Source organism: Ranitomeya imitator, chromosome 1 (assembly GCF_032444005.1).
Source record: "Ranitomeya imitator isolate aRanImi1 chromosome 1, aRanImi1.pri, whole genome shotgun sequence".
In the NCBI taxonomy this organism is placed as follows: Eukaryota; Metazoa; Chordata; class Amphibia; order Anura; family Dendrobatidae; genus Ranitomeya; species Ranitomeya imitator.
Window position 1 is genome coordinate 894955650 of NC_091282.1, and position 144179 is coordinate 895099828.

Here is a 144179-nt window from a genome sequence, read left to right on the forward strand (position 1 = left end):
CTGCATTAGGCCTACAAGTTGGGTCTGGGTTGTAGAGACGGTGTCTGCCGCTCCTAGGTGTTCTCCAGGTTGCCTCTCCCTAGCTTCTATCTTGAAGCTCTCGTTAAGTAGTTGTTGAAACAACACTGCATTAGGCCTACAAGTTGGGTCTGGGTTGTAGAGACGGTGTCTGCCGCTCCAAGATGTTCTCCAGGTTGCCTCTCCCTAGCTTCTATCTTGAAGCTCTCGTTAAGTAGTTGTTGAAACAACACTGCATTAGGCCTACAAGTTGGGTCTGGATTCTACAAACGGTGTCTTCCGCTCCAAGGTGTTCTCCAGGTTGCCTTTCCCTAGCTTCTATTTTCAGGCTCTCGTTAAATTGTTTTTAATATAACACTGCATTTGGCCTACTTGTTTTGTTGGCCCTACTAACGGTGTCTGCCGCTCCTTGATGTTCTCCTACACTGAACAAACCAGTGCCGCCTGTTTAATTCTGTTACCAATTTTGAACTGCATTTAGCCTACTTACTGATTTGGGCCTACTCACTGTGTCAGCCTCTCATTACAGTTGTACTCCACTGAACAAAGCAATGCCCCCTGGTTAGTCCGGTTACCAATTTTGAACTGCATTTAGCTCACTTTATTCTTTGGGCCTATATCTGTGTTTCCTCCTCATCCTGCCCATTGCCCAGCCAGTGATAGATGAGTCTGCTGGTACATTGACCCATAACGCAACATTCCCCGTGCACGCTACACAGCAAGATTGTGACCCTGCTGAAAGTCAGGTTCCCCTTCCCGCATACCATACCACCTTACACAGGGACAAAGAGGAAGGTGCAGATGAAAGTGCAGGTTCCTTCATCAGGTGGGGGGGGGAACTCGATGGCATCGTCACTGGCACAGGGCCCCTCATAGTACGCAAAAGTGTCGCTGCCGGTGGGAGGCGCCCCCGCCGTGCAAACACACCGCCGTACTTTGAGGGGCCCTGTGCCAGTGCCAATGCCAACGAGTGGGCCCCCCCTGCTTGCTCAGGATCACAGCACTTGCAAAGTTGAAATACTTACCTCTCCCTGCTCCACTGCCGTGACGTGGTCCAGATTTCCTGGGCCCACTAAATACTTGAACCAGCCCTACCCCCCACAACTTTAGCCAAATGACCCCCGATTTCCAATGCCTTACTATTATTATAAGGTAAATTAAGATTGACAAGCTTCAGTAACAAGAATGGATGTTTTTGCCATTAAAATGGGCACTGTACATGTTTTCCTGGCCTCCACTCACTGCCGACTATGCTTCCCCATTGACTTGCATTGGGTTTCGTGTTTCGGTGGATCCCCGACTTTTCGCGATAATCGGCCGATTTCACTCGACTCGACTTTTGAGATAGTCGGGTTTCGCGAAACCCGACTCGACCCTAAAAAACTAAAAGTCGCTCAATCCTAGTTATTATTATTATTTATTATTATTTGTCATTCTTTTATGCTCAGATTCTACTGTATCCAAATTCAGGCAACACAAAATTTGGGCCAGATACCACAAAAAAGTGTAATCGATTTCTATTTATTAATTTTTTAACCATTTATATAGCGCCAATAATTCCATATTGCTTTTCAGACATTAGTGGCACTGTCCCATTGAGACTCACAATCTAGATTTCCCATCAGTAAGTCTTTGGAGTGTGAGAAGAAAAATGAGTACTGGGAGGAAACCCTCGCAAAAAGGGGAGAACATACAAACTCTTTGCATATGCTGTCCTTGGTGGGGTTGGAACCCACGACTCCAGCTATGCAAGGCTGCTAACGTTTTTGCGTTGACGACTCAAAGTTCCCGGGGTTCCTTACAGTCAGTTGGTGGTTGGAGAATTGTGACGTGGGGGAAAACAAGGGTAATTGGGGTGCCATCTCGGAGGACTGTACTGTGTGTGATGGTAAGGTGGAGGAAGAGGAGCAGGAGGAGCAGAGGCCACTTTATGCAGCGCTTGCCATCTACTGGAGTACATGTTCTTTCTGGCCCTCATCTACAAAGCATACCGCTGTGCAGCTGCCAAAGAAAGGGAGTGGAGTAGCCCGTCCAGTAACAGAAGTTGTAAAAATGCTGCGCAAATGCTCACTGCAGCAAAACAAACCGACTTCTCATCTCTCATGTCATTCCTGTCTCACAGCTATTCTAAACAGCTATTCAGTACTCTAAAATTCTCTCCTAGGTCAACCAGCTCCCCCTCCCTCTCCTCTGATTTCAGTCTGGAGACTTTGCCTCACCATCTGTGACCTTGACACTATATAGTCCCACCTCATTGCACACCTTATCAGAGTCTTCTTCCCAAGCCAAGCCCACCTCTTCAACCACCCTCACTGTCAAAAAAGTTTTTTCTAATATCAATCTGTATCTTCTCCCTTACAGTTTAATTCCATTGCTTCTCATGTTTCCATGTGCAAATGAGAATAAAAATGATCCCTCTACACTGTGACATCACTTCAGATATTTGTAGCCAACTATTAAGTCTTCTCTTGGCTTTCTTTATGCAAGCTAATCATTCCCAGATCCTTTAACCATTCCTCATAGGACATACTGTGGGTACAGAAAGTATTTATACCCCTTTAAATTTTTCAGTCTTTGTTTCATTGCAGCCATTTTGTAAATTGAAAAAAGTTCATTTTTTATCTCATTAATGTACACTCAGCACCCCATCTTGACTGAAAAAAAAACAGAAATGTTATTTTTGCAAATTTATTAAAAAAGAAAACCTGAAATATCACATGGTCATAAGTATTCAGACCCTTTGCTCAGTATTGAGTTGAAGCAGCCTTTTGAGCTAGTACAGCCAGGAGTCTTATTGGGAATGATGCAACAATGATGAATGATGCAACAAGTTTTTCACACCTGAATTTGGGGATCCTCTGCCATTCTTTCTTGCAGATGCTCTCCAGTTCTGTCAGGTTAGATGGTGAGCGTTAGTGGACAACCATTTTCAGGTCTCTCCAGAGATCCTCAATTGGGTTAAGGTCAGGACTCTGGCTGGGCCAGTCAAGAATGGTCGCAGAGTTGTTCTGAAGCCACCCCTTTTGTTATTTTAGCTGTGTGCTTAGGGTCATTGTCTTGCTGGAAGGTGAACTTAGAGCAAAGTCTGAGGTCCAGAGCACTCTGGAAGAGGTATTCATCCAGGATATCTTTGTACTTGGCCGCATTCATGTTTCCTTCATTGACAACCAGTCGCCCTGTCCCTGCAGCTGAAAAGCACCCCATAGCATGATACTGCCACCACCACCATGTTTCACTGTTGCGATTGTATTGGGAAGAGGATGAGCAGTGCCTGGTTTTCTCCACACATACTGCTTAGAATTATCACCAAAAAAGTCTATTTTTGTCTCATCAGACCATCTAATTTCTCATAGTCTGGTAGTCCTTCATGTGTTTTTTAGCAAACTCTATGCTGGCTTTAATATGTCTTGCACTGAGGAGAGGCTTCCGTTGGGCCACTCTGCCATAAAGGCCCGACTGGTGGAGGGCTGCAGTGATAGTTGACTTTGTGGAACTTTCTCCCATCTCCCTATTGCATCTCTCGAGCTCAGTCACAGTGATCGTGGGGTTCTTCTTTACCTCTCTCACCAAGGCTCTTCTGCCATGATTGCTCCGTTTGGCTGGACAACCAGGTCTAGAAAGACTTCTGGTGGTCCCAAACTTTTCCATTTAAGGATTATGGAGGCCACTGTGCTCTTAGGAACCTTGAGTACTGCAGAAATTGACCAAATCTGTGCCTTGCCACAATTGTCACTTAGCTCCTTGGCCAGTTCCATTGACTTCTTGATTCTCATTTAGTCTGACTTGCACTGTGCAATAGGGGTGGAGCCGCATATTCATCACTGTAATCAGCGACCCCACGTGACCGCTTATACAGGAGAAGGAGTGGCGAGGACAGGATGCTGGGAGGGAGCCGGGTGAGTATTTTATTAACAGCGGGGGGGCGCACAGGGGGTGGGGACAGGGATCTTTATTTTAAACACGAAAAAAAAAAAAAAAAAAGGATTTTTCATATCTTCTAGCCAGCGAACGCTGCTGGAGAGAAGATATGAATGGCGGCTTCAGCACCAGATGCAGGGGACAGCACTTATCTCTAGCGCTGTCTCCTGCACGCTCCGTGTGGTACCCAGTCGGCACACGGGTGGCACACGGATGGCCTACGTGAGCTCACGGACACGGATAACTCTGGTACCGATTTTTCCGGTACCGGAATTATCTGGATGTGTGGGACAGGCCTTAGATCAACTATTCCTGTACAATTCACCTCCCCCAGGTGTTACATTTATAATTATGTAGTTTTTCATGAACTCATGTGAACTTTTTTTACTCAGAATAGTCACTATTTATTCAGACATAAAAATCTTTTTCCACTAAATGATTTGATCAAATTGCCTTATTTAAAAAAAAAAAAATGGTTTTATGGGTTCACATACAGTTAAGGAAATAATTATTTGATCCCTTCCTGATTTTGTAAGTTTGCCCACTCACAAAAACATGAAAGTCTATAATTTTAAGGGTAGGTTAATTTTAACATTGAGGGATAGAGTATCAAAAATAAAATCCAGAAAAATCACATTGTATAAATTATATAAATTTATTTGCATTTTGCAGTGAGAAATAAGTATTTGATTCCCTACCAACCATTAAGAGTTCTGGCTCCTATGGACCAGTTAGACGCTCCTGATCAATGCGTTACCTGCATTAAAGACAGCTGTCGTACATAGTCACCTTTATAAAAGACTCCTGTCCACTGACCCAATTAATCAGCCAGACTCTAACCTCTACAACGTGGGCAAGACCAAAGATTTATAAGAATGTAAGGGACAAGATCATAGATCTGCACGAAGCTGGAATGGGCTACAAAACCATAAGTAAGGCGCTGGGTGAGAAGGAGACAACTGTTGGTGCAATAGTAAGAAAATAAAAGAAATACATAACAACTGTCAATCAACATCGATCTGGGGCACCATGCAAAATCTCGCCTCGTGGGGTATCTTTGATCATGAGAAAGGTGAGAGATCAGCCTAAAACTACACATCCATTTCATCCATTATAAGTTCATGCTAAAGACATACAATTCTGCCCTTCACCTCTCCAAACAAACCTACTTCAACACCCTCATCACCTCCCTGTCCAATAACCCTAAACGTCTCTTTGACACGTTCCAGTCCCTACTCAACCCAAGAGAGCAGGCCCCAACCATGGATCTCCGTGCTGACGATCTGGCCAATTACTTCAAAGAAAAAATTGACCACATTCGATAGGAAATCATCTCCCAATCTCTTCATACCATGCACTGTCCTCCCTCCCCCACTGCATCTAGTTCACTATCTAACTTTGAAGCAGTTACAGAAGAAGAAGTAAGCAGGCTCCTTGCATCTTCTTGCTCGACCACTTGCAACAGTGACCCCATTCCGTCACATCTCCTCCAGTCCCTTTCCCCGGCTGTCACCTCTCACCTAACAAAAATATTCAACCTTTCCCTCACTTCCGGTATTGTTCCCTCCTCATTTAAGCATGCCATCATACATCCATTACTTAAAAAACCATCCCTCGATCAAAACTGTGCCGCTAATTATAGACCTGTCTCTAATCTTCCCTTCATCTCTAAACTCCTCGAACGCCTGGTCCACTCCCGTCTTGCCCGCTATCTCTCAGATAACTCTCTTCTCGACCCTCTTCAATCTGGCTTCCGCTCTTTACACTCTACTGAAACTGCCCTCACTAAAGTCTCTAATGACCTACTAACAGCTAAATCTAATGGTCACTACTCCATGCTAATTCTCTTGGATCTCTCTGCAGCATTCGATACTGTGGATCATCAGCTCCTCCTCACTATGCTCCGCTCCATCGGCCTCAAGGACACCGTTCTCTCCTGGTTCTCCTCCTATCTCTCTGACCGCTCCTTCACTGTATGTTTTGCTGGTTCCTCCTCCTCTCACCTTCCCCTTACTGTTGGAGTTCCTCAAGGATCAGTCCTAGGCCCCCTCCTCTTTTCTTTGTATACTGCCCCTATTGGACAAACAATCAGTAGATTTGGGTTCCAGTACCATCTCTATGCTGACGACACCCAATTATACACCTCTTCTCCTGTTGTCACGCCGACCTTTTTAGAAAACACCAGTGATTGTCTTACCGCTGTCTCTAACATCATGTCCTCCCTCTATTTGAAACTGAACCTGTCAAAAACTGAACTCCTCATGTTCTCTCCCTCTACTAACCTACCTTTGCCTGACATTGCCATCTCCGTGTGCGGTTCCACCATTACTCCAAAGCAACATGCCCGCTGCCTTGGGGTCATCCTTGATTCTGACCTTTCATTCACCCCCCACATCCGATCACTGGCTCGCTCTTCTTACCTGCATCTCAAAAACATTTCTAGAATTCGCCCTTTTCTTACTTTCGGCTCTGCAAAAACTCTTACTGTTTCACTTATTCATTCTCGTCTGGACTGTTCTAACTCTCTACTAATCGGCCTCCCTCTTACCAAACTTTCCCCGCTCCAATCTGTCCTGAATGCTGCTGCCAGGATCATATTCCTCACCAACCGTTACACCGATGCCTCTACCTTGTGCCAGTCATTACACTGGCTACCCATCCACTCCAGAATCCAGTACAAAACTACTACCCTCATCCACAAAGCACTCCATGGCTCAGGACCACCCTACATCTCCTCTCTGGTCTCAGTCTACCACCCTACCCGTGCCCTCCGCTCCGCTAATGACCTCAGGTTAGCATCCTCATTAATCAGAACCTCCCACTCCCGTCTCCAAGACTTTACACATGCTGCGCCGATTCTTTGGAATGCACTACCTAGGTTAATACGATTAATCCCCAATCCCCACAGTTTTAAGCGTACCCTAAAAACTCATTTGTTCAGACTGGCTTACCGCCTCAATGCATTAACCTAACGATCCCTGTGTGGCCTATTTAAAAAAAAAAAAAAACAATCAGGTTCCTCGCATCATGTTCTCATTCACTTTATGCAGTTAATAGCCCTCTGTGTCTGTACTGCTACATACTTAGGCAGTTAACTGGTTCATGCAGCTTTACATGAACACCCGAGCCTTACACTATGGCTGGTCCGAATAACTAAAACAATTGTTACCATCCTCCTCTCGTGTCTCCCCTTTTCCTCATAGTTTGTAAGCTTGCGAGCAGGGCCCTCATTCCTCTTGGTATCTATTTTGAACTGTGATTTCTGTTATGCTGTAATGTCTATTGTCTGTACAAGTCCCCTCTATAATTTGTAAAGCGCTGCGGAATATGTTGGCGCTATATAAATAAAAATTATTATTATTATTACAGGGGAACTTTTTAATGATCTCAAGGCAGCTGGGTCCACAGTCACCAAGAAAACCATTGGTAACAGATTACGCTGTAAAGGTTTAAAATCTAGCAGTGCTCGCAAGGTCCCCCTGCTCAAGAAGGCACATGTGCTGGCCCATCTGATGTTTGCAATGAACACCTGGATGATTCTGAGAGTGATTGAGAGAATGTGCTGTGGTCAGAAAAGACAAAAATTTAGCTCTTTGACATTAACTCAACTCGCTGTGTTTGGAGAAAATAAATGTTGCCTATGACGCAAAGAACACCGTCCCCACTGTCAAGCATGGAGGTGGGAACATTATTTTTTGGGGGTGTTTCTCTGCTAAGGGCACAGGACTACTTTACCACATCAATGGGAGAATGGATGGAGTCATGTACCACAAAATCCTGAATGACAACCTCCTTCCCTCCGCCAGGACATTAAAAATGGGCCGTCATCTTGTCCCGCAAAAAACGAACCACGATACAACGTTCAACGAAAAAATAAAAAAGTTATAGACATCAGAATAAAGCGATGCAAAAATAATTATTTTACATATAAAATAGTTTTTATCATATAAAAGCGCCAAAACATAAAAAAAAAATCATGTAAATGAGGTATCACTGTAATCATACTGACCCAAAGAATAAAACTGCTTTATCAATTTTACCAAATGTGGAACGGTATAAGCGCAGCCCCAAAAGAAATTCATGGATAGCTAGTTTTTGTTCATTCTACCTCACAAAAATCGGAATAAAAACGATCAAAAAATGTCACATGCCCGAAAATGGTACCAATAAAAACGTCAACTCGTTCCACAAAAAAGAAGACCTCACATGACTCTGTGAACCAAAATATGGAAAAATTATAGCTCTCAAAATGTGGAGACGCAAAAACTATTGTTTGCAATAAAAAGCATCTTTTAGTGTGTGACGGCTGCCAATCATAAAAATCCACCAAAAAAATGCTATAAAAGTAAATCAAACCCCCCTTCATCACCCCCTTAGTGAGGGAAAAATAATAAAATTTTAAAAAAAATGTATTTATTGCCATTTTCCCATTAGGGTTAGGGTTGGGGCTAAAGTTAGGGTTAGGGTTGGGGCTAAAGTTAGGGTTGGGGCTAAAGTTAGGGTTTGGATTACATTTACGGTTGGGATTAGGGTTGGGATTAGGGTTAGGGGTGTGGTTAGGGTTATGGTTGGGATTAGGGTTAGGGGTGTGTTTGGGTTAGGGTTTCAGTTAGAATTGGGGGGTTTCCACTGTTTAGGCACATCAGGGGCTCTCCAAACGCAACACGGTGTTCGATCTCAATTCCAGCCAATTCTGCGTTGAAAAAGTAAAACAGCGCTCCTTTCCTTCCGAGCTCTCCTGTGCGCCCAAACAGGGGTTTACCCCAACATATGGGGTATCAGCGTACTCAGCACAAAATGGACAACAACTATTGGGATCCAATTTCCCCTGTTAACCTTGGGAGAATACAAAACTGGAGGCTAAAAAATAATTTTTGTGGAAAAAAGATTTTTTTATTTCACGGCTCTGTTATAAACTGTAGTGAAACACTTAGGGGTTCAAAGTTCTCACAATACATCTATATAAGTTCCTTGGGGGGTCTAGTTTCCAATATGGGGTCACTTGTGGGGGGTTTCTACTGTTTAGGTACATCAGGGGCTCTGTAAATGCAACGTGATGCCTGCAGACCAATCCATCTAAGTCTGCATTCCAAATGGCGCACCTTCCCTTCTGAGCTCTGCCATGCACCCAAACAGTGATTCCCCCCACATATGGGGTATCAACATACTCAGGACAAATTTGACAATAACTTTTGGGGTCCAATTTCTCCTGTTACCCTCGGGAAAATACAAAACTGGGGGCTAAAAAATAATTTTTGTGGAAAAATAAAATAATTTTTATTTTCATGGCTCTGCGTTATAAACTGTAGTGAAACACTTGGAAGTTCAAAATTTTCACAACACATCTAGATAAGTTCCTTAGGGGGTCTTCTTTCCAAAATGGTGTCACTTGTGGGGGGTTTCAATGTTTAGGCACATCAGGGGCTCTCCAAATGCAACATGGCGTCCCATCTCAATTCCAGTCAATTTTGCATTGAAAAGTCAAATGGCGCTCCTTCCCTTCCGAGGTCTGCCATGCGCCCAAACAGTGGTTTACCCCCACATGTAGGGTATCAGCGTACTCAGGACAAATTGGACAACAACTTTTGCAGTCAAATTTCTCCTGTAACCCTTGGTAAAATAAAACAAATTGGAGCTGAATTAAATTTGTTGTGAAAAAAAGTGAAATGTTCATTTTTTTTTTAAACATTCCAAAAATTCCTGTGAAACACCTGATGGGTTAATAAACATCTTCAATGTGGTTTTGAGTACCTTGATATGCAGTTTTTAGAATGTGTCACACTTGGGTATTTTCTATCATATAGACCCCTCAAAGTGACTTCAAATGTGATATGGTCCCTAAAAATAATAGTGTTGTAAAAATGAGAAATTGCTGGTCAACTTTTAACCCTTATAACTCCCTAAACAAAAAAACATTGGGTTCCAAAATTGTGCTGATGCAAAGTAGACATGTGGGAAATGTTACTTATTAAGTATTTTGTGTGATTTAAGGGCATAAAAATTCGAAGTTGGAAAATTGCGAAATTTTCAAAATTTTCACCAAATTTCCATTTTTTTCACAAGTAAACACAGGTAATATCAAAGAAATTTTACCACTATCATGAAGTACAATATGCCATGAGAAAACATTGTCAGAATCATCAGGATCCATTGAAGCGTTACAGAGTTATAACCTCATAAAGGGACAGTGGTCAGAATTGTAAAAATTGGCCCGATCATTAACCCCTTTACCCCTAAGGGTGGTTTGCACGTTAATGACCGGGCCAATTTTTACCATTCTGACCACTGTCACTGTATGAGGTTATAACTCTGGAACACTTCAACGGATCCCAGTGATTCTGACACTGTTTTCTCGTGACATATTGTACTTCATGATAGTTGTAAAAATTCTTTGATAGTACCTGCGTTTATTTGTGAAAAAAACGGAAATTTGGCGAAAATTATGAAAATTTCGCAATTTTCCAAATTTGAATTTTTATGCAATTAAATCTCAGAGATATGTCACACAAAATACTTAATAAGTAACATTTCCCACATGTCTACTTTACATCAGCACAATTTTGGAATCAAAATTTTTTTTTGTTAGGGAGTTATAAGGGTTAAAAGTTGACCAGCAATTTCTCATTTTTACAACACCATTTTTTTTTAGGGACCACATCTCATTTGAAGTCATTTTGAGGGGTCTATATGATAGAAAATACCCAAGTGTGACACCATTCTAAAAACTGCACCCCTCATGGTGCTCAAAACCATATTCAAGAAGTTTATTAACCCTTCTGGTGCTTCACAGGAATTTTTGGAATGTTTAAATAAAAATGAACATTTAACTTTTTTTCACAAAAAATTTACTTCAGCTCCAATTTGTTTTATTTTACCAAGGGTAACAGGTACTCAATTTGTCCTGAGTACACCGATACCTCATATGTGGGGGTAAACCACTGTTTGGGCGCATGACAGAGCTCGGAAGGGAGGGAGCGCGGATTGACTTTTCAATGCAAAATTGACTGGAATCGAGATGGGACACCATGTTGCGTTTGGAGAGCCCCTGAGGTGCCTAAACATTGAAACCCCCCACAAGTGACACCATTTTGGAAAGTAGACCCCCTAAGGAACTTATCTAGAGGTGTGGTGAGCACTTTGACCCACCAAGTGCTTCACAGAAGTTTATAATGCAGAACCGTAAAAATAAAAAAACATATTTTTTCACAAAAATTATTTTTCGCCCCCAATGTTTTATTTTCCCAAGGGTAAGAGAAGAAATTGGACCCAAAAAGTTGTTGTACAATTTGTCCTAAGTACGCTGATACCCCATATGTGGGGGTAAACCACTGTTTGGGCGCATGGGAGAGCCCGGAAGGGAAGGAGCGCCGTTTGACTTTTCAATGCAAAATTGACAGGAATTGAGATGGGACGCCATGTTGCGTTTGGAGAGCCACTGATGTGCCTAAACATTGAAACCCCCCACAAGTGACACCATTTTGGAAAGTAGACCCCCTAAGGAACTTATCTAGATGTGGGGTGAGCGCTTTGACCCACCAAGGGCTTCACAGAAGTTTATAATGCAAAGCCGTAAAAATAAAACAAACATTTTTTCCCACAAAAATTATTTTTTAGCCCCCAGTTTTGTATTTTCCCAAGGGTAACAGGAGAAATTCGACCCCAAAAGTTGTTGTCCAATTTGTTCTGAGTACGCTGATACCCCATATGTGGGGGAGAACCACTGTTTGGGCGCATGGGAGGGCTCAGAAGGGAAGGAGTGCCATTTGGAATGCAGACTTAGATGGAATAGTCTGCAGGCATCACATTGCGTTTGCAGAGCCCCTAATGTACCTAAACAGTAGAAACCCCCACAAATGACCCCATATTGTAAACATTGGAAACTAGACCCCCAAGGGAACTCATCTAGATGTTTTGTGAGAACTTTGAACCCCCAAGTGTTTCACTACAGTTTATAACGCAGAGCCGTGAAAATAAAAAATCTTTTTTTTTTCCCACAAAAATTATTTTTTAGCCCCCAGTTTTGTATTTTCCCAAGGGTAACAGGAGAAATTGGACCCCAAAAGTTGTTGTCCTATTTGTCCTGAGTACGCTGATACCCCATCTGCTGGGGTAAACCCCTGTTTGTACACACGGGAGAGCTCGGAAAGGAGCACTGTTTTACTTTTTCAACGCAGAATTGGCTGGAATTGAGATCGGACGCCATGTCGTGTTTGGAGAGCCCCTGATGTGCCTAAACAGTGGAAACCCCCCAATTATAACTGAAACCCTAATCCAAACACACCCTTAACCCTAATTCCAATGGTAACCCTAACCACACCTCTAACCCTGACACACCCCTAACCCTAATCCCAACCCTATTCCCAACTGTAAAATGTAATCTAAACCCAAACCCTAACTTTAGCCCTAACCCTAAACCTAGCCCTAACTCTAACCCTAGCCCTAACCCTGTTGTGAATTCAGCTTTTGGGCTCCCTCCGGTGGTTGTAGAGGGTAATGCAGTTGTGCCTGGACTGCAGGATTGGACAGGTGTATCTACTAATTGCAAAACTGACTGGGGTATATAGCTTTGCAGGACTATTTAGTCCCTGGCAGTTGTCCATTGTTTTTGGAGGATTCCCATCCCTTCTGGTCTCTCCTGTTCGCTGTGCTTTTCTTCAAAGATAAGTCCTGGCTTTGTTTTTGCTGTCCACCTGCTGTGGACCTTATAGTTCTGTGAATTTCCATGTTTTGTCTTGTCCAGCTTTGTCTGTGAAGTATTTTTTGCAGCCTTGCTGTGTCTCTGGAGATGCAGATATACCCTCCATGTCTTTAGTCAAATGTGGTGTTTTGTATTTTCTGTGGTGGATATTTTCTAGTGTTTTAATACTGACCGCATAGTACTCTGTTCTATTCTTTCTATTTAGCTAGAATGGCCTCCTATGCTAAATCCTGATTTCATGTCTGCGTGTGTTTTTTTCCTCTCCTCTCACAGTCAATATTTGTGGGGGCTGTCTGTCCTTTGGGGATTTTCTCTGAGGCAAGATAGGTTTCCTGTTTCTGTCTTTAGGGGTAGTTAGTTTCTTAGGCTGTGTTGAGGGGTCTAGGGTGTGTTAGGTACCCCCCACGGCTACTTCTAGTTGCGCTGCTAGGTTCAGGGTTTGCGGTCAGTACAGGTGCCAGCTTCTCCAGAGTACGTCTCATGCTCCTCCAAGGCCACCAGATCATAACATAACCCTAACCCTAATGGGAAAATGGAAATAAATACATTTTTTTAAATTTTTTAATTTTTCCCTAATGAAGGGGGTGATGAAGGGGGGATTGATTTACTTTTATAGTGAGTTTTTTAGCAGATTTTTATGATTAGCAGCCATCACACACTGAAAAATATTTTTTGCGTTACCACATTTTGAGAGCTATAATTTTTCCATATTTTGGTCCACAGAGTCATGTGAGGTCTTGTTTTTTGCGGGACGAGTTGACGTTTTTATTGGTAACATTTTCGGCACGTGACATTTTTTGATCGCTTTTTATTCCGCTTTTTGTGAGGAAGAATGACCAAAAACCAGCTATTCATGAATTTCTTTTGGGGGAGGCGTTTATACCGTTCCGCATTTGGTAAAATTGATAAAGCAGTTTTATTCTTCGGGTCAGTACGATTACAGCGACACCTTATTTATATCTTTTTTTATGTTTTGGCGCTTTTGTACGATAAAAACTATTTTACAGAAAAAATAATTATTTTTGCATCGCTTTATTCTCAGGACTATAACTTTTTATTTTTTTGCTGATGATGCTGTATGGCAGCTCGTTTTTTGCGGGACAAGATGACGTTTTCAGCGGTACCATGTTTATTTATATCTGTCTTTTTGATCGCGTGTTATTCCACTTTTTGTTCGGCGGTATGATAAAAAAAGCGTTGTTTTTTGCCTCGTTTTTTTTTTTTTTTTCTTACGGTGTTTACTGAAGGGGTTAACTAGTGGGCCAGTTTTATAGGTTGGGTCGTTACGGACGCGGCGATACTAAATATGTGTACTTTTATGGTTTTGTTTTTTTTCATTATTTAGGAATATTTTTTTTTATTTTTTTTTTTACACATTTGGAACATTTTTTTTTTACTTTTTTACTTTGTCACAGGGGGGGACATCACAGATCGGTGATCTGACAGTTTGCACAGCACCATGTCAGATCACCGATCTGTCTCAGAGCACTGCAGGCTTCACAGTGCCTGCTCTGAGCAGGCTCTGTGAAGCCACCTCCCTCCCTGCAGGACCCGGATGCCGCGGCCATATTGGATCCGGGCCTGGAGCAGGGAGGGAGGTACGGAGACCCTCGCAGCAACGCGATCACATCTCGTTGCTGCGGGGGGCTCAGGGAAGCCCGCAGGGAGCCCCCTCCCTGCGCGATGCTTCCCTGTACCGCCGGCACATCGCGATCATCTTTGATCGCGGTGTGCCGGGGGTTAATGTGCCGGGTGCGGTCTGTGACCGCTCCTGGCACATAGTGCCGGATGTCAGCTGCGATATGCAGCTGACACCCGGCCCCCATGAGCGCTGCCGATCGCATATGACGTACTATCCCATCGGTGGTCATAGGGGCCCACCCCACCTCGACGGGATAGTACGTCTAATGTCAGAAAGGGGTTAACGTGCAAACCACCCTTGGGGGTAAAGGGGTTAAGGTCATGGAGTGGCCTAGCCAGGCTCCAGACCTTAATCCCATAGAAAACCTATGGAGGGATTTGAAGCACCGATTTGCCAAGCGACAGCCTCAAAATATTAATGATTTATAGATGATCTGCAAAATTCCTCCTGGCATGTGCGCAAATCTCATCATCTACTACAAAAAACGTCTGACTGCTGTGCTTGCCAACAAGGGTTTTGCCACCAAGTATTAAGTTTTGTTTGCCAGAGGGATGAAATACTTATTTCTCACTGCAAAATGCAAATACATTTATATAATTTATACAATGTGATTTTTTGGATTTTATTTTTGATATTCTATCTCTCAATGTTAAAATTAACCTACCCTTAAAATTATAGACTGTTCATGTCTTGGTCAGTGGGCAAACTTACAAAATCATCAAGGTATCAAATACTTATTTCCTTCACTGTATGTCTTGCATTGGTGACTTATGTTCATGCTTCTGTGATGAAAGCAAAGCTGAACTTTGGAATCCTGAAAAAAGCAGCAAAACCTGTTTTTGTAAGCAGCTTCTTTACTGCCAAAAGTGCAGATGTTGCCTCCAAAAAAGCAACATATGAACATAGCCTAAACATGTTTAACCAGAATCCTGAATATAGTGTAAAAGATAATAAAAACTAAACACTTTCAGAAGTATAAAGTTTAATAGCACTGTTCACCATTACAAACTTTTGTAACAAACATATGTGCCATTTATATCATTAGAACTTTGCAGTTCTATTTTTAACTATTTTCACTAAGCACTTGTGCACACGTTGCAGATTTGGTGCGTTTTTGCCATACAGATTTGCTATTGCATAAACTGAAGCAATCTTGATGCCGGCAAAATGAATGAGAAACCTTTAGTGTCATGCACACATTGCATATTTGTGACTTTTGATGCAGAAAATAGTATGCAGCATTTCAATTCTCTGTGCGTTTTTCACCATTGACTTCACTGAAATTAATCAAAAAGTTGCGTTTTTCCTGCAAAGAGATGCAGAAATGGTGCATAAATTTCTTCATCCACTTACTCAACGTGTGCACATAGCCTTAACATGCAAAAGTATATTTCATTCAGTATGCTACATAAAAAGGTCATTCAAAATACCGTATATACTCGAGTATAAGCCGAGATTTTCAGCCCAAATTTTTGGGCTGAAAGTGCCCCTCTCGGCTTATACTCAAGTCAAGGTGGGTGGCAGGGTCGGCGGGTGAGGGGGTGAGGGCGCTGAGTAGTGTTGAGCGATACCGTCCGATACTTGAAAGTATCGGTATCGGATAGTATCGGCCGATACCCGAAAAATATCGGATATCGCCGATACCGATATCCGATACCAATACAAGTCAATGGGACATCAAGTATCGGACGGTATTCTCATGGTTCCCAGGGTCTGAAGGAGAGGAAACTCTCCTTCAGGCCCTGGGATCCATAGGGATGTGTAAAATAAAGAATTAAAATAAAAAATATTGATATATTTACCTCTCCGGCGGCCCCTGAACTCAGCGCGGGTAACCGGCAGGCTTCGTTGTTCAAAATCAGCGCTTTTAGGACCTGAGAATCACGTCCCGGCTTCTGATTGGTCGCGGGCCGCCCATGTGACCGCCACGCGACCAATCACAAGCCGCGACGTCACTGCAAGCTATTAACGCGCTCATTTTTAAAAATGAGCGCGTTAATGACTTTCAAAGACGTAGTGGCTTGTGATTGGTCGCGGCCACGCGACCAATCACAAGCCGCGACGTCACCGCAAGCTATTAACGCGCTCATTTTTAAAAATGAGCGCGTTAATGACTTTCAAAGACGTAGCGGCTTGTGATTGGTCGCGTGGCGGTCACATGGGCGGCCCGCGACCAATCAGAAGCCGGGACGTGATTCTCAGGTCCTAAAAGCGCTGATTTTGAACAACGAAGCCTGCCGGTTACCCGCGCTGAGTCCAGGGGCCGCCGGAGAGGTAAATATATCAATATTTTTTATTTTCATTCTTTATTTTACACATCTCTATGTATCCGATACCGATACCCGATACCACAAAAGTATCGGATCTCGGTATCGGAATTCCGATACCGCAAGTATCGGCCGATACCCGATACTTGCGGTATCGGAATGCTCAACACTAGCGCTGAGGCATACTTACCTGCTTCCAGCGATCCTGGCACTCCCCCTGCCGTCCCAATGTCTTCGGGTGCTGCAGTTCTTCCCCTCTTCAGCGGTCACGTGGGACCGCTCATTAGAGAAATGACTATGCGGCTCCACCTCCCATAGGGGCGGAGCGGCCTATTCATTTCTCTAATCAGCGGTAACGGTGACCGCTGATAGAGGAAGAAGCTGCGGCACCGAAGACCAGCTGTCCGGGGGAAGGAGCCGGACGCCGGGAGCAGGTAAGTATGTAATATTCACCTGTCCCCGTTCCAGCCGCCGGGCGCCGCTCCATCTTCCCGGCGTCTCTGCACTCTGACTGTTCAGGTCAGAGGGCGCGATGACGCATATAGTCTGCGCGCCGCCCTCTGCCTGAACAGTCAAAGCGGAGAGACGCTGGGACCGGACGCTGGGAGCTGCAAGCAAGAGAGGTGAGTATGTGTTGGTTTTTTTTTTATTGCAGCAGCAGCAGCAATGGCAGAGCTTTCAATGGAGCATCTATGGGGAGATATGAACGGTGCAGAGCATATATGGGGCACAGCTATGGAGCAATAATGAACGGTGCAGAGCACTATATGGCACAGCTATGGGGCAATAATGAACGGTGCAGAGCACTATATGGCACAGCTATGGGGCAAGAATGAACGTGCAGAGCACTATATGGCACAGCTATGGGGCAATAATGAACGGTGCAGAGCACTATATGGCACAGCTATGGGGCAATAATGAACGGTGCAGAGCACTATATGGCAGCTATGGGGAGATATGAACGGTGCAGAGCACTATATGGCAGCTATGGGGAGATATGAACGGTGCAGAGCACTATATGGCAGCTATGGGGAGATATGAACGGTGCAGAGCACTATATGGCACAGCTATTGGGAAATATGAACGGTGCAGAGCACTATATGGCACAGCTATGGGGAAATATGAACGGTGCAGAGCACTATGTGGCAGAGCTATGGGGAAATATGAACGGTGCAGAGCACTATATGGCACAGCTGTGGGGAAATATGAACGGTGCAGAGCACTATATGGCACAGCTATGGGGAAATATGAACGGTGCAGAGCACTATATGGTACAGCTATGGGGAAATATGAACGGCGCAGAGCACTATATGGCACAGCTATGGGGAAATATGAACGGTGCAGAGCACTATATGGGGCACAGCTATGGGGAAATATGAACGGTGCAGAGCACTATATGGCACAGCTATGGGGCAATAATGAACGGTGCAGAGCACTATATGGCACAGCTATGGGGAAATAATGAACGGTGCAGAGCACTATATGGCACAGCTATGGGGAAATAATGATCTATTTTTATTTTTGAAATTCACCGGTAAATGCTGCATTTCCACCCTAGGCTTATACTCGAGTCAATAAGTTTTCCCAGTTTTTTTTGGCAAAATTAGGGGGGTCGGCTTATAGTCGAGTATATACGGTAGATGCATCATTTTTCAAGTTTGCATCAGAGCGATCAAAAATGTCCACACAATTTGATTACGTTCACTACAACTTTGAAACTCATCAGGTATAATAAATTGCACACATTTGTAGACAATTTTGAAAATAGATTGCAGGGCAAAAAAATACATCAATAATTTGGTCACACACCACATATTCCACTTTTTTGGGGGGAGGGCAATTTGTTCTGCAGTGCGCAAAAATATCAGACACAGGCCCTGATGAAGATACAGAACTATTCCTGCTAAGTAAAGATTGCCATATCCCCTTTGTTGTATAAGATAGAGATATATCACACTCCTCAACATTGAAAATGAAACACTAAGAAGGAAAAGTTGTGGAATATTAAATTTATTCGGTATCTAGTATCAGTGCTATGTAGAGAAATATGCTCACTCACACACCTTGGAATGTTATCAATGTGGTTAGTAATCATTGTCTGAGGAATGTTCTGATATACTGCAAATGGGCAAACAAATCATCAAGATCCTCTGCTGGCATCTCCCTTTGCAATTGCCGATCAATGATGTCTCAGATGTGATCAATAGGAGACAAATCCAGAGACTATGCATCCATGATAGCACATTTTGACCACACAGGCTGCGCACAGTAGCATGAACAAGATGTGGCCTGGTGTTGTTGTGTTGAAAAACAGCTTGTGTGACACTTTAAAGAAATGGCTATATCACTGGTGTGAGGCAGTGACTCGTGTCACAGGTAGGGGTCGCTGTGTGTTCTTCCCAGGTTATGCATGGAGAAAGATGAAGTCCATAGGTGTTCATGGCTGTCACAGATTTCCAGTACGGGTAATACATGTGGCTGAAAGCCACAGGTTTGTTTGTTAAAAACCCTGCAGTAAGGGGTATGGGTGTGTCAGGTGCAACACCGGTGTCAGTCTGGTGTGTGCTGTTGTGCAGAGCAGAGGCCTGCAGAGCGCTGGCTGTGTGTGTGAAGCAGCACAGGCCAGCGGAGCCAACAGCTATGGCAACTGAATAGCCTGACACCCGCAGCGTACACAGCGATGCAAGTCGTCCATGATAACTGGTCTCAGATGTGGACAGTCCTGTGTCCAGATGTGCTGGAAGTGGATGTCCTGTGCCCGAAAGAGTCGGATGTGGACAGTCCTGTGCCCAAAAGGGGATTGGCATGTGGATTGATTGCAAACAGGTGGATATGGTGCCCAGCTGCTATCTGGAAGATATCCTGGGCTGTTTACGGCTGTGTGAGTAAAGAATCTGTGATACAGTGGTGCAGGACACCCATGGGAACTAGTCAGAGGAGGACTGGCGTGTGTAGTGTCTGCATCATGTGAAGCTTTTTTTTGAGACTGTAATATAGTGTGCGGTCGCCCCACGGATACTGGACATGGAGAGGTCTGGTGTGTTTAGGGACTGCAATCTAAAAGCCATATGATGTATAGTGCTATGAAACGGGCACTGAGACTAGATGCAACTGTGTGTATTCAACTTTGATGACGTGTACTATAAAATGCTATGTACCTTTATGTGTGAAGTAACACATTAAAGAGACTTTTGTGTTTGAACTTTGTTTGTCACTGCCTCTTCACTGCGTACGGTGCTACTGCAGCATTACATAGGTAACCCAACCAAATCAATGTAATATCGAGCTGTAAATGTTCCTGGAATAAAGACTAGAAGGGTCCGGCTACAGTACTGAAAAGACCACAGATACATTTTGTGAAAGAGGCTTTTCAGGACATAACAATTGATGACTTATCCAAATGATAGGTCATTAATATGAGATGGGTGTGAGTCGCACATCCAGGGCCCCCACCTATAAGCCAAAATCTGCTTCGACAGCAGCTGAGTACTGTAGCTTTTCTCCCTTTGACATCAATAGGAGTTAAACAGCAGTATTTGGCAGCAGTCACTAAAAGTGGGGCCCGTACTGCAAGCCACAGGCTGTAGAGGGGAGGGCCTCATGACCAAGATGTATGCCAGGCCCTAATAGGGGTTAAGCAGAAGTAAACAAAAATGGAGTTTTTGGGGGGAGGGTTAGAATCTAAAATGGTGGAATAAGGGAAGGTAGGAGGGGTTTTGGTTCAAAGTATGGTGGGAGGTAGTAAAAGGGGGTATGAATGGGGCCATTTGATTGGTTAAGGGGACCAGGTATATAAGGGGGGATTGGAAGGGGCAGGGACAGTCTGTTAGTACATTTGAGTCCCATCCGCCCTAGGAAGCAATAGGAGGTAGTTATGGATTTATTTAAAAGGTGACTTATGAGGTCTGGGGGGGTTGCTCGGTTGATTGTATATCATGGCAGTTGGGGTGGGAACAGATCTGTGGAGAGCAAGGTGATGGTAGCAGAGGGGGGGAGTAGGGGGCCCGTTTGGTGGGGCTGTTACCTAGCCCTCTCCTCTTTTGCTTCATTTGGTGGTCAGAGTGTAATTTAAATAAAAGGGGTCCCTACTGGGCTGAGGTCTCAGCGGGACAATTTAATTGGTGGCACCATTCAGTAGGGTCCTTGAACTGGTGTGGTGCGGTTGAGGGCATAAGCAGGAGGGGTCCTTGAACCAATGTGGTGCGGTAGAGGGCCTAATGTGCAGCTGATGGCGAAACAAAGCTGGTGCAAGGCTTCCATAGACTCCATTCCTTATTTGTCAATGTTATATTGATATGTTCATTTTTTTTGTAATGTAAATGTTAATAAACAGGGCTGCTGTGGCCTATTTATCCAAAAGATTCGGAATGTGTCTGTGGTTATTGTAGGTGTAGGGGTTACATAAGATGGTTGTTGCAAGGGGGGCTGAGTCAAACATTCCTAGGTCATGTAAGGAGCTGCTATTTTCAGCCGCATGCATTGAAATGTTAGTCCGCTGCTGGAATTTTCAGCTGACTGTATATGTGAAGTGTATAAAAGAAGTAAAAATGCCAACCTGATGAATGCTAGAAAAGAACTGATGCAAACTCTATAACTGCCACCCCCCCTAACTATCTTGTGTTATTTAGGATAGTGATGCTTTAATGTGTGTTAGAGGGGCCTAGGAGCCACCAACTCTGCACCTCCTGGAGCTATGCAGGGGGGATAAAGGCGAGATTAAAAGTCAATGGCAAAGTCTCTATTACAGTAAGTGTATTAATACAGATTACACATTGCTTTTCAGAAACAAATATAATGTTGATGTTCAATTTCAATTCTAGCAGCAAAAAGGTTTACCTGAGGAAAAAAAGCAATTTATTAATCAGATAGATTAATTCTTCATAAAGAAACTAGTTATCTTCTTCATACGGCAAGTCACAGGCAAGCACTGGCCATAGCACTTTTTACAACAAAAAATCCAAAACTCAAAGAAGGTAGAATAAGAGGAGAGCCCGGATCCAACTGCTTCCCATTCAGATCCGGCAATGTTTTTTCATCCACCATCTTTAAAACTTGACCATTCAGCAAGACTGTTCTAGATGGAGGAGAAACAATAGCTTCATTAACTCCAATTAAAAACGTATCAATTCAAGATAGGTAGAATTATCCTATATTATTTACATAATCAAAGAGGTTTTTAAGGCTTAAATTATTGATATCCTTTCGGGTAGGTAATCATCAGATCGGTGGAATTCCGACACCCAAACCGATCAGCAATTTTCACCTTTGTTAGCAGAAGGATGTAAAATGTTAACAAAGGCAGCCAAGCACAGCTCCGTTCTCTGTGCAGTTGCCAATACAGTTCCCAAGAAGAGCAACTACATGGTGAATGGAGCGGTTCCAGTTCGACTATTCACCATTTACATCCTGCTGCTGCCAAAAGTTGAAAATAGCCCATCGCTGGGGAAACTGATATGCAGTACTGGTATGCACTGACTTTCCCCAGCTCTCCCTGGCTCCTGAATGTCTCTGTATATTGCATTGATTTGCTATGCTTGCCCTGGCATCTGAGTGTCTTGGTGCAGTACATATACCGTATATACTCGAGTATAAGCCGACCCGAGTATAAGCCGACCCCCCCAATTTTGCCACAAAAAACTGGGATAACTTAATGACTCGAGTATAAGCCTAGGGTGGGAAATGCAGCAGCTACCGCTAAATGTCAAAAGTAAAAATAGATACCAATAAAAGTAAAATTAATTGAGACATCAGTAGGTTAAGTGTTTTTGAATATCCATATTGAATCAGGAGCCCCATATAATGCTCCATAAAGTTCATTATGGCCCCATAAGATGCTCCATATTAAAATATTCCCCATATAATCCTGCATAAAGGTTAATAATGGCCCTATAAGATGCTCCATAGACATATTTGCCCAATATAATGCTGCGCAAATGCTGATTATGGCCCCATAAGATGCTCCATAAAGATATTTGCCCCATATAATGCTGCACAAACATTGATTATGGCCCCATACAGACACTTGCCCCATATAGTGCTGCACAAACGTTATGGCCCCATATAGTGCTGCACAAACATTATGGCTCCATATAATGCTGCACAAACGTTATGGCCCCATATAGTGCTGCACAAATGTTATGGCCCCTTATAGTGCTGCACAAACATTATGGCCCCATATAATGCTGCACAAACATTATGGCCCCATATAATGCTGCACAAACGTTATGACCCCATATAGCGCTGCACAAACGTTATGGCCCCTTATAGTGCTGCACAAACTTTATGGCCCCTTATAGTGCTGCACAAACATTATGGCCCCATATAGTGCTGCACAAACATTATGGCCCCATATAATGCTGCACAAACGTTATGGCCCCATGTAGTGCTGCAAAAACGTTATGGCCCCATGTAGTGCTGCACAAACGTTATGGCCCCTTATAGTGCTGCACAAACATTATGGCCCTATATACTGCTGCACAAACGTTATGGCTCCTTATAGTGCTGCACAAATGTTATGGCCCCATATAGTGCTGCACAAATGTTATGGCCCCATATAGTTCTGCAGAAACGTTATGGCCCCTTATAGTGCTGCACAAACGCTATGGCCCCATAGATGCTCCATACAGACACTTGCCCCAGTTGCTGTGATAAAAAAAAAAAAATCACATACTCACCTCTCCGTCGCTCAGGCCCCCGCTGCTTTCAATATTCACGTGCTGATCGTTCCGGCGCCGCTCCATCTTCAGCACTGGCGTTCAGGCTGAGGGCGTGCACTAACCACGTCACCGCGCCCTCTGACCTGAGCGCCACTGCTGAAGATGGAGCGGCACCGGAACGAGGAGCAGGTGAGTATCGCGCAGCGCTCCCCCTCCCCGTTATACTTACCTGCTCCTGGCGCTGTGCAGTCCCTGCTTCCCGGCGCCGCAGCTTCTTACTGTAGTGAGCTGTCATCGTTACCGCTCATTACAGTAATGACTATGTGGCTCCACCTCTACGGGAGGTGGAGCCACATATTCATTACTGTAATGAGCGGTACCATATGACCGCTCAGTACAGGAGGAAGCTGCCGGCGCCGGGAAGCAGGGACTGCACAGCGCCAGGAGCAGGTGAGTATTATTAGACAGCCCCCGCTCCCCCTCACCTGCCGACGCCTGGGTATGACTCGAGTATAAGCCGAGAGGGGGACTTTCAGCCCCCAAAAAGGGTGCTAAAAATCTCGGCTTATAGTCGAGTATATACGGTAATCCTTTTTTAGTATGCTTTCTTGTTTCCATGACCTGTTTCATGTCTCTCATTATGTTATTCTGGCATCTCTTTGAGTGGTCACTTCAACCTCTCCCTCTCTTTATGACCTCTGCTTAACTCTCTACATCTGGTCTCCCATACCCAGCCACCTACTCATTCACACCTGATTGCCGTTAACTGGGGATATATTCACATCCAGGCGTCTGCCCCAGACGCAGTCTGCTGCATTCATCTTTTAACTTCCATATTTTAAATTACATCTTTTTAATTATGTTGAATTAGACTGAATTAGACTGGAATTGACTGGAAGATAACAGAATACCAAACCACTACAATGTTTCTGTATCTTTTCTCTTTTACTCCCATACTACTTTCCTTCTTACAATCTCCTGCAATCCCTCCACCAAGTAAAGAACTAGTCATTTCTCCCTCAATACTCTCCAGTCATCTCACCTTCACCTCAGAACTGTTCCTCCACTTAAGGCTGCATCAAGTCCTATCCTGCTCCCACCTTCTAACGCTCTGTCTGCTACTCTTCATCTCTGATGAGGTATCCCCCAATATTAGCCCTTCTCAACACATCCCCACACTCATTTCTAACCCCTTGCCACAATCCTCTGCATGTTTTCCCAACTGTGACAACCTCATACCCATTCATCCAGCCCCCACTCCCCCGATCCCCTTACCTGGAGCACTATTGAACGCACACTCCATCTGCAACAAACTACCATTTATCCATGACCTCTTCATCACCAACAAACTCTCCTTCCTCGGCATCACTGAAACCTGGCTCACCCCCTCTGACTCGGCCTCTCCAGCTGCACTTTCCTTTGTTGGATTCCACCTCTCTCACACCCCTCGCTCCACCAACAAACGTGGTGGAGGGGTTGGCTTGCTCCTGTCCGACACCTGCTCCTTCACTCCAATCCCGCTACCACCCTCCACTACTCTTCCCTCGTTTGAGGTGCACTCCATCTGCATCTATTCCCCCTCCAACCTCCAGCTGGCTGTCATCTACCGCCCCCCAGAACTAGCCATCTCCACCTTTCTCGACCACTTCACCACCTGGCTACTTCATTTCCTCTCTGTTGATATCCCCACTATCATAATGGGTGATTTCAATATCCCCATTGACACTTCCACCTCAGCTGCCTCTAAACTTTTATCACTGACTTCCTCCTTTGGCCTCACTCAATGGTCCTCTGAGGCCACTCACAAAGATGACCACACGCTGGACCTCATCTTCACTCGCCTCTGCTCCCCTACTAAGCTCATTAACACACCCCTCCCCCTGTCTAACCACAACCTACTGACATTCTCTTCCCTCTCCTCTCCTAGTGTGCAACCCCCATTCCACAATCTCACTCCCCCTCCCAGAAATCTCATACATCTCAACTTACAATCACTCTCCTAGTCCCTTCTCCCTCTTACAGACATAGCCTCCCTTCATGACACAGATGCTGCTGCCACTTTTTATAACACCACAATAACAGCAACACTCAATTTGGCCGCTCATGCATTGCAAAACTCGTACACTGAACAGGCAGCCCTGGCTAACCAGCCTAACCAAAGAACTGAGACGGGCTTCCAGGATCGCTGAGCGGAGATGGAAGTGATCCCACTCTGCCGACCACTTCACTGCATGCAAGCAGTCCCTCGCCAGCTTCAAGTCCACGCTCACTGCCGCAAAACAAACTTACTTCTCATCTATCATATCCTCCCTGTCTCACAACCCTAAACAGCTTTTCAACACTTTCAATTCTCTACTCCGTCCCCCTGCACCCCCTCCCTCCCCTCTCAGTTCTGCTGAAGACTTTGCCTCTTTCTTTAAACATTAGATCGATACGATCAGAGAAAGCTTTGGCCCAAAGCACCCACTGCCCTCTTAGCTGCTCAACCCTGCTCCTCCAAAACCAGCTTCTCCACCATGACAGAAGATCAGCTCTCCAGCCTCCTGTCAAGATCACACCTCACCACCTGCACGCTCGACCCGCTCCCATCCCACCTCATCCCTAACCCTAACCTCATCCCACGGTCTTCATCCCAACCGTAACACACCTCTTCAACCTCTCACTCACAACTTGTGTCTTCCCCTCATCCTTCAAGCATGCCAAGATCACACCCATCCTCAAAAAGCCCTCCCTCGACCCATCATCTGTGTCTAGCTATCGCCCGATATCTCTTCTTCCTTATGCCTCCAAATTACTGGAGCAACATGTCCATCTTGAACTGTCCTCTCACCTCTCCTCCTGCTCCCTCTTTGACCAGTTACAATCTGTCTTCTGACCCCATCACTCAACTGAAACTGCCCTAACTAAAGTCACCAATGACCTAACTACCAGGAGCAAGCGACACTACTCTGTCCTCCTTCTCCTGGACCTGTCTTCTGCCTTCGACACTGTGGACCACTCCCTTCTGCTACAGAACCTCTCATCTCTTGGCATCACAGACTTGGCCCTATCCTGGATCTCGTCATATCTGACAGACCGAATCTTCAGTGTCTTCCTCCCCCACACCACCTCCTCACTTTGCCCCTTGCCAGTCAATGTTCCTCAAGGCTCTGTTCCATCCTACACTCTGCTGCCCGATTAATCTACCTGTCTCCCTGCTATTCCCAGCCTCTCCCCTATGCCAAGACCTTCACTGGCTTCCTATCACCTAGAGACTCCAGTTCAAAACCCTCACAATGACATACAAAGCCATCCACAACCTATCTCCTCCTTACATCTGTGATATGGTCTCCCGGTACCTACCTACACGCAACCTCCGATCCTCTCAAGACCTCCTTCTCTACTCCCCTCTCATCTCTCCTTCCCACAACCACATCCAAGACCTCCCGTGCTTCCCCCATATTCTGGAACTCTCTACCCCAACACATCAGACTCTCTCCTACCATAGAAACCTTCAAAGAGAACCTGAAGATTCACCTCTTCTGACAAGCCTACAGCCTGCAGTGATCCTCAACCTACTGACCCACCACACAACCAGCTCTACGCTCTGCTAGTGTATCCTCACCCATCCTCTGCAGACTGAGCCCTCGCGGGCAGGGTCCTCCCTCCTTATGTACCTGTGTGCCTTGTTTTTTGCTCATGTTTAATGTATTTGTCTATATTTGCCCCGTATTCATGTGTAAAGCGCCATGGAATAAATGGCGCTATAAAATGTATAATAATAATAAGGATAACTACTGATATGACATTAACTACATATTCTAATGATAGGCCATCAATATTGTAAGAAAAACAGAAACATCAGTTCACCAGGTAGTAGAATATCTCAAAGTAACATAGTAACATAGTAACATAGGTAGTAAGGCCAAAAAAAGACATTTGTCCATCCAGTTCAGCCTATATTCCATCATAATAAATCCCCAGATCTACGTCCTTCTACAGAACCTAATTGTATGATACAATATTGTTCTGCTCCAGGAAGACATCCAGGCCTCTCTTGAACCCCTCGACTGAGTTCGCCATCACCACCTCCTCAGGCAAGCAATTCCAGATTCTCACTGCCCTAACAGTAAAGTATCCTCTTCTATGTTGGTGGAAAAACCTTCTCTCCTCCAGATGCAAAGAATGCCCCCTTGTGCCCGTCACCTTCCTTGGTATAAACAGATCCTCAGCGAGATATTTGTATTGTCCCCTTATATACTTATACATGGTTATTAGATCGCCCCTCAGTCGTCTTTTTTCTAGACTAAATAATCCTAATTTCGCTAATCTATCTGGGTATTGTAGTTCTCCCATCCCCTTTATTAATTTTGTTGCACTCCTTTGTACTCTCTCTAGTTCCATTATATCCTTCCTGAGCACCGGTGCCCAAAACTGGACACAGTACTCCATGTGCGGTCTAACTAGGGATTTGTACAGAGGCAGTATAATGCTCTCATCATGTGTATCCAGACCTCTTTTAATGCACCCCATGATCCTGTTTGCCTTGGCAGCTGCTGCCTGGCACTGGCTGCTCCAGGTAAGTTTATCATTAACTAGGATCCCCAAGTCCTTCTCCCTGTCAGATTTACCCAGTGGTTTCCCGTTCAGTGTGTAATGGTGATATTGATTCCTTCTTCCCATGTGTATAACCTTACATTTATCATTGTTAAACCTCATCTGCCACCTTTCAGCCCAAGTTTCCAACTTATCCAGATCCATCTGTAGCAGAATACTATCTTCTCTTGTATTAACTGCTTTACATAGTTTTGTATCATCTGCTAATATCGATATTTTACTGTGTAAACCTTCTACCAGATCATTAATGAATATGTTGAAGAGAACAGGTCCCAATACTGACCCCTGCGGTACCCCACTGGTCACAGAGACCCAGTTAGAGACTATACCATTTATAACCACCCTCTGCTTTCTATCACTAAGCCAGTTACTAACCCATTTACACACATTTTCCCCCAGACCAAGCATTCTCATTTTGTGTACCAACCTCTTGTGCGGCACGGTATCAAACGCTTTGGAAAAATCGAGATATACCACGTCCAATGACTCACCGTGGTCCAGCCTATAGCTTACCTCTTCATAAAAACTGATTAGATTGGTTTGACAGGAGCGATTTCTCATAAACCCATGCTGATATGGAGTTAAACAGTTATTCTCATTGAGATAATCCAGAATAACATCCCTCAGAAACCCTTCAAATATTTTACCAACAATAGAGGTTAGACTTACTGGCCTATAATTTCCAGGTTCACTTTTAGAGCCCTTTTTGAATATTGGCACCACATTTGCTATGCGCCAATCCTGCGGAACAGACCATGTCGCTATAGAGTCCCTAAAAATAAGAAATAATGGTTTATCTATTACATTACTTAGTTCTCTTAGTACTCGTGGGTGTATGCCATCCGGACCCGGAGATTTATCTATTTTAATCTTATTTAGCCGGTTTCGCACCTCTTCTTGGGTTAGATTGGTGACCCTTAATATAGGGTTTTCATTGTTTCTTGGGATTTCACCTAGCATTTCATTTTCCACTGTGAATACCGTGGAGTAGAAGGTGTTTAATATGTTAGCCTTTTCCTTGTCATCTACAACCATTCTTTCCTCACTATTTTTTAAGGGGCCTACATTTTCAGTTTTTATTCTTTTACTATTGATATAGTTGAAGAACAGTTTGGGATTAGTTTTACTCTCCTTAGCAATGTGCTTCTCTGTTTCCTTTTTGGCAGCTTTAATTAGTTTTTTAGATAAAGTATTTTTCTCCCTATAGTTTTTTAGAGCTTCAATGGTGCCATCCTGCTTTAGTAGTGCAAATGCTTTCTTTTTACTGTTAATTGCCTGTCTTACTTCTTTGTTTAGCCACATTGGGTTTTTCCTATTTCTAGTCCTTTTATTCCCACAAGGTATAAACCGCTTACACTGCCTATTTAGGATGTTCTTAAACATTTCCCATTTATTATCTGTATTCTTATTTCTGAGGATATTGTCCCAGTCTACCAGATCAAGGGCATCTCTAAGCTGGTCAAACTTTGCCTTCCTAAAGTTCAGTGTAAAGTAGAGTGCCGTGCACGGCAGCCTTTGGTCAGTTCCTGAGTGTATGAAGCATGAGAAAGGAAAACAAAAAGCCAGCAACAGCAAAAGTATGTAAATTAAAATATCACATTTATTATAGCACATAAAAATCCTAAGAGCTGGCAATCTCTTAGCCTTGACCAAGACTAAGACAGACATCTTGAAACGCGTAGACCAAGTGCCTGTTGTGATAGGCAATTCAGTATCACAATGGACATAGCGGTCAGAGCACATACAGTGATCTGACAATAACCCAAAATAATAGAACGAGCTCTGAGACGTGGGAACTCTGCAGACCGCAATCCCTAATCCTCTCCAAACAACTCTAGAGGCAGCCGTGGATTGCGCTTAACTCTGCCTATGCAACTCGGCACAGCCTGAGAAACTAACTAGCCTGAAGATAGAAAATAAGCCTACCTTGCCTCAGAGAAATACCCCAAAGGAAAAGGCAGCCCCCCACATATAATGACTGTGAGTTAAGATGAAAAGACAAACGTAGGGATGAAATAGATTCAGCAAAGTGAGGCCCGACTTTCTTAACAGAGCGAGGATAGGAAAGATAACTTTGCGGTCTACACAAAACCCTAAAGAAAACCACGCAAAGGGGGCAAAAAGACCCTCCGTACCGAACTAACGGCACGGAGGTACACCCTTTGCGTCCCAGAGCTTCCAGCAAAACAATTAGACAAGCTGGACAGAAAAAATAGCAAAGAAGAACTTAGCTATGCAGAGCAGCAAGCCACAGGAATGATCCAGGGAAAAACAAGTCCAACACTGGAACATTGACAGGAAGCATGGATCAAAGCATTAGGTGGAGTTAAGTAGAGAAGCACCTAACGACCTCACCAGATCACCTGAGGGAGGAAACTCAGAAGCAGCAGCACCACTTTCCTCCACAAACGGAAGCTCCCAGAGAGAATCAGCCGAAGTACCACTTGTGACCACAGGAGGGAGCTCTGCCACAGAATTCACAACAGTGCCTCATCTTTTATATGTATTTTTAATCTCTCCTTTGGACTTTTATGTACTTAATAAATGTGATGTTTTAATTTACATATTTTGCGGTTGCTGGCATTTTTCTCCTTTATCATGCATCAAAATTGTAAGCCTGGCCAACGCCAATAAAAAAAAATTACAGACTGACACCACCACATGATTTGTTTCATTAATAGTTTCCCAAGTTGAGATGGATTTCTCAGCTGATACTTTCATAGATTGTATTCATGTGTACAGAGACTGTTGGACAAGTGGGCCCACAGCTGCTAGAATAAAAAATATTAGCACCATCTACTGATTATTAGATTGAATTAAGAAAAATGTGTTCTGAGCAATTCTTTTCTGGGTATTACACACTAGTAAGTACTTGGTAGGCTGCATTAAGCAACAACAGTTTTCCTTTTGGACAAAAGTTACCTTTTTATATTTAGGAGCATATTACACTGTAAATGTTACCCTTAAGAAAAAATGTGAAATAACATTATATAGTTGTTGAAAGTGGAAGGATGGTAAAAAGTGAATATCATTTAGATTTTTATATATTACACATACGTGTCTTAGATAAGATGTCACTGCAGTGGAACTTACGTAGAAAGGAGTCCTTTTTCTCCAGGTAAAAGGAGATATTCATCCACAATCTTTCCAGACAAGAAACTTGGCAAATGCATTTCCTTGGTATGGTTGTTCAAGTTCATGGCAAACAGTGTGACATCTCCCACTTTGTATTTAGGGCTAAGAGTGAGATCACAGGATAAAAGTAGCTTGAATTGCATTACAACAATCAATATAAGTACACTTGTACAAAAAGTGGAATTGAACTTTCCTTCACCGGAGGAAAAAGGTATACCGTAATTTAATGTCTGCATACTGTATCAAAACATCTTGGCCAAGGCAAAAGGGATTGTTAAGCACCCTCTGGAAACTAGAACCTAGGTAAAATGCTCTGGATGCCAACACATTGGTACATCACTGCATTTACATTAATTAACCCCTTCAAGACCCAGCCTATTTTGACCTTAAAGACCTTGCCGTTTTTTGCAATTCTGACCAGTGTCCCTTTATGAGGTAATAACTCAGGAACGCTTCAACGGATCCTAGCGGTTCTGAGATTGTTTTTTCGTGACATATTGGGCTTCATGTTAGTGGTAAATTTAGGTCAATAAATTCTGCATTTATTTGTGATAAACACGGAAATTTGGCGAAAATTTTGAAAATTTCGCAATTTTCACATTTTGAATTTTTATTCTGTTAAACCAGAGAGATATGTGACACAAAATAGTTAATAAATAACATTTCCCACATGTTTACTTTACATCAGCACAATTTTGGAAACAAAATTTTTTTTTGTTAGGAAGTTATAAGGGTTAAAATTTGACCAGCGATTTGTCATTTTTACAACGAAATTTACAAAACCATTTTTTTTAGGGACCACCTCACATTTGAAGTCAGTTTGAGGGGTCTATATGGCTGAAAATACCCAAAAGTGACACCATTCTAAAAACTGCACCCCTCAAGGTACTCAAAACCACATTCAAGAAGTTTATTAACCCTTCAGGTGCTTCACAGCAGCAGAAGCAACATGGAAGGAAAAAATGAACATTTAACTTTTTAGTCACAAAAATTATCTTTTAGCAACAATTTTTTTATTTTCCCAATGGTAAAAGGAGAAACTGAACCACGAAAGTTGTTGTCCAATTTGTCCTGAGTACGCTGATACCTCATATGTGGGGGTAAACCACTGTTTGGGCGCACGGCAGGGAAGGAGCGCCATTTGACTTTTTGAATCAAAAATTGGCTCCACTCTTTAGCGGACACCATGTCACGTTTGGAGAGCCCCCGTGTGCCTAAAAATTGGAGCTCCCCCACAAGTGACCCCATTTTGGAAACTAGACGCCCCAAGGAACTTATCTAGATGCATAGTGAGCACTTTGAACCCCCAGGTGCTTCACAAATTGATCCGTAAAAATGAAAAAGTACTTTTTTTTCACAAAAAAATTCTTTTAGCCTCAATTTTTTCATTTTCACATGGGCAACAGGATAAAATGGATCCTAAAATGTGTTGGGCAATTTCTCCTGAGTACACCAATACCTCACATGTGGGGGTAAACCACTGTTTGGGCACATGGTAAGGCTCGGAAGGGAAGGAGCGCCATTTGACTTTTTGAATGAAAAATTATTTCCATCGTTAGCGGACACCATGTCGCGTTTGGATAGCTCCTGTGTGCCTAAACATTGGCGCTCCCCCACAAGTGACCCCATTTTGGAAACTAGACCCCCCAAGGAACTTATTTAGATGCCTAGTGAGCACTTTAAACCCTCAGGTGCTTCACAAATTGATCTGTAAAAATGAAAAAGTACTTTTTTTTCACAAAAAAATTATTTTCGCCTCAATTTTTTCATTTTCACATGGGCAGTAGGATAAAATGGATCATAAAATTTGTTGGGCAATTTCTCCCGAGTACGCCGATACCTCATATGTGGGGGTAAACCACTGTTTGGGCACACGGCAGGGCTCGGAAGGGAAGGCGCGCCATTTGACTTTTTGAATGGAAAATTAGCTCCAATTGTTAGCGGACACCATGTCGCGTTTGGAGAGCCCCCTGTGTGCCTAAACATTGGAGCTCCCCCACAAGTGACCCCATTTTGGAAACTAGACCCCCCAAGGAACTTATCTAGATGCATATTGAGCACTTTAAACCCCCAGGTGCTTCACAGAAGTTTATAACGCAGAGCCATGAAAATAAAAAATAATTTTTCTTTCCTCAAAAATGATTTTTTAGCCTGGAATTTCCTATTTTGCCAAGGATAATGGGAGAAATTGGACCCCAAATATTGTTGTCCAGTTTGTCCTGAGTACGCTGATACCCCATATGTGGGGGTAAACCACTGTTTGGGCGCACGGCAGGGCTCGGAAGGGATGGCACGCCATTTGGCTTTTTAAATGGAAAATTAGCTCCAATCATTAGCGGACACCATGTCACGTTTGGAGAGCCCCTGTGTGCTTAAACATTGGAGATCCCCCAGAAATGACACCATTTTGGAAACTAGACCCCCAAAAGAACTAATCTAGATGTGTGGTGAGGACTTTGAACCCCCAAGTGCTTCACAGAAGTTTATAACGCAGAGCCATGAAAATGAAAAAAAAAATTATTTTCTCAAAAATGATCTTTTAGCCTGCAATTTTTTATTTTCCCAAGGGTAACAGGAGAAATTTGACCCCAAAAGTTGTTGTCCAGTTTCTCCTGAGTACGCTGATACCCCATATGTGGGGGTAAATCACTGTTTGGGCACATGCCGGGGCTCGGAAGTGAAGTAGTGACGTTTTGAAATGCAGACTTTGATGGAATGCTCTGTGGGCGTCACGTTGCGTTTGCAGAGCCCCTGATGTGGCTTAACAGTAGAAACCCCCCACAAGTGACCCCATTTTGGAAACTAGACCCCCAAAGGAACTTATCTAGATGTGTGGTGAGCACTTTGAACCCCCAAGTGCTTCATAGAAGTTTATAATGCAGAGCCGTGAAAATAATAAATACGTTTTCTTTCCTCAAAAATAATTATTTAGCCCAGAATTTTTTAATTTTCCCAAGGGTAACAGGAGATATTTGACCCCAAAAGTTGTTGTCCAGTTTCTCCTGAGTACGGTGATACCCCATATGTGGGGGTAAACTACTGTTTGGGCACATGCCGGGGCTTGGAATTGAAGTAGTGACGTTTTGAAATGCAGACTTTGATGGAATGCTCTGCGGGCGTCACGTTGCGTTTGCAGAGCCCCTGATGTGCCTAAACAGTAGAAACCCCCCACAAGTGACCCCATTTTGGAAACTAGACCCTGAAAGGAACTTATCTAGATGTGTGGTGAGCACTTTGAACCCCCAAGTGCTTCATAGAAGTTTATAATGCAGAGCCGTGAAAATAATAAATACGTTTTCTTTCCTCAAAAATAATTATTTAGCCCAGAATTTTTTATTTTCCCAAGGGTTACAGGAGAAATTGGACCCCAAAAGTTGTTGTCCAGTTTCTCCTGAGTACGCTGATACCCCATATGTGGGGGTAAACCACTGTTTGGGCACACGTCGGGGCTCAGAAGGGAAGTAGTGACTTTTGAAATGCAGACTTTGATGGAATGGTCTGCGGGTGTCACGTTGCGTTTGCAGAGCCCCTGGTGTGCCTAAACAGTAGAGACCCCCCACAAGTGACCCCATTTTAGAAACTAGACCCCCCAAGGAACTTATCTAGATATGTGGTGAGCACTTTGAACCCCCAAGTGCTTCACAGACGTTTACAACGCAGAGCCGTGAAAATAAAAAATCATTTTTCTTTCCTCAAAAATTATGTTTTAGCAAGCATTTTTTTAGATTCACAAGGGTAACAGGAGAAATTGGACCCCAGTAATTGTTGCGCAGTTTGTCCTGAGTATGCTGGTACCCCATATGTGGGGGTAAACCACTGTTTGGGCACACGTCAGGGCTCGGAAGTGAGGGAGCACCATTTGACTTTTTGAATACGAGATTGGCTGGAATCAATGGTGGCGCCATGTTGCGTTTGGAGACCCCTGATGTGCCTAAACAGTGGTAACCCCTCAATTCTAACTCCAACACTAACCCCAACACACCCCTAACCCTAATCCCAACTGTAGCCGTAACCCTAACCACAACCCTAACCGCAACACACCCCTAACCACAACACTAACCCCAACACACCCCTAACCCTAACCACAACCCTAATTCCAACCCTAACCCTAAGGCTATGTGCCCACGTTGCGGATTCGTGTGAGATATTTCCGCACCATTTTTGAAAAATCTGCGGGTAAAAGGCACTGTGTTTTACCTGCGGATTTTCCGCGGATTTCCAGTGTTTTTTGTGCGGATTTCACCTGCGGATTCCTATTGAGGAACAGGTGTAAAACGCTGCGGAATCCGCACAAAGAATTGACATGCTGCGGAAAATACAACGCAGCGTTCCCGCGCGGTATTTTCCGCACCATGGGCACAGCGGATTTGGTTTTTCATATGTTTACATGGTACTGTAAACCTGATGGAACACTGCTGCGGATCCGCAGCGGCCAATCCGCACCGTGTGCACATAGCCTAATTCTAAAGGTATGTGCACACGCTGCGGATCCGCAGCAGTTTCCCATGAGTGTACAGTTCAATGTAAACCTATGGGAAACAAAAATCGCTGCACACATGCTGCGGAAAAACTGCACGGAAACGCAGCGGTTTACATTCCGCAGCATGTCACTTCTTTGTGCGGATTCCGCAGCGGTTTTACAACTGCTCCAATAGAAAATCGCAATTGTAAAACCGCAGTGAAATGCGCAGAAAAAAACGCGGTAAATCCGCCATAAATCCGCAGCGGTTTAGCACTGCGGATTTATCAAATCCGCAGCGGAAAAATCCGCAGAGGACCAGAATATGTGTGCACATTCCTAACCCTAACCCTAGCCCTAACCCTAACCCTACCCCTAACCCTACCCCTAACCCTAACCCTACCCCTACCCCTAACCTTAACCCTAACCCTACCCCTAACCCTAACCCTACCCCTAACCCTAACCCTATTCTAACATTAGTGGAAAAAAAAAAAAATTCTTTATTTTTTTATTGTCCCTATGGGGGTGACAAAGGGGGGGGGGGGTCATTTATTATTTTTTTTATTTTGATCACTGAGATAGATTATATCTCAGTGATCAAAATGCACTTTGGAACGAATCTGCCAGCCGGCAGATTCGGCGGGCGCACTGCGCATGCGCCCGCCATTTTGGAAGATGGCGGCGCCCGGGAGAAGACGGACGGGACCACGGCTGGATCGGTAAGTATGATAGGGTGGGGGGGGACCACGGGGGGGGGGATCGGAGCACGGGGGGGGGAATCGGAGCGCGGGAGGGGTGGAACGGAGCGCGGGGGGCGTGGAACGGAGCACGGGGGGGCTGGAATGGAGCACGGGGGGGTGGAACGGAGCACGGGGGGGGTGGATCGGAGTGCAGGGGGGGTGATTGGAGCACGGGGGGGTGATTGGAGCACGGGGGGAGCGGACACGAGCACGGGGGGGAGCGGAGCACTGGACGGAGGGGAGCCGGAGCAGTGTACCGGCCAGATCGGGGGGGTGGGGGGGCGATCGGTGGGGTGGGGTGGGGGCACACTAGTATTTCCAGCCATGGCCGATGATATTTCAGCATCGGCCATGGCTGGATTGTAATATTTCACCAGTTATAATAGGTGAAATATTACAAATCGCTCTGATTGGCAGTTTCACTTTCAACAGCCAATCAGAGCGATCGTAGCCACGAGGGGGTGAAGCCACCCCCCCTGGGCTAAACTACCACTCCCCCTGTCCCTGCAGATCGGGTGAAATGGGAGTTAACCCTTTCACCCGGCCTGCAGGGACGCGATCTTTCCATGACGCCGCATAGGCGTCATGGGTCGGAATGGCACCGACTTTCATGACGCCTACGTGGCGTCATGGGTCGGGAAGGGGTTAAAAGGTCAGCTTGAATAAGAGCCAAGTTGCACTTTTGCAGTCAGGTAGGTTTCTCAATCCGTCCTTTCCTCAACCCTCACTCTACCAAAATGCTTGTGCATGCCCTAATCATCTCCTGCCTCGACTATTGCAACATCCTCCTCCGTGGCCTACCTTCTAAAATTCTTGCAACCCTCCAGTCCGTCCTTAACTCTGCTGCCCGACTAATTAATCTCTCTCCTCGTTACACTCCTGCTTCACCTCTTTACAAATCCCTTCACTTCCCAATTTCCCAGAGTATACAGTTCAATTTACTAACACTGACCTACAAAGCCATCCATAACCTTTTTCCTCCGTATATTTCCAAACTAATCTCTCAATATCTTCCCTCGTAATCTCCGGTCCTCCCAAGACCTCCTTCTCTCCTCCACGCTTATTCACTCCTCACCCAATTGCCTCCAAGACTTCTCCCGAATATCCCCCATCATCTGGAATTCTGTGCCCCAACACATCCGGTTATCTACCACATCTGGATCCTTCAAACGGAAGATGAAAACCCATCTCTTCAAAAAAGCTTACAACCTGCAATGACCACACGGCCACCTCAACACCATCGGAGATACTGCAACCCCCGACCTACTGTCTCATTCCCCATAATCCTGTAGAATGTAAGCCCGCAAGGGCAGGGTCCTATTCCCTCTGTACCAGTCTGTCAGTGTTAGTTTTGTTTACTGTAAGTGATATTTGTATTTTGATGTAACCCAGTCTAGTGTACAGCACCATGGAATTAATGGTGATATATAAATAAATAATAAAAGTAATAATAAAATGCCCCAACGTTTAAAAAAAAAAAGTGTTTGAAGAACCAACTGAGGACCATAGGAATAGATTTGATTTGTCCAGTGCTGCCACCATCCAGCTTCTCTCTGCACCATTCTAATTGATGGACAGAGTGCAGGGAAAAAAAAATCTCCATGGACCATAGGAATACAGAAGATGTGACTGGCAATGTCGGACTATTCATATTTATTCCTATGGTCCTCACCTAGCTCTTCAAACTATGTTTTCTCTGACACAACGGAACATTTAATTGAAAAATATCTGCTTGCAATCATACAGCCAGGCTCTGTTTCATGCTGCAACAGAAGCACTGCATTGCATTATGGAAAATACAAGAAATGCACAAGTTAAAGGGGTTGTCTGGCCTAAAGCAACAAGTCTGCAGCCGCTCTGTGTGGCTGCAGACTTGTGAATCCTCACATTGAGTTAACTGCAAGCTATGGGGTTTCTCTAGAGCCCATAGTCAAGTGCCTGCAATATGCATACTTCCGGCCACATTCTGACTAGATGGGTGCAGCCTCATCTCAATATTTTCATAGATAAGCTAAAATGAGAGACAGTGATTCAACGTGCCCCCCAACCCTTTTTTGGCTCCAGCTATGCTCCTAGATAGATAAATATTAGTACAATGCAATCAGAACTGACAAATTAGCTGTTTAAAATAAAAAATATATTATTGAAGAACACTTTTGAAATATTTTAGAAAACACAGTTTTCTACTTACTTATTAATATTCGTGCAATGAAGATAAACCCTAATGTTTTCCACATTTACATTCTTGGACTTCTTAAAGCCGGCACTCAAAACAATGGATCCAACCAGGTTCCTAAATACCAGTGATAACCAGTAGTCCTAAAGGAAATATTTTAGAAGATTGAAAATATTCTAAGATGATCTATTCTTGGATGTAGAGTTTAGCTGGCACCTTTTAAAGTTATGAATTTAGCAGTATGCCAGAAAATATAGCATACCAGTGGTAAAGAAATAATACAGGTATCTCACACAGATACAGATACAACGTACAGCATTGTACCAGCATTATTCTACCTTCTGGTATACCTTTTTTGGAAGTGCATTGAACAGCAAGGTGGATTGCTGCGGAGGGGAAAGAGAAAAAAAATCTCTTTAAATCTTCATCTTTGTGAGTGTGAACGAGCTGAGTGGGACCTGAGCGTAAGTGTGAACGGCGGTAAGTGTGACTTGAGATTCAGTGACTTTGGATTCAAGGAGTTTCCAAGGGAGGAATTACTGAATTGCTGTCTGTATTTTATTGATACTTTGCATTTATTTTTATGTAACGTTTCTGTCTGGTGCAATCCCCATTAGGAAATGTGCTCCACTATTGTTAATGCCATCCAGTGCACATCTTGCCACATGTATGCAATCCTTGAGCAGCCGGTCGAGGGTGCATACTGCTGTGCGAGATGTGAGCACGTTGTGCATTTGGAAGCCCAGATTCTGAATCTAAATGTGCAGCTGGCAACACTGAGATCCATTGACAACATGGAAAGAAGTCTTCTGCTCACTGAGCAGAGGCTCAATGGGATAGATGAGGGGGGGATGGTAGGATGGAGCTGCAGGACAGTGGAGCAGCAAGCTGGGTGACAGTTAGAAGGCCGGGTAGAGGAAAGAGTGCCAGGGAGGCTAGTCCTTATCTGGCACACCTCAATAAGTTTGCTAAGTTGGAAGATGAGGGGGGTGCCAGTACAGGGGTAGCACTGCTGCAGCAAGGCATGTCCTCTGAAAGCCGGAGGAGTGACTGCTCCAGTAAGGAGGGAAATAGGAGAGCAGGGCAGGCCAGACAGGTGCTGGTAGTGGGTGATTCAATTATTAGGGGAACAGATAGGGCAATCTGTCACAAAGACAGGGATTATCGAACGATGTGCTGCCTACCTGGCGCTGGAGTCTGACACATCGCTGATCGGGTGGACAGATTACTGGGAGGGGCTGGTGAGGACCCAGCGGTCATGGTGCACATTGGCACAAATGACAAAGTTAGAGGTAGGTGGAACGTCCTTAAAGATGATTTCAGGGAATTAGGCTGTAAGCTGAAAGCAAGGACCTCCAAGGTGGTATTTTCCGAAATACTGCCTGCACCACTTGCCACGCCAGAGAGGCAACGGGAGATTAGTGAGGTTAATAAGTGGCTCAAGAATTGGTGTAGGAAGGAGGGGTTTAGGTTCCTGCAGAACTGGGCCGACTTCTCAGTTGGCTACAGGTTCTACACTAGGTACGGGCTGCACCTCAATGGGGAAGGAGCAGCTGTGCTGGGGGAGAAAATGGCTAGAAGGTTGGAGGAGTGCTTAAACTAGGGATTGGGGGAAGTGAATTCATTTTATAGGAGGGGAAGATAGTGCAGATAGAGACCTGGGCACAAATAAGGAATTTGGGGGTGGCGGTGGCATGGGGGGTGGGGTTAGAACAGTTAATAATTTAAGAAAGAATAGAGGTACAGAGTGATACATAAAGTGTATGTATACTAATGCCAGAAGGCTCGCCAACAAAATGGAGGAATTAGAATTAATGTTGTTGGAGCATAATTAGGACATGGTGGGGATATCTGAAACATGGCTGGATGAGAACCATGACTGGATGAGAACCATGACTGGGCTCTTGACTTACAGGGCTATAGTCTGTTCAGAAATGACCGAATGGATAAGCGAGGAGGAGGTGTGTGCCTATATGTAAAATCATCTTTAAAACCCATCCTGCGTGATAATATAGGTGAATCTAATTAAAATGTAGAGTCCCTGTGGGTGGAGATAAGGGGAGGGGGAAAAATAATAAATTACTGATAAGGGTTTGTTATAAGTCTCCAAAAATAATGCAAGCAACAGAGAATATCCTCATAAAGCAAATAGATGAAGCTGCGACTCAAGGAGAAGTCATTATTATGGGGGACTTCAACCACCCTGAAATAGATTGGGGAACAGAAACCTGCAGTTCCAGCAAAGGTAATCGGTTTTTGACAACTATGAGAGACAATTACCTTTCACAACTGGTTCAGGACCCAACAAGAAGGGGGGCACTGCTAGACCTAATATTAAACTAAATAGTAAAGTCACTAGAGACTCATGGTCTACAAAAATTCAATTTTCAACAGCAGAAAAAAAGGCAGCAACACTTACCTACCCAGATCTTGGAACAAATGCATTTGTTCCAAGATCTAGGCAGGTAAGTGTTGCTGCCTTTTTTTCTGCTGTTGAAAATAGACCTAATATGAACCAACAAGTCAGACTGCATAGAAAATATAAGGGTTGTGGGTCACTTGGGGAATAGTGATCACAAAATAATAAGTTTTCATGTATCCTTCAATAAGATATGTAGTAGAGGGGTTACAAGGACACTAAACTTCAGGAGGGCAAATTTCCAACGGATGAGAGATGATCTTGGTGCAATTAACTGGGACGATATCCTGAGACATAAAAATACACAAAGAAAATGGGAGACGTTTATTAGCATCCTGAATAGGACCTGTGCACAGTATATACAGTATGGGAATAAACATATTAGAAATAGGAGGAAACCAATATGGCTAAATAGAGCTGTAAGGGGCGCAATAAGTGACAAAAAGAAAGCATTTGGAGAATTAAAGGGAACCTGTCACCTGAATTTGGCGGGTCCTTTTTTGGGTCATATGGGCGGTGTTTTCGGGTCTTTTATTAACCCCTTTTTTCCCACTGGCCACACGCTGGTCGCGAAATTGACTTGCCGTTGATTCGCTTTCCTCCCTAGTTAACGCGTGCGCAAAGTAATCTTGCCTTGCGCATGTGCAGTATGCTTTGCCCAACTGTGGGCAAAACCGAAAACCATTAGTGCGCATGCGCCGGCGCACTATGTCCCGGAACGCAGCAAAATACTTCCGGGACATAGTGCGCCGGCGCATGCACACTAATGGTTTTTGGCTTTGCTTGCCCGCAGTTGGGCAAAGCATACTGCGCGTACGCAAGGCAAGATTGCTTTGCGCACATGTTAACTAGGTGGAAAAGTAATAAGATGTATAACTATGTGCTTCATTCTAAAACTCTGGGAAAAACCGTCAATGAAAAAGACCTGGGAGTATGGGTGGATGACAAACTCACATTTAGTGGCCAGTGTCAGGCAGCTGCTACAAAGGCAAATAAAATAATGGGATGCTTTAAAAGAGGCATAGATGCTCATGAGGAGAACATATTTTTACCTCTATAAAAGTCTCTAGTTTGACCACACTTAGAATACTGTGCACAGTTCTGGTCTCCGGTGTATAAGAAAGACATAGCTGAACTAGAGCGGGTGCAGAGAAGAGCGACCAAGGTTATTAGAGGACTGGGGGGTCTGCAATACCAAGATAGATTATTACACTTGGGGCTATTTAGTTTGGAAAAACGAAGGCTAAGGGGTGATCTTATTTTAATGTATAAATATATGAGGGGACAGTACAAAGACCTTTCTGATGATCTTTTTAATCACAGACCTGAGATTGGGACAAGGGGGCATCCTCTACGTCTGGAGGAAAGAAGGTTTAGGCATAATAACAGATGCGGGTTCTTTACTGTAAGAGCAGTGAGACTATGGAGCTCTCTGCCGCATGATGTTGTAATGAGTGATTCATTACTTAAATTTAAGAGGGGACTGGATGCCTTTCTTGAAAAGTATAATGTTACAGGTGTAGCATGGCTAAAGGGTGTGTAGTTGATGGGAGGTATGTGCCACATAAGTGCCTTGTTGCTGTAATGTAGCCCGGAATATTGCGTTGTTTTATATAACCATATGTTTGTGTTTCAGGACCTGTGGTGATGTCAGACCACATGGCTAATCATGTGATAGATTACTGGGTGTGGTTAGTCCTATATAAGACTGGCTAATCCTTTACACAGGAGATATGTGTGGAGGTGAAACCCTCCTGAGTGTGTTCGGCTTCAGGACTGAGCCGGATGAACTGGACACTTGTTTTCCTTTGCCTGAACCAAAGGCTATTTTGCTTTCTGTTGTTTTGCCTCATGGTTTATGAAGCAATAAACCCAGTGAACTTTAAAGGAACACGTCTCCTGAGTGTCAGCCTTCGCAGCTGAGTGAGTGAAATCGCTACAATTGGTGGAGAATGCGGGCAGCGTTCCCAGCGGAGACGTGAGTTTATTTTTGAATGTCCTGGGTCAAGGCTGTTGCAAGCCAGCAAGCATTGCCGGAGAAAATGGAGGACCTGCTGAAACACTTGGTCCAGCAGGAGCAAAGGCAGCAAGAGACCAACAGGCTGTTGATGCAGCAGATACAACAGAGCCAGCAGCAGATACAACAGAGCCAGCAGGAGCAACGGCAGAGTCAGCAGGAGCAACGGCAGCAGTTACAACAGAGCCAGCAGGAGCATCAGCAGCAGATGCAGCTTCTGGCAACCGCCATCCAGGGCAAGGCGAGCGCCCCAACCCCAGGTTTGGCTGATGACACCCACGTCCGGAAGACGGTAAGACGTGCATTGCAGAAAATGACTCCCGGGGATGATGTTGAGGCCTTCCTGACGGTGTTTGAGAGGGTCGCTGAGAGGGAAAAACTTCCGCCAGAGCAGTGGGCAGAGGTACTTGCGCCATACCTGACGGGAGAACCCCAGAAGGCGTACTATGATTTGACCTTGCAGGATGCCAAAGAGTATCACAAATTGAAAGCCGAGATTCTCGCACGTCTGGGGGTGACACTGACTGTCAGGGCACAGCGAGTTCACTCCTGGGGCTATCACCGGGACAAACCACCTCGTTCCCAAATGTTTGATCTGTTGCACCTGGTCCAGAAATGGCTGCAGCCAGAGACCTCTGCGCCTGCACAGATGGTAGAACGGGTGATGATGGATCGGTTTGTCCATTCCCTCCCGAGGCCTATACAGTCTTGGGTTGCCCAGGGTGATCCCCAGAATGCCGACGAGCTGATCGGACTGGTTGAGAGATACCAAGGGTTGGAAGGCTCCTTCGGGAGGCAGCCCATGCCGTACTGGGGGTCCCAGAGGGCAGCTGAGTCCCAAAAAGGGGTGGTGCGTCCAAGGTCACAAAGGGCGGGGGAGGTGGTGCCCAAGTCCCCACGGGTGATGTTATTTGTTGGAGGTGCCACAAGCCAGGACATATAGCTGCCCGTTGTTCCCAAGCCACTGAGCAGATGGACTGCAGCATGGGACGCCGTTGTTCATACTATGCGTATCCAGTCTGTAGTGTGAACTCTCCATCCAACGAGGGACCTCAAGCGTGTCCCGTAAAGGTGAACGGTCGAGCAGTAACGGCACTGTTAGACTCGGGGAGCCTAGTGACCCTGGTGAGGGCCACTTATCCTCTTCATCTGCTCCCAGGAAAGAAGGTCGGAGTGCGGTGCATACATGGTGATGCAAAGGACTACCCTATGGCCAGGGTGGACATTGAAACGGCATGTGGCACTGAATCCCACATAGTCGGCGTAGTTCAGGACTTGTTGCACCCTATAATTATTGGCCGGGATTTCTGTTTGTTTTGGGATTTGTGGGGAAAGGGTTCTGAGCTCCCTGGCAGGGAACCAGTGAACCCTGGAACGGTATCGCCACACCCAGAGGCAGACAGCTTTCCTTTTTGTGTTCTGGTTGGGGATGAGGAGGAAGTATCCCCTACATCTAACATTCTGGAGTTAGAGGTTACCGGTGAAAATTTTGGGACTGCCCAACATAGGGACCCCACTCTGAGGGAAGCCTTTAATAATGTCACAGTTATTGACGGGGTGGTACAGGAGCCGGGGGCAGACAAAAGATTTCCCCATTTTCTGTTGAGGGGGGAATTGTTGTACCGGGTCACGAAGATAAGGGAGGAGTTGGTAGAGCAGTTGATAGTGCCGGGTCCGTATAGACGGAAAGTGTTGGACATGGCCCATTCACACATCTTGGGTGGACACCTAGGGGTGGAAAAAACGCAGTAACGGGTTGTGCAGAGGTTCTATTGGCCTGGGTGTCACCGGGAAATAGTGAACTATTGCAGGTCCTGCCCTACATGTCAGCTAACTGCTCCTACTCCTCATTTCCGGAACCCCCTTGTGCCACTGCCCATTATTGAGGTACCGTTCGAGAGAATTGCCATGGACTTGGTCGGTCCCTTAGTTAAATCAGCTCGGGGCCATCAGTATATATTAGTCATCCTGGACTATGCCACACGCTATCCTGAGGCAATTCCCTTGAGGAATTCTTCCTCAAAGAGCATAGCCCGCGAGTTGGTCCATGTCTTTTCCCGGACAGGTCTGCCAAAGGAGATCCTGACTGACCAGGGTACACCTTTCATGAGCAAGGTGATGAGGGAGTTATGCAAAGCCCTGAAGATCTCCCAGTTGAGGACCTCGGTGTACCATCCCCAGTCGGATGGTCTTGTTGAGAGGTTTAACAAGACTCTAAAGAGCATGCTGAGAAAAGCTATAGAGAAAGACGGTAGAGACTGGGATTGTCTCTTACCCTATCTGATGTTTTCCATTCGTGAAGTTCCACAGGCCTCCACAGGGTTCTCACCGTTTGAGCTTCTATATGGCCGACATCCACGAGGACTCCTGGATATAGCCAAGGAAACCTGGGAAGCCGAAGTCACGCCCCACAGAAGCGTCATTGAGCATGTGGCCCTGATGCAGCAGAGGATTGCAAAGGTGATGCCTATCGTGAAAGAACACCTTCTCCAAGCACAAGAAGCTCAAGCCAGGGTCTACAACCGGTCTGCAAGAGTGAGGCAGTTCAATTCGGGAGACCGAGTTCTGGTGTTAGTTCCAACGGTGGAAAGCAAGTTCTTGGCCAAATGGCAAGGGCCATATGAGGTTGTCGAGAAACTTGGTGAGGTAAATTATAAAATTCACCAACCAGGAAGACGGAAACCATTCCAAGTTTACCATGTCAACCTCATCAAGCCATGGCAAGATAGAGAGCCGACAGTTACTCCGTCATTGTTAAGCAACCCAGAAGGTGAGGTTGGAGCGGTTACTATAGCAGAGACGCTATCGAAAACCCAGAAACAGCAGTGCCGGGAGTTACTCCAGAAAAACAGGGACCTGTTTTCAGAATTGCCAGGATACACGAAGGTCATAGAGCACGAGGTCCTAACAGAGCCCCATGTGCGGGTGAATGTGAAACCTTATCGTATTCCTGAGGCTCGTCAAGTGGAGCGTATGTTGAGGCTTGGAGTCATTGAGGAATCCAAGAGCGGTTGGTCAAGCCCAATTGTCCTGGTCCCAAAACCTGATGGAGAGTGGAGGTTTTGCAACGACTATCGGAAGTTGAATGAGGTCTCCAAGTTCGACGCTTATCCCATGCCCCGTATTGATGAGCTCATCGAAAGGCTTGGGCACGCCAGATATATATCCACCTTGGATCTGACAAAGGGGTATTGGCAGATCCCCATGGCGCAGGAAGCCAAGGAGAAGACAGCCTTTTCGACACCTGATGGATGCTTCCAGTATGCCCGGATGCCGTTTGGCCTACAGGGAGCTCCGGCGACCTTCCAGAGGGCTATGGATAGAGTTCTTGCACCCCATAAGGCCTACGCTGCTGCGTACCTAGATGATATCGTCATCTTTAGCCCGGACTGGGAGAGTCATCTGGAGAAAGTCCAAGCGGTGTTGGATGCTATAAGAGAGGCCGGATTTACTATAAACCCAAAGAAGTGTGCCTTGGGTAAAGAAGAAGCTAAGTACCTTGGATACATAGTGGGTCACGGAGAAATAAAACCCCAAATCAGTAAAGTGGAGGCAATTCAAACGTGGCCAAAACCAGTTTCCAAGAAGCAAGTTAAAGCCTTCCTGGGAATCGTGGGATATTACAGGAGGTTCATCCCAAACTTCGCCACGATGGCTGCGCCTCTGACTGACCTGCTAAAAGGGACAAAACCAGTAATGGTTAAGTGGTCCGAAGAAAGAGTCAGCCTTCCAAGAAATGAAAAACGCTTTGTGTAAGCAACCCGTTCTGATGGCCCCAAACTTCAAGAAAGAGTTTATTCTTCAGACAGATGCCTCAGATGTTGGGGTGGGAGCAGTCCTTTCCCAAGAACTACATGGGGAGGAGCATCCTGTTCTCTATCTGAGTAGGAAGCTGTCCTCATCTGAAAAGAACTACTCAGTCGTTGAGAAGGAGTGCTTGGCCATAAAATGGGCAGTGGACACATTACGGTACTATCTGCTGGGACGTAAATTTAGACCGATATCCGACCATGCCCCACTTAGGTGGATGAGGGAAACGAAGGGTAGAAATGCTAGGGTCACCCATTGGTTCTTATCCCTGCAGGACTTCAGTTTCCATGTGGAACATCGGGCCGGAAAGCTGCACGGTAATGCGGATGCCCTATCAAGAATCCCTTGTTTAGTGGGAGAAAGTGCCAAGCCCCACGGCTTTAGGCAGAGGGGGGAGGTATGTAGCATGGCTAAAGGGTGTGTAGTTGATGGGAGGTATGTGCCACATAAGTGCCTTGTTGCTGTAATGTAGCCCGGAATATTGCGTTGTTTTATATAACCATATGTTTGTGTTTCAGGACCTGTGGTGATGTCAGACCACATGGCTAATCATGTGATAGATTACTGGGTGTGGTTAGTCCTATATAAGACTGGCTAATCCTTTACACAGGAGATATGTGTGGAGGTGAAACCCTCCTGAGTGTGTTCGGCTTCAGGACTGAGCCGGATGAACTGGACACTTGTTTTCCTTTGCCTGAACCAAAGGCTATTTTGCTTTCTGTTGTTTTGCCTCATGGTTTATGAAGCAATAAACCCAGTGAACTTTAAAGGAACACGTCTCCTGAGTGTCAGCCTTCGCAGCTGAGTGAGTGAAATCGCTACACAGGTAATATATACTAGATTCCTTGTTAGGGTGTTGATCCACGGAACTAGTCTGATTGCCGTATGTGGAGACAGGAAAGGATTTTTTCCCCAATGTGGAGCTTACTCTTTGCGATATGGTTATTTTTGCCTTCCTCTGGATCAACATGTTAGGGCATGTTAGGTTAGGCTATGGGTTGAACTAGATGGACTTATAGTCTTCCTTCAACCTTAATAACTATCTTACTATGTTACATTGCTGTGCTAAACTGATGCATAATGCTGTATGACAACTAGTGATGAGCGAATATACTCATTACTCGAGATTTCCCGAGAACGCTCAGGTGTCCTCCGAGTATTTTTTAGTGCTGGACCAAGAGAACTTCTAAGCATATTCCCATCAAACAAACTACCATATTGCTAGAAACTTCCAAATATTTACTTACAGGTAAAGGTTCAAATTCAGAATCCACCAGATTGTATGAGCCAGCACCAAACAAGGCCTGCCTCATGACCACGTCAATTCCCAGTTTAGCAGACATCCCCAGCTTGTCTAGCCACCTGTTTGAAGTAACAAAGAAGAAGAGAATTCTAGATGGTACCTTGTCTGATGCCTTAGATACCAGACAAGGTTTTGATTTGTTTATAATGCTTTATTGTACATCATTTTATAATACAGATAATTATATTAGAAAAAATATCCAGCACAAATCCAACCCACCAACAGTGGATAAAAATAAGTAGGGTTACTATGTATGTAATGAGGGAGACTGGGTAAACTCATCTCTACAATTCCAGACTTTAAATATTTTGCCCAATTTTTCAAGGAGGCCCTAATCCTGAACCTGTTTCTTTTTTACTCAGTTATTCACCCAACATTCCGCCATTCCCTCAATATAGGGACATTCTGTCCTAGCCAATTTCTAGTGTTTAATAATCTAGCAGCGAAAAGCAACCTGGTAACAAGAACAGTTAAACTGCAATTCCACTGGTCAAATTTTAGTTAAAGAAGCAGTCCCACTACGTTTTCAATTCATTAAGTGTCTATAATACAGTGCAGTATGTGCATGTAATGTGGTGTGAGTGTATTAATATACTCACCTACCACTACTCTCCCCGGGTTCCAGCACCATTCTGGTCCTCTTCTCAGTGATGTCACCGACTCTTCGGAAGTGGCCTTCACAATGAAAGGCTTTGGAGAGTCAGAACGAGGCCCCATAGACTTACATGTTAAAAAGACTTCCAGCTCACACATCGCCTGAGCCAGCTAGATGCAATTGCGGTGACATCACTGAGAAGAGGAGCAGAATGGTGCTGGAACCCGGGGAGAGAGTAGTGGTAGGTGAGTATATTAATGATAAAACCATGAATGGTGTGCTAGCGCTGTACTGTCTGAAGGGGTGTCAGCCAGCTATGAAGCCTCTGTCATTCTGACATTAACAGTAGATAATTGCACATACTTTACTAATGTGATTCTTTCTCAGCAGTGCATATTATCTAGGAAATGTCAAATACCATTTTGCATGGATTTAAGCATAAATAAATATACTCTATATAGGGGTCAATTCATTAAGACAGGCATTGTAAACGCCAGTCTTAACCCCTCCACGACGCGTCCAATTTCCACTTTTGCATTTTTGCATTTTCCTTCCCTTCTTCCCAGAGCCATAACTTTTAATTTTTTATGTTCACTTAGACATATGAGGGCTTGATTTTTGTGGGCCAAGTTGTACTTTTGAATGATACCATTCATTTTATCACCGTGTACTGGAAAACAGGAACAAAAATTTAAAGTGGGGAGAAATTGTGAAAAAAAAGTTTTTTGGGGAATTGTTTTACGGTGTACATTTTGTGGTAAAATTGGCTGTGTGATTATGTTGATGTCAAACATGTCCATTTAAAAAAAAAATTTAGTGGTGAAAAATCAGAAGTTTAAAAAAATAAAATTAAATTTGGAGGGTTGTGACCCCATTTTTTGATACCTGTAGCCATTTTATTTTTTAACCGATGGAGCTTTCTGAAAGCTTACTTTTTGGGGGGCGGGACAATGTTTTTATTGATACCATTTTGAGATAAATATGCAATTTTGATCACTCATAGCTTTTTTTGTGGTATTGCAGCCACAAAAAAAACCCCATAAATGTAATATTCCTGAATTTTTTTTGGTTTACCGATCGGCTTATTATCGGTATTTTTTGCACCTGTGTTGCCGCCATCTTAACTACATGGGTCCACTGCATCCTGATAGTGCATTTGTTTGGAGGCCTGGGCAGGTATATATTGCTGCCTTTTTTCTACTGTTTTTTTTTTTTTTGGAGGATTTCGAAGTCCTCTTTTTGTGCCCCTGCTGTTTAGTCTTAGGACTCGCAAGCGTGAGGACCCTAGACGAGGGTTACAAGCCAAATACGACTAATACCTCACATATTTTTATATGTATTTTTGCACTTTATTTTTCAGGGTGCAGCTGGGCCCATTTGGTCTTGTAAATTGTGGTGTCTGTTCACATGGGATGCATTTGGATAGCGCTGGGCAGCCCACCTGATCTAATAGTATGGGTGTCACTAATACAGTAAATAGGCTGTTAAACTGGATGCTTTGCATCACCTGTATGTGAACAGTGTTCCATACAAGCCTTTATTGGGCATTAATATACCAAGAAACCATACACCCCCATGGATTGGTAGGCTGTAAGTGGTTGTTCCATTGGTATTTTTACACATGTGTTGCCGCCACCTTAACTCCATGGGTCCACTGCATCATGATAGTGATAGCTGCCTTTTTTGAATTTTTTTAAGTATTTCTAAGTCCTCTTTTTGTGATTTTACTGTTTAGTGATAAAATTGGACAGTGGCATTTAACAGATTAACAATCATGGGTGGACTGTTACAGGCAAGTTCTGGCTGTAACGCACAGCCATTACCTGCTGATTATGGGGCATGCTCACCCCATGAGTTCCATACTCCTGCCTCTGACTTGCGCCATACAGCTAATGAACTGCACCTTCACCAGAGATATACTCCTGTACAGTCAAGGACTAAAGTGGCATACATTTTCATGAATTAGCCAGGATTCACCACTCCCCTTCCAACCCATTTAGGAAAAGCTGGTAGGGGAACTGGTGTGAAAACATCAATCTTGCACTAATGTTAAAGTGTTTTATGGCAGAATTCTGCCAATACCTTAATGAATTAGGCCCATAGTTCATGCCACTAACCCTCATTTTCTGTTACTTGCTATTTTTGTCCTTGCAGTTTTACAATAAATGGTGATTATTGCTTTATCAATGTATAAACATTGTGACTACCAAACCAAAATCTCAAGCTGTTAACAGGTGTACTTCTTAGGCCGGTGTGACACTTGCAACTGCAATGCGAGAAACTCACGTGAGTTTCTCTCCCCAATACCCGGCACTGTCGCCGGCGGTTCGGACCTGAGCGTTCAGCTGCATAGAAATACATGCAGCCGCACACTCTGGTCCTGAGAGCCGGCGGCAGTGCCGGGTATTGAGGAGAGAAACTCAAGCGAGTTTCTCGCATTGCAGTTGCAAGTGTCACACCGGCCTTAGGCTTCTTTCCTGCCAAGTTTTGTAACACATAAATATATGCTTAAACGCTAGATTACAATAGAATTTGCAAAGAAGAGCCTTGTTTCACCTGCTGAATTTAAGGAAAAAAAAAACGATACACATGTTCTTCTTTGTAATGTATTTTATGCTAACCACTAGATGTAAAAATAATTTAAGACATGTTCCTGTCATGATTCATTATGAATTTGTGTCGGCTCTGGTTCTGCTATTATTTAAATGTAGTTTTTTTCATTTCGGGCCAGCAAGATTTAATGTCAGTTTCCTTGCTGGCAGCTGCTTTGTTGCTGGTCAGCTGAAGTGGATGTGACCACTCCCACCATCTTTTAAAAGGTCACATGACGTATCAGCTGACTGTCGGTAATAGAGTTTTCTTTGCAGAACAGCCTAGAAGTTTGGAGGTTTCTGGTGTCAGTGGTATAGCTGCTGCTGCTTGAGGGTTTTCAAATTTCTGGAGCCTTATTTTCGGATGTCTGGAGCTTGGCAGCAGAGCAAGTCTTTGAGTATTATTTCCATTTACTTTGTCTGTATCATGTTTGTCACTTCCCCTGTGTTATCATCATCTGCAGTGGTGAGGCTAGTGACCTTGCCAGCCAGTGCACTAGCCAGGGTATATTGAGGTGACAATCAGGGACCAGGCATGTGATGGTGGCTGGGGGAGGAAGGACTTGCATAGGGCGTTAGGAGAGTTTAGGGACAGGTACACATTGGAGTCAGGAGGTACCCCATCCCTCGCTCCCTACTGTTAGGGACTTCCTCTCCCCATTCCATCCCATTGTTGGTATATGTTGTGTCGTCTGCTGGATTTACCAGTGTCGGTCGTGACAGTTCCACATAAATACAGGACAAACAGTTATCTGACGACTGTCAATAGCCAGCATTGCAGATATTGTGTCAATTTTTGAAACTTTCGGAAGACAGAAAAGTATTGATATCAATGTAGTAGAAAGTATTAATAAATTAAACCCACTGTGAATATATTCTCCTGGACAATATAATCTCCACATCATGGTACAAGTGGGAGTTTTTATAACTAGCAAACATTGATCAACTTACATGAAGCCATCAATATATGTATTGGATAATCCTGGAGATCCTCCACCATATGCCGAGCTGGTTTCGCCCAACCAAATTAACTTTCCTGGAACAGTTTCATTTACTATCTAAAACAATAATGAGTGAAAAAAAAGAAAATGAGAATTGTTATTATTCGTTATGGGGTTTCCAATGTTTTCCAAAAATTCCATAGAACATGTATGTCATTACACTACCATGTTATCATGTACCTACCCTTTAAACCCCATGTCATTCCCATACTGGGAGTCCAGTGGTCATTTGATGGTCTTTATTAAAGAAGCCCTCCCATTTATTTTTTATTAACTGTGTGTATGTGCAAGCAATATAGTGCGAGTGTATTAATATACTCACCTACCACTGTGTTCTTTTGTGTCAAGTGCTGTTCTTCTCCTCTTCTCAGTGACATCCCCCCTCCACAAACACCTCAGGTCATGCTGCACTCTGCTAGGCCAGAAAGTGGCTTTTACAAAGTATGCCATGGTGTGTCAGAATGAGGCCAGATAGGCTTACATTGTAAAAGACACTTCAGCTCACAATTAGAGTATAGTGGCCTGGCTAATCGCAATTGCGAAGACGTCACTGAGAACAGGAGAAGAACTACTTTGGACACCGGAGATAGCAGCTGTAGGTGAGTATATTAACACTCATACTATGATTTAATAGATGAAATATAGATGGGAGTGCTCCTTTAAGTAGTCTAGACCAATGTTATGCCGTGCTTCACACATGATCACAGCAGTCAACCACTAACAGCAGAAATGTTGCCTGTATAGATGGCACAATGCGAAAGTGATCATTTATCACACTTGTGTCACATGCTTTATGGCAAAATAAAGTAGATTTACTAATATACACTAGTCTACAAATGATCAATTCCCTATCTGTGCGCCGCTGAGATGGCCGGAAACAGCGCAGAATTGGTGATGAGGTCCGCCCCCCATGCGCCACATGATCTGAACGGCCGGTATTCACAATTAGACAGGGGATATAAAAGATTCAACACACACAGCTTGCCACACAGCCCCCCGAGGCAGCTGAGTATGCGAAAGGCGCGTCGGGGCTCACGGTGGACGTACCCAGCATTGATTCACACATGGGTAAGCACTATTTGCGGCACTTTAGAACAGTTATAATAATAATTTTATTTATTTAGTGCCAACATATTCTGAAGTGCTTTACAAATTATAGAGGGGACTTGTACAGACAATAGACATTACAGCATAACCGAAATCATAGTTCAAAATAGATACCAAGAGGAGTGAGGGCCCTGCTTGCAAGCTTATCTTTACATTTGCGCAGCAAAAAAAAACTTTACATATAAAATCCACATCATAATTTCACTTTTTAAAAGTGTACACAATGGTGGAGATAATAAAAAACTGTCTAATATTAAAGCTGGCTTTGTTGCAAATATCAACCAATCAACGCTCAGTTTTCACTTCTCTGGTAAAGCGAAAGCTGCACTCTGATTGATTGCTATGTGCAGCTCAGCCGGTTTTGCTATTTGGCAGTCTTGTAAAGATTTTTTTTGCCGGCACTGTATGAGGAAAAGGGGAGACACGAGAGGTGGATGGTAACAATTGCTTTAGTTATTCGGACCAGCCATAGTGTAAGGCTCAGGTGTTCATGTAAACCTGCATGCATATTCCTTTTCTTGATTAATATTTGGCTATGTGCAATATGGGAGGGGGTTTCCAGCTGATGATAGCGGATTCATATTCCTAAATTGGACTGAATCAGGTTCCTTGTGGGGTTATTTTTTCCTACCCCTTACATTTCCCAGAATTTATGCATGTTATTGCCCTATTTAAATTAACTATTCATCACAGTATGTGCGGCATTAGGGTGCACCTATATACATTTTTATGTGTTTTTCGGTTTGCTGGGACTGTCCATCTTGTCATTCACTCATTCTCATCACATACATTTTTGTTTATTACATTTCTTTGGTTTTTTAAAATATGAGTCTTTGTATTATATTGTGTCATTCAAATTTGTATATTTTTTATATGACTTTTGCGCTGTTCTGTCCAATATGGGGCCTTATGCTCTGGGAAATTTTGTAGGATTATAAGATTGTGGGAGTGTGTCCCTTCCCTTCCTTCCCTCTAGTGCCATGGGCACGATGTTTAAGAGGGATCGATATATACACATTTGTATCCGCAAGTTCGTTTTTTGTCAAAGCCTAATAAAATAAACATAGTACACAGTAATCTCAAAATGACTTTGCTGTACGAATCACTTGTTCTGTTTTATGTCCGTCTTACACTATTTCTTTAACCACTTCAGGATTCGTAAAACCCTGAAGTGGTTAAAAGAAGGGACATGCTCATTTTTCCTAGAGGAAGCAATTTGCTCTTCTTCTTCACAACATGGAGAGAAAGATGCCAGTAGCAAGAATTCATGGGATGCCTCCTCAGAAAATCAACTATTATTATTATTTATTGTTATAGCGCCATTTATTCCATGGCGCTTTACATGTGAGGAGGGGTATACATAATAAAAACAAGTACAATAATCTTAAACAATACAAGTCATAACTGGTACAGGAGGAATGAGGACCCTGCCCGCGAAGGCTCACAATCTACAAGGGATGGGTGAGGATACAGTAGGTGAGGGTAGAGCTGGTCATGCAGTGGTTTGGTCGATCGGTGGTTACTGCAGGTTGTAGGCTTGTCTGAAGAGGTGGGTCTTCAGGTTCTTTTTGAAGGTTTCGATGGTAGGCGAGAGTCTGATGTGTTGTGGTAGAGGGTTCCAGAGTAGGGGTGATATGCGAGAGAAATCTTGTATACGATTGTGGGAAGAGGAGATAAGAGGGGAGTAGAGAAGGAGATCTTGTGAGGATCGGAGGTTGCATGTAGGTAAGTACCGGGAGACGAGGTCACAGATGTATGGAGGAGACAGGTTGTGGATGGCTTTGTACGTCATGGTTAGGGTTTTGTAGTGGAGTCTCTGGGCAATGGGGAGCCAGTGAAGGGATTGACAGAGGGGAGAGGCTGGGGAATAGCGGGGGGGACAGGTGGATTAGTCGGGCAGCAGAGTTTAGAATAGATTGGAGAGGTGCGAGAGTGTTAGAGGGGAGGCCACAGAGCAGGAGGTTGCAGTAGTCAAGGCGAGAGATGATGAGGGTATGGACTAGGGTTTTTGCAGATTCATGGTTGAGGAATGAACGGATTCGTGAAATATTTTTGAGTTGAAAGCGGCAGGAAGTGGAAAGGGCTTGGATATGTGGTTTGAAGGAGAGATCAGCGTCAAGGATTACCCCGAGGCAGCGAGCTTGTGGGACTGGGGAGAGTGGGCAGCCATTTACTGTAATGGATAGGTTCATTGGGGGGGTCGCGTGAGATGGGGGAAAGATGATGAATTCTGTTTTGTCCATGTTAAGTTTTAGAAATCTAGTGGAGAAGAAGGATGAAATAGCAGACAGACATTGAGGGATTCTGGTTAGAAGGGAGGTGATATCTGGTCCAGAGATGTAGACCATGGAGAAATCACCAACCACACAACTGAAGAACCGATATCAAATCTTTGTAGAGGATGAAGATGGCACACCTAAGAATGAAGCAATACCAGCAAGCAAAAAAGAAAAGGGCACACAGCAACAAGTGACAGCAAAAAGTACAGCCAAGAAGCAACGAAGAGTGGTGGTGGTGGGAGACTCACTACTGAGAGGCACCGAAGCAGCCATCTGCAGACCGGACATAACTGCAAGAGAAGTATGCTGCCTTCCAGGTGCGATGATCAAGGATGTGACCGATAGGATACCAAAGCTCTTCAGCTCCAAGGACGTCCACCCATTTCTTCTGATACATGTTGGCACCAATGACACGGCAAGGAAGGACCTACCGACAATCTGCAAGGACTTTGAAGAGTTGGGGAAGAAAGTAAAGGAACTGGATGCACAGGTAGTTTTTTCTTCTATCCTTCCAGTAGACGGGCATGGCACCAGGAGATGGAACAGGATCCTTGATGCAAACAACTGGCTAAGACGATGGTGCAGACAACAAGGATTTGGATTCCTGGACCACGGTGTGAATTACTGGTATGATGGACTCCTCGCCAGAGACGGACTACACCTCAACAAACCTGGGAAACACACATTCGCCAGAAGACTCGCTACACTCATCAGGAGGGCGTTAAACTAGAAGAAGAGGGGACGGGAAGAAAAACATTAGACTCGAACAAAGACGACCCAGGAAAACATACTCAGAAGGGAGGTAAGAACATTTCTAAAACAATCCACAGTGAGGAGATTGGAACAAAACAAAATCCTCTAAACTGCATGCTCGCAAACGCCAGAAGCCTGACAAACAAGATGGAAGAACTAGAAGCAGAAATATCTACAGGTAACTTTGACATAGTGGGAATAACCGAGACATGGTTAGATGAAAGCTATGACTGGGCAGTTAACTTACAGGGTTACAGTCTGTTTAGAAAGGATCGTAAAAATCGGAGAGGAGGAGGGGTTTGTCTCTATGTAAAGTCTTGTCTAAAGTCCACTTTAAGGGAGGATATTAGCGAAGGGAATGAGGATGTCGAGTCCATATGGGTTGAAATTCATGGAGGGAAAAATGGTAACAAAATTCTCATTGGGGTCTGTTACAAACCCCCAAATATAACAGAAAGCATGGAAAGTCTACTTCTAAAGCAGATAGATGAAGCTGCAACCCATAATGAGGTCCTGGTTATGGGGGACTTTAACTACCCGGATATTAACTGGGAAACAGAAACCTGTGAAACCCATAAAGGCAACAGGTTTCTGCTAATAACCAAGAAAAATTATCTTTCACAATTGGTGCAGAATCCAACCAGAGGAGCAGCACTTTTAGACCTAATACTATCTAATAGACCTGACAGAATAACAAATCTGCAGGTGGTTGGGCATTTAGGAAATAGCGACCACAATATTGTGCAGTTTCACCTGTCTTTCACTAGGGGGACTTGTCAGGGAGTCACAAAAACATTGAACTTTAGGAAGGCAAAGTTTGAACAGCTTAGAGATGCCCTTAATCTGGTAGACTGGGACAATATCCTCAGAAATGAGAATACAGATAATAAATGGGAAATGTTTAAGAACATCCTAAATAGGCAGTGTAAGCGGTTTATACCTTGTGGGAATAAAAGGACTAGATATAGGAAAAACCCAATGTGGCTAAACAAAGAAGTAAGACAGGCAATTAACAGTAAAAAGAAAGCATTTGCACTACTAAAGCAGGATGGCACCATTGAAGCTCTAAAAAACTATAGGGAGAAAAATACTTTATCTAAAAAACTAATTAAAGCTGCCAAAAAGGAAACAGAGAAGCACATTGCTAAGGAGAGTAAAACTAATCCCAAACTGTTCTTCAACTATATCAATAGTAAAAGAATAAAAACTGAAAATGTAGGCCCCTTAAAAAATAGTGAGGAAAGAATGGTTGTAGATGACGAGGAAAAAGCTAACATATTAAACACCTTCTTCTCCACGGTATTCACGGTAGAAAATGAAATGCTAGGTGAAATCCCAAGAAACAATGAAAACCCTATATTAAGGGTCACCAATCTAACCCAAGAAGAGGTGCGAAACCGGCTAAATAAGATTAAAATAGATAAATCTCCGGGTCCGGATGGCATACACCCACGAGTACTAAGAGAACTAAGTAATGTAATAGATAAACCATTATTTCTTATTTTTAGTGACTCTATAGCGACAGGGTCTGTTCCGCAGGACTGGCGCATAGCAAATGTGGTGCCAATATTCAAAAAGGGCTCTAAAAGTGAACCTGGAAATTATAGGCCAGTAAGTCTAACCTCTATTGTTGGTAAAATATTTGAAGGGTTTCTGAGGGATGTTATTCTGGATTATCTCAATGAGAATAACTGTTTAACTCCATATCAGCATGGGTTTATGAGAAATCGCTCCTGTCAAACCAATATAATCAGTTTTTATGAAGAGGTAAGCTATAGACTGGACCACGGTGAGTCATTGGACGTGGTATATCTCGATTTTTCCAAAGCGTTTGATACCGTGCCGCACAAGAGGTTGGTACACAAAATGAGAATGCTTGGTCTGGGGGAAAATGTGTGTAAATGGGTTAGTAACTGGCTTAGTGATAGAAAGCAGAGGGTGGTTATAAATGGTATAGTCTCTAACTGGGTCGCTGTGACCAGTGGGGTACCGCAGGGGTCAGTATTGGGACCTGTTCTCTTCAACATATTCATTAATGATCTGGTAGAAGGTTTACACAGTAAAATATCGATATTTGCAGATGATACAAAACTATGTAAAGCAGTTAATACAAGAGAAGATAGTATTCTGCTACAGATGGATCTGGATAAGTTGGAAACTTGGGCTGAAAGGTGGCAGATGAGGTTTAACAATGATAAATGTAAGGTTATACACATGGGAAGAGGGAATCAATATCACCATTACACACTGAATGGGAAACCACTGGGTAAATCTGACAGGGAGAAGGACTTGGGGATCCTAGTTAATGATAAACTTACCTGGAGCAGCCAGTGCCAGGCAGCAGCTGCCAAGGCAAACAGGATCATGGGGTGCATTAAAAGAGGTCTGGATACACATGATGAGAGCATTATACTGCCTCTGTACAAATCCCTAGTTAGACCGCACATGGAGTACTGTGTCCAGTTTTGGGCACCGGTGCTCAGGAAGGATATAATGGAACTAGAGAGAGTACAAAGGAGGGCAACAAAATTAATAAAGGGGATGGGAGAACTACAATACCCAGATAGATTAGCGAAATTAGGATTATTTAGTCTAGAAAAAAGACGACTGAGGGGCGATCTAATAACCATGTATAAGTATATAAGGGGACAATACAAATATCTCGCTGAGGATCTGTTTATACCAAGGAAGGTGACGGGCACAAGGGGGCATTCTTTGCGTCTGGAGGAGAGAAGGTTTTTCCACCAACATAGAAGAGGATTCTTTACTGTTAGGGCAGTGAGAATCTGGAATTGCTTGCCTGAGGAGGTGGTGATGGCGAACTCAGTCGAGGGGTTCAAGAGAGGCCTGGATGTCTTCCTGGAGCAGAACAATATTGTATCATACAATTATTAGGTTCTGTAGAAGGACGTAGATCTGGGCATTTATTATGATGGAATATAGGCTGAACTGGATGGACAAATGTCTTTTTTCGGCCTTACTAACTATGTTACTATATGTTACTATCTGTGTGTCATCAGCATAGAGGTGATACTGAAAGCCATGAGATTCTATGAGCTGTCCCAGGCCAAAGGTGTAAATGGAGAAGAGCAGGGGCCCTAGGACTGAACCTTGTGGGACTCCGACAGATAGAGGGCGAGGTGAGGAGGTGGTGTGTGAGTGGGAGAGGCTGAATGTCCGGTGTGTTAGGTATGATGAGATCCAGGATAGGGCCAAGTCTGCGATGCCAAGGGATGAGAGGGTTTGTAATAATAGGGAATGGTCCACTGTGTCAAAGGCAGCCGACAGGTCGAGGAGGAGGAGGATAGAGTAGTGTCGCTTGCTCTTGGCGGTTAAGAGGTCATTAACTGCCAGCATTTTCCTGAAGTGGCTTTCCCTGAGAATACTCGGTGGCTGAGACAGCATCTCAGCGACACCATGTGCACAGGTCAAAACCTTCCTTCACTTAAAGTGGCTATTCAATACATAAAATGTCCTTTACAAATATCTATCTTTAAGCCATAACCACATTTGTAATTTGCTTTATATGAAAATTCCCTATTGTTCTCCCTTTTTTTCTTTGCTTCCTGTGATTTTTCGTTTGAGTCCCAGCATTCACTGGGAACTTTAAAACAGGACTACGTCAGCAGGATGTCCCTGCAGACCCTTTCCCACTTTCCCTTCTATCATCCCCCCAGAACAGGACATCATGAGGGGGCAGCGCTGCGGTCACTTTCCATATTATCTATTACTGCCGCCGAATGCAGATGTCTGGGTTCAATTGTAGAAAGGAATCTGAGATAAGCAACAGCAGTGCCACCACACAGCTTATGTCACCGCTCCTCTGTAGCTCCTGTCACTGAAACGAGATGTCATCAGGGGGAGGTGATAGAAGCAGGGTGAGTGAAAGCAGCTGTGTGACGGCACTGCGTTCCCTTCTCTCTTCTACCACCATGCTCGATTCTACAGGTCCTTCTCAAAAAATTAGCATATAGTGTTAAATTTCATTATTTACCATAATGTAATGATTACAATTAAACTTTCATATATTATAGATTCATTATCCACCAACTGAAATTTGTCAGGTCTTTTATTGTTTTAATACTGATGATTTTGGCATACAACTCCTGATAACCCAAAAAACCTGTCTCAATAAATTAGCATATTTCACCCATCCAATCAAGTAAAAGTGTTTTTTAATAACAAACAAAAAAACCATCAAATAATAATGTTCAGTTATGCACTCAATACTTGGTCGGGAATCCTTTGGCAGAAATGACTGCTTCAATGCGGCGTGGCATGGAGGCAATCAGCCTGTGACACTGCTGAGATGTTATGGAGGCCCAGGATGCTTCAATAGCGGCCTTAAGCTCATCCAGAGTGTTGGGTCTTGCGTCTCTCAACTTTCTCTTCACAATATCCCACAGATTCTCTATGGGGTTCAGGTCAGGAGAGTTGGCAGGCCAATTGAGCACAGTAATACCATGGTCAGTAAACCATTTACCAGTGGTTTTGGCACTGTGAGCAGGTGCCAGGTCGTGCTGAAAAATGAAATCTTCATCTCCATAAAGCATTTCAGCCGATGGAAGCATGAAGTGCTCCAAAATCTCCTGATAGCTAGCTGCATTGACCCTGCCCTTGATGAAACACAGTGGACCAACACCAGCAGCTGACATGGCACCCCACACCATCACTGACTGTGGGTACTTGACACTGGACTTCAGGCATTTTGGCATTTCCTTCTCCCCAGTCTTCCTCCAGACTCTGGCACCTTGATTTCCGAATGACATGCAAAATTTGCTTTCATCAGAAAAAAGTACTTGGGACCACTTAGCAACAGTCCAGTGCTGCTTCTCTGTAGCCCATTTCGGCACCTGTAGCCCATTTCCTGCACACGCCTGTGCACGGTGGCTCTGGATGTTTCCACACCAGACTCAGTCCACTGCTTCCTCAGGTTCCCCAAGGTCTGGAATCGGTCCTTCTCCACAATCTTCCTCAGGGTCCGGTCTCCTCTTCTCGTTGTACAGCGTTTTCTGCCACATTGTTTCCTTCCAACAGACTTACCATTGAGGTGCCTTGATACAGCACTCTGGGAACAGCCTATTTGTTGAGAAATTTCTTTCTGGGTCTTACCCTCTTGCTTGAGGGTGTCAATGATGGCCTTCTTGACATCTGTCAGGTCGCTAGTCTTACCCATGATGGGGGTTTTGAGTAATGAACCAGGCAGGGAGTTTATAAAAGCCTCAGGTATCTTTTGCATGTGTTTAGAGTTAATTAGTTGATTCAGAAGATTAGGGTAATAGGTCGTTTAGAGAACCTTTTCTTGATATGCTAATTTATTGAGACAGATTTTTTGGGTTATCAGGAGTTGTATGCCAAAATCATCAGTATTAAAACAATAAAAGACCTGACAAATTTCAGTTGGTGGATAATGAATCTATAATATATGAAAGTTTAATTGTAATCATTACATTATGGTAAATAATGAAATTTAACACTATATGCTAATTTTTTGAGAAGGACCTGTAGACACCTGCAGAGGGCAGAAGTTGTAAAAAGATGTGGTAAGTGACCACAGTGCCGCCCACTGAGGACTTCCTCTTCCAGGAGGGGGTGATATATACCATTCTTTATTCAAAATACGTTTGGACATACGATCATTCGGCAGCGCGGACCATATCCACATTAACCCCTTCATTCATCTACAGCATGGTCACTTGCTGACCCGTAAGTCTGCCACAGCGGGTAACTTTATATGGTTTATCATAAGCTCCATCTGATGAGTAGAATTTGATTATATCAATTCACTTTGCGTTGGATAAGACCCTATTTGTGCTGATCTCTCCAGCAGCACACCATGGCAGACTAATAATTTCAACATTAAAATCTTTCATTAGAGATCTTATGCAACTAAAAACAACACAACAAAAAAAACTAATACATACCCTTAACACAGTCTTTATTTCTGAAGCTAAAGTGTCCAAAATGTCACTGCTGACAAAGTCTTCTATAGATGCAGTCCGGCCATCAACATAATAACTGTTTTAAACAAAATATAAACTTTTTTTTATTATACATTAGCTATAAAACTAAAACTCAATTTATAGGTCAAAACTTACGGGGGGGGGGGGGTTATATTCATAGCCCCTCCCACATTATTAAAAAAAATAGCAACTCTTTATAATCTAAGAATTAGAGCATGCACCATCTCCACTGCTCACAGCACAGTGGGGGTCTCAGATAACTGTAAAGTGGCAAGTGTTGTCAAGCTCAATCCGTTATTTAAAAATCACTTTTTTTTCTCATGCAGTTAAAATCCATTTACAGTTTGTTATAGCTTTCAAACCACGTGTTTCAAACATTGCATCCATTCTCAGGCTATGTACACACAATGCGGATTAGTGCGGATCCGCAGCAGATTTTTCCGCGCAGAAATGCTGCAGATACGCCCTGTGATTTACAGTACAATGTAAATCAATGTGAAAAAAAAAAGCTGTGCAGATGGTGCGGAAAAATTTGCGCGGAAACACTGCGGATTTAAAAGTGCATGTCACTTCTTTTGTGCGGATCTGCAGCGTTACTGCACCCTTCCATTATTGAGATCCGCAGTGGTAAAAACCACACAAAATCCGCATCAATTTCGCATAAAAACTGCACAAAATCTGCATAAAATCCACAGCACATAGCCTTAGTCCTGGTGTCACATGTGAATGAAGGAATAATTTTGAAAAATTATTCGATCAAGCTCGACTAAACTTATCTTTTTCAGTACTAAAGAACACCCAGCAATGGTGGAGACAAAATCATCATGGCTCCAATTTTCAATATCCATAATTTTTTTCTAAATTATTTGTGACTTTTCAAAATGTAACTAAATCATTGAATTATGGTACTCCAGTACTCCAACGCAGTACAAGATCTGTCTTTTCTCAATTGACATCTAACGTTGGAAATTTTATAGCTCATTGAAAGGATTGTGTAACATTTTACTCTAAAAAAAGAAGTAAAAGAAGTGGCGATGAATATAATCCGGTATTGGTATTTTATAATATACAAGTCATTTTAAGTTAAAAAGAAATGAAAAGGTCAATAAAAGAGAACGTAGAGGTGAAAAAGACAAAATAAGAGAGAGAGAAAAAGAAGGTACAGGAGCGACATGAGAGAAAAAATAAGGGAAAGAAAAAAAATAAGACTAAAGAAAAAAAATTAATAGAGAAAACAACATAAAAATATGAGACAACATTCAATATGGCGGAGTTTAACTAAATGAATACCATGCTGATTTTAAATTAAATGAAACTACTAATCTTAACATCACCAAATTGGATAGATATGAAACCACTTACTGGTGCCAAGTAACAGAATTGATGACTTTACCTCCAACCTTTAAGAAGCTAAAAATGAAATATTAAGGAAAATAATATTGTTTAGAAAAATCTAAAATTAGAAACATTATCAACAATGTAACATTTTTATTACATTTGATGTAAACCACCTGAGTATGCTGAAGCTTCAAGGGGTTGGCCAACTTATGGGACAATTTTTTTCTAACTTGTTGGGGCTATAAATATTTTTTGTAATTGGGTTTCATTAAACTTTTGCACCGTTTGCCTCCTATAGCCGCTGTGGCACACGGTCTGCCGCTGGCTGCACAATCAGTTAATGGTGTGTTGGCCACATTAGCTTTATTATAACAGATGTGTTGGGGACATTATTTTGTTGTAGTTACTATTATATAGGTATGACTGGTTGTCCTCCTGCCATGGTTAGTGTAGCTTTCCACAATGACTGCGCAGCTCTCCAGTCCATACAATGGCTTCTGGTGGAGTCAGTCTCCACAGAAAACTAACTCACATGAGAAAGACACTTTTCTATGGGAGGAGGCAGATGGCTGGCCGTACACAAGTATTCAGCGGACAACTATCTCTCCTGACATCATACACAGGAACACAAAGGGTCCACCGATCCCGTAAAGCATAGATGAAGTTTATCTAATGTGTATTGGGGCCACGTGTTTAAACATGTTCTCTTAGAACGCATCTAAATATCGATTGTTAAGCTTTTTATATTTACTAAAACATTTTTTTCCACTTTTTACTGGGCTTAATAGTTTTCTTGGGGGAGTTGAAGCTTTCATCATCTGACCGCTAGTGCTATATACAGCAATGCCACAGCGTATACCTGCTTCCAACTTGCGAAATGCAATTACGGCACGTTATGAAAGGGTTTAATGTTTAATATCACCATAATCAAGCTGACCACAGAATAAAGTTAATATTTTATTTGCACAGCACATAAATAGTGTAAAATGTACCCCCCCCCCCCCAAAAAAAAAAAAAATAGAAAATTGCTGTTCTTTTCTACCGCTCCCCATAAAAGTGTTACATTAGATGTGTTACATGTGCCCCAGAATGCTGCCACTGACAAACCTGGATCTCTCTGCTGCATTTCACATTGTGGATCACCAGCTTCTTCTCACTGTGCTCCACTTTTTAGGCTTCAAACAAACTGCTCTTTCTTGGTCCTCCTGCTACCTTTGTTACCTACTACATCTTTACTGTATCTTTTGACAGCTCTTATTCCTTTAATCTTCTCCTTACTATCGGGGTTCCTCAAGCCTCAGTCCTAGACCCCCTTCTTGTCTTTTCTCTATGCACTACCCCTATTGGACAAAACAGCAGACCTGATTCCTGTTTCAAGTATCAGATCTATGATCTTGGCACTCAATTATACACCTCTTCCCCTGACTTCATCCACACCTTAATACAAATTACCAGAGAAGGTCTGTCCTTCCTCTATTAACCTATCTTTAACCGACATTGTTACTGTTGCTCTTATTCATTCTCATTGGACTACTACAACTCTCTACCGATTGGTCTCCCTCAAACCAAAACTTTCTCCCCTCCAATACTTCCTGAATGAGACAGTCAGGGTCGTATTTCTGTCCAGCCGCTACACCAATGTGTCCACCTTTTACCAGTCATTGCACAGCTTGCTAATTCACTACAGCATACAATACGGGAACCTGTCACCCCCAAAATCGATGGTGAGGTAAGCTCACCATCATCAGGGGCTTATCTACAGCATTCTGTAATGCTGTAGATAAGCCCCCGATGTATCCTGAAAGAGGAGAAAAAGACATTAGATTATACTCACCCAGGGGCGGTCCCGCTGCCGTCTGGTCAAATGGGTGTCTCAGGTCCGCTCCGGCGCCTCCCATCTTCATTCCACGACGTCCTCTTCTGTTCTTCATGCCGCGGCTCCGGCGCAGGCGTACTTTGTCTGCCCTGTTGAGGGCAGAGCAAAGTACTGCAATGCGCAGGCGCCGGACCTCTCTGACCTTTCCGGCGCCTGCGCACTGCAGTACTTTCCTCTGCCCCAACAGGGCAGACAAAGTACGCCTGCGCTGGAGCCGCGGCGTGAAGACCAGAAGAGGACGTCATGGAATGAAGATGGGAGGCGCCGGAACGGACCCGAGACACCCATCGGAGCAGGACCGCCCCTGGGTGAGTATAACTTAACGTCTTTTTCTCCTCTTTCAGGTAACATCGGCGGCTTATCTACAGCATTCCAGGATGCTGTAGATAAGCCCCTGATGATGGTGAGCTTACCTCACCATCGATTTGGGGGTGACAGGTTCCCTTTATCTCTCTTATTCACAAAGCTCTCCACAATTCTGCATCACCCTATGTCTCCTCCCTCATCTCTATTGTCCCACCCGTGCTCTCCGTTCTGCAACTGATCCAAGACTAACATCCTCCATAATCTGAATCTCACACTTCCGTCTTCAAGACTTCTCTCACGGTTTGCCAGTTTTCTGGAATGCACTACCCCAGAAGATACGACTAATACCAAGCTCCCACATTTTTAAGCAAGCTTTAAAAACATCTCTTTAGACAGGCCCATCACCTCAACTCACTAACCCAACTCTTCACTGTTGCCTCTAAATTTTCCGCAGAATCTGGTCCCTCCTATTCATCAGTCTCCACATCTTCCACAAACCCAATAGCACTGGTAATTGTACTTAGCAACTGGCTGATGACTGGATCATGCAGCTTATTTGGAATGCCTTATTTAATTACAATGATGGCTGAACCCTACATGACCAGCACTTTCTACCTATTGTGTCCCCCCCTATTTCCTTATAGATTGTGAGCTTGCGAGCAGGACCCTCACTCCCTCTTGTAACTGTTGAATGATGGGTTAATTTGTATGTATTCTCCGTTCGTGCTTAATTGTAAAGTGCTGTAGAATATGTTTTTTGCTATATCAGCATCTATATCATGATCAATCATCATCCCTCCTACTCCTTTTGTTAAAAAAAAACACAACTTTTTCTGGCATTAGGCTTAATCAGTCTGTCTACAAGTTATTCAAAATGTCTACTCTTGGTGCTCTGAGGCAATTTTATCAGCATTGTGTAAGAATACTGCAGGGATCTAAAATGTTGCGAAGTTTACAACAATGACCATTTTTAGGACTTTGGTTATGTAAAAAATTGCTTGATACATGTGGATCTGTGTTTTTCATGTGTAGAACAGCCATAACAATTCTTGATGTACCGGTTATAGTTGCTGCTCAATATTAAGAACATCCTGAAAACTGTGACCTCTTAGAAGATATTGCGATCCGGAGCTTTCATACCACTACGCAGAAACAAGCTTATAATTATAGTTTTACCTTTTTAGCATCTTCTGTGAGGATTTCTTTGGCTGTCCGATGTCTGGGCCAAAGAGACCTGAGGTTCTGTACCTACTGTACTTGCCAAGTAGGTCATGTAAAGTAATAAAATCCTTGCCAAGCTGAGTGCCATCAATGTACAGACCAGACTTCTTTTTAAAGCTGTTGGGTTCTGATCATAGATTAAAGAAAAGAACAAAGAATACGGTATAAGTAAAGCAGTTCTCCAAGACTACAATACTGATGGCCCATCTACAGACAGACCATCACTATCCAAATAGTTGGAGTCTGATTCTCAGCATCCCCATGATTCACCAGGCTATGCTCCCTACCTTTATTAATGAGTGTCTGTTACTATTGCATCAGGCAGGTTAATCACAGAGCTGCAATATCAGGCACAGCCACCACAAAAGGTACACTATCTATGAGGCACAGTTCCACAAACAATGTGGGGATTCTACATCGCCCTTCATCAGCTGATCAATGAAGCTAGTTTACGAACAAAGGAAAAGTCCATTGAAACTTGAATTTTTATGTGAATTAACACTGCTACTTCTGACATTTTGTAGAAAATGATATCAACCAAAATAAGTCAGGACTGCTGCATTTTAAAAAAAATAAAGAAAATCCTGAGATGAAAAGCTTGGAATTAGAGAAAGCCTTCTCTCTCACTTAAATCAGAACCCACACTTAGGATATGTTCACACCTTGCATTTTTGCTGCTTTTTTTAATGCAAATTTTAAGCTGCGTTTTACAGTACCAGGAAAGTTTATGAGATTTCAGAAAGCTTATGTACACACCTTGCTTTTATTTCCCTGACCAATTTGGAAAACTGGTGAGTTTTTGCAAACTGCAGCATGTCACTTTTTTCTGTGTTTTTTTCATCCATAGAAAAATAATGGGTAAGTGCAAAAACGCAGCAAAAAACGCAGGTATCAGTTTTTTCTCCGTTTTTGGTGCAAAAACCTAAGGAAATGAAATCGGCTTATTTTTAGGCTACTAAACCTTATCAAAGTGCATAAGAAACAACAAGAATGCAGTAAAACCTGATTTTTGTAAGCAGCTTCCTTACTGCCAAGAGAGCAAGTTTTGCCTGTTGAAAAAAAATGCAGCAAAAACGCAAAAAGTGAACTTAGCCTAGGACTAGGTGCATACATTGAGTATTTGGTGAGTTTTTATCCTAGTATTTGTAAGCCAAAACCAAGAGTGGAACGGTCAGAGCAAAAGTACAAAAGTATAATAGAAACATTTGCACCACTTCTGTATTTATCACCCACTTCTGGTTTTGTCTTACAAATACTGGGGTAAAGAACTCACCAAATACTCATTGTGTGCATTTGGCCTTAGGGTGCATTCAGACGTCCGTGAAAAATCGGTCCGATATCAGACGCAATGCACGGATTGGTCATGGGTTTCCTGACCAGAGCAGGACAACTGCATAGAAATATATGAAATGGTCTTGCTCACATCAGGAAGCCGGCAGCCAGTCCGTGCATTGGGGTTCAAGCTCGAACTGATTTGGAAAGAGGTCTGAGAGTGCCCTTAAACGGAAAAATTATTGTGAAAGAGAATTGCAAGAAACAATTGTTCACGATAATCATGCATTCATCATAGAATGAAATCACCAAAATGCGTGTGAAATTATCTTGTATGCTTCACTAAGGATTATTGTTCTCAGCAGCGCATCATCCACGTAAACATGACTTATGCACATTGGGAGTGTGGTCTTTTTTTAAACATAAAATTAAACAAGTTAGTGATCTGTGGTCATTTAGATCTCTCGTTTGCTAGGTGTAAGTTTCAACTTGGCCGCAACACTCTTCCACGATTTTCTTTATGACTTGTTAGTCATTCAAATAATTATTGCAGCTTACCATTGCCCAATTCCCAGGACAGATCATATTTCTTGGAGTCACAGTAATCAATTAATAACTTGGCATTTGAGCTGTTCCAGTGATGATTTTTATTCTTCCTCAGTAAAGCGTTTAGCCCAAATATGAGATGAAGACCTGAGCAATTAGCAAATCTGTATAGCAGGTCAACCGTCTGCTCTGGAAAGATAGTAAGGTAACATTCAATATTAACATACTTTATATGGCCCAAAAGGTATGTGGGGTATCAGTCCTTATAATTAATTTGAGATGTTTCAGCCACAACCATTGCATAAAAGCAAGTAAACAGCCATACAACTTCTAAAAGGAGGTATGGGACACAATGAAGACCTTAATTCCACTAAATATGGCCCTGCCCTAAGATGCTTTGTTCTGGAAGATCTCTCCTGGTCAAATCTCATTGCTATTATTGGGACATGGAAAAGTCTAGAAGGCCAATCGACCAACCAAGGCTGCCGAGAGCTGAAAAGTGTGGCACAAAATTCAGTTATTCTGTTACATCAGTCACTATTTCTCATCTGCCTTTGGAAGTGACTTTAGCACTAGTGATGAGCGAACATGCTCGGATAACGTCTTATGCCCGGGGGGGTTATCCGAGTATCTTGGGGGTGCTCGAATATTATGTTCAAGTCACTGACAAGCGTCTGCATGATTTGCAGTTGTTACACCGACAAGACGAGGGATTGCCTGTTCACTAGGCAGCCTCAACACATGTGGGGATTCCCTAACATCTGTAAATCATGCAGACACAGGGACCTGAACATAATATACAAGCACACCCAAGATACCCGGATAACACCCGAGCATGCTCAGATAAGACGTTATCCGAGCACGTTCGCTCATCACTAACTTGTACAAAAACTGCGTGCCAGGAACTTCATGAAATAGATTTCTTTAATTAAACTCCTGAATTCAAGCCTAAGATCAGTATTTGGCCGGCGTCACACTAGGTGTAAGTAAATACGGTCTGTTTTTTACGGCCGTACTACGCAGTAATTGTCCCAAAACACTGTTCCGCATTCAATGCGAGGATGCGATTTTTACGCACAAATTTATCCGTGTGTCATCCGTATGGCGATTTTTTCTCGCAGGCTTGCAATATGGACATATCATGGATCCATCGGCTCAAATATTCTTAAAAACATATACAGTGTGTATATATATATATATATATATATATATATATATATATATATATATATATATATATATATATATATATATATATATATATATACACACACACACACACACATATACATACAGTCTATATAATATATATATATAATATATTTATTTATTTACTTATTTATATTTCATTAATAATAATAATAATAATAATAATCTTTATTTTTATATAGCGCTAACATATTCCGCAGCGCTTTACAGTTTGCACACATTATCATCACTGTCCCCGATGGAGGCTCACAATCTAGATTCCCTATCAGTATGTCTTTGGAATGTGGGAGGAAACCGGAGTGCCCGGAGGAAACCCATGCAAACACGGAGAGAACATACAAACTCTTTGCAGATGTTGTCCTGGGTGGGATTCGAACCCAGGACCCCAGCGCTGCAAGGCTGCAGTGCTAACCACTGACCCACCGTGCTTTCATTCAGCGCTAGATAGCAGAAAAGACGGTAATTCAATTACCGGCTTTTGCTATCTCCTTCACAAACCCGACAGGATATGAGACATGGTTTACATACAGTAAACCATCTCATATCCCTTCTTTTATTACATATTCCTCTTTAGTAGTGTAAGAAGTGTCTTTGTGTCAAATTTGGGGTCTCTAGCTATTAAATTAAAGGGTTAAATCCCGGAAAGAATTAGCGTGGGCTCCCACGCAATTTTCTCTGCCAGAGTGGGAAAGCCAGTGACTGAGGGCAGATATTAATAGCCTGGAGAGGGTCCACGGTTATAGGACCCCCCCCCCCCACCCCCTCGCTAAAAACATCTGCCCCCAGCCACCCCAGAAAAGGCACATCTGTAAAGATGCGCCTATTCTGGCACTTAGCCTCTCTCTTCCCACTCCCTTGTAGCGGTGGAAATGGGGTAACATAGCGTATTTTACGGATGCGTAATATACGGCAGATAGGAGCTGCCCCTTAGAGAATAATTGGGCCGTGTGCAATGCGTATTTTCTGGACGTATTTTCTGCGCTCATACGTCTGTAAAACTCGCTAGTGTGACGCCGGCCTTTGGGCCAGACACCTAATTTTTATTAAAGAGCATAACATTTTTTGCTCCCAACTTTTTATTAACAGCTTGGGCTGGCCCTTTCCTGACCCTACAGGACTGTCTAGTGCAAATTGTAAGCAATATGATGGCCATGACTCATGCTAACCCCTTTTATTTTTTCCTGCTCCCTTCTTCCCAGAGCCATAACTTTTATTTTTCTCTCTACAGACATATGAGAGCTTGTTTTTTGTAGGACGATTTGTGCTTTTGAATGATACCATTTATTTTACCACATAGTGTACTGGAAAACAGGGAAAAAAATTGTGAAAAAAACACAAGTCTGACATTGTTATTTGGGAATTGTTGTTATGATCTACATTTTGTGGTATAAATGCCCTAGCAATACGATTCTCCTCATCAGTATGATTATGCTGATGCCAATCATGAAAAAAAAATTCTGCGGATCATGTCGCTATTTTCCAAGACCCGTAAAATATTTATTTTTCAGTCAATGGAATTGTGTGAGGGTTTAATTTTTGCAGGGCGACAAAATGTTTTTATTCATACCATTTTGGGATATATGTGATGTTTTAATCATTTGTTACAGCATTTTTTGAGGATTTGAAGAATCCAAAAAATAAGTAATTTTGGCAATTTTTTTTTTTTTTTTAAATTACGGCGTTTACTGATTAAGTTATTTTTATATTTTGATAGATCAAACTTTTATTTTCTTAATATGTTTATTTTTAATGGGGTGAAGAGGTTATTAGAACTGATGTTTTGTTATTTTCTTCATTTATTTGAAACATTTTTTTTTAACTTTCACAGTATTTCAAGCTGCAATACAGCAAATTCACGGTCTCCTTTGAAGCCCGGCCATATAGCAACCCATAGGAGACCTGCGATCCTGCAATGGGTGCGCTGATGGGCACTTAGAATGACACACCCCTATGTTAGTGCACGTTAAAGGGAGTCTGTCACCCCTTTTTTTTCAATTTGAGATTAAAATATAGTTCAATTGTGCATGAGCCTTGCATTACAGCAGTACCCCAGTGACCCCATTCTGTCACATCTCCTCCAGTCCCTTTCCCCAGCTGTCACCTCTCACCTAAAAAAAATATTCAACCTTTCTCTCACTTCCGGTATTTTTCCCTCCTCATTTAAGCATGCCATCATACATACAGTTAGGGCCAGAAATATTTGGACAGTGACACAATTTTCGCGAGTTGGGCTCTGCATGCCACCACATTGGATTTGAAATGAAACCTCTACAACAGAATTCAAGTGCAGATTGTAACGTTTAATTTGAAGGGTTGAACAAAAATATCTGATAGAAAATGTAGGAATTGTACACATTTCTTTACAAACACTCCACATTTTAGGAGGTCAAAAGTAATTGGACAAATAAACATAACCCAAACAAAATATTTTTATTTTCAATATTTTGTTGCAAATCCTTTAGAGGCAATCACTGCCTTAAGTCTGGAACCCATGGACATCACCAAACGCTGGGTTTCCTCCTTCTTAATGCTTTGCCAGGCCTTTACAGCCGCAGCCTTCAGGTCTTGCTTGTTTGTGGGTCTTTCCGTCTTAAGTCTGGATTTGAGCAAGTGAAATGCATGCTCAATTGGGTTTAGATCTGGAGATTGACTTGGCCATTGCAGAATGTTCCACTTTTTGGCACTCATGAACTCCTGGGTAGCTTTGGATGTATGCTTGGGGTCATTGTCCATCTGTACTATGAAGCGCCGTCCAATCAACTTTGCAGCATTTGGCTGATTCTGGGCTGAAAGTATATCCCGGTACACTTCAAAATTCATCCGGCTACTCTTGTCTGCTCTTATGTCATCAATAAACACAAGTGACCCAGTGCCATTGAAAGCCATGCATGCCCATGCCATCACGTTGCCTCCACCATGTTTTACAGAGGATGTGGTGTGCCTTGGATCATGTGCCGTTCCCTTTCTTCTCCAAACTTTTTTCTTCCCATCATTCTGGTACAGGTTGATCTTTGTCTCATCTGTCCATAGAATACTTTTCCAGAACCGAGCTGGCTTCTTGAGGTGTTTTTCTGCAAATTTAACTCTGGCCTGTCTATTTTTGGTATTGATGAATGGTTTGCATCTAGATGCGAACCCTTTGTATTTACTGTCATGGAGTCTTCTCTTTACTGTTGACTTAGAGACAGATACACCTACTTCACTGAGAGTGTTCTGGACTTCAGTTGATGTTGTGAACGGGTTCTTCTTCACCAAAATAAGTATGCGGCGATCATCCACCACTGTTGTCATCCGTGGACGCCCAGGCCTTTTTGAGTTCCCAAGCTCACCAGTCAATTCCTTTTTTCTCAGAATGTACCCAACTGTTGATTTTGCTACTCCAAGCATGTCTGCTATCTCTCTGATGGATTTTTTCTTTTTTTTCAGCCTCAGGATGTTCTGCTTCACCTCAATTGAGAGTTCCTTTGACCGCATGTTGTCTGCTCACAGCAACAGCTTCCAAATGCAAAACCACACACCTGGAATCCACCCCTGACCTTTTAACTACTTCATTGATTACAGGTTAACGAGGGAGACGCCTTCAGAGTTAATTGCAGCCCTTAGAGTCCATTGTCCAATTACTTTTGGTCCCTTGAAAAAGAGGACGCTATGCGTTACAGAGCTATGATTCCTAAACCCTTTCTCCGATTTGGATGTGGAAACTATCATATTGCAGCTGGGAGTGTGCACTTTCAGCCCATATTATATATATAATTGTATTTCTGAACATGTTTTTGTAAACAGCTAAAATAACAAAACTTGTGTCACTGTCCAAATATTTCTGGCCCTAACTGTAGCTCACAGATATCCACCCTATATTAAAATATCAACCTTTATTTAAATCTTAATAAATATAAACAACACACCAAACACCACAAGAAAGAAAAAGAACCAGGGGTGTGCCTACCCCTACACTGGCCTAACTTAACCTACCTATTTGTGGAGGTTGGCACCCTAAAATCCTGCGCAGTGGCACCCCCGCTCCTCGACGGCTCTCCCTGCTCACCCTATTGGGCCCTGTAGTGGCAGGGGGTGAAGAAGATGATGAATAGGCTGGTGAGAAAGAAAAGAGGTATGTGTTGTGAGTTCCGTTCTGGAGCTCCCTCCTGTAATTGCTAATGGTATTTTTGTGGGTTCTGCTCCCTCTGGTGGTTTCGAGTGGAACTGCTGCTCTGATAGGTGGCTGTAGCAGCTGCCTTCACTAATCGCCTAGCCTGGGTTTGCTTTTTAAACCTGCTCTGGGCTTTAGTTCATGCCTGCTGTCAATGTTCTTGGTTGGACTTGATTCTTTCCTTGGATTTCTCATATGGCCAGTCCTTGTCTGCAAAAGATAAGTTTTTGCTTGTATTTGTTTGTCCATTTGTTTGGACTATATTGCTCTGCATTTTTGTCTCTTTTTGTCCAGCTTGTCACTATGTCTTATTCAGGCTAGCTGGAAGCTCTGGGAAAGCAGATTTGCTCCTCCACACCGTGAGTCGGTGTGGAGTTCATTTTTGTAAACTCTGCGTGGATTTTGTAGTTTTTTAATACTGACCGCACAGTATACTTTGCTTTCTGTCTATCTAGTTTAGTTTTGGCCTCCCTTTGCTGAATTCTGATTTCATTTCTATGTACGTCATTTCCCTCTCCTTTCACAGTCAATATTTGTGGGGGCTGTCTTTCCTTTTGGGGGTTTATCTGAGGCAAGATAGCTTTCTGTTTCCTTCTTTAGGGGTAGTTATATCTGAGGCTGTGACGAGGTGTCTAGGGAGTGTCAGGAACATCCCACGGCTATTTCTAGTTGTGTTGTTAGGATTAGGGACTGCGGTCAGTAGAGATACCACCTTCTCAGAGCTCGTTCCATGTTGTGCTTTAGCCACCAGGTCATATCAGTGTGGCCTCTTAACCACCAGGTCATAACAGTACAGCAGGCCAAAAATGAATTGAATGCATCTCAAAAGAAGGAAGAAAAAAAAGTTCTGAACCATTTTTTTTTCTGTGCTCTGTTCTGTCTTTTTTTTCCTCTTGATATCTGGGTGGTGCTGGATATATGCTCTGGTATGGAGGTTCAGAGTTTGTTTTCTCGTGTGGATCAACTTGCTGCAAGAGTCCAGAGTATCCAAGATTATGTTGTCCAGACTCCGGCTCTAGAGCCTAGAATTCCTACTCCTGATTTGTTTTTTGGGGACAGATCCAAGTTTTTGAACTTTAAAAATAGCTGCAAATTGTTTTTTGCTTTGAAACCCCGTTCTTCTGGTGATCCCATTCAGCAAGTAAAAATCATCATATCCTTACTGCGTGTTGATCCTCAAGACTGGGCATTTGCTCTTGAAACAGGGGATCCGGCATTGTTGAATGTAGATGCATTTTTTCAGGCGCTCGGATTGTTGTATGACGAACCTAACTCTGTAGAGCATGCTGAGAAAACACTGTTGGCCCTGTGTCAGGGTCAGGAAGCGGCAGAGTTATACTGCCAGAAATTTAGAAAATGGTCTGTGCTCACTAAATGGAATGAGGAGGCTCTGGCTGCTATTTTCAGAAAGGGTCTTTCTGAAACCCTTAAAGATGTTATGGTGGGCTTTCCTACGCCTACCGATTTGAGTGAATCTATGTCTCTGGCCATTCAGATTGATCGGCGTTTGCGTGAGCGCAAGGCGGTGCACCATATGGCAGTGTCCTCTGAGCAAAGTCCTGAACCTATTCAATGTGATAGGATTTTGACTAGAGCAGAAAGGCAGAAATTCAGACGTCAGAATGGCCTGTGTTTTTACTGTGGTGATTCAGCTCATGCTATTTCTGATTGCCCTAAGCGTACTAGGAGGGTCCCTGGGTCTGTTACCATTAGTACTGTACAGCCTAAATTTCTCTTGTCTGTTACCCTGATTTGCTCATTATCGTCCTTTTCTGTTATGGCATTTGTGGATTCTGGCGCTGCCCTGAACTTAATGGACTTAGAGTTTGCCAGGCGCTGTGAGTTTTCCTTGGAACCTTTGCAGAGTCCTATTCCCTTAAGGTGGATTGATGCTACGCCATTGGCCAAGAATAAACCTCAGTATTGGACACAGTTAACCATGTGCATGGCTCCAGCACATGAGGAAAATATTCGTTTTTTGGTGTTGCATAATTTGCATGATGTTGTTGTGCTGGGTTTTCCATGGTTACAGGTACATAACCCAGTGCTGGATTGGAGATCCATGTCTGTGACTGGTTGGGGTTGTCAGGGGATACATAGTGATATTCCTTTGATGTCCATTTCCTTGTCCCCTTCTTCTGAAGTCCCTGAGTTTTTGTCGGATTTCCAGGATGTGTTTGATGAGCCCAAGTCCAGTTCCCTGCCTCCTCATTGGGGCTGCGATTGTGACGTTAATTTGATTCCTGGCTGTAAGTTCCCTAAGGGCCGACTTTTCAATCTGTCTGTGCCAGAGCATGCTGCTATGCGGAGTTATGTAAAGGAGTCCTTGGAAAAGGGGCATATTCGCCCGTCTTCGTCACCATTGGGAGCGGGATTTTTTTTTGTTGCCAAGAAGGATGGCTCCTTGAGACCCTGTATAGATTATCGCCAACTCAATAAGATCACTGTCAAATTCCAGTATCCTTTACCTTTACTTTCTGATTTGTTTGCACAGATTAAAGGTGCCAGTTGGTTTACTAAAATCGACCTTCGAGGGGCGTATAATCTTGTGCGTATTAAAAAAGGTGATGAATGGAAAACAGCATTTAATACGCCTGAAGGCCATTTTGAATATCTTGTGATGCCATTCGGGCTCTCTAATGCTCCATCGGTATTTCAGTCCTTTATGATATCTTCCGGAATTATCTGGATAAATTCATGATTGTGTATTTGGATGATATTGTGGTTTTCTCCGATGATTGGGAGTCTCATGTGAAGCAGGTTAGGATGGTATTTCAGGTCCTTCGTGCTAATGCGTTGTTTGTGAAGGGGTCTAAGTGCCTCTTTGGAGTTCAGAAGGTTTCTTTTTTGGGTTTAATTTTTTCTCCCTCGGCTATTGAAATGGACCCTGTTAAAGTTCAGGCCATTCATGATTGGACTCAACCTACATCTGTAAAGAGCCTTCAGAAATTTTTGGGCTTTGCCAATTTTTATCGCCGCTTTATAGCTAATTTTTCTAGTGTGGTGAAGCCTCTGACCGATTTGACGAGGAAGGGCGCTGATGTGGTGAATTGGTCCTCTGCCGCTGTTGAGGCCTTTCAGGAGCTTAAATGTCGTTTTACTTCTGCCCCTGTGTTGCGTCAGCCAGATGTTTCTCTCCCTTTTCAGGTTGAGGTGGATGCTTCTGAGATTGGGGCAGGGGCCGTTTTGTCCCAGAGAATTTCTGATGGCTCTTTGATGAAACCATGTGCTTTCTTCTCCAGAAAGTTTTCGCCTTCTGAGCGTAATTATGATGTCGGCAATCGGGAGTTGTTGGCAATGAAGTGGGCATTTGAGGAGTGGCGAGATTGGCTTGAGGGACCCAAGCATCGCGTGGTGGTCTTGACTGATCACAAGAATCTGATTTACCTCGAGTCTGCTAAGCGGTTGAATCCTAGACAGGCTCGGTGGTCTCTGTTTTTCTCACGTTTTGATTTTGTGGTCTCGTATATTCCGAGATCTAAGAATGTGAAGGCTGATGCCCTTTCTAGGAGTTTTTTGCCTGATTCTCCGGGAGTTCTTGAGCCAGCTGGGATCCTCATCTCCCCTGATTTGCGGCGGGTGTTATGAAAGGCAATTCAGTACTACAATGGACATAGCGGTCAGAGCACATACAGTGATCTGACAATAACCCAAAATCATAGAACGAGCTCTGAGACGTGGGAACTCTGCAGACCGCAATCCCTAATCCTCTCCAAACAACACTAGAGGCAGCCGTGGATTGCGCCTAACTCTGCCTATGCAACTCGGCACAGCCTGAGAAACTAACTAGCCTGAAGATAGAAAATAAGCCTACCTTGCCTCAGAGAAATACCCCAAAGGAAAAGGCAGCCCCCCACATATAATGACTGTGAGTAAGATGAAAAGACAAACGTAGAGATGAAATAGATTCAGCAAAGTGAGGCCCGACTTTCTTAACAGAGCGAGGATAGAAAAGATAACTTTGCGGTCTACACAAAACTCTAAACAAAACCACGCAAAGGGGGCAAAAAGACCCTCCGTACCGAACTAACGGCACGGAGGTACACCCTTTGCGTCCCAGAGCTTCCAGCAACAAATAAGACAAGCTGGACAGAAAAAATAGCAAACAAATAGCAAAGAAGACCTTAGCTATGCAGAGCAGCAGGCCACAGGAATGATCCAGTGAAAAGCAAGTCCAACACTGGAACATTGACAGGAAGCCAGGATAAAAGCATTAGGTGGAGTTAAGAAGAGAAGCACCTAACGACCTCACCAGATCACCTGAGGGAGGAAACTCAGAAGCCACAGTACCACTTCCCTCCACCAACAGAAGCTCACAGAGAGAATCAGCCGAAGTACCACTTGTGACCACAGGAGGGAGCTCTGCCACAGAATTCACAACAGTACCCCCCCACTGAGGAGGGGTCACCGAACCCTCACCAGAGCCCCCAGGCCGACCAGGATGAGCCACATGAAAGGCACAAACAAGATCGGGAGCATGGACATCAGAGGCAAAAACCCAGGAATTATCTTCCTGAGCATAACCCTTCCATTTAACCAGATACTGGAGTTTCCGTCTAGAAACACGAGAATCCAAAATCTTCTCCACAATATACTCCAATTCCCCCTCCACCAAAACCGGGGCAGGAGGATCAACAGATGGAACCATAGGTACCACGTATCTTCGCAACAATGACCTATGGAATACGTTATGTATGGAAAAAGAATCTGGAAGGGTCAGACGAAAAGACACAGGATTAAGAACCTCAGAAATCCTATACGGACCAATGAAACGAGGTTTAAACTTAGGAGAGGAAAACTTCATAGGAATATGACGAGAAGATAACCAAACCAGATCCCCAACACGAAGTCGGGGACCCACACGGCGTCTGCGATTAGCGAAACGTTGAGCCTTCTCCTGGGACAAGGTCAAATTGTCCACTACATGAGTCCAAATCTGCTGCAACCTGTCCACCACAATATCCACACCAGGACAGTCCGAAGACTCAACCTGTCCTGAAGAAAAACGAGGATGGAACCCAGAATTGCAGAAAAATGGCGAAACCAAGGTAGCCGAGCTGGCCCGATTATTAAGGGCGAACTCAGCCAAAGGCAAAAAGGACACCCAGTCATCCTGATCGGCAGAAACAAAGCATCTCAGATATGTTTCCAAGGTCTGATTGGTTCGTTCGGTCTGGCCATTAGTCTGAGGATGGAAAGCCGAGGAAAAAGACAAGTCAATGCCCATCCTACCACAAAAGGCTCGCCAAAACCTTGAAACAAACTGGGAATCTCTGTCAGAAACGATATTCTCTGGAATGCCATGTAAACGAACCACATGCTGGAAGAACAACGGCACCAAATCAGAGGAGGAAGGCAATTTAGACAAGGGTACCAGATGGACCATCTTAGAAAAGCGATCACAGACCACACAAATGACTGACATCTTTTGAGAAACGGGAAGATCAGAAATAAAATCCATAGAGATATGTGTCCAAGGCCTCTTTGGGACCGGCAAGGGCAAAAGCAACCCACTGGCACGAGAACAGCAGGGCTTAGCCCGAGCACAAATCCCACAGGACTGCACAAAAGCACGCACATCCCGCGACAGAGACGGCCACCAAAAGGATCTAGCCACTAACTCTCTGGTACCAAAGATTCCAGGATGACCAGCCAACACCGAACAATGAACCTCAGAGATAACTTTATTCGTCCACCTATCAGGGACAAACAGTCTCTCTGCTGGACAACGATCAGGTTTATTAGCCTGAAATTTTTGCAGCACCCGCCGCAAATCAGGGGAGATGGCAGACACAATTACTCCTTCCTTGAGGATACCCGCCGGCTCAGACAAACCCGGAGAGTCGGGCACAAAACTCCTAGACAGAGCATCCGCCTTCACATTTTTAGAGCCCGGAAGGTACGAAATCACAAAGTCAAAACGGGCAAAAAACAGCGACCAACGAGCCTGTCTAGGATTCAACCGCTTAGCAGACTCAAGATAAGTCAAGTTCTTATGATCAGTCAATACCACCACGCAATGCTTAGCTCCTTCAAGCCAATGACGCCACTCCTCGAATGCCCACTTCATGGCCAGCAACTCTCGGTTGCCCACATCATAATTTCGCTCAGCAGGCGAAAACTTCCTGGAAAAAAAAGCGCATGATTTCATCACTGAGCAATCAGAACCTCTCTGCGACAAAACAGCCCCTGCTCCAATCTCAGAAGCATCAACCTCGACCTGGAACGGAAGAGAAACATCTGGTTGACACAACACAGGGGCAGAAGAAAAACGACGCTTCAACTCCTGAAAAGCTTCCACATTAGCAGAAGACCAATTGACCAAATCAGCACCCTTCTTGGTCAAATCGGTCAATGGTTTGGCAATACTAGAAAAATTGCAGATGAAGCAACGATAAAAATTAGCAAAGCCCAGGAACTTTTGCAGACTTTTCAGAGATGTCGGCTGAGTCCAATCATGGATGGCTTGGACCTTAACAGGATCCATCTCGATAGTAGAAGGGGAAAAGATGAACCCCAAAAATGAAACCTTCTGCACACCAAAGAGACACTTTGATCCCTTCACAAACAAAGAATTAGCACGCAGGACCTGAAAAACTGTTCTGACCTGCTTCACATGAGACTCCCAATCATCCGAGAAGATCAAAATGTCATCCAAGTACACAATCAGGAATTTATCCAGGTACTCTCGGAAGATGTCGTGCATAAAGGACTGAAACACTGATGGAGCATTGGCAAGTCCGAATGGCATCACTAGATATTCAAAATGTCCCTCGGGCGTATTAAATGCAGTTTTCCATTCATCTCCTCGCCTGATTCGCACCAGATTATACGCACCACGAAGATCTATCTTGGTGAACCAACTAGCCCCCTTAATCCGAGCAAACAAATCAGATAACAATGGCAAGGGGTACTGAAATTTAACCGTGATCTTATTTAGAAGGCGGTAATCTATACAAGGTCTCAGCTAACCATCCTTCTTGGCTACAAAAAAGAACCCTGCTCCTAATGGTGACGATGACGGGCGAATATGCCCCTTCTCCAGGGATTCCTTCACATAACTGCGCATGGCGGCGTGCTCAGGCACAGATAAATTAAACAGTCGACCTTTTGGGAATTTACTACCAGGAATCAAATTGATAGCACAATCACAATCCCTATGCGGAGGTAGGGCATCGGACTTGGGCTCATCAAATACATCCTGGTAATCAGACAAGAACTCTGGAACCTCAGAAGGGGTGGATGACGAAATTGACAGAAATGGAACATCACCATGTATCCCCTGACAACCCCAGCTGGACACCGACATGGATTTCCAATCTAATACTGGATTATGGGCTTGTAGCCATGGCAACCCCAACACGACCACATCATGCAGATTATGCAACACCAGAAAGCGAATAACCTCCTGATGTGCAGGAGCCATGCACATGGTCAGCTGGGTCCAGTACTGAGGCTTATTCTTGGCCAAATGCGTGGCATCAATTCCTCTCAATGGAATAGGACACTGCAAGGGCTCTAAGAGAAACCCACAACGCTTAGCATACTCCAAGTCCATCAAATTCAGGGCAGCGCCTGAATCCACAAATGCCATGGCAGAATACGATGACAAAGAACAGATCAAGGTAACGGACAGAAGAAATTTTGACTGTACCGTACCAATGGTGGCAGACCTAGCGAACCGCTTAGTGCGCTTAGGACAATCAGAGATAGCATGAGTGGAATCACCACAGTAGAAACACAGCCCATTCAGACGTCTGTGTTCTTGCCGTTCAACTCTGGTCAAAGTCGTATCGCACTGCATAGGCTCAGGTTTAAGCTCAGGTAATACCGCCAAATGGTGCACAGATTTACGCTCACGCAAGCGTCGACCGATCTGAATGGCCAAAGACATAGACTCATTCAAACCAGCAGGCATAGGAAATCCCACCATGACATCCTTAAGGGCTTCAGAGATACCCTTTCTGAACATAGCTGCCAGCGCAGATTCATTCCATTGAGTGAGCACGGACCACTTTCTAAATTTCTGACAATATACCTCTATCTCATCCTGACCCTGACAAAGAGCCAGCAAATTTTTCTCTGCCTGATCCACTGAATTAGGTTCATCGTACAGCAATCCGAGCGCCAGGAAAAACGCATCGATATTACTCAATACAGGATCTCCTGGCGCAAGAGAAAATGCCCAGTCCTGAGGGTCGCCGCGCAAAAAAGAAATAACAATCAAAACCTGTTGAACTGGATCACCAGAGGAGCGAGGTTTCAAGGCCAGAAATAATTTACAATTATTTTTGAAACTCAGAAACTTAGTTCTATCTCCAAAAAACAAATCAGGAATAGGAATTCTTGGTTCTAACATAGATTTCTGATCAATAGTGTCTTGAATCTTTTGTACTCTTGCCGAGAGCTGATCCACAAATGAAGACAGACTTCTAATGTTCATCGCTACACCTGTGTACTGAACCACCCAAATGTCTAGGGGAAAAAAAAGGCAAAACACAGTGCAAAGAAAAAAAAATGGTCTCAGAACTTCTTTTTTCCCTCTATTTAGAATCATTAGTACTTTTGACTTCCTGTACTGTTATGAAAGGCAATTCAGTACTACAATGGACATAGCGGTCAGAGCACATACAGTGATCTGACAATAACCCAAAATCATAGAACGAGCTCTGAGACGTGGGAACTCTGCAGACCGCAATCCCTAATCCTCTCCAAACAACACTAGAGGCAGCCGTGGATTGCGCCTAACTCTGCCTATGCAACTCGGCACAGCCTGAGAAACTAACTAGCCTGAAGATAGAAAATAAGCCTACCTTGCCTCAGAGAAATACCCCAAAGGAAAAGGCAGCCCCCCACATATAATGACTGTGAGTAAGATGAAAAGACAAACGTAGAGATGAAATAGATTCAGCAAAGTGAGGCCCGACTTTCTTAACAGAGCGAGTATAGAAAAGGTAACTTTGCGGTCTACACAAAACCCTAAAGAAAACCACGCAAAGGGGGCAAAAAGACCCTCCGTACCGAACTAACGGCACGGAGGTACACCCTTTGCGTCCCAGAGCTTCCAGCAACAAATAAGACAAGCTGGACAGAAAAAATAGCAAACAAATAGCAAAGAAGAACTTAGCTATGCAGAGCAGCAGGCCACAGGAATGATCCAGGGAAAAGCAAGTCCAACACTGGAACATTGACAGGAAGCCAGGATAAAAGCATTAGGTGGAGTTAAGTAGAGAAGCACCTAACCAGATCACCTGAGGGAGGAAACTCAGAAGCCGCAGTACCACTTCCCTCCACCAACAGAAGCTCACAGAGAGAATCAGCCGAAGTACCACTTGTGACCACAGGAGGGAGCTCTGCCACAGAATTCACAACAGGCGGGTACTTCAGGAGTTTCAGGCTGATAAACCTGACCGCTGTCCTGTGGGGAAATTGTTTGTTCCTGATAGATGGACTAGCAGGGTAATTTCTGAGGTTCATTGTTCGGTGTTGGCTGGTCACCCTGGGATTTTCGGTACCAGAGATTTGGTGGCTAGGTCCTTTTGGTGGCCTTCCTTGTCGTGGGATGTGCGTTCGTTTGTGCAGTCCTGTGGGACCTGTGCTCAGGCTAAGCCTTGCTGCTCCCGTGCCAGCGGGTTGCTTTTGCCTTTGCCTTTTCCTGAGAGGCCCTGGACGCATATTTCCATGGATTTTATTTCTTATCTTCCTGTTTCTCAGAAGTTGTCTGTCATCTGGGTGGTTTGTGACCGGTTTTCTAAGATGGTCCATTTGGTGCCGTTGCCTAAGTTGCCTTCCTCTTCTGATTTGGTTCCATTATTTTTTCAGCATGTGGTTCGTTTGCATGGTATTCCGGAGAATATTGTGTCTGACAGAGGTTCCCAGTTCGTTTCTAGGTTTTGACGGTCCTTTTGTGCTAGAATGGGCATTGATTTGTCTTTTTCTTCTGCATTCCATCCTCAGACAAATGGCCAAACGGAGCGAACCAATCAGACCTTGGAAACCTATTTGAGATGCTTTGTGTCTGCTGATCAGGATGATTCGGTGACCTTTTTGCCGTTGGCCGAGTTTGCCCTTAATAATCGGGCTAGTTCTGCTACCTTGGTTTTGCCTTTTTTTTGTAACTTTGGTTTTCATCCTCGTTTTTCTTCAGGGCAGCTTGAGCCTTCTGACTGTCCTGGTGTGGATTCCGTGGTGGACAGGTTGCAGCAAATTTGGACTCATTTGGTGGACAATTTGACTTTGTCTCAGGAGAAGGCTCAGTGTTTTGCCAACCGTCGTCGGTGTGTTGGTCCCCGGCTTCGTATTGGGGATTTGGTCTGGTTGTCTTCTCGTCATGTTCCTATGAAGGTTTCTTCCCCTAAGTTCAAGCCTCGCTTTTTTGGGCCTTATAAGATTTCTGAAATTATCAATCCGGTGTCTTTTCGTTTGGCCCTTCCAGCTTCCTTTTCCATTCATAATGTGTTCCATAGATCCTTGTTGCGGAGATATGTGGTACCTATGGTTCCCTCCGTTGATCCTCCTGCTCCGGTGTTGGTTGAGGGGGAATTGGAATATGTGGTAGAGAAGATTTTGGATTCTCGTTTTTCAAGGCGGAAGCTTCAGTATCTGGTCAAGTGGAAGGGTTATGGCCAGGAGGATAATTCTTGGGTTGTTGCCTCCGATGTTCATGCTCCCGATTTGGTTCGTGCTTTCCATTTGGATCGTCCTGATTGGCCTGGGAGCTCTGGTGAGGGTTCGGTGACCCCTCCTCAAGGGGGGGGTACTGTTGTGAGTTCCATTCTGGAGCTCCCTCCTGTGGTTGCTAATGGTATTTTTGTGGGTTCTGCCCTTGGGCTCCCTCTGGTGGTTTCGAGTGGAACTGCTGCTCTGTTAGGTGGCTGTAGCAGCTGCCTTCACTAATCGCCTAGCCTGGGTTTGCTATTTAAACCTGCTCTGGGATTTAGTTCATGCCTGCTGTCAATATTCTTGGTTGGACTTGATTCTTTCCTTGGATTTCTCATATGGCCAGTCCTTGTCTGCAAAAGATAAGTTTTTGCTTGTATTTGTTTGTCCATTTGTTTGGACTCTATTGCTCTGCATTTTTGTCTTTTTGTCCAGCTTGTCACTATGTCTTATTCAGGCTAGCTGGAAGCTCTGGGAAAGCAGATTTGCCCCTCCACACCGTGAGTCGGTGTGGAGTTCATTTTTGTAAACTCTGCGTGGATTTTGTAGTTTTTAATACTGACCGCACAGTATACTTTGCTTTCTGTCTATCTAGTTTAGTTTTGGCCTCCCTTTGCTGAATTCTGATTTCATTTCTATGTACGTCATTTCCCTCTCCTTTCACAGTCAATATTTGTGGGGGCTGTCTTTCCTTTTGGGGGTTTCTCTGAGGCAAGATAGCTTTCTGTTTCCTTCTTTAGGGGTAGTTATATCTGAGGCTGTGACAAGGTGTCTAGGGAGTGTCAGGAACATCCCACGGCTATTTCTAGTTGTGTTGTTAGGATTAGGGACTGTGGTCAGTAGAGATACCACCTTCTCAGAGCTCGTTCCATGTTGCGTTTTAGCCACCAGGTCATATCAGTGTGGCCTCTTAACCACCAGGTCATAACAGGTATGTATGCAGTATTTTTCTATATAGATGTCTAAATTGGTATTACTTGGTGCAATAGCTAGATTGGTACTTTGATGAAGATGCTAAATTATAATTGCAGTTATCCTCAGTAAGCTTAGCTAGTATGACTTGGTACAATAGCTGAACTAGTATTCTAATAAAGCTGCTAGGCTAAAGTTGTAAATGCCTTCAACAATGTATTGTAAGTCCTTCTCTACAATCGACTATCTATATAAAAATTTCTATGCTCTGCTCAATGTGACAGGACATCTTATGAGATATTCCTTTTAGGAAGATGATTTTAATTTACTACACCCTTGCAAATCCTAATATAAAAGGTGTATTTAGAATATATTAGAAGGAGATATTCTACATATCCTATTATGTCCACTATGTGCAGACAAAGGCAGAGAATCTAATGCCATCATACATCCATTACTTAAAAAAACTATCCCTCGATCAAAACTGTGCCGCTAATTATAGACTTGTCTCTAATCTTCTCTTCATCTCTAAACTCCTCGAACGCCTGGTCTACTCCCATCTTACCCGCTATATCTCAGATAACTCTCTTCTCAACCCTCTTCAATCTGCTTTCCGCTCTTTACACTCTACTGAAACTGCCCTCACTAAGGTCTCTAATGACCTACTAACAGCTAAATCTAATGGTCACTACTCCATGCTAATTCTCTTGGATCTCTCCGCAGCATTCGACTCTGTCGATCATCAGCTCCTCCTCACTATGCTCCGCTCCATCGGCCTCAAGGACACCGTTCTCTCCTGGTTCTCCTCCTATCTGACCGATCCTTCACTGAATCTTTTGCTGGTTCCTCAAAGATCAGTCCTAGGCCCCTTCCTCTTCTCTTTGTATACTGCCCCTACTGGACAAGCAATCAGTAGATTTGGTTTCCAGTACCATCTCTATGTTGACGACACCCAATTATACACCTCTTCTCCTGTTATCACGCCGACCTTTTTAGAAAACACCAGTGATTGTCTTACCGCTGTCTCTAACATCATGTCCTCCCTCTATTTGAAACTGAACCTGTCAAAAACTGAACTCCTCGTGTTTTCTCCTTGTACTAACCTACCTTTGCCTGACATTGCCATCTCCGTGTGCTGTTCCACCATTACTCCAAAGCAACATGCCTGCTGCCTTGGGGTAATACTTGATTCTGAGCTTTCATTCACCCCCCACATCTGATCACTGGCTCGCTCTTCTTATCTGCATCTCAAAAACATTTCTAGAATTAGTCCTTTTCTTACTTTCGACTCTGCAAAAACTCTTACTGTTTCACATTCTCGTCTGGACTATTGTAACGCTCTACTAATCGGCCTCCCTCTTACCAAACTCTCCCCACTCCAATCTGTCCTGAATGCTGCTGCCAGGATCATACTCCTCACCAACCGTTACACCGATGCCTCTACCTTGTGCCAGTCATTACACTGGTTACCCATCCATTCAAGAATCCAGTACAAAACTACTACCCTCATCCACAAAGCACTCCATGGCTCAGCACCACCCTACATCTCCTCTCTGGTCACAGTCTACCACCCTACACGTGCCCTCCGCTCCGCTAATGACCTCAGGTTAGCATCCTTAATAATCAGAACCTCCCACTCCCGTCTCCAAGACTTTACACATGCTGCGCCGATTCTTTGGAATGCACTACCCAGGTTAATACGATTAATCCCCAATCTCCACAGTTTTAAGCGTGCCCTAAAAACTCATTTGTTCAGATTGGCCTACCGCCTCAACGCATTGACCTAACTATCCCTGTGTGGCCCATTCAAAAAAAGAGAAACTTAAACCATAATCAGGTTTCTCGCATCATGTTCTCATACACTTTATACAGTTAATAGCCCTCTGTGTCTGTCCTGCTACATACTTAGGCAGTTAACTGGTTCATGCAGCTTTACATGAACACCTGAGCCTTACACTATGGCTGGTCCAAATAACTAAAGCAATTGTTACCATCCACCTCTCGTGTCTCCCCTTTTCCTCATAGTTTGTAAGCTTGCAAGCAGGGCCCTCATTCCTCTTGATATCTATTTTGAACTCTGATTTCTTTTATGCTGTAATGTCTATTGTCTGTACAAGTCCCCTCTATAATTTGTAAAATGCTGCGGAATATGTTGGCGCTATATAAATAAAATTATTATTATTATTATTATTATTACCTTTCATATCCCCCGATTCCCCACCTTTGCTGAGAAAAAAACCTTTGTAATCTCTCCGTTGTCCTATGTAAATTACCCCGGTCTGGTACGATGGGCGGGGCCTATTTGCCATCTCTCCCCCGCTCCTCGGCGGTCTCAACGTAACGAGATCTGTGAATAGAACAGATCCCGTACAGTTTCTGCGCATGCGCATTGAATTGGCCTCTAGCGCCTGCGCAGTATGCTTTGACCAACTGTGGGCAAAGCATGAAATCATTATTGCGCATGCGCCAGCTTTTCACCCTATGCTCTGTGCCCCGGAAGTACTGCTGTTGAAATCTTGTGTTCCTGGACGCTGGTAACCTATGTATTAAACCCTGCACATAACGCTGGAAGTTTTTTTAAAATGAATCGTGTTTGGGATTTGCAAAGTTTTCCGGTGTCCAGCAAAACAAACTTTGCATGGAAAGACTTCCGGGGCACAGAACGTCATGGAAAATGCTGTTGGGCAAAACATACTGCGCACGCTCAAGAGGCCACTTCAATGCGCAGGTGCAGGAAAACAACGCCAACGCAGGAAAGAAGAAAAACAAATGCGTAGGGCAAGGCAGGCGGTGGGGAGAGATGGCGAATAGACCCCGCCCATCGGACAGGGGTAATTTACATAGGACAACGGAGAGATTACAAAGGTATTTTCTCAGCAAAGGTGGGGAATCGGGGGATATGAAAGGTACTGCTGTAATGCAGAGATCATACACAATTGAACTATATTTTTATCTCAAATCGAAAAAAAAGGGGTGACAGATTCCCTTTAAATGTACGGTCAGAGTTTGACAGTGGCATTTTAAAGGTTTACACCCATGAATGTTAGATGTAGGTCCTGGCTGTTACAGCCATGACCTGCCGGGTATGTGGTGCACTGCACAGACAGTTTTTGCTACATAATCTGAAAACAGCATGAGGTTGGGGTTATAACAGATTTCAGTGATTTGTTACATGTCAGGGTGTGTGCTATTGTTTACTTACAAAGAAGGGTGTATCACTAGGACATTATCATTGCTGTGACTAGTTTCCCCGCAGGCACTCATCCGACTAGCGATGGGCAGTCCAGCTCTTTTTGGTGTTACGGCTCCACTCACCAAAAAGAGCCAGCTCTTTTGGATCCTAAATGGGTCCCTATTAAATATGTGTTCACTATAGGAGAATGCATATTTAAGGTGACGTCAATATGGCTGAAACCCAGCCCACCAGTGGTCGAAACCATGCCCATGGGCAGCCAGCCAATTAACTTGATGAATGGGCGGGGTTTGTTTCAGGTTGGCGGGGTTACATCTGCTTGGGAAGTATACGCCCGATGAGAGCCATTAGGAGAATTTAGTGGCTCTCACTGGGGTGCTCTTTGTCTCGTATCGTTCACGAATGACCAATCACTACATCCGACCACGCACTATTCTGTGATAAGCAGCTCACTGTCAATAGAATATGTACATACAGAGCCTGATGTGGGCAGGAGCAGCTTTCTGAGCTCTGCTGCATTACTAAATCTAAAAACTCTGATTATGTCAGAACAGCTGCACCCAGTAATCTAAGTGATACATAGTTGGATTCAGGGTATCTTTGCCTACATCATGATGTTCTCAGATGAGATAGCAAAAACCTGCTGACATATTCCCTTTACGTAGGCATATTTCCATCCCAGCAAAACATCTTTTTTTTTTATTACATCCCCTATAGAATCACTTTTTGTGGTCAGTTTATTGCCATAATCTTTAATATAATATTTTAAGATAATTCACATTTTTCAAAACCTAGTTTGGACAGATTAAAATGTAGTGATATTAAACAATAATGTCATCATATAGTGTCATAAATTATTATATAATCACAAAAATCACCCAAAAACTACATTTCAATTCTTATCTACTAAATTTAGATTAAAATCAGCGCCGTGCACCTTACTTGTGATTGTGGCATTTTTGTAGGTCTCAGAAAAAGCCTCCTTAAGAATGGATTGTTCCTGAGCAGGCCACCGAGACCACAGCTTCAGCTGCACTGAAGAGGAGAATTTGCTTCCAGAACACACATCTGTTGAAAAAGAGAATTTCTTCATTACGTACAATTATAGAGGTTGTCCAGTGAAAACAAGCCATCACCTATCCACAGCACTAGATAGACGATCCTTTGTAAATCAGTGGGTATCCCTCTGCTGGGACTCTCACGGATCATTAGATCAGAGAATTTGTTTCCCAATTGGGGATCTTTTATCCCCATACAAAATGGTTGGACGCACCAACAGCAGCTCCAGTCATTTTCTATGGGTCTACTGGAGTGTAGCTCTCAGCAACTCCATAGGGAATGAAAGGAGCAGTGGATGAGCATGCTTAGTGCAGATTCATTCTAGCGGGTATAGAAGTTCCCCGTTCTGCCCATCAGTGCTTGTACCAGCAGGCAGGCCAGACCTGATAGACCTATGGATAAGTGATTTAAAAAAAATTAAATTAGTATGAGTCAAAAGCTAGCTTTCTTCATTCGCTTAAATATGTTGTCTACTTATGAATAAAAAATTATATCCAAGTCAGGGCCTTTATAAATGCTAGCCTTTTCTGTATTTCATGTTTAGCTCAGCTCCATTAAAGCACAGCTGTTTTTTACGGTTTTTTGGGAGGTCTTTTTTTGCAGTGATCACAGCAGTTTTTGACGCAACAAAAATATACAGTGTCAAAAGCTCGCTAAAAACTCATTGTGGGCACACAGCCTTACAATTGAATCATCTATACTTAAAAATGTAATCAATTCTTAATATTAAAACAAAAAGTCACCAGGAAGAATCATAATAATGCCTGCTGAACTAGAAAGCAGTGGTGTGACTTGAAGCTCATGGGTCCCATTGCAAAATTTCCATCAGGACCCCCACAACTCCTGGCCTTTAGGAGTATTGGTATTCACATATGGGTCTATGGTTTATTTGGTCCCCACTAGGCTCAAAGGCCCAAGTTGCGACTACCACCCCTGTACTTATTATAGTCACACCCCTGCTAGTAAGATCAACTACACATATTTAATCTGCCAGCATTGGTCAATGAAATGCAGGTAGCCAGAAGTGTAAGCTCCTGTCCCCCAGTCTAAAATCTTCAACAGGGCCCCTAGCTATCATTTAGAATACTTGTGGCACAGGTGCCTTTGGTCTGGGCTGCTACCTCTGGACATACCAGAAGTTATACATCTGCAGGTTTCAAAATAATGCAAAAAATATGCTACATCACTATTTTTATCAACCAATTATAAGTACTTAAAATGTAGTATTCAGAGTTAGTAACTAATTACAATTGACACTTTACAGGCATGCATTTTGTTTTTGAAACTCGTTTTATTTAAGATTATGCAACATAACAAGGTTACATCATAGAACAAAAGAACAAGCAGCATTTTTCATTGCTCGTTAATATTGTCTGGCAAAGTTAACCTTACCCTTAACATGCCATTGGTCTAATATACTGTATTAATCAAAAGCATAAGATACCCATGTCAGGCACCAAATATCACAAATTTTATCATGAGAGAACACTCCTTATCACTTGGGGACTAATGTGAGTCATAGGGAAGTCAGACCAAGGCTTCCTTATCAAATTTTTCAAGACAGTGTATATTTTTATATACCGCCATCTCATAGGGATCTGCAGTATTTACCACATTGACTCAGTTTGAAATTCTGTGGGGGTCTTCTATCCATCCATCTCATGATGAACAATGTTTCCTTGAGAAGAGTGCGAGGGTAGTGAGGCCAGGTCTCCTCATCAAGGATTCATTATAAACACATCTTAGGCCAAAGTGGTACAGGGGATTGTATGATCTCAATGAGGATAGCTATGACCTCTTTCCAAAAGTCTGCAATAGATGGGCAATACCACATCGGGTATATAAAATCTGCTGCCTCTTCCCCACACATGGCAATCAGCAGTGGTGGATCTACTGCCACGAACGGGTCATGTCCTCCTGGGAGATCTAGGGTTAGAAAATCACTATGTATTGTAAATTGCAGGTCTTCCATTTAGCCGGTGTGTTGGGGTTTCATATTAAATGAACGTTGTTTCCTTTGGTGCTGAGGAGGTTAACAACCCTTGCTATGCTGATTATAAACTTGCAGCTCCATCTCACAGCTGTTCCTGACCTGGTCATTATCTCTTCCTATAAAATCTGGTCAGACCTTCTCTTCCTTTACAGTGAAAGATTTGCTTCCCAGCTCCTTGGAGATGCAATGAAATGGAGATCGTTCTTGCTACTGGAGATTGTTGCATTCTGTTTTGGGGTGTATGCTTTCCTCATTGTCCTATTCCCATTTTGTTGGTACATTCCTATCCTTCCCAATATAACTCTATACTTTTAGTGAGTGTTTGAATGTTTGTTGATTTTTGTTATCCCTGTCTGTCTTATGTGTTGATACACTAGAATTCCTGTCCCAGGTCTCCTGGAGGAGGGGGAGGGGACAGCTTAGGGATTAACAGGAGAACAGAAAGGCTGGTGGCCCAAACCTCCTCACCTTAAGAGGTATCTTTGGAAAAAGGGATAGATAGGATCTCAGTCCTAGGGACGCTCCATGGCCCCTTTCCCTAATCATGAAGTCACAGCGTGACATCTCATTTTATATAACCTGCTAGGTGTCAGGTTGCATTGATGGACTATATACATTTGGACTAGCTTGTTATTAATTGCCCATAAAACATATTATGGGGAGGTCAAGGCCTTGCTCCAATCGTCCTTTGATAGGGAGGGTATTACTGTTCTCCATTTGGCCTCAAACAACAATGATGATGAGGAGCATCTCCAGTTTAGTAACTGGGTGTATGAAAAGGAATCAACACCTTGGGTACCTAGCCCCATAGAATCCCATCCAGGGGGTATGAGGATATTAAATCATTTCCTAACTCTTGTAACTGGGTATTTAGGGCATATATTTGTTGCAGATACTTAAAGAAAGCAAGTCTGGCAACTTGATCAAGTTGTTGACATTCATCAAAAGAATCAAGAACACCCTGGATATATACCTTTGCCAGTGTCTTGACCCCTAAGTTCGGACAAAATTGAGCATCTTGGCAATACAGCAATTCAGAAAAATGCCATAAGGGGGACTCCGCTAATGTGTCTTTGAATTGAAAAATATTTTTGGTGGCTCTCCACACTTGAACAGCAAATGTGTGAAGCTGGCCAGCTTAGTATATAAAAAAAGTCAGAGTGCTGCACCTGCCTCATCCGTGGACCGCTGAAGAGTGGTCAGCTTGAGTATTTGTCTGTTTGAGCCCCATATGAAGGATGCCAAATGGGAATTGATCATGGCAAAGACTGTTTGTGGGACTATGAAGGCTGAATATTGCAGAACATATTGGAATTTAGATAGGACTATCATTTTAATAATATTGATTCTCCCAGCTATTAACAGTTGGAGGGCTTCCCAGACTAAATTTCTACTGCAGGTATGACAAAAGTGGGGTTATATTTAAATCACTGAGTTGCATGCGATTTCTTGCCAGGGGTATACCTAGATATTTAAAATGGGATACTATTAGTAACCTGCAGAATGCATCCCGTACTTTCCACCCCATGGTGCTGTGAGTTAATAACATGGATTTCTGACAGTTAATTTTTTGACCAGACAATCAGCCAAATTCAATCCCATCCATTGCCAAAGACTGTGTAACCCTTGGGCTGGCCATAAACAGGATTAAATAATCCGTGTATTACCCTAAGCGGTCCCTCACAGTAACACACTTTAATTCCTTGATACCCTGCAGTTTGACAGATACAGACAGACATGGCAATGGCAAACAAAAGGATGGGGGGGTAGAGAGCAACCCCGTCTATTCCTTCTGCCCAAGGGAATCAATGAAGACATAAAACCATTAATCAGGACCTTGGCTTTCAGATACATGACCAAAATCCCCCTTCTGAAGCCTGGTAAAAAGCCAAATTGTTGAAGGGCCTTCTCAAGGAAGGACCATTTAACCAAATCAAATGCTTTAGCAATATCCAGAGATGCCAATGACCAATCTTCCTGTCCTTTCAAACCCAAATGTGCAATTACCTGTGCTTGCCTTATATTATTGTATGTAGACCAACCCAGAATAAATCTGCACTTGACTGGGTGAATAATTTTGTGAATTACTTTATTTAGCCTATTCGTTAGAATTTTGTTCAAAATGTTATAAACTAAATTTAATAAGGATATATGTCTATATCAGTCACATTCTTGGGCAGGCTTATCTGGTTTTAGTATTACCCTGATATTGGCATCATAGAAATACTCGGGTAGAAAGCCGTGTTGCAGTGAGGAATTATATACGGTATTTTTCTGAGGAGGAAAATAGAAAAAAATTGAAGCAAAAAATGTGGTCATAACAGACTGTTGTACGGGAAGGGGGTCTCTGATGCTGACATTGTTTTAGGTATAATATCCCCCAATTCTGTACCAATATCCCCCATCCTGGAATATATGGCCCTATACTTTTATACATCCCCCTTCCCCATCCTGGTATACATGGCCCCCCATCCCAATCCTGGTATACAATGCCCCCCAATCCTGGTATACATGGCCCCCTCATCCCCATACATGGTCCACTCATTCACATCCTGTGCCATGGTGCTGTTTGCATGCACCGCAACCGCCATATTGAGCACGCTCTACCCAATACCATGCATTGACGACTATACAGGTATTATTAATGCGCCTCCCACCACCCACACCATGCCATTGTGTGTCCTTTTAATTTCTAACCACACTGTATTCACAGCAATTTATTTATGCTACCTTGAACTGGGGATTCTCTTCTTTCTTCATTTAACCCATTGTTCAAACCCAATCCAGCAAGAAACATTGACGTAATGAGTAAGACCCAGGATGGGTCGAAACGTCTGTAATGTAGTAGTCACTTTGCATTACAATTTTTTTTCCCCTTGCTCCTCCATTGTTTCTTGGACTTGAATAAAACATTTTTTTGCATCACCTAATAAAAAGAGCGGTCGGTGAAATTTGACTACTTTCTGTTGGCCAGTCATCTGCCTCTTTAGGAGTGGTAAAGAAATGGGCCTGGTTTCCATCAACCACTTGTAAATGAGCCAGGTATACTATAGAGTCAGGGCCGATTTTAGGCAAAGTGGGGCCCTGGGCAAAAGTTTAAACTGGGGCCCCAAATGCTCACATATTGCACCATCACACAGAAACATTTCTGTTGTATTTACAAGCACTAAGTTTAGGCTGGTAAACGAGCGTGATCAGCAATATTGAAGTAGTTTGATGCTTGTTTCCCGGCCTCTTTAGGGTATGTGCACACGTTCAGTAATTGACAGTGCTTTGGACGCAGCTCAGGTCCGCTGAGTCCAAAGCACTACCGACTATTGAACGCAGGTAATCTGCATGTGTTCATTGAATCGTGCAGAATCATTGCGTCCAATACATTGTATGGATGAAATTTATCTTGCAGGGGCTCGGGTCTTCGCAAGATAAATAGACATGCTGCGGTCTGGAGATGCGCCGCATGTCCTTCTCTGTGGGTGAGCCGTGGGTATCTGTGTACACATAGTCGGCATGAGATTTCTTGAAATACCATCCACTATGCTGTAACATCTGGACACTGCACAAGTATGCAGCATCCAACCCGCATTGTTTACTGACCGTGTGCACCTACCATTACTCCAGCTGAGTAAGAATAATTGGTACAGAAAGTCCTCGATACAGTATAATGCAGGTCCCATATAGTACATATAGTAAAAAGCACTCCCCATGGTCCTTGATAGAGTATACTGCAGCTCCCCTCAGAGCATAATGTAGTCCCCTCATAGAGCATAATGCAGCCCCTTCAGAGTATAAAGCAGCCCCCACAAACACACACAGTACAGTACCCCCACACACAGTATAATGCATCCCCCCACACACACAATATAGTGCAATCCCCACACACAGTATAGTGTAGCCCCCACACACACAGTATTGTGCAGCAGACACACACAATAATGCATACACACAGTATAATGCAGCAGATACACATACACACACACACACACACAGACACACACAATGCTTGCCTCTCCTCGTTCCCTTGCTGCTCTGGCTTCTGCAGAACGTCTCATCATCTCCACTGGTGGCACACGCTGCTGAGTCAGAGGCAGAGTGATGGGAGAGGGACTATCATCTGACGCTCTATCCTCCACCACTGCTTTCAAACATATCGCCATCTATGATGCTGATGAGCTGAATGTGCTATGCGGGGGGTGACACTATCAGCGGCACACCACTAGCTGAGGGCTCCTAATTCCAGCCCTGCATAGAGTATGGTATCTGGAATTCTCGCAGGCAATGTTTGATGGTGATGAATGTGGCTCTTTGCTCCAGTAATTGAGCAGAAAAGTCCAGAAAGATGGACACTTAGGTATTGTCAAACCAAATCTCTCCTTTATGTCTAGCCATGCAGAGTGTGGTGTCTCGATCCCAGAAATTTAGGAGTCTGGCCACGAGTAGACTGGGTGGTGCCCCTGGAGGGGGGATGGTTTGGCAGGCACCCTATGAGCATTTTGCACAGCAAGGGGCAAGGAGAAGAGTGCATCAGGGAATAATTTTGTCAGGTCGCTGTCCCTCTGGTCTTACAGGAAGTCCGATAATGCAGAGTTGATTCTCAAGTCATCTGCATTTTAACACCAAAGCTCTGACCTCCCAGTGAGGTCTCCTATAACATTAGGCATCCCTGCTGTGAGGTCACCTTAAGGCGATATCCATTCCTCCACCTCAGACACCCTCGATCTCAGCTTCTGCATATCATGTCGGAGTAGGCCCAAATCAATACTAGATGCAATAGCGGATAGGAGTTTATCAGATACCTGTTTCAGAGTCGCATCCACCTCCTGCATCTGTTCCTCTGGGGGTGCCTGTTTGTGTTTCCTGGAGTCTGATGGTGGGTCTGGAGGGGCATGCTGGTGTATCCTTCTCGTGGAGTATGTCGGGCAAATTCTTTCATTACATTAATAGCAGAATTTCGAGTTGCGTTTAGGAGAAATAATGTTAAAATCTAGTACCCAGCAAGAGTGTATCACAGGAATTTAGGAATGATGACACACTCAGAAGTTACCAAGACAGAGTCGTCAATGACGACGTAGCCACACCTCTTGTTAGTTTATTAAAAAAAATATGGAGAAAAAGTACTCCAAATGAGTGAGCTCAAGTTTTACAGTATTAGAGCATACAGTTTATGGATAGATGGTTAGAGTAAGGAAGAGAGGTGATGGCAAGCAGTATATGCCCACCTCAATACTGTGTAGTAAATTGGAGCCCTTTAATTGTTCAGATTCATCAATAGCCAGGTGCTAGATAAACGCACGATTAATTACAGGATTGATTCAAGTCCCAGGCAGATGCTTGGGCTTTACAGAGAGCTGTGAGTACAGGACTGTATTTAGCTAGTCAACCCAGAGATGGAGAAGGGACAGCTATCCCAGCACCTGCAAGGTCACCAATTCTCCCTCAGCCAAAGAGTTTTCTGTCCTTATCTTATTTCCTGAGAGGCAACAGTGATATTGCTAGCACTAGGCAGTCCAGCACCAATTTCCAACTGCACCACATCCTGGCGCCTAGCACTTGTGGGGCGTAAAGGGAACACTATTACTGTCTAAACATACTATGAAGATTAATATGATTGATATGGGGCAGGAAAAGTTGAAAATAATGTTTTGGGAGCTACAAAGTGGGGCACTTTCAGTATAATGCAATAATACTGTTTGGAACACAATATAGAAGTATCTGTTTGGCATTTTTCGGAGGAGGGTGGCATTATCTGTCGACCATTCCCTCCTGCTACAGATTCTCTCATCTCTTGGCATCACAGACTTGGCCCTATCCTGGATCTCATCATATCTAACCGACAGAACATTCAGTGTCTCCCTCTCCCACACCACCTCCTCACCTCGCCCCCTGTCTGTCGGTGGTCCCCAAGGCTCAGTTCTAGGACACCTTCTCTTCTCCATCTACACCTTTGGCAAACTCATAGACTCCCATGGTTTGCAGTATCATCTCAATGCCAATTACACTCAGATCTACCTATCTGGACCTGACCTCACCTCCTTACTGACCAAAATCCCACAAGGTCTGTCTGCTATTCAAGCCTTCTTTTCTGCCCGCTTTCTAAAACTGAACATGGACAAAACAGAATTCATTATCTTTCCCCCATCTCACTCTACCTCTCCACCAGACCTATACATCAATGTCAATGGCTGCTCACTTTCCTCAGTCACACACGCTTGTTGCCTCGGGGTGAATCTCGACTCTGCCCTCTCTTTCAAACCACATATCCAAGCCCTTGCATCCTCCTGCCTTCTCAAACTCAAAAATATTTCCCGGATCCGTGCATTCCTTGACCATGAAACCACAAAAACGCTAGCGCATGCACTTATTTCCCACCTCGACTACTGCAACATCTTACTCTCTGGCCTCCCCTCTAGCACTCTGGCACCACTCCAATCCATCCTACATCCTACTGCCCAACTAATCCACCCGTCTCCCCGCTATTCTCCAGCCTCTCCTCTCTGCCAAGCCCTTCACTGGCTTCCTATAGTCCAGAAGCTCCAGTTCAAAACCCTAACTATGACATACAAAGCCATCCACAACCTGTCTCCTCCATACATCTGTGACATGGTCTCCTGGTACTTATCCACACGCAACCTTCGACCCTCCCAAGGTCTCCTTCTCTACTCCCCTCTTATCTCATCTTCCCACAACCGCATACAAGACTTCTCCCGTGCTTCCCCATATTCTGGAACTCTCTACCCCAACACATCAGACTCTCACCTAGCACGGAAACCTTCAAAAAGAACCTGAAGACTCACCTCTTCTGACAAGCCTACAACTTGCAGTGATCCTCAATCTACTGTCCCGCTGCACGACCAGCTCTACCCTCTCCTAGTGTATCCCCACCCATCCCCTGTAGACTGTGAGCCCTCGCGGGCAGGATCCGCTCTCCTTCTGTACTTGTGTGTGCCTTGTTTTGCTCATGTTTATTGTACTCGTCTATATTTGCCCTGTATTCACATGTAAAGCGCCATGGAATAAATGGCGCTATAAAAATGTATAATGGCATTTGTTTCGTAGGGCCTATATCTTTGTTGCACTAATTGTTATAGGAAAAAAGGGATGTTTTTATTTGTTTGCTTTTTTTAAGTCTCATTTATATTTTCCCTATTGGAAAAAATGTAACAGAGAAAGCTATGAAAACAAAAAATAAAAACAAACCTCTAAAAAAATTGGGAAACTAAATGAAAAATGAAAATAAAAAAAATACCATATTTCATAGTGGTGCTTAAACATACATTCATTGTCACCTCGCTTTCTATTTTGGAGGTTCCAGGTAATATTTTCTTCTATTGATGCATTTTGTGTTGGATCAAAGTAAAGGAAGTCTGATTTTGTTCCTCCAAATCTTAAAAAGGCAGGAGAAAGCCCTCTTGTTAAAGTGATAAGTTTTTGGGACCTAAAAGACATAATTCAGAATTATATGGTCAGAAAGGTTTCTTGATAAGTGCATAACAAAGTAATGAAAGATATACAGTATTTAAGGCGGAATCTGGGAGCAGCTTAGATATTCAGATATTGGCAGGAATGGTGTACTGGGGCCTTCTGCAGGCAGCCTGCAGTTTTTTCTTCCTCCCCGCCGGCAGCCTCTTTCTGTTACTACTCCGTCCTTACCTCTAATCCGTCTTTATGCTGTACTTTTAGTCCTCTCATTTCAGTTCAATTCTCCTTTGAGAGTCAAGAGTTCATTATTTTGTTTGCCGCTGGCTCCACTCTCCGAATACAGGGTCACTCACCCTGGCGTATAACCCGGATGAGTGCAAGCCGATATAAAAAAAAATGTATTGCACTAGGACCCATGTTATTCAATTACAAATCTACATATTTTTTCTCAACTGTATTCAGCATGGGAAAAAAAAAAAATCATACCATGGTGCGATTTCACTCCAAAATCGGCACAGTGCGAGAAAACATATGGTTACATAACAATTCTGTAACATAGAAAACTGTAACTAGTCCTGTAAATGATTATTAGCGGCTAAGTAAAAAAAAACAACTGATTGCATACGGACAGCACACGAATGACAAGGGAGAAAAATATCGTACCACTCTCTTGGATGAGGATAGGACCGATTTTTTATACGTTTGTGAGCCCTAAAGAGCATTTTCATTTTTTATGTTGTTCATTATATAGGATAAATATTAGATTTTTTTAAAGTTTAGACTTTTACTGATATAGGGGAGGTAATTTTAAATTTATATTTTTCTGTGTTTTCATATTTTAAAAATATTTAAATTATTCTTTTCACTATTTTAGTTCTATAGGGGAATTTTGAATTTAAAATAAATTTGGTTATCTAAGAATTGAGTCTGTCATTACACAAATTGCATTTTTTCAGTTCACATTCGTCACAATACCTGAAAGGTTTCCTGATGCCAGCTAATTAAATAAGAATCCTGAAGTCTTGTGCACACCTTGCTTATTCGTGACTTGCAGATTTAAATCTGCAGCAAGTAAGTTCTTCAGCGTTTTTTATGCAGATTTCACCCATACTAATGAGTGGGAAAAATCTGCACCAAAAATCGCAGGTAAAAAAAAAAAACGTAGCAGAAATGTATTTTTTCCACTGCATTTTCCCTGCCAAGAGATAATGAAATGGTGCGGAAATTTTTGCACCACATACTAAACTAATGCACATACCTTAGAGCACAAAAATAGCAGACAATAGCCTTAACCACTTCCTTACATAATGATGTATATGTGTTTTCAGTGTTGAGGTGTTTGTGTGGAGGGGGGCTCAGTAGCCGAGCTCCTTCCACATGTGGTAGATACTGGCTATATTACAGATCCAGCATCTGCATCTAAAAGCAACGGCAGCTGGAGCTGAGCTCCGACTACTACTGATAACGATTGTCATGCTGCGATTGTCTCGGACCGAGGAAAATGGCTGACAAAAATTCGGCTGGTGGGAGCTGCCCCATAGCTTAACATTGGTCCGAGTGCAATTCGATTTTTTTATCACATTTCACTCGGCCGTTTAAAACTCCAGTGTGACGCCGGCCTTAGAGACATTATGACACGGTTAATTGTATTACAGTCCTTGGTGCTGCCACGTACAAGTAAAACTAATTTTAGGAACAATTTAAATAGATTCCATTCAAATAATACCGCTCTTAGCTGCGTAAATATTTAAAAATGCGCAAGGCGTGCAATAAGGGGTGGGGAAATGGACATGCTGCTGATGGTGCACGCAGAAGTTGTGATCCAGGTGAAACTATGCCTGCTACAGAATGACAACAAACACATTCATCCATGAGACCTAGGTGTCTGTTCCACTTTTCAGGGGGACGTGAGACACCATTGTTGAAGCCAGAACAGTGCAAGCAGGTTGTGGGTTGGATGGCAGATAATGCTTCTAGTCTGTTTCCCAGCACAACCCTCTCATGGTCCAGTCTCATTACCCAAGATTCTGGAACACACAATCCTCATCTTCCTTCCTCCCACCATGGGAAGTCTAAGGAGACAAAGGATACCACACTGACACTCCTTACATTTCCATTTATGGCTTCTTCTGGCATCTCACCGTGCAAGTTTAAAGGGGTACATGAGGAGATTATGTGTGTGGTGATGCCCAAATATTTGAGCAGCCATGGTCAGAAGAAGCCGAGGGTGGTGAATGTCAATTAGTGTCTCAAGATGTGGAGATATAGTTGCCAACAATTCATGTTAAGTCAAGTCAGAAGGAGGAGCAGAGTAAGCGAGTGGAAGACAATGTGGTGGATGATAAAGTCACTGACCTAGCCTAGCAAGACGACTTGCACAACAGCGCACAGGAAGGAAGAGGCAGTGGGGTGGCCAGAGGGAGAAGGGGGTCAACTGTTTTCCAGAGCACTCACATGCAGCTAGATCCCAGGCCAAGGGTTAGGTGTGTTCCCAAGTCTGGCGCTGTTTTACAGAAAGTGCAGAAGACAAGAGAATGGTCATTTGCAACCTGTGCCATACCAAGCTCAGCAGGAGCCAGACCACTAGCAGCCTGACCAGCATCAGCATGCCCAGGCACGTGTCATACAAGCACAGGACTGGGTTAGCTGAACACCTGGATCCAGAATCAATGTCTGCAGATGATATCACTGCCTCATCCCTTCTTCTATGTGCCCGTCAATCCCCTGTCAAGGAACAGGCACGGATGCCCTCCACCCTGCACCCATCCGGGTCCTGAGCTCCCCCTCCTGGCCTGGATTTGTAATGTGTTGTGTGTGGGTGCCTTACCTGGTAAAAAGAACTCCATTGCCTCCAAGCATGATATTACCCTCTCCGAAGGGAAGGCAACATCACTGTAACAACCGGTTACCTGGGGTGTTACAGCCACATTTCCAGACTGCTTGCCCTGGAAATTTTGCTGTTCAGGCTTGTGGACACTGAGGCTTTTCCCAACCTTATGGCGGTGGAAATCCCTTAGTACTCGGTCGCCAGCCGCCACCATTTCTCCAGTAACGCCATCCCTGCTTTACACCAGCACATGTCCCATACAGCACATTGGGTGAAACTGCTGGAGGCCGGGACCGAGTCGGGCCATGGGACAGTACATCTGCTACTGACGTGTAGAATTGCGGACTCAAGTTCCGTCTGGGTTGCCCCCTCCTCCTATGCCAGTTCCTGCAAACCTCTTCTTCATCATCCACCATCTCAGAATTATTTCCATATCAGTTACAAGCTGCAAGCACTGCCTCATTGAAGCGTCAACAGGCTATGCTTAAACTTACATCTTTATGAGACGACTCTGAAGCTTGGAAAGCTGGCACACATACCGTGCCTGGCCCATGTGCTCAACCTTGTGGTTCTGCGCTTTCTGAAAACCTATGCCGATTTACCTGAGCTACTTGTGAAGATACGCTTCGTGTGCACCCATTTCTGCAAGTTAGCTGCAGCTGCTGCTTGCAAGTCCCACCTCACCGGCTTGCCCACACACTGGAACTAAACATTGCATATGTTGACAAGGCTTTGTGAGCAGCAGTTGAATACCAGCTACAACATGCCCATCAGTACTCTTCTCAGCCTCTGCAAATAAGAACCGACAAGTGACCATGGATGTCTGACATCTGTGCGGTTCTCAAAAACATTGAGGAATCAACCAAGATGGTGAGCAGCGATGACGTCATAATCAGCTTGACCATCCCGCTTCTGAGCCTACTCACAACAAAAGGGGAAGCTTTGCATGCGGACAAGGTGCCGCTGGAGGAAGAAAATAGACAGGGTAATACTTCCCAGCCCTGCCTCATTTCATCTTTTCAAAGCGGATATGATGATAATGAGGGGGGAGGATGAACAGGTGATGGTTACCTGCGCTACAGAGGGTACTACCAACACCAGCTTTTCGCCTGTTCAGAGTGTGTGACCTGAAGAGGAGAAGCAGGAAGAGTAGGAGATGAAGAGTCATCATCCTAGTGGGGAAAGGGAAGTCTTGCCTGTTGGGAGTCTGGCGCACATGGCAGACTATTTCCTGCTGCCTTTCACTTGACTCTCCCGTTATTCACATTTTGACCACTAGTAATTACTGATTTTTTACCATAGTCGACCCAGGTTACAAGGAGAACCTTCCATCTATCCTCCCTACAGTGGAGAGGGCTACTAAAATGGTGCAATACCAGAAGGCCTTAGGCTGCCGTCACACTAGCAGTATTTGGTCAGTATTTTACATCAGTATTTCTCAGCCAAAACCAGGAGTGGGTGATAAATGCAGAAGTGATGCAAATGTTTCTATTATACTTTTCCTCTAATTGTTCCACTCCTGGTTTTGGCTTACACATACTGATGTAAAATACTGCTAGTGTGATGGCAGCCTTAGTTGAAGACTTGGTCAAAAAATTCCCATGTGACAGTGCTGGCGGTACAGGTCAGTTCCTTGGACAACCAAGGAGTAGAGAGGAGGGGAAAAAAAAACAAAAAAACAACAGGTCCAACAGAGGCAGCGGACCACTATAAAAGATCTGGCACAGTTTAATTAGACCTTCCCAGCGCCCAGGTCCTGATTTGCGGGATACTCTGACAAGGAGGGAAAGGTTTATAAAGATGGTGAAGTAGTACAGAGCAGACCGTACCAGCATTCTCCTTGATTCTTCTGTGCGTATAACTATTGGGTGTACAAGTTGGACACAGGGCATGAACTGTCCCTCTATGCCTGGGAGATGCTGGCCTGCCCTGCCGCTAGAGTTTTGTCAGGTTTTTAGTGCTGCCGGGTCATAATAACTGACAGGCTGACTTTTCAAAATTAACAAGGCCTGGATTTGCACAGACTTCTCAACCCCACAACATGACAGCAGCAAAGCAGCCAAATAAAATGTTCCTTTTTCTGGTGTATTCCCATGAAACCCTTCCCACCTAAACAAGTATATACTGTTCTTTTATAATTTTTAGTGTGCTAGACCTCCTCTGCCACCATCTCTTTCCTGGGGAAAGGCCTGGCTATTCACTGCTTGCGTCGAGAAACACGTGATGGTGTCTCCGCAGCTTCTTTACATGCATCTGCATATTTCCCATAAGGGATGGGGGCAGTGTTCTGGAATCACTGCGTTGAGAAACACGTGATGGTGTCTCCGCGGTGTTAGATGTTTTGGTCTCCCCAAGGCCAATCATCTGTGCCTTTATAGCCTTTTTACTAGGCACTGCTCCTAATAGCCAGATTCCTACTCCACACTGATGAGGGGCAAAAACCCCGAAACAGCTGTCTGTGGATGGATACCATGCTTGGCATAGGTGGCTTTCCTTCATAGGATGCTGCCCTTCCCGTGGTTGTTCCTTCCCGGGGAAAGGCCTGGCTATTCACTGCTTGCGTCGAGAAACACATGATGGTGTCTCCGCAGCTTCTTTACATGCATCTGCATATTTCCCATAAGGGATGGGGGCAGTGTTCTGGAATCACTGCGTTGAGAAACACGTGATGGTGTCTCCGCGGTGTTAGATGTTTTGGTCTCCCCAAGGCCAATCATCTGTGCCTTTATAGCCTTTTTACTAGGCACTGCTCCTAATAGCCAGATTCCTACTCCACACTGGTGAGGGGCAAAAACCCCGAAACAGCTGTCTGTGGATGGATACCATGCTTGGCATAGGTGGCTTCCTTCATAGGATGCTGCCCTTCCCGTGGTTGTTCCTTCCCGGGGAAAGGCCTGGCTATTCACTGCTTGCGTCGAGAAACACGTGATGGTGTCTCCGCAGCTTCTTTACATGCATCTGCATATTTCCCATAAGGGATGGGGGCAGTGTTCTGGAATCACTGCGTTGAGAAACACGTGACGGTGTCTCCGCGGTGTTAGATGTTTTGGTCTCCCCGAGGCCAATCATCTGTGCCTTTATAGCCTTTTTACTAGGCACTGCTCCTAATAGCCAGATTCCTACTCCACACTGATGAGGGGCAAAAACCCCGAAACAGCTGTCTGTGGATGGATACCATGCTTGGCATAGGTGGCTTTCCTTCATAGGATGCTGCCCTTCCCGTGGTTGTTCCTTCCCGGGGAAAGGCCTGGCTATTCACTGCTTGCGTCGAGAAACACGTGATGGTGTCTCCGCAGCTTCTTTACATGCATCTGCATATTTCCCATAAGGGATGGGGGCAGTGTTCTGGAATCACTGCGTTGAGAAACACGTGATGGTGTCTCCGCGGTGTTAGATGTTTTGGTCTCCCCGAGGCCAATCATCTGTGCCTTTATAACCATCTCTATAGGGTCATGATCCGACCCTAGCTCTTAGTTTTTCAAGCGTGTGTATGATGCCCTACTATACAAGTAGCAGGCAGCAGCAGCTGTAGCTGATGCGCCAGAGAAATATTAGTATAGTACAATGTCAAAGATTTCACTTACTCCTTACATTACATGAGTACATGCTACAATAGCTCAGAAACTGTCAAACCCCCACAGCGCACAGTGCGTTCACTGGGGGGATTCAAAAGTCTACAGTCAGAGTGACTGCAGACTTCATTTTAGACTCTACAGTACAGTGTAGCCTACAATACAGTATTATGGACCCCAAATATTGCTCTACGCAGAATAATGGGCCCCGTATATTGCTCCATACAGAATAATGGGCCCCTTTAAATTTTTAATAGGTTTTGCCCTTACTGCATAGGCTTCACCAGTCTAGGAGTCTCACTCCTTACAAGTAGGAAAAAAAATTGGAAATCTCATGCACACGATTCTTTGTTGCTTTTCTCCCCTCAGCAAAATGGAAAGCTGCTGCATTTTTTTAACCCCTTTCTGACCTCGGACGGGATAGTACGTCCGAGGTCAGATCCGCTGCTTTGATGCGGGCTCTGGCGGTGAGCCTTCATCAAATCTGGGACATTTCAGCTGTTTTGTACAGCTGACATGTGCCCGCAATAGCGCCGGGTGAAATTGTGATCCACCAGCAGCTATTAACTAGTTAAATGCCGCTATCAAACGCTGACAGCGGCATTTAACTAGCGCTTCCGGCCATCGGGCTGGAAATGAGCGCATCGCTATGATCGGGGGTCAGCGATGCATTAGCATAACAACCAGAGGTCTCCTTGAGACCTCTATGGTTGTTGATGCAGGATTGCTATGAGCGCCACCCTATGGTCGGCGCTCATAGCAAGCCTGTAATTCTGCTACATAGGAGCAATCTGAGCTTCGCTCTTATGTAGCAGAGCCAATCGAGTGGTGTGAGCTTCTAGCCTCCCATGGATGCTATTGAAGCATGGCAAAAGTAAAAAAATATATGTTTTTAAAAAAATGAAAAAAAAAAATATATAAAAAAGGTTAAATCACCCCCTTTCACCCCATTCAAAATAAAACAATAAAAATAAAATCAAACCAAACCTACACATATTTGGTATCGCCGAGATTAGAATCGCCTGATCAATAAAAAAAAAGAAAAAAAAAAAAAGAATTAACCTGATCGCTAAACGGCGTAGCGAGAAAAAAAAATTTGAAATGCCATAATTACGTTTTTTTGGTCGCCACGACATTGCATTAAAATGCAATAACGGGCGATCAAAAGAACGTATCTGCACCAAAATGGTATCATTAAAAACATCAGAATGGCTCGCAAAAATAAGCCCACCCCCGACCTCAGATCACGAAAAATGGAGAAGCTATGGGTATTGGAAAATGGCGCAATTTTTTTTTTTCTTTTTAGCAAAGTTTGGAATTTTTTTTACCACTTAGATAAAAAATAACCTAGACATGTTTGGTGTCTATGAACTCGTAATGACCTGGAGAATCATAATGGCAGGTCAGTTTTAGCATTTAGTGAACCTAGCAAAAAAGCCAAGCAAAAAACAAGTGTGGGATTGCACTTTTTTGCAATTTCACCGCACTTGGAATTTTTTTCCCGTTTCTAGTACACAATATGCTAAAACCAATGAGGTTGTTTAAAAGTACAACTCATCCCGCAAAAAATAAGCCCTCACATGGCGATAATGACGGAAAAGTAAAAAAGTTATGGCTCTGGGAAAGAGGGAAGCGAAAAACGAAAACGCAAAACCAAAAAAAGCTGGGGTCATGAAAGGGTTAAAGCAGGAGCATGTCAATTCTTTCAGTGTTTTTGCAGCATTTTTCACCATTGAAAGCAATTAGAAAGTGCAAAAGCACAGCAAAAATGCTGTGTGAGCATTAGTGATGAGCAAACGTGTTTGGATGACTTGTTATTCAAGTATCTTCGGCAAGCTGGAATAATATGTTCGAGTCCCTGCGGCTGCATGTTTTGCGGATTTTAAAGAAGAGAACTGGAGGGCTAAGGCCTTAATAAGGCCTCTTTCACACTTCCGTGTGCAACGCATCCAGTGTTACGACGGATGCGTCGAAGGAGTTTCTGCCTGGAAAAAAAGAGAGATATTGCGGATTCCACCTGCGGATTCCTATTATGGAACTGGTGTAAACCGCTGCGGAGTCTGCACAAAGAATTGACATGCTGCAGAATAAACGCAGCGTTTCCACGCGGTTTCTTCCGCAGCATGTGCACTGCGGATTTTGTTTTCCATAGGATTACATGGTACTGTAAACTCATGGGAGAACAGCTGCGAATTTGCAATCAGCAGCAAAATCTGCAACGTGTGCACATACCCTAATAGTGAATTGTTGCTCTCTATCTCTCTTATCTATCCATTCTTCTTTACCCTTGAGCAGCGTTGGTTTAAACGTTTAAGGTACCGTCAAACATAATGATATCGTTAACGATATTGTTGCAACGTCACGCTTTTGGTGACGTAGCAATGATCCCGCTAACGATCTCGTTATGTGTGACAGCGACCAACGATCAGGCCCCTGCTGGGAGATCGTTGGTCGCTGGGGAATGATCAGGACCTTTTTTTTGGTCGTGGATCACCCGCTGTCATCGCTGGATCAGCGTGTGTGACGCCGATCCAGCGATGTGTTCACTTGTAACCAGGGTAAATATCCGGTTACTAAGCGCAGGGCCGCACTTAGTAACCGGATATTTATCCTGGTTACCATTGTAAAAGTAAAAAAAAAAAAAAAACACTACATACTCACATTCTGATGTCTGTCACGTCCCCTGGCGTCCACTGTGTCAGCGCCGGCCGTAAAGCAGAGCACTGCGGTGACGTCACCGCTGTGGCAAACAAAAGAAGATGAATGGGTACTCCAGCTCCGATAAAAGGTGAAAGTCTTTATTATTCCAAAATTAAAAAGGATAATCCAAAGCACATAGTGAACAAGTAGGCGAAAGCGACAGTCCCGGCTACGCGTTTCGATCCATAAGGATCTTACTCATGCCCATGTCACCGCTGTGCTCTGCTTTATGGCTGGCGCTGACACAGTCAGTGCAGGGAAACTCTCGGCAGCAGCGCGTGCATTAGCAGCGCTCTTGCCGAAAGCAGTTTTAACCCTGTGGACGCCGGTGGGGGACGTGACAGACATCAGAATGTGAGTATGTAGTGTTTTTTTTTTTACTTTTACAATGGTAACCAGGATAAATATCAGGTTAATAAGCGTGGCCCTGCACTTAGTAACCCGATGTTTACCCTGGTTACCCGGGGACTTCGCCATCGTTGAAGACCGTTTCAACGATGCCGAAGTCGTTCCCCTGATCGTTGGTCGCTGGAGAGAGCTGTCTGTGTGACAGCTCCCCAGCGACCACACAACGACTTACCAACGATCACGGCCAGGTCGTATCGCTGGTCGTGATCGTTGGTAAGTTGCTTAGTGTAAAGGTTTAAGCTGCATTTTTGGGATCGCAGGTCTTTTCATTATTTATTTTTGCTGCTTATGTATAAATTTAAGCCAGTATCATTCACTTAACAAGAAGTGTATTGCTTATTTGGGGTTGACAGGGGCACTACGCAAATTTTAAATGTTTTTAATTAATTTTTGCAGTGTTGTGGTGTCGTCTTTTCAATAAAGTATCTTTTTTTATATTATTCGATTGGTGATCCCTGTTACTTTTTCTTTTTTGTCTGTTTTGCGAATTTTAGCTGCATCACGTGCGGTGATTGCCTAACAAACAGGTCTGGCAGCCGCAAATAATCTGAGCACGTTCAAGTTTTCTTTATTTCTCTCTCTTTTTTTTTTTTTATTTGCCTTATATACGATTATATTGAGCAAATGTGTCTACAGTCACAGCACAAATACACAAAACTAGAAATTAATGTGCCAGCCTATATCCTCTACATGGACAGAGTGACAGGTTTAGTATAAATGGGACAAATGTGCACCAGAACCACCCATCTCGATTCCCAGGTAACGTGTCTGAGAGTGCCCCTCTGTTATCACTGCACCTTCTGCTCATTATCTTGTCCTATTTGATGGTAGTTTTTTATACGATGACATGGTTTACAATTATGATACCAGCAGATGAAGGACAAGTTACATACATGTGGAATTGATTGATTGATACTATGGATTACTTCATACATAAGTCTGTTACACACTAATCTGGAATTGTGGTGCCATTTTGTGGTTTCCCACTTTTTAATACTATGTGTTTATGTGTCTTTCATTGTTGTAACTAATAAAATTGTATATATATTTGACAATGTTATATTTTAGATTTGATAATAATTTTATATAAGTAAATATATAAAATAATTAAAAAATATACACTGTATATAATATAGAAATAATAATTTTATATATTTTATATATATATACAGTATGATTTGGTGTAAAATTTATTTCTGTCTGATTGCAAGTCATTATACTGGGAAGAATGTTTCCTTACCTTTTTTCCTTAAAAATCCATGTTATCTTCGGTTTGTTATGTTTTATTGTCAGTGTCAGTCCATAAAAGTGGAGTAACACTCCGACAACATTGTTCTCCGCAGCGGCCTGGGAGTCAGAGATGATTCCAAGGGTCTTCCACATGCTGTTCCCCATGCCATTTCAGCGATTTTCCTGACACCCACCCCCTCATATTATGGGAGGGTCCGCCAGAAAAATGCTCTAGTTTCCCATCGACTTCCATTGTGCTAGTTACTCGAGTCGAGCACCCGAGTAGTACGACCTGCTGAACATCACTAATTATTACACTGTAAAATTTTTAACTTTCTGGAGGGCACAAAGAAGGTTATTACTTTCTTTGTGCTGAATGCATTATTACTGTAAAAACTGCACTATTATGGCCAAAGGGCATGAAGGAATCAATGTTACTTTCTAAGGGGCACAACTGAAGGTGCGTGGGGCCTAATGTCCGCACTATTACTGTCTGTGGGCCCTGGGATCAAACAGCGAGGAGTCAGATCTCATAAGACAATTCACATAGGTGGACACCACTGCAGATAGGGGAAAGGGGAAATTTTGCTTTTATTAGTATACTTAAATAATTATCAATTTAATAGCCATACACCCACTAGGGGTGTATATTGGATCTTCATCCATGATTGGTTATGTTATAAGCACCACCAAGATCCCGATCAGCGTTTGGTCTCAGAGAAAATCAATAAATCAAAGAATCGCAACAGTGTCCCCAAAAATTTTAGTGGTTGGACTCTGGTCCCACAAAAGGAGACATTAAATTATATAACAGGACATGAATGTGCCACACTGTCTCGTTATTAATCCATGTGGATCAATGTTTCGTGTCTATTACAAATTAAGCATAGGGCTTGCTATATTCCAAACCCTTATGGTATATCAGAAATAATAAATCGTACCTTAAGGTCGGGGTCACACTAGCGTAGAATACGGACGAGTGCTAGGCGAGAAAACATCACATAGCACTCGGCCCAGTGTTAATCTATGGGGCAGCTCACATCACCGTATTTTTTCTCAGGCGTGTACGACATGCGTGTAAAATCACAGCATGCTGCAATTGTACGCGTATATCATCTAAGACTCGCCAATGCAAGCCTATGGGTGCGAGAAAAAAATTAGGGTTATCTCCACAGGCACTAATACTTCGGGTATAAATAAATAGGGCAATTATACATGAGGTTCAAGAAATGGGTAATAGACACAAGTGTAAAATACTGACCAAATACTGACCGTGTGAACATGGCCTTAAAAACAGACAGCTCTAGGGTGCCATCAGTTCTGTCCATACTCCCAGGCTTACGTTGGCAAGTTTGATCACACAGTCCAGAAAAAATATGGACCCATGCGCAGTGCCATACAATAGTTGGCATGTGCTCTAGCCATGAAACAATAACATTAGATGAGGACTAAAAGTGCCAGAGGTCAGTGCTACAGTGATCCGCATGCCATCACTTAAATTGACAGTTTATGACATTTCTGTAGGTGCAGTATTTCTGGATTTGGGGCTCCCATTATATGCCAGGGCCACACTTTGTATAAAACCAACCCTGTAGAAATCTTATATTGGGTATGATTCAAGGTTAGAGTATTTAGTGGTACAGTATATGCAGCGTGCTACTTACCCAAGGAAAGCAATGTACTTAGGTTCTGAGGCGAGGCTGGCATCTACGGTTACAGAGAGGAATCTGGGATTTAGAGGGGGTCTGCTGCTACTGTTCAGATCTAGCTGTAGGTCCCCAGGTGCCTCCAGAGCATTGCTGCTGGCGAGAAAAATAGCACCAGCAAGAAAGACAATGCAGACTGAAATATTCATTAGTCAGGTCCGATGTGGAGCGCTGGAAATAACGTGAATTATGTTACACTGAAATGCTGTACAGGCTGGAAGCAGGAAACTCAGCTTTCCTCTCTGGAACATGTAACCCACAGAGGATGCTGGGTACATACAACCACAATGAGTTAGCTTTCTGCTTGGATTGCAAATATTTGCACGCTGTCAAATAATACGACTTTTCCAACTTCCTCCTTCTGGGCACAACTGAAAGCAGAAGTCACAGCGTTAGTAGGGAACACATAATAAGACATCCAGAGAGAAGGCTATTACCTGTGCAGTCAGGTGATCGCAGGCAGGTATAGGGAGGAGGTTCACCAAAGGTCAGGCTGCCCCACCCTGACAGCATTCATTGCATGGAGCCGCTATGAACCGGTTATACAGTATTTGCCAACATCTTCAGAGGACATGGTGGCCTGCAAGATCCTTTATTATGTCCGATTGGAGAAAGGGAACAGCAGGACTGTGGATTCATAGCATTGAAAAAATCTGTAAAATCCCTAACATACATTATGCATCCTATCATTTAGAATGCATTCTGCATGTTTTGTGCACATGATGCGTTTTTTTTCCATGAAAAAACGCATCGCGGTAAAAAAAAGCAGCATGTTCATTAATTTTGCGGATTTTCTGCGTTTTCCCCGCTATTCTATGCATTTGGAAAAAACGCATAAAAACGCACCAAGAACGCGTGAAAAACACTGTAAAATCGCGGTAAAAACGCTTGCGAATTTCTGGCAGAAATGTCCGGTTTTTGTCAGGAAAATTTCTGCAAGAAATCCTGACGTGTGCACATACCCTAAGGGCTATGTGCACACGTTCAGGTTTTTTCGTGTTTTTTTCACGATAAAAACGCTATAAAAACTCATTAAAAACGCAGTCATTATGCATCCTATCATTTAGAATGCATTCTGCATGTTTTGTGCACATGATGCGTTTTTCTTCCGCGAAAAAAAACGCATTGCGGTAAAAAAAAGCAGCATGTTCATTAATTTGGTGGATTTTCTGCGTTTTTTCCCGCTATTCTATGCATTTGGGAAAAAACGTACAAAAACACATCAAAAACGTGCAAAAAAATGCATGTGGATTTCTGGCAGAAATGTCCGTTTTTTGTCCGAAAAATTTCTGCAAGAAATCCTGACGTGTGCACATACCTAAATAGTCCAAAAACGTAATTGCTAAAAGAGAACCTGTCAGCAGGATCAGGCATGTTAGACTAAGGGCTCCTTTCCACTTGCAAGGAAAACGGACCAATGTTAGTCAATAGGTGTCTTTTCATTTGCGATTTTTTTCTCAGCCGAAATCGGACTGAGAAAAAAAATCGCAGCATGCTGCGTATTGCTGCGATTCTCGGATGAGACTCCCCAATGAAAGTCAATGGGTGCGACAAAAAAACCACACAGCACTCGCACCATGCGAGTGCTGTCTGATTTTTACGCACCGGTGTCCTTTGAAAAGCCGGTAATTCAGCGCAGTGTACAGTAAAATCACACTGACAGGTTAGATCAGAGTAGATATATACACATAAAATAGGTATATATACATATATATGTCAGGGAGACACCTATATATATATATATTTATATTTAATGCAGCGCTAGATAGCAGAAAAGCCGATAATTCAATTGCCGGCTTTTGCTATCTCCTTCATAAACCCGACATGATATGAGACAAGGTTTACATACAGTAAACCATCTCATATCCCCTTTTTTTTTGCACATTCCACACTACTAATGTTAGTAGTGTGTATGTGCAAAATTTGGGCTCTCTATTAAATTAAAGGGTTAAATCGCGGAAAAAATTGGCGTGGGCTCCCGCGCAATTTTCTCCACCAGAGTGGTAAAGCCAGTGACTGAGGGCAGATATTAATAGCATGGAGGGGGTCCATGGTTATTGCCCCCCCCCGGCTAAAAGCATCTGCCCCCAGCCACCCCAGAAAAGGCACATCTGGAAGATGCACCTATTCTGGCACTTGGCCACTCTCTTCCCATTCCCATGTAGAGGTGGGATATGGGGTAATGAAGGGTTAATGTCACCTTGCTATTGTAAGGTGACATTAAGCCAGATTAATAATGGAGAGGTGTCAATTATGACACCTATCCATTATTAATCCAATTGTATGAAATGGTTAAAAAACACATGCACACATTATTACAAAGTATTTTAATGAAATAAATACATAGGTTTTTGTAATATTTTATTATACTGGTAATCCACCTGAAGATCCTCGTTCTGTAAAAAGGTAAAATAAAAAAATCAATATCCCATACCTTCCGACGATCCGTCTTGTCCCACGATGTAAATCCATCTGAAAGGGTTAACTAATTTTACAAGCAGAAGCCTGCTAATGCAGCTGTGCTCCTGCCTGTAAAACCCCGGGGAATGAATGGAATGTAGGTCAATGACCTGTAGTTACCTTCAGTCGCGTTGATGCGACCTCTGCTGGATGTCCTCATATGAACTCGAGCGTGGGAAAATATTCTGAAAAGTTCCCAGGGACGTGACAGAATGACGGAAGGTATGGAACATTGTTGATTTTTTATTTTTCCTTTTTTACAGAACGAGGGTCTTCAGGTGGATTAAGAGTCTAATAAAATATTACAACAACCTGTGTCTTTATTTCATTAAAGGGACACTGTCACCTGAATTTGGAGGGAACAATCTTCAGCCATGGAGGCAGGGGTTCTGGGTGTTTGATTCACCCTTTCCTTACCCGCTGGCTGCATGCTGGCTGCAATATTGGATTGAAGTTCATTCTCTGTCCTCCATAGTACACGCCTGCGCAAGGCAATATTGCCTTGTGCAGGCATGTACTACGGAGGACAGAAAATTAACTTCAATCCAATATTGCAGCCAGCATGCAGCCAGCGGGTAAGGAAAGGGTGAATCAAAAACACAAAAACCCCGCCTCCATGGCTGAAGATTGTTCCCTCCAAATTCAGGTGACAGTGTCCCTTTAAAAGACTTTGTAATAATGTGTGTGTGTGTGTGTGTTTTATTAACCATTTCATACTATTGGATTAATAATGGATAGGTGTCATATTTGATGCCTCTCCATTATTAATCTGGCTTAATGTCACCTTACAATAGCAAGGTGACATTAACCCTTCATTACCCCTTATCCCACTGCCACACGGGAATGGGAAGAGAGTGGCCAAGTGGCAGAATAGGCGCATCTTCCAGATGTGCCTTTTTTGGGGTGGCTGGGGGCAGATGTTTTTAGCCAGGGGGGGGCAATAACCATGGACCCTCTCCAGGCTATTAATATCTGCCCTCAATCACTGGCTTTACCACTCTGGCGGAGAAAATTGCGCGGGATCCCACGCCAATTTTTTCCACGATTTAACCCTTAAATTTAATAGCTAGAGCGCCCAAATTTTGCACATATGCAGCGCCCCAGAGATCTGGTCGTTGCAGTATGACACTCTGACACTAAGGGGAGTGATGGTACGTCTGATGGCACTGAAGGAATTCTACTGACCAGGTATCACCAGCACACATTACACTTCACACTCCGGCCACTAGGGGGAGAAAAAGGCTTTATTTATTGGGCCACTCCTCACACTGGTAAAACTAGGGGTTGGATAGGAAGTTAGTCAGAAGCTGACTGGGTTGGATTCAGGCAACATCCCGTGGCAGGGGGTGTTGCAGGGAGAAGACACAAGGGGGTCCCTGTCAGGCGTGGGAACCTGGCAGGCGCCTAGCGAACAGAGCAGAACGTAACGGAACCGCGCCTGCACACCCCGCGGCGGTATCCTAAGAGAGAGACACGAAGGGAAGGATATTGTGGAACAGTGAGAAACGAGATCAAGCACAAAGGAGAACCAGTAGGAGTCGTGCCATGAGACCGAGGCAACATCATACTGAGGCGTGTAGCCGGTGGCCGGAACACCGCGGGAGTAACTGACTCAAGGCCTTACTTCGAACTCCGCAGGACAGTTAATTATAGGTTGGCTGTCTACCTTAAATTTCCTACGAAGACATAGGGGGCAACGCGAGGAGAAGGGCGTCTCTAGAGTCCCGGAAGAGCTCCGAGCCTTCCTGTCATACGGGTGCGTCCTAGCCATTAACATACTGGGGGACGAGAAACTAGTAACATCTGGAACAAGCGAGAGAGAATTAGATAGAACGAACGAACGAGAACAGCAGTTGTGAGGACTATTCCGAATGCTCAGCAGGGTAGCACTACAACACACAGGCGCTAGCGGTATGCACTGATTTCCACTTGCAAAGGGAACTCTGGAAGTGCCCATCGGACCGGCCGGTCTCAGATAGCCCTGTTAAGAGTGCTCTGGATTGAGGATCCTGAAGTCTTCAGTAAAGAGGTAAAGAGACTGCAACCTTGTGTCCTCGTTATTGACTGCACCTCACACCATCACCATCCACCTTACTGGGAAGCCCTGGGGACATACTTCACCTGTGGGAAGGTATACCATCCAGCTGCCATTCCATCACCCCAGCGGACCCCACAGCAGCGTCGGTCACCCTGACCGAACACCACAGGTGGCGTCACGAAACCTTGACAGACTCCTATCACCTTTTACTGGACGCCCCTTAGCAGGGTCATGGACCGGGTCTAGCCACCGTGACAGCCTCAGAACCGAACCAGAGGCCCGGTACCGAGAACTCGTGGCCCTGTGTCTGGGGGCGCTCCAACTTGGCGTCACGAACAGGATCGTACATAAGCCTGAGAAGCAGGTCATGTGTGCCTTGGAACTGTGATTGAAACGTGTTTGGACTGTGATTTATTGCAAAGACTGTGTATTGCTATCTGCCGCAAGGTTCCCGCCAAAACCGCCGCCATTACCGCGCCACAGGGAGCGCAGGAGAAGAAGGGCATGGAAGTGGGCGTGAGCAAGCTGAAGAGCACGAAAAGTAATGGCCGCCCAGTCTAAATATTTCTGTACTTTGAGGACGTGTCCGTCAGCAGCCGAGATCCGCCTCCTGATCCTCAGTGGAGGGCAGAGACAAAGAAAACGAAATCGCCCACGAAGGAGAGAGCGGGAAAAGGACAAGGAGGGAGAAGAAGTGAACCACGTGGGAGACACCATGGCCAGCCGACCGGGATTGGAGCGTGGGTTCGGAGCAGAGGACTCCCCCAGCTACCCAGATAGATACCGCGGCCAGGTGACACCTGTTGGCCCCGACTTCCTACAGGCCGGAGTGGACGAGCTCGGCGATCAACTCCGGCGGATGCAGCTGAGCACTGAGGCCGGGTGGAAGGAGACCGTCATCAGGGGCCTCACCAGACGTCTGTCGGCAGCCTCGTGTGGTTCGGAGCAAGAAAGAAGTTCCAGTGCTCCGAAGCCAGAAAGCAAGGCCCTGCCGGAAAGCGAGATACTGCAAACAGAGATGACAACGACACAGTGCAAGGCCCCGCAGTCAGCGTTCCAGATCCCAGCGGAGACGCAGCAGGCCGGCACCGGAGGGACCGCATCTGAAGCAGGTATGAAGAACGACCCTGCCCCAGTGACAGACCTACTGATAAGCTCCATAGCAGCGCCACCTGCTGCCATGACTAAGACTAACTCTGAACTGACAAATCCTAATACCACGACCACAGTGGACATTATTGCCGCTACTGAACCTACTACCAAAATTGACACTCGAACCCAGATTATACCTGAAGAATCGATTAGAGACATTGATACCGCATCGGATGAGAAAAGAGATATGCTAAGCCATAAGACCCCCTTCTGGAGTGAGGGAGCCCCTTATGTGGCACCTGGTAGCCGCCAGTATCCAGCTGGGCTACTCCGACCGGTGCTACCCCCTGACTTACAGTAACAAACCTCGAAACCCCGACAGATGTAAATAGTTAACTGTTTCCTGCTTTTGCTGCTTTAAACCCGTCCAGGGTTATTTCTTAAAGGGATCCCTTTGTTTACCCGGGATCCCTATTGTTTTGCATTTCTTTTTGCACAAGTTTATCATTGTTACAAAGACTGCCGGATCATGAACAGTGAATGATTCCAAAACTGTTTTGTACATAGTTTGCTCCTTCTTAAAGGTGCTCCCTACTGGTTTTACAAAAGAAAGAAGACTTTGTGAAGATAATGCTTTTGGACATGACGCAGAAGGTCTTGCTTTCATTGGACTTGCAGACAGAGAGAATCTGCACTACCTCCTAGAGACTCGGCTCCCTCTTAAAGGGAATGTTCATATGTTGCCTTAAGAAAAGTTGAAATGTTGATAATGTTGTGATTTAGAAAAGTTTGATAATGTTAATAGAGATTGAGGACAGGAAAGATTGAAAGTGAACCCGTAGGGGTTAGAGAGAGTCCTCCTGAGAACCGTAGAATGACAGTTGGTTGCTGGGAGACAATGACAGTAGGCCCGGCCCAGGAGCTAGACGGTCCTGCATTGGTGAAGCTAGAAAGGAAAGAAAAGTTGAGTTATTTTTATAGTATTTTATAGTAGGCCTTTAGTGGGTTCAGATTATACGCCCTTAAAGGAAAAGTTAACTTATTGTTCAGAATTTGCACTTAGTAGAATACCCGGCTGGGTGAAAAGAGTTATTTATAGTCATAATGTTATTTAAAAATATTTAATCCTGTTTTTGTTTGTAACGTTCAAGTGTCCTCACCTCCCATAAAGGGAAGCATTGTTCTATTTACTTGTTTTAAGCATTTCAAAAATTTTGTATGTCTTTTGCTGAAATGTATTGTTGTTCTTCATCCCAGTCCAGGAGTACTGGATTTAACCGGGGGGAAGTGCAGCGCCCCAGAGATCTGGTCGTTGCAGTATGACACTCTGCCACTAAGGGGAGTGATGGTACGTCTGATGGCACTGAAGGAATTCTACTGACCAGGTATCACCAGCGCACATTACACTTCACACTCCGGCCACTAGGGGGAGAAAAAGGCTTTATTTATTGGGCCACTCCTCACACTGGTAATACTAGGGGTTGGATAGGAAGTTAGTCAGAAGCTGACTGGGTTGGATTCAGGCAGGTGCCTAGCGAACAGAGCAGAATGTAACGGAACCGCGTCTGCACACCCCGCGGCGGTATCCTAAGAGAGAGACACGAAGGGAAGGATATTGTGGAACAGTGAGAAACTAGATCAAGCACAAAGGAGAACCAGTAGGAGTCGTGCCATGAGAGCGAGGCAACATCCTACTGAGGCGCGTAGCCGGTGTGCGGGACACCGCGGGAGTAACTGACTCTAGGCCTTACTTCGAACTCCGCAGGACAGTTAATTATAGGTTGGCTGTCTACCTTAAATTTCCTACGAAGACATAGGGGGCAACGCGTGGAGAGGGGCGTCTCTAGGGTCCCGGAAGAGCTCCGAGCCTTCCCGTCATACGGGTGCGTCCTAGCCATTAACATACTGGGGGACGAGAAACTAGTAACATCTGGAACAAGCGAGAGAGAATTAGAAAGAACGAACGAGAACAGCAGTTGTGAGGACTATTCTGAATGCTCAGCAGGGTAGCACTACAACACACAGGCGCTAGAGGTAGGCACTGATTTCCACCTGCAAAGGGAACTCTGGAAGTGCCCATCGGACCGGCCGGTCTCAGATAGCCCTGTTAAGAGTGCTCTGGATTGAGGATCTTGAAGTCTTCAGTAAAGAGGTAAAGAGACTGCAACCTTGTGTCCTCGTTATTGACTGCACCTCACACCATCACCATCCACCTTACTGGGAAGCCCTGGGGACATACTTCACCTGTGGGAAGGTATACCATCCAGCTGCCATTCCATCACCCCAGCGGACCCCACAGCAGCGTCGGTCACCCTGACCGAACACCACAGGTGGCGTCACGAAACCTTGACAGACTCCTATCACCTTTTACTGGACGCCCCTTAGCAGGGTCACGGACCGGATCTAGCCACCGTGACAGCCTCAGAGCCGAACCAGAGAGGCCCGGTACCGAGAACTCGTGGCCCTGTGTCTGGGGGCGCTCCACATACACACTACTAACATTAGTAGTGTGGAATATGGAAAGAAAAATGGGAATATGAGATGGTTTACTGTATGTAAACCATGTCTCATATCATGTTCGGTTTGTGAAGGAGATAGGAAAAGCCGGAAATTGAATTACCGGCTTTTCCGCTATCTAGCACTGCATTAAACATAAATATATATGTGTCTCCCTGACATATATATATATATATGTGTATGTATATATACCTATTCTATGTGTATATATCTACTCTAATCTAACCTGTCAGTGTGATTTTACTGTACACTGCGCTGAATTACCGGCTTTTCAAAGGACACCGGTGCGTTAAAATCGGACAGCAATACGGATGTCATGCGGATGTTGCGATAAAAAAAAAAAAAAAAAAAAATCGCATGACAATCGCATACGTTACATCCGTTTTTTTCGGTCCGTAAATCGGACCGTTTTTTTTCCTGCCAAGTGGAAAGGAGCCCTAAAGGTATGGGCATAATGGCGCTGTTCTACTGATTTAATAGATACCTTCAGTGTAAAAATCTGCATTAGATATCATCATTAGAGGTTTTGTGTGCAAAAAGCTATAAGTGCATCGGGGTGGGACTGTCTGGAAGCTTTTCGGTTCTGCTACGGCTACTCAGCTGCTTTAGGACGGAATAGAACATGAAATGTAGTGAGCATCCTGGGCTGGAGTTCGCTAAGGCTACGTGCGCACGTTGAGTATTTGCTTGCAGAAATTTCTGCAAGGTTTCTGCATCTCTTGGCAGGAAATCCACTGTGGCGAAAACGACACGTTTTTGTACAGCAATGAAGGCTTTTTGGAGCTAAATAAAGATATTTAAAAAAAAAAAAGTTTTGTGATGTAATTTCTTGGATCAACACCACCTGTTTCATGGTGATGCCATGGCATCAGGGTAATGGGATTAGAGCTTGGTGTCAGCAGCTGTCACTGACACCTAGCCCTAGGCTTAGTAATGAAAAAGGTGTCAGCCTGACACCCTCGTTACCAAGTCATAAGGCTATGTGCACACGTTACGGATTTGCTTGGGAAAATTTCTGCGCGGTATCTGTATCTCTTGACAGAAAACACAGTGGAAATTCTGCATGTTTTTTATGCAGATTTTATTTGGATTTTCATGCGGACTTGTAAATCCATAGAGCTAAATAAAGATATATTTAAAAAAAAAAAAAAGAATTATGTAATTTCCTCGTTCAACCTCTTCAGCCATATACCCTAATTAATTTTACATAAAAGAGACACACACACACACACCAGCCTATGTAGGATAACAGGATAATAATTAACCTGCATATGCTGTAAGAAAAAAGCAACTGTTTATTTTTCAAAGAACAAAAATTGCGTGGGCTCCAGCATAATTTTAATAACCAGCAGAGGGAAAGCTGAGGGCAGATGTTAAAAGGGACTCAGTCACCTGAATTTGGAGGGAACAATCTTCAGCCATAGGGGTGGGGTTTTCAAGTGTTTGATTCACCCTTTCCTTACCCGCTGGCTGCAATATTGGATTGAAGTTCATTCTTTGTCCTCCGTAGTACATGCCTGCACATGCCGGCCAAGCTGTCAGTGCAGCATCAGTGACATCAGCGCTAGTCACTGATGCTGGCGGCTTCTCATTCATTCCCCAGTAGTTTGCAGTCGGGCCGGTCGCGTTAGCACTGCTCCAGGTTGTAAACTGTATATCCAATAGATATGGATTACAGCGTGGGACTGACTAAACACCAGACAGGTATGGTATATTTTTGGTGATGTGCCTTTTCTGGGGTGGTTGAGTGCTGATGTTTTTAGTTGGGGGGGGCAATGTCCATGGTCCCTTCCTAGGCTATTAATATCAAACAGCAGCTGTCTGCATAGCCTTTGATGGTTATTAATTATGGGGGAACCCCACATCATTTTTTGGGGGTTCCCCATTTTAATAGCCAGTAAAGGCAAACTATCCAGCTGTGAGCTGATATAAATAGCCTGGGAAGCTTCATGGGTATTACCCCCTTCCCAGGCTATAAACATCTGCCCCCAGTGGAGGCTTTCCCTCTTATGATGTTGAAAATTGCACCCACACCAATTATTTTTTAAATAACCGTTTATTAATTAAATACATGTCCCATAATTTGCACACACACTATATTAATGTATTGATCACACACATCTATATATCTAACTATTCTGCATGGATTTGCTGTATGTAAACCATGTCTCCTATCCTGTCGGCTCCTGTAGTGATTTTACAAAAGCCAGCAAATGAATTACCGGCTTTTCTTCTAGCTATCTCTCTATGTAAATATATATATTCTATGTGTATATACCGTATGTATTCTATCTTTTCTTTTATAACCTGTCAGTGTGATTTTTACAGTAGTGGCATATGAATCACCAGCTTTTCAAAGGACACTAGTGAGAAAAAAAATGGACAGCACTCGCATGGTGCATGTGCTGTGCGTTTTTTTTCTCAAATCCATTGACTTGCATTGGCGAGTCTCGTCCGAGATACACAGCATGCTTCAATTTTTTCTCTCAGTCCGATTTCGGCTGAGAAAAAAAAAAAAATCGCAGATGAGATGTCACCCATTGAATAACATTGGTCCGAGTGCAAACCGATTTTTTATTGGATTGTAGTAGTCCGTTTTTCTCGCAAGTGAGTATGGCCGGGGTCACAGTAGTCTGTAATACGGACGAGTGCTATGTGATAAAAAAAATCGCATAGCACTCGGACCAATGTTAATCTATGGGGCAGCTCACATCATCCGTTTTTTTTCTCGTCCGTATTACACTTGCAAGTGAAATCGCAGCATAGTTATTGTCCGCGTATCTCAGCTGAGAAACGCCAATGCAAGTCTATGGGTGGGAGAAAAAATAGCACAGCACAATGACCATCAGTGTGACTTGCGAGAAATTCTCAGGCATTGGGCAGGTAACAGGAAAGGCTCAGCCATTATTTGCTCATTTTGCAAGTGTGTGAGAAAATCTCACCGTACGGATGACATACGGATGACACATGGATACTTTTTTGAGAAAAAAAAACATCCTGGCATTGCACACGGATGAGATACGGATCACCATACGGAGAACATTTGTGCGATTCTCAGCAGACAAAATCGGACAGATTTTTTATACATTGTGTGTGACCCTGGCCCATGAGCCCTTAGCCTCGCTCTTCCCACTTGCCATGTAGCGGTGGCAAGTGAGGTTCATATTTGTGGGGTTGATGTCACCTTTTATTGTCAGGTGACATCAAGCCAACAGCTTAGTAATGGAGAGTATCTTTAAGACACCTATCCATTACTAATCCTATAGTTACATGGTAAATAAAGACACAGCCAGAATAAAGTGCTTTATTTGAAATAATCACAGACTCCTTTAATGAATCTAAATCTACCATACTTACTGAACGGCTAATCCCCGACGCCCTCGGCTCCTGCAACAAAAATAATAAAATCAAGATATAGTACTATCCTGGCACATGTAATCCATTTAAGGCCAGGATCACAACTGCGAGTGCAATGCGAGAAACTTGCGCATCAATACCCGGCACTGCCGCTGGCACTCGGGACCGGAGCGTTTAACAGCATAGAAATATATGCAGCTGCACATTCCGGGGCGGCAGTGCCGGGTATTGAAGCGAGTTTCTCGCATTGCACTCGCAAGTGTGATCACGGCCTACAGCGATCTCACGTGTGGAACAGTCACATCGGGAGATGCGACTGCTCTACCCGGCGATACATTGCGGGAGCGATTACCTTCTGTCAGTGTGTCACTGAGTCGCCATGAGAGTTCACCAGCTCTGGTGCTCTCACTTACTGGACCGCTGTGGGAGAACTATTCCATGCAGCGGTGACGTGAGAGCATCGGAGCTAGACGTGGGACACTTAGTATTAAATGGACTACGGCGGACAGGCAGTATAGGATGGTTTATTATTTTTGATTGCTTGCAGATGACGCGGGCGTCGGTGATTAGGTGTTCGGTGCGTATGTATTGTGTAAGTGAATATGTAAATGCTTTGTTTTTTAACAATTGAATACAGGCGCCGGCTGATGAGACTATGCTCCCATCATCAGTTCATGCTGTCACTGTTATATGTGACAAAACACATAGCCGGATGGGAGTAGTAGTCCCATCAAACGACGCCTGGGTACACACACAGACAGACAAAGAAAGACACGCACATATCCTCCGCTCACACATTCTCCGCGCACAAACTCCTCCTGCTTCTAACATTATTTCCCTTTGACAAATCAAATTTTGACAGCGGCATTGAGCTCATGGCCGACCCCCGTCACATGATTGGGGGTCAGCGATGCGTCGGCACAGTAACCAGGTCTCCTTGAAACCTTGATGGTTGTTGATGCCGGCTTGCTGTGAGCGCCACCTTGTGGTCGGCGTTCATAACAAGCCTGTAATTTAGCTACATAGGAGCGATCTGATGATCGCTGCTATGTAGCAGAGCGGATCAGGCTATGCCAGCTTTTAGCCTCCCATGGAGGCTAATGAAGCATGGCAAAAGTAAAAAAAAAAAAAAAAAAAAATGTTTAAAAAAATATGAAATAAATATATAAAAGTTTAAATCACCCCCCTTTCGCCCCATTCAGAATAAAACAAAAAAATCAAATATACACATATTTGGTATCGCCGCGTTCAGAATCGCCCGCTCTATCAATAAAAAAAAGATTAACCTGATCGCTAAACGGCGTAGCGAGAAAAAAAATCGAAACGCCAAAATTACCTTTTTTTGCTCGCCGCGACATTGCATTAACCCCTTCGCGACATGCGCCGTACTAGTACTGCGCTGCCGGCACTGCATTAGTGCCAGCAGCAGTACTAGTACGGCGCACCGATCACGGCGGTCTCGCGCTGAGCGCCGCGGTGATCGGGTGCGGGTGTCAGCTGTATACGACAGCTGACACCCCGCAGCAATGCCCACGATCGGCGCTATCGCCGATCGCGGGTATTTAACCCCTCTGATGCCGCTGTCAGTAGTGACAGCGGCATAGAGGGGGATCGCGCAGGGACGGGGGCTCCCTGCGCTCTCCCACCGGAGCAACGCAATGAGATCGCGTTGCTCCGGTGACCCGGAAGGAGTCCCCGGATCCAAGATGGCCGCCGGACTCCTTCCGGGTCATGAAGTGACCTGGCTAGCCGGCGCCTGCTGAGAGCAGGCGCTGGAGAGCCAGCTAAGCTGCCTGTCAGATCGTCCGTAACGACCCGCTCTATAAAACTATCCCACTAGTTAACCCCTTCAGTGAACACCGCAAAAAAAAAAAAAAAAAAAAACAAGGCAAAAAACAACGCTTTATTATAATACAGGCGAACAAAAAGTGGAATAACACGCGATCAAAACGACGGATATAAATAACCATGGTACCGCTGAAAACGTCATCTTGTCCCGCAAAAAAAAAGCCGCCATACAGCATCATCAGCAGAAAAATAAAAAAGTTATAGCTCTCAGAATAATGCGATGCAAAAACAATTATTTTTTTATATAAAATAGTTTTTATTGTGTAAAAGCGCCAAAACATAAAAAAAATTACATAAATGAGGTATCGCTGTAATCGTACTGACCCGAAGAATAAAACTGCTTTATCCATTTTACCACACGTGGAACGGTATAAACGCCCCCCCCTAAAAGAAATTCAGGAATTGCTGGTTTTTGTTCATTCCGCCTCCCAAAAATCGGAATAAAAAGCGATCAAAAAATGTAATCTGCCCGAAAATGTTACCAATAAAAACGTCAACTCATCCCGCAAAAAACAAGACCTCATATGACTCTGTGGGCCAAAATATGGATAAATTATAGCTCTCAAAATGTGGTGATGCAAAAACTATTTTTTGCAATAAAAAGCGTCTTTTAGTGTGTGACAGCTGCCAATCATAAAAATCCACCAAAAAAACGCTATAAAAGTAAATCAAACCCCCCTTCATCACCCCCTTAGTTAGGGAAAAATAATAAAATGTAAAAAAATGTATTTATTTCCATTTTCCCATTAGTGCTAGGGTTAGGGCTAGGGTTAGGGCTAGGGCTAGGGTTAGGGCTAGGGTTAGGGCTAGGGTTAGGGCTAGGGTTAGGGCTAGGGCTAGGGTTAGGGTTGGGGTAAGGGTTTCAGTTATAATTGGGGGTTTCCACTGTTTAGGCACATCAGGGGGCGTCCGATCTCAATTCCAGCCAATTCTGCTTTGAAAAAGTAAAACAGTGCTCCTTCCCTTCCGAGTTCTCCTGTGTGCCCAAACAGTGGTTCCCCCCAACATATGGGGTATCAGCGTTCTCAGGACAAGTTGGACAACAACTTTTGGGGTCCAATTTGTCCTGTTACCCTTGGGAAAATAAAAACATAGGGGATAAAATATCATTTTCGTGGAAAAAAAAATATTTTTTATTTTCACGGCTCTGCGTTATAAACTGTAGTGAAACACTTGTTGGTTCAAAGCTCTCACAACACATCTAGATAAGTTCCTTGGGGGGTCTAGTTTCCAATATGGGGTCACTTGTGGGGGGGTTTCTACTGTTTAGGTACATCAGGGGCTCTGCAAATGCAACATGACGCCTGCAGACCAATCCATCTAAGTCTGCATTTCAAATGGCGCTCCTTCCCTTCCGAGCTCTGCCGTGCACCCAAACAGTGGTTCCCCCCAACATATGGGGTATCAGCGTTCTCAGGACAAGTTGGACAACAACTTTTGGGGTCCAATTTGTCCTGTTACCCTTGGGAAAATAAAAACATAGGGGATAAAATATCATTTTCGTGGAAAAAAAAATATTTTTTATTTTCACGGCTCTGCGTTATAAACTGTAGTGAAACACTTGTTGGTTCAAAGCTCTCACAACACATCTAGATAAGTTCCTTGGGGGGTCTAGTTTCCAATATGGGGTCACTTGTGGTGGGTTTCTACTGTTTAGGTACATCAGGGGCTCTGCAAATGCAACATGACACCTGCAGTCCATTCCATCTAAGTCTGCATTCAAACGGTGCTCCTTCCCTTCCGAGCTCTGCCATGCACTCAAACGGTGGTTCCCCCCACATGTGGGGTATCAGCGTACTCAGGACAAATTGGACAATAACATTTGTGGTCCAATTTCTCCTGTTACCCTTGGGAAAAAAAAAATTGCGGGCTAAAACATCATTTTGTGGAAAGAAAAAATGATTTTTTAATTTTCACAATGCTACATTCTAAACTTTAGTGAAACAATTGGGGGTTAAAAGTGCTCACCACACATCTAGATAAGTTCCTTAGGGGGTCTTCTTTCCAAAATGGGGTCACTTGTGGGGGGTTTCCACTGTTAAGGCACGTCAGGGGCTCTCCAAATGCGACATGGCGTCCGATCTCAATTCCAGCCAATTTTGCATTGAAAAGTCAAATGGCACTCCTTCCCTTCCGAGCTCTGCCATGCGCTCAAACAGTGGTTTATCCCCATATATGAAGTATCGACGTACTCAGGACAAATTGCACAACAACTTTTGGCGTCCAATTTATCCTTTTACCCTTGGGAAAATAAAAAATTTGGGGCAAAAAGATCATTTTTTGTGAAAATTAATAAAAAAAATTTTTTTACGGCTCTACATTATAAACTTCTGTGAAGCACTTGGAGGTTCAAAGTGCTCACCACATCTAGATTAGTTCCTTAGGGGGTAGGGGTCTACTTTCCAAAATGGTGTCACTTGTGGGGGTTTCCACTGTTTAGGCACATCAGGGGCTCTCCAATCGTGACATGGGCTCCGATCTCAATTCCAGCAAATCTTGCATTGAAAAGTCAAATGGCGCTCCTTCCCTTCCGAGCTCTGCCATGTGCCCAAACAGTGGTTTACCCCCACATATGGGGTATCGGCGTACTCAGGACAAATTGTACAACGACTTTTGTGGTCCAATTTCTCCTGTTACCCTTGGTAAAATGAAACAAATTGGACCTGAAGTAATAATTTTGTGAAAAAAAAGTTAAATGTTCAATTTTTTTAAACATTCAAAAAATTCCTGTGAAGCACCTGAAGGGTTAATAAACTTTTTAAATGTGGTTTTGAGTACCTTGAGGGGTGCAGTTTTTAGAATGGTGTCACTTTTGGGCATTTTCTGTCATATAGACCCCTCAAAGTCACTTCAAGTGTGAGGTGGTCCGTAAAAAAATGGTTTTGCAAATTTTGTTGCAAAAATGAGAAATCGCTGGTCAACTTTTAACCCTTATAACGTCCTAACAAAAAAAATTATGTTTCCAAAATTGTGCTGATGTAAAGCAGACATGTGGGAAATGTTGTTTATTAACCCTCCGTCACATACAACTGATCTGACAGGCGCTTCTCTTTTACTTTCATTTCTCCTTCCTCACCAGATTGTGAGGAAACCCCCTCCCTCCAGGTAGTCTCCTTTCTCTTGAAGGTCTGTGAAACCTGATATCACAGTTGGATTTCAGAGCTTCAGGGGAGAGGATATAGCTGCACAGATCTCTCAGGCTCATTGTATGTGAATACGTCACATTCAGTAAGGTTGGTATTTTATGTTTTTATTCATCACAATAGTTTATTTAGCTTGTTTTATGAATGTATAGCACAAAATGTGAGGATATTTCATAGAAATAAGGGAGATTTTATAAAAGAAAGTGTGCTGCTCAGGCATATACAGTAGTTCCCTAACATATTCCTTCTCTTGCTTCAGATTATCTGCTGAAATGGAGAGGAAAATGTACAATTTATCCAAACAACTTGATGTTGAGGAAGTAACAAACATGCTGTTAGATGATAGAGACCTCACACTGAATGAGGATTTAGGAGAGGAAAGTGAGATTGATTCTCATGATGAGGTGGAAGAATGTGTCCTGGATTCTGAAACAGAGCAAGATGGTGACAGTGGTGAGGATGAAGAAGTTGGATCATATTATATTGGAAAAGATAAAAATACTAAAATGGAACAAGAAGCCACTCCAGAAAAAACGTAGGGAACCTTTAAACATTATTACTCACCTTCCTGCAGTAATAGGAACTGCACGTAATGCAAAAACTGCAGTTGAATGCTGGAACAGTATATTTACAGATGACATTCTGGACTCTATTGTCACATATACCAACCAATATATAGACATTATAAAGGACAAGTACATCTGCAACAGAACCATCAAGCCCACAGATGAAATAGAACTGCGTGCTTTTTTTGGATTACTGTACCTTGCAGGAGCTTATAGGGCAAATAGACAAAGTTTGGAGGAACTTTGGGGTAAAGATGGGGATGGAGTTGAAAAATTTAGCCTTGTTATGTCCATAAACAGATTCAAGATTCTAATTCGTTGCCTTCGGTTTGATGACAGAACTACCCGAACCGAACGCAAAACACATGACCGACTTGCTCCAATTCGTGATATACAGTATTTCAAAGATTTGTTGTAAACTGTAAACAAAGTTATTACCCTGGAGAGAATCTCACTATTGACGAAATGCTCCCTGGTTTTCGTGGTAGATGTGCCTTTCGTCAATATATTCCATCAAAGCCAAACAAATATGGAATAAAAATGTATGCCCTTGTTGATGCCAGTAAGACCTACACTTACAACCTGGAAGTTTATGCAGGAAAACAACCAGAAGGTCCTTACTGTGTGAGCAACAAACCCATTGATGTTGTAAAAAGACTGGCTGAACCCTTATTTGGATCGGGTCGCAATATTACCGCTGACAATTGGTTTACAAGTTGTGATCTGATTGATTATCTGAAAATTCAGAAGCTGTCATATGTGGGAACTGTAAGAAAAAACAAAAGGGAATTGCCGCCACAGTTTGTAAGTGTGAAAGAGAGACAACAGTACAGCAGTATGTTTGCATTCCATAATGGAAAGGCTATAGTTTCCTATGTACCACATGCCAAAAAAATTGTACTTCTTCTATCAACACTTCATGATGATGCTGCCATCGATCCTGGGACTGGGGCAGAAAAAAAACCGGAGATAATTACATTTTACAATGCCACCAAAGGGGTTGTGGATACAGCAGATCAGATGTGCTCCACTTTCAACGTCAGCAGAAACATCAAACGCTGGCCAATGGTCATATTTTTTGCTATGTTGAATTTGGGTGGTATAAATTCACAAGTAATTTATCTTGAAAACAAGCTTGAACCACTCCGTAGATGATTGTATCTGAAAAAATTGGCCCATGAACTAGTACTTGGAGAGCTACGCAGGAGAAGCGTGAAAACAATCGGTATCCCCTCTCGCCTTCAAGTTCAGCTCAAAAGGTTCCGCCCAGAAGATGATGGTGAAAAGTCACCATCTGCACCACCTCACAAAAGAAGGAGATGCACCACCTGCCAAATGGAAAGCGGAACCAGAAGGCTTTCAAATTATGAATGTCTCAAATGTCATAAAGCAATTTGCCTGACACATGCAAAAATGGTGTGTAATTCTTGCTATTTGCTCTGCAAGTGTGACTTTTCTGGGGAAACCTCAGCATCTACTTCTGATTGAATATGTTTTTAATAGTACTTAAGGTACCTTAAAATTAAGTTTGTGTTCAAAAATTTTCTTTGTACATTTTTTTGAGAGAGTCGAACTGGGGACTATTTGGCGGGAGTTTTGAAAAGTTTGTATTTCATAGTTAATAGTTTTATGTTAAGTAAATGTTTATTTTTGCAACTGATTATGTGTAGTCTCTTTTATTACATCCCTATGAAGGTCACTGATCACTTTTAGAGCACTGAAATTGCAAACATTAGATATTATAGGTATTTTTCCAGCAGGCGCCTGACAGGCACATTGTATGTGAACTCGTTAGTCCGAATATTGTATGTGACGGAGGGTTAACTATATTATGTGATATAACTCTCTAATTTAAGGGCATAAAAACTAAGAGTTTGAAAGTTGCTAAATTTTCATAATTTCCGACAAATTTTTGTTTTTTTCACAAATAAATTCAAGTCATATCGAAGAAGTTTTACCACTATCATGAAGTACAATATGTCATGAGAAAACAGTGTCAGAATCACCAGGATCCGTTGAAGCGTTTCAGAGTTATGACCTCATAAAGTGACAGTGGTCAGAATTGTAAAAATTGGCCCTGTCACTTAGGTGAAAACAGGCTTTGGGGTGAAGGGGTTAAAATGCAATGACGGGCGATCAAAAGAACGTATCTGCACCAAAGTGGCATAACTAAAAATGTCAACTTGGCGTGCAAAAAATAAGCCATTCCCAACCCCAGATCACAAAAAATGGAGACGCTACGGGTATCGGAAAATAGCGCAATTGTTTTTTTGTTTTTTAGCAAAGTTTGGAATTTTGTTTCACCACTTAGACACCAAATATGTCTAGGTTATTTTTTTAAAATTCAAAAGAAGAGGCAGCACTCCATTGTTTCAGTGAGATAATGTGCAGGATTTGAATCAACCCACATGTCTGTGTGACGTTTCGGCTACAAATGAGCCTTTCTCAAGCCAAGGTTATTTTTTATCTATGAACTTGTAATGACCTGGAGAATCATAATGGCAAGATAGTTTTAGCATTTAGTGAACGTAGCAAAAAAGCCAAACAAAAAACAGGCATGGGATTGCACTTTTTTTTGCAATTTCACCACACTTGGAATTTTTTTCCCCATTTTCTAGTACACGACATGGTAAAACCAATGATGTCATTCAAAAGTACAACTCGTCCCACAAAAAAATAAGCCCTCACAAGGCCATATTGATGGAAAAATAAAAAAAGTTATGGCTCTGGAAAGGAGGGGAGCGAAAAACAAACATAGAAAAATGGAAAATCCCAAGGTCATGAAGGGGTTAAAGATAAAAAAAAAAAAAAACTTTGGGTGGCCTCCAGCATAGCTTTAATAACCAGCAGAGGGAAAGCCGATGGCTGAGGGCTTATGTTAATATTCTGGGAAGGAGACAATAGCCCTAAAGGTTCTCAGGCTATTAATTGTACCTCCCAGCTGTTTGCTTAGCCATTATTGGCTAGTGTACAGGGGGACCCCAGAAAAAAAAACTGACATAGGGTCCCCCTATAAAATCAAAGCAGCAAAGGCTAGGCAAGTAGCTGCGGGCTGATATTAATAGCCTAGGAAAGGGCCATGGATATTGACCCCCTCCCAGACTAAAAACATCAGCTCACAGCCACCCCAGATGCGCCAAATCTGTTGCTTAGCCTCGCTCTTCCCACTTGCCCTGTAGTGGTGGCAAATGGGGTTCATATTTGTGGGGTTGATGTCACCTTTGTATATTCAGGTCACATCAAGCTAACAGGTTAGTAATGGACAGGCATCTATAAGACACCTATCCATTAGCAACCTCATAGTGATATTGTATAAAAACAGACACCCAGACTAAAGTCCTTAATTTGAAATAATGACAGACTCCTTTAATGAATCTTAATTAAACCATACTCACCGAATGCCAAATCCATTGACGCCAACATCTCCTGCAACAAAAATAAAATAATACACCACAATATTCCTCATCGGTCTGCAGAGAAGATAATCCATAATGTCCCATGATGATCCTGATCACTTTGGGAGCAGTCACTGATGTGACTGCTCTCAATGACAGCCCGCAATACACTGCAGGAGGGATTGCCGTGAGAAAGCTCTCAATCAGCAGCAGTGCCGGTGAGAGCACTGGAGCTGATCAGCTGATGACCTCTGGTGAACTCTCTCATGGCAGCTCAGTAATAAAAAGCCAGAGCGATTACCTTCTGTCAGTGTATCGCCAGCGGCGGGGTAGAGAAGTCACATCACTGTTCTACACGTGAGATCGCCATGGGACACTCGGGATTAAGTGGACTACAGCGGACCGGTGAGTAAATATTGGTTTATTATTTTACATTTTTTTCTAGGAGACGAGGGCATCGGGAATTTGGTGTTAGGTGAGCATAATGGATATTCTTTTTTTTTTAATTGTGAGCACAGGCGCCGGCTGATGAGTCTAATTTTCCCATGAGCAGCACCAGCTGTGAGTTTTCAGTTACAGCAGACGTAGCCCGATGGGAGCACTAGTCCCATCAGCCCACGCCTGCTGACCTGTGGTAAGCTTTCTACCGCAGGTCACCACTGTGGGTCACAGCATCTGTGTGGGGTCACGCTGACATCTGACAGCATGACCCCGCAGCTCTCTGACCGACGGTCTTACTGGCAGTAGCATTACAGCCGATAGGAACCTCCATGCCGTTGTTTCTCATGCTGTCACACAGATGACAGAGTGGTCAACACAACAGGAAACAGGGAAAAACGCAAACAAAAACTCAGCAAATCCGCATTTTTATACCTGCGCTTTTGCTGTGGATTTGACTGACTCAGTTGAAGTTAATGAGTGAAAAACGCTGCAGAAACGCACAAAGAATTTACATGCTGCAGAAAAGAAACACTGCAAATACTCAAAGTAAATTTACTGATGTGCACTTCAGAATTGTCATTGAATTAGCTTGCATAAGGATTCCATAGTGTTTTTGGCCCATCTGCGAGTGGAAAAGCCGTCGCGAAAACGCATCAAACCTTGATTTTCAAATGAATTTCAAAATTTACTTTCGTCTGAAAACATCACATTGGACTAGGGTTGAGCGACTTTTATTTTTTAGGGTCGAGTCGGGTTTCGCGAAACCCGACTATCTCTAAAGTCGAGTCGAGTGAAATCGGCCGATTATGGCGAAAAGTCGGGGATCGACCGAAACACGAAACCCAATGCAAAGTCAATGGGAATTTTTTGTTTTATTTTTTTTCTCTCCCTCTCCCTCCTCCGTCCCTGAACAGAAAAGCTGTTACACATTGCAAATCGCTACTGCGCACAATCGACAAGATGACGACAGGCGTCCACGCCCCTAAGACCTATGTCATCACTCTGCCCACGCTCCTTCATTGGCTGAAAAAATGGCGACAAGCGCGTCATACGAAACGCGACTTTGGCGCGAAAGTCGCATACCGCATGGCCGACCCCACACAGGGGTCGGGTTTCATGAAACCCGACTTTGCAAAAAGTCGGCGACTTTTGAAAATGAACGATCCGTTTCGCTCAACCCTACATTGGGCCACTGATCAATAGTCCAGTTCTTTTTCTCCTTCGCCTTGGGATAAGATGCTTCTGTTGTTGTCTTTCGGTCATTAGTGGCTTGACAGAAGGAATACGATACTTCTAGCCCATGTCCTGGATACCTATGTGTGTGGTGGCTCTTGAAGCAATGAGTCCAGCAGCAGTCCACTCCTTGTGAATCTCCCCCAAATTCTTGAATGGCCTTTTCTTAACAATCCTTTCAAGGCTGCGGTTATCCCGGTTGCTTGTGCACCTTTTTCTACCACACTTTTGCCATCCACTCAACTTTTCAATAATATGCTTGGATACAGGACTTTGTGAACAGCCAGCTTCTTTAGCAATGACATTTTGTGGCTTATCTTCCTTGTGGAGTGTGTCAATGACTACCTTCTGGACACTGGTCAATTCAGCAGTCTTCCCCATGATTGTGAAGCTTACTGAAACAGACTAAAGGACCTTTTTAATCGCTTAGGAATCCTTTGCAGGTGTTTTTATCAATTATTCTAATTTACTGAGATAATGACTTTTGGGTTTTCATTAGCTGTAAGCCATAATAATCAACACTAACAGAAGTAAACACTTGAAATAGATTACTCTGGTTGTAATGAGTATGTAATATGAGTTTCACTTTTGGTATTGAAGAACTGAAATAAATTAACATTTGATTATATTCTAATTTAGTGAGAAGCCCTTGTAAGTCATAGGAAGCTGACTAACATGTTATCTTGATATTTGTGATCTGGATGACTTATCAGAAAAAAGTTGATTTCTCGAGAATTAGTAAATGACTTCTTCCAGGCTATGGTGAGAATGTTGCCTGGAACATAACTCCAGATATTGTTATAAATAAAAGGGGAATTACCAGTGTAAGAAAAGCAACTAACAGAACAGGAAAAATTACTTGTCTTCTTGCAAACACATTTTTTATTTCTCTCTGAGCTCTGGTCTATTGCAACAATATTCCAACCCCATCTGGCTGTGAGATGGAAGCTGAGAGGAACCTGCAGATGTGTCAGGTATAATTGCACACAGCTCTGCAGTGAGATAGGGAGAGCAGAGCGGCCATTACACTGGTAACTCCCCCTTCATGTAAAATAATCTCTGGAGGCAGAGTTATCTTCCAAGCAGCATCCTCCCCAGAGCCTGAAAGAAGTCATTTACATAAAAAGTGATAAAAGATCATTTCTCAACAAGGAATCAGATAGGAGGCATACAGGTAGGACTTTTTTTTATTAGTCTATAACCCGTATGCCCATATTAATATTTTAGATTGTTACCACATTTGAACGGACTCCTTTTAATCCCCAGAGGCCTTACAGTAAAATGTTTGCCTACTTTCCCAGTTGAAGATGAGATCACGTCTTCGTTCTAAGCTTTTCTCCAGTCTTCCCTACATACAGACCCACAGTTGGACAAAAGCTTAGAACAAGGATAAATTCTCATCACCAACCAATTAAAGAAAAAAAGAATAGATGTACCTGTGGCCAGAGATGAACCTTGCCTCTCTGCTGCCTGGGGTGAACTGCAAAATGCACCCCCCCCCCCTCCGTACACACGGCTCTGCTCCACTTTGTACACACAGGGCTCCGCACACCTCGTACACACACGGCTCAGCTCCGCACACCTCGTACACACGCGGCTCAGCACCGCACACCTCGTACACACGCGGCTCAGCTCCGCACACCTCATACACACGCGGCTCAGCTCCGCATACCTCGTACACACGCGCAGGGCTGCCACTAGAAATTTCGGGGCCCCATACTGGCAAAATTTTCAGGGCCCCCTTGAAACTCCGCCCAGGCTCCACCCCAGCCCCGCCTCCAGGCTCCACCCCACGAACTGTCCACAGTCCCACCACTCTCTCTTGGAAAATCTCCACTTCTCACCTATCACACATTGACAGTTCCCATCACCAGATCACACATATAGCCGGCAGCTTTTGTTTTGGCCAAAAGATTTTTTAAGCCGCCACCACAACAAGGTCGACACTTTTGGCCGGGCCCTACTCTACTGTAACCTACTAAATATTTGTTAAAATATGCAATACAATTTAGGTATATTTTTATTTATTTTTCAATTTTTAAAATGACCTATAATACTACATACAAGGAACAAATACCACAACACTATGACCAGATGACATATTACCACCACAGTGATCGAATAATATAAAATACAAGGAACAAATACCGCTACACCATGACCAGACCACATATTACCTCCACATCATGACCAGACCACATATTACCAACAATGACTGAATACTACAATACTGATCAGTAATACAAAAAAAACCCACAATACTATCACCATCAGTGCCATTATGCACAGGAGATCTGTAATTAGTAAGCAGTGTCTGTGTACAGGTAATACAGTGATCACTGGTGACATTACACACAGGAGCTCTGTATATAATGTATAGATAATACAGTGATCACTGGTGACATTGTACACAGGACCTCTGTATATAGTATACAGTGTATAGTGTAAGTGTATAGGTAACACTGACTCACCAGTGACGTCTCTAGGTGAAGTCCTTCATCTTTCATCCAGCACAGACCGCCATCACTTTATCCAACCAGGACTTGTCTCTGCAGGAAATAAAACAGTTATCTCGAGTTCCGCTTGTAGAACACATTACTTAATTTTCCCAACTTCTACATTACACCACATGAAGAAGGCAACATAGTATCACTCTACACAGTAACAGGACCGCCCCCCCCCCATTTAAAACAGTATACTCAAAAAATAAAATAAATACATCACTGCAATAATAATATCCCTTAATTAGCCCCTATGGTAATATTCGCCATCCTGGCCACCGTGTGTCTCATTTCAGGCTCCAGCCATATGTTCTCTCATCCTGCCCTCATGAGTATCCATTCTACCCCATATGATCTCCCCATCCTGCCCCATCTGTCTCCATCGTATCCATCCTGCCCCATCTGTTTCCAATCCTGCACCATCTCTGTCCAGCACTCTGCCCCATCTCTGTCCAGCACTCTGCCCCATCTCTGTCCAGCACTCTACCCCATCTCTGTCCAGCACTCTGCCCCATCTCTGTCCAGCACTCTGTCCAGCACTCTGCCCCATCTCTGTCCAGCACTCTGCCCCATCTCTGTCCAGCACTCTGCCCCATCTCTGTCCAGCACTCTGCCCCATCTCTGTCCAGCACTGTGCCCCGTGTCCAGCTTTCTGCCCCCCCGTGTCCAGCTTTCTGCCCCCCCCGTGTCCAGCTTTCTGCCCACCCCGTGTCCAGCTTTACTGCCCCCTCTGTGTCCAGCTTTACTGCCCCCTCTGTGTCCAGCTTTACTGCCCCCTGTGTCCAGATTTACTGCCCCGTGTCCAGATTTACTGCCCCCTCTGTGTCCAGATTTACTGCCCCCTCTGTGTCCAGATTTACTGCCCCCTCTGTGTCCAGATTTACTGCCCCCTCTGTGTCCAGATTTACTGCCCCCTGTGTCCAGATTTACTGCCCCCTCTGTGTCCAGATTTACTGCCCCCTCTGTGTCCAGATTTACTGCCCCCTCTGTGTCCAGATTTACTGCCCCCTCTGTGTCCAGATTTACTGCCCCCTCTGTGTCCAGCTTTACTGCCCCCTCTGTGTCCAGATTTACTGCCCCCTCTGTGTCCAGATTTACTGCCCCCTCTGTGTCCAGATTTACTGCCCCCTCTGTGTCCAGCTTTACTGCCCCCTCTGTGTCCAGCCTTCTGCCCCCCCGTGTCCAGCCTTCTGCCCCCCGTGTCCAGCCTTCTGCCCCCCGTGTCCAGCTTTACTGCCCTTCTGTGTCCAGCGGCCTTCTGCCCCCCCCCCCGTGTCCAGCTTTACTGCCCCCGTGTCCAGCGGCCTTCTGCCCCCTCTGTGTCCAGCTGCCTTCTGCCCCCTCTGTGTCCAGCTGCCTTCTGCCCCCTCTGTGTCCAGCTGCCTTCTGCCCCCTCTGTGTCCAGCTGCCTTCTGCCCGCTCTGTGTCCAGCTGCCTTCTGCCCCCTCTGTGTCCAGCTGCCTTCTGCCCCGTGTCCAGCTGCCTTCTGCCCCCCTGTGTCCAGCTGCCTTCTGCCCCCCTGTGTCCAGCGGCCTTCTGCCCCCTCTGTGTCCAGCGGCCTTCTGCCCCCCTGTGTCCAGCTGCCTTCTGCCCCCCTGTGTCCAGCGGCCTTCTGCCCCCTCTGTGTCCAGCGGCCTTCTGCCCCCTCTGTGTCCAGCTGCCTTCTGCCCCCCTGTGTCCAGCTGCCTTCTGCCCCCCTGTGTCCAGCGGCCTTCTGCCCCCTCTGTGTCCAGCGGCCTTCTGCCCCCCTGTGTCCAGCTGCCTTCTGCCCCCCTGTGTCCAGCGGCCTTCTGCCCCCTCTGTGTCCAGCCTTCTGCCCAAACCCCCCCCCCGATCGCCGCTCTCCGCTCTTAATAGAAAAAAAAAAAAAGTTCTACTTACCTGCCGCGCTCCTCTCTCCACGCAGCTGCACTGTGCACTCGTCGGCGACTGACAATGACGTCAGACGCCGGCGACCTGCACGCTGCGGCTGGCGGCTGTTAACTATTGACGTGTGGGCGCGGGCCCGCATGTCAATAGCGTACAGCTGCAGCGCCGGCCGCCGCTAAGGGCCCGGTTCAGCCTGCGGCTACCGGTAGGGGCCCGATGCGGGCCCCCTCTGCTCACCGGGCCCCTTACGCCAGTCACGGCTGTAATGCCCTGATGGCGGCCCTGCACACGCGGCTCCGCTACATCCACATTATAAACGCCTCGTGACCCCACACATAAGCTTACCCTCTTCCAGCACCATGACAACCAGCACAGCAGAGTCCTGCATACACTGAGTCCACTGATCATGTGACATCATCACAGGGCCTGTGCGCACAGAACAGACTTCTATGAGCAGCCCCAGCAGATGCAGGAGAGGAGTGACTTCAGGTTGAGGACCTGTGATGATGTCACGATCATGTGACCGGTCACATGAGACGGGGAAGGCGTGATGAGGGGATTCTAGGACGCAAATTCAGTTACTACCCAGCAGAATCTGCCGCCCCCTCTCTTCATTGAAGGCAGTGCCGCTTGAGGCAAAGTACTCAACTTGCCACATGGTAGCGGCGCCCCTGCCTGTGGCCAAACACTTTTGTAGCCCTGTGTTGTGAGTTCTGTTTTTGGGCTCCCTCTGGTGGTTACTGATGGTACTGGGTGATTTGTGTTCTGCTGTCTCTGGTGTCCACCTGTTCTATTAGGATTTGGGAGTTTCCTATTTAACCGGGCTTTCTTGTCATTTCCCCGCCGGCTATCAAGGTTATCAGAGTGTTTGTTACCTCAGCTTCTGGCTTCAGTAATCTTCAGGACAAGCTAAGTTTTTGATTTTCTTGTTCCACGTTTTGATTTATTTTTGTCTTGTCCAGCTTGCATATAATTGTTTCTTTGCTGCTGGTTGCTCTAGTGGGCTGTAATTGCTCCTCATGTTCCATGAGTTGGAACATGAGTTCAAGTAATTGCAGGATGGTTTTTTGAAGGGTTTTTTGCTGACCGCGCAGTTTACTTTTGTATCCTCTGCTATCTAGTTTTAGCGGGCCTCATTTTGCTGAATCTGTTTTCATACTGTGTATGTGCCTTCCTCTCATTTCACCGTCATTATATGTGGGGGGCTGCTATTTCTGTGGGGTATTTCTCTGGAGGCAAGAGAGGTCTGTGTTTCTTCTAATAGGGGAAGTTAGATCTTCGGCTGGTGCGAGACGTCTAGGATCAACGTAGGCACGTTCCCCGGCTATTGTTATTTGTGTGTTCAGGTTTAGGGTCGTGGTCAGCTCAGGTTCCATCACCCTAGAGCTCGTTGGTGCTTGTTCTTTTGTGATTCCCTGCCATTGGAATCATGACAGTATAGCCGGCCCAAAATGTTTGGGCTGAAGTAGGAGGAAAAGTAGTCTGAGGAAGTTTTTTTTTTTTTTTCTCTCCTCTGAGGTTGCTGCCTAGCCCTAATTGCAGCCTGGCTGATTTTTTTTTTTTTTCCTCCTCTTAATCCTTGAATGGCTCTGACCTTAGCTGTTTATCATGGACGTCCAGAGTTTAGCTTCCAGCTTGAATAATCTTGCTGCTAAGGTTCAAAATATACAAGATTTTGTTGTACATGCTCCTATGTCTGAACCTAGAATTCCTATTCCAGAGTTCTTTGCTGGAGATAGATCTAGTTTTCTGAATTTTAGGAACAATTGCAAGCTGTTCCTTTCTTTGAAATCTCGCTCTTCTGGAGACCCTGCTCAGCAGGTTAAGATTATTATATCTTTCCTGCGGGGTGACCCTCAAAATTGGGCATTTGCATTGGCACCAGGGAATCCTGCGTTGCTTAATGTGGATGCGTTTTTTCTGGCATTGGGTTTGCTCTATGAGGAACCTAACCAGGAGATTCAGGCTGAAAAAGCTTTATTAGCTCTCTCTCAGGGGCAAGATGAAGCAGAAATATATTGTCAAAAATTTCGGAAATGGTCAGTGCTTACTCAGTGGAATGAGTGCGCCCTGGCTGCAAAGTTCAGAGATGGCCTTTCTGAGGCCATTAAAGATGTTATGGTGGGGTTCCCTGCGCCTACGGGTCTGAATGAGTCTATGACTATGGCTATTCAGATTGATCGGCGTTTACGGGAGCGCAAACCTGTGCACCATTTGGCGGTGTCTTCTGAACAGGCACTTGAGACAATGCAATGTGATAGAGTTCAGTCTAGAAGTGAACGGCAAAACTATAGGCGGAAAAATGGATTGTGTTTTTATTGTGGTGATTCAGCTCATGTTATATCAGCATGCTCTAAACGCACAAAAAAGGTTGATAAGTCTGTTGCCATTATTACGTTACAGTCTAAGTTCATTCTGTCTGTGACTCTGATTTGCTCATTATCATCCATTTCCGTCGATGCCTATGTAGATTCAGGCACTGCCCTGAGTCTTATGGATTGGTCATTTGCCAAGCGATGTGGGTTTAGTCTTGAGCCTCTGGAAGTCCCTATTCCTTTGAAGGGAGTTGACTCTACACCTTTAGCTATGAATAAACCTCAGTACTGGACACAAGTGACCATGCGTATGACTCCCGTTCATCAGGAGGTGATTCGCTTCCTGGTATTGTATAATTTACATGATGTTCTAGTACTTGGTCTGCCATGGTTACAAACTCATAATCCAGTCCTTGACTGGAAAACAATGTCTGTGTTAAGCTGGGGATGTCAGGGGGTTCATGATGATGCACCTCCGATTTCTATCGCTTCATCTACTCCTTCTGAGGTTCCTGTATTTTTGTCTGATTATCGGGATGTTTTTGAGGAGCCTAAGCTCAATTCGCTTCCTCCTCACAGGGATTGCGATTGTGCTATAGATTTAATTCCTGGTAGTAAATTTCCTAAAGGTCCTTTGTTCAATCTGTCAGTGCCAGAGCATACTGCTATGCGGGATTATGTTAAGGAGTCCTTGGAAAAGGGACATATCCGTCCATCTTCGTCCCCTTTGGGAGCAGGTTTTTTTTTCGTGGCCAAAAAAGATGGGTCCTTGAGGCCTTGTATAGATTATCGTCTTTTGAATAAGATTACCGTAAAATATCAGTATCCTTTGCCTTTGTTGACTGATTTGTTTGCTCGCATTAAGGGGGCTAAATGGTTCACTAAGATTGATCTTCGGGGTGCGTATAATCTTATACGAATAAAGCAAGGTGATGAGTGGAAAACCGCATTTAATACGCCTGAGGGCCATTTTGAGTATTTGGTAATGCCTTTCGGACTTTCTAATGCTCCTTCAGTCTTCCAGTCCTTTATGCACGATATTTTCCGTGAATATCTGGATAAATTTATGATTGTGTATTTGGATGATATTTTGGTTTTTTCTGATGACTGGGAGTCTCATGTTCAGCAGGTCAGGAAGGTGTTTCAGGTCCTGCGGGCTAATTCCTTGTTTGTAAAGGGCTCAAAGTGTCTCTTTGGAGTCCAGAAGATTTCTTTCTTGGGGTATATTTTTTCCCCTTCTACTATTGAGATGGATCCCGTCAAGGTTCGGGCTATTTGTGACTGGACGCAGCCTGCATCTCTTAAGAGTCTGCAGAAGTTCTTGGGCTTTGCTAATTTCTATCGTCGTTTTATAACTAATTTTTCTAGTGTTGTTAAGCCTTTGACGGATTTGACTAAGAAGGGTGCTGATGTTGCTGATTGGTCTCCTGCGGCTGTGGAGGCCTTTCAGGAACTTAAACACCGGTTTTCTTCTGCTCCTGTGTTGCGTCAGCCTGATGTTTCGCTTCCTTTCCAAGTTGAGGTTGATGCTTCCGAGATTGGAGCGGGGGCGGTTTTGTCACAGAGAAGCTCCGATTGCTCGGTGATGAAGCCATGTGCGTTCTTTTCTAGAAAATTTTCGCCCGCTGAGCGGAATTATGATGTGGGTAATCGGGAACTTTTGGCCATGAAGTGGGCATTTGAGGAGTGGCGTCATTGGCTGGAGGGTGCTAGACATCGTGTGGTGGTCTTGACTGATCACAAAAATCTGATTTACCTTGAGTCTGCCAGGCGTCTGAATCCTAGACAGGCTCGTTGGTCACTGTTTTTCTCTCGTTTCAATTTTGTGGTTTCATACCTGCCAGGTTCAAAGAATGTGAAGGCGGATGCTCTTTCTAGGAGTTTTGTGCCTGACTCCCCTGGAAATTCTGAGCCCACTGGTATCCTTAGGGATGGGGTGATTTTGTCGGCCGTCTTCCCAGACTTGCGACGTGCTTTGCAGGAGTTTCAGGTGGGTAAACCTGATCGTTGTCCGCCTGAGAGACTGTTTGTTCCGGATAGTTGGACCAGTAGAGTCATCTCCGAGGTCCATTCTTCTGCGTTGGCAGGTCATCCTGGAATATTTGGTACTAGAGACTTGGTGGCCAGGTCTTTTTGGTGGCCTTCCTTGTCGAGGGATGTGCGTTCTTTTGTGCAGTCTTGTGAGGTTTGTGCTCGGGCTAAGCCTTGCTGTTCTCGAGCCAGTGGATTGTTGTCACCTTTGCCTATCCCGAAGAGGCCTTGGACGCACATTTCCATGGACTTTATTTCGGATCTCCCTGTCTCTCAAAAAATGTCTGTCATCTGGGTTGTGTGTGACCGCTTTTCTAAAATGGTTCATCTTGTACCCTTGCCTAAGTTGCCTTCCTCCTCTGAGTTGGTCCCTCTGTTTTTCCAGAACGTGGTTCGTTTGCATGGGATTCCGGAGAACATCGTTTCTGACAGGCGATCCCAGTTTGTGTCTAGATTTTGGCGGACGTTCTGTGCTAAGATGGGCATTGATTTGTCCTTTTCGTCTGCATTCCATCCTCAGACGAATGGCCAGACGGAGCGAACTAATCAGACCTTGGAAACTTATTTGAGGTGTTTTGTTTCTGCTGATCAGGATGACTGGGTTACCTTTTTGCCGCTGGCTGAGTTTGCCCTTAATAATCGGGCTAGTTCTGCTACCTTGGTTTCTCCTTTCTTTTGTAATTCGGGGTTTCATCCTCGTTTTTCCTCTGGTCAAGTGGAGCCTTCTGATTGTCCTGGAGTGGACATGGTGGTGGATGGGTTGCATCGGATTTGGAGTCATGTGGTGGACAATTTGAAGTTGTCCCAGGAGAAGGCTCAGCAGTTTGCTAATCGCCGTCGCCGCGTGGGTCCTCGACTTCGTGTTGGGGACTTAGTGTGGTTGTCTTCTCGTTTTGTTCCTATGAAGGTCTCTTCTCCTAAGTTCAAGCCTCGGTTCATCGGTCCTTATGGGATCTTGGAAATTCTTAACCCTGTGTCGTTTCGTTTGGATCTCCCGGCATCGTTTGCTATTCATAATGTGTTCCATCGGTCGTTGTTGCGGAGGTATGAGGTACCTGTTGTTCCTTCGCTTGAGCCTCCTGCTCCGGTGCTGGTGGAGGGAGAATTGGAGTATGTTGTGGAGAAGATCTTGGATTCTCGTGTTTCCAGACGGAAACTCCAATATTTGGTCAAGTGGAAGGGTTATGGTCAGGAGGATAATTCTTGGGTGGTTGCCTCTGATGTTCATGCTGATGATTTGGTCCGCGCTTTTCATAGGGCTCATCCTGGTCGCCCTGGTGGTTCTCGTGAGGGTTCGGTGACCCCTCCTCAAGGGGGGGGGTACTGTTGTGAGTTATGTTTTTGGGCTCCCTCTGGTGGTTACTGATGGTACTGGGTGATTTGTGTTCTGCTGTCTCTGGTGTCCACCTGTTCTATTAGGATTTGGGAGTTTCCTATTTAACCGGGCTTTCTTGTCATTTCCCCGCCGGCTATCAAGGTTATCAGAGTGTTTGTTACCTCAGCTTCTGGCTTCAGTAATCTTCAGGACAAGCTAAATTTTTGATTTTCTTGTTCCACGTTTTGCTTTATTTTTGTCTTGTCCAGCTTGCATATAATTGTTTCTTTGCTGCTGGTTGCTCTAGTGGGCTGTAATTGCT

General features: G+C 44.1%; 1 protein-coding gene across 6 annotated transcripts; it reads right to left on the minus strand.

The window, feature by feature from the left end:
* Nucleotides 1-21284: 21284 nt before the first annotated feature.
* Nucleotides 21285-112175, minus strand: HPSE (heparanase). 6 transcript variants are annotated; one of them, XM_069743248.1, is made up of 13 exons: nt 111695-112175; nt 99149-99309; nt 89768-89893; nt 68715-68891; nt 66840-67011; nt 63506-63553; nt 62105-62198; nt 51992-52098; nt 47799-47913; nt 38321-38448; nt 30889-31032; nt 28465-28567; nt 21285-21617 (listed from the first exon to the last, which is right to left on the minus strand). In XM_069743248.1, exons 1-13 carry the CDS (start codon nt 111883-111885, stop codon nt 21576-21578), a joined length of 1608 nt encoding a protein of 535 aa, XP_069599349.1. In that variant the 5' UTR covers nt 111886-112175; the 3' UTR covers nt 21285-21575. The 6 variants fall into 6 exon arrangements, with proteins under 6 accessions (XP_069599349.1, XP_069599350.1, XP_069599347.1 ...); XM_069743249.1 differs by having other exon boundaries at nt 99161-99309; nt 111695-112016; XM_069743246.1 differs by lacking the exon at nt 28465-28567 and having other exon boundaries at nt 99161-99309; nt 111695-112107.
* Nucleotides 112176-144179: the final 32004 nt, after the last annotated feature.

Bases quoted from the DNA above. Each gene is read 5' to 3' on its own strand.
- HPSE (XM_069743245.1), bottom strand. From the start codon at position 111,885: ATGAATATTTCAGTCTGCATTGTCTTTCTTGCTGGTGCTATTTTTCTC. The intron at 89,894-99,148 runs GTATGTTTAAGC...CTTTTTCAACAG, and splicing joins AAAGCGAGGTGACAATGAAT to ATGTGTGTTCTGGAAGCAAA. The intron at 62,199-63,505 runs GTAAGTGGTTTC...TGTTTAAAACAG, and splicing joins AATTCTGTTACTTGGCACCA to TTATTATGTTGATGGCCGGA.